We start from the raw sequence: 144,179 nt of genomic DNA on the forward strand, positions 1-144,179 counted from the left end.
TACCAAGGTGGGGGACAGATGATGTAATGTGGAAATGGTGTTTCACATGGTAGAGATAATTGTGTCCCAATTGATCCGAGAACAGGGATTGATGTACCGACATTGAAGGGGTCTAATCCATGTCATTATAGTAATAAATTGGGCCACTGGAAACAGGAGTGTCGACTGAAACCTAACTGAATGTCTGCAGATGGCAAAATGAAAAGTGTTAATCCTATGCAGATGCAAAATGTACAGATACCGAGACCCCAAAATCCTAACATGTCGCAAGCCCCAGCGATGCAGGGTCCCCAAGCACTGATGCCTCAACATTGTATGGGAAATCAAAAGTTCAATGTAAAACAAGTTCCAAGAGTTAATCAGAACCCTTTTGCAAATCAAGCTACCTTTCAACAGTTCCCACCTTTTGATGTCTCTGATGAATATGGTTCTGATCAATCACAATGATAGTGCTTGAAGGGGGAGGATTGCGTACTTGGTGCAGTCTTGGAGGTATACCGGAGTGGTACAGTCATAGAAGGTGAGGTGAATGGCCACCCACTGTCCTTTTTAGTAGACGCTTGTGCTACCTGTTTCACTATTAGAACAGTGGGAGTCCCAAACCTGCCCTGCTTTGGAAAAGAGATTCAAGTTGTAGGTGTTACAATAAACAGATTATCAGTGCTGTGTCAGGGAAGGTCCCAGTTAAGATAGGTTCCTTTGAAGAAAATCATCAATTTGTGATATGTGATTCTAGTTCTGTCAATTTACTAGGACGTGATCTATTGTGCATGTTAAACTGCACAATTTACTGTACACCTGAGGGTGGCAAGTTCCAAGCTAATGATAAAGATGCTGATTTTAAAATAAAAAAGGGACAGTTTTTGGGTTGTTTCCCCTTATGACAGTGGAAAACGTGCTCCCTGATCTTGAAAGGTACCTGAAGCCTGAAGTGTGAGACTTCTTGGATAAAGATCTCAGACTTAATAAAGGAGTAGGACCTGTCCAAATTACTCTTAAATCCAACACAGAATATCCCTGAATGCTATAGTACAACCTCACACTGGCAACAATAGCTGAGAATGAATCAGTGATTGAGTCCATGATACAACTGCGAATATTGAAAGAGATTATGAGGAGTCCATGTAATTCCCCCATCACAGGTCTGCAGAAAACGAGCAGCAAGTACCACATTGTGGAGGACCTGCAAAAGAATAATAACGTTGTTCTATGGTGTCCTGTGGTAAGAAAGGCTGCAATTATATTGTTCCAGATATCCTGTAAAGCTGAATGGTTCATGGTAATCAATGTGTGTCAAGAGTTGTTCTTCATTCCAATGCATGAAGAGGGACAGTTTTTCTTCATGTTTCGGCCCTAAAATAACATTTTAGTATTGTGCTGAGTTCCGAAAGACTATACGGTAAGTCCTTCAGTCTTTAACCAGATCTTGAAACAGAATTTGGAGTCTCTGAAGTTACTGTGTTACTTAGTTCTTGTGCAGTACATCAATGATCTACTAATAGCTTTTTTTTTTTTTTTATAATATTTTATTAAAGTTTACAACATAACAGTAAAAATGATATATTGATTACTCTACATTGTATAACTAAACCCCCCTCCCTCCCCTCATGCAATTCTAATTTTGTGATATAGTTCTCTGTTGGCGAGTCTCAGTGGTTTCAGCTGTTGTATTCTTTTTTTATTTTTTTTTCCCCTTTTTCCCTTTCTTATCATTCGCAAAGCTTTATTGTTCAGGTTCTGCATTTGAGTCTGTGTCAGCGTCCGAGGTAGTTACAGTTGCTTCTATGGTGGATGTTTCTGGTGATTTTAATTTCTCCAGAATTGAGTCCCATTGTATGGTGTCTTCCCTAGGTGGTCTTTGTTCTCGGATTGCTTCGCGCATTAGAACTGATCCTTCCACCTCTGCCCATTTCTCGACTGTGTTTTGCCAACTGATTAGTTGTGGACCCGCTGGGGATTTCCAATTTGAGGTGATTTCACGTCTGGCTAGAATTAGGGTTAGATCTATGAACTTGTTGGATATTTTAAAAGCTGATGGCCTTGGGAAATCCCCCAATAAGGCCGCAGTTGGAGAATTATGCAGTGATCTTTCAGTGCAGGCCGATATTTTTGCAAAGATCCCTTCCCAGAATGCATTTAGGTGAGGGCAGTTCCAGAGCATATGTAGAAAGTCTGCTGTAGGTTCAGCGCATCTAGGGCATTTTGCGTTATCTGTACCATAGATTTTAAAGATCATCTGTGGTGTTAAATAAGCTCTGTGGAAGATGTACAGATTTAATAATTTGAACCAGGCATTTCTGGATACTGGGTAGATGCGTGATATGATCTGGTCCCATTGAGTTTAATCCCACGTGATGCCTAGATCTGTTTGCCACTTCGATTTAAGTTTTACTAATGGTAGGCGCGTGCTAGCTTGTAGTGTTTTATATATTCCTGATACTACTCCTTTTTGGTCCCCTATTGTACAAATGATTTTACAACCGTTATGGGCGGGGGGTTCGAGGGTCCCTGTTTTCCAAGCTTTGTGGGCAATTTTAATGATGGCATTGTGGGTGATGAATAAGCTGGGGGAAAGGTTGTATTGGTTCTGTAATTCAGCGTAGGTGAGCATTTTCCCCTCATTGTATAGGTCTCCCAATTTAGTAATGTTATTAGACATCAATTTGTTGAGACCTGGGATAACTTGTTTCCCTGAAATATTAGACAAGCAAGACAGTGGGATTTCCGGTGTATATGGAGTTTTGATGTGTGCGTGTTTTAGGTATTGGGACCAGCAGTGTTTGGACGATTCCCATTCCATCGGTAGTTTATCTTTGGATTTGGATTTCCAGGGGTTCAATAGAATTCCCATTATTTTGTCTATAGGGCAGTTTAAAGGGATGCTCAGTTCGGTGGTGTTTGGGGGGTTGCATAGCAGTTTTGCAATCCATTGTAGTTGGCCTGCCCAGTAGTACATTTCCATGTTTGGGGCTGCTAAGCCACCCTCGGCTGTGGGTCTTTGGAGAGTTTGTATTGCTATTCTATGTCTGCTCTGGCCCCATATGAAGGTGGTTGACATGGTCTCTATTTCTTTGAATGTTGATTTCGGGATTATAAGTGGGATTGTTGAGAAATAGTATAATAACCTAGGCAACACTATCATTTTGAGGAGGGCAATTCTGCCCGTGACTGTCAATGGCAGTGTTTCCCAGAAGCGCATGCTAGATCTAATCCCTCTAAGAGCTCTCTGTATGTTCCCTTCTAGTAGGTCGTTTACTGAGTGATAGATCCTTACTCCTAGATATTTAAAGGTGTTGGGGGACCATGGAAGACCTCTTGTGTTGGTGGGTTCTGAGGTGTTAGCGTGCAGTGGAAAGATGGCTGACTTCCTCCAGTTAATCCGGAGTCCGGAGGCAGCTCCGTAATTATCTAGCATACTCATGGCCCCTTGTTGTTCCGTCTCTAAGTTTTGTAGGAAGAGTAGCATGTCGTCTGCGTATAAAGCGATGTAATGGGTCCAGTTGTTAATTTGGATACCTTTATAATAGGAGCCGGTTCTGGCCAGTTGAGCTAGTGGTTCTATTGCAATTGCAAAGAGAAGGGGGGACAGTGGGCACCCTTGCCTAGTACCCCTTCCAACCTGTAGTGGGGGGGATATATAGTTGCCTGTTCTTACTCTTGCAGTGGGATTAGTATATAGTAGTTTGGTCCATTTTACGAACCCTTCCCCTAGTCCCATTTTCAGCATGACTTGTTCTAAGTAGTCCCACCTCAGACTATCGAATGCTCTCTCTATATCAACCGAAATGATTGCTGCTTTAGGTATGTTTGGGGGCAAGGAGTGAAGTATTGATGTAAGGCGTCTAATATTCTGGGATGTGCTGCGTTTGGGTATAAAGCCCGATTGGTCTTGATGTATCAATGAGGTCATGTGTGGGAGCAGTCTGTCTGCTAAGATACGGCTAAGTATTTTGTAGTCTATGTTAAGCATGGATAAGGGGTGGTTGGAACGGACGTCATTAGCGGGTCTGTCTGGTTTCAGCAATGGTATCATAATGGCTACGTTAGTCGATTGAGGTAGGGTATTGCTATTCCATGCTTCTGCGTATAGTGTGCAGAGGTGGGGGGCTAGCAGGTCTTGATACTGGCGGTAAAATTCTAATGGGAGTCCATCTGCTCCTGGAACTTTGCCCCTTGCCATGCTTTGGATGGCTGCTTTTATTTCGGAGATTGTTATATGTAGCGCTAGGGAAGACTTTTTTTCTGGAGTTAGGCTGGGGGCAGGAAGGGCTTCCAATTCGTGTAATTGGGTGGTGGTCAATGTTTCTAAGGGGGGTGCATAGAGATTGGCATAGTAATCATGGAAGACGGCGCTTATCTCTTTTTGGGTATATATCTGTGTGCCTTGTGAATTTTCAATTTCGACTATGGTGGTTTGTTTTTTGGGGGGTTGCGCAAGCCAGGCTAGTAGAGCGCTAGCTTTGTCCCCTTCTGCGTGTTGTCTAGTTAGATATTGTTTGTAGTCAAAGCGAGCAAGTTTGGTACCTGCTGCGCAGATTTTTGTCCTGGTTGTCACCAGCGTGGGGTGTAGGTCGGGTTGTGTGGGGTACCTTCTTTCTAGGTCTCTAAGAGATTCTTCCAATTGCAAAAGTTCTGTTTCTATTGATTTTCGGACGCCTATGTTTTCGACAATGCACTTGCCCCGGATCACTATTTTAAAAGTTTCCCATTCAATGGATCTAGTAGATGCGGTTCCTTCATTGATTTAAAAAAATTCTTCTATGGCTGTATGTAGTGTGTTTTTAAACGCTTCGTCTTCGAGCATTTCTGCTCTAAGGTGCCATGTTGGTATTGTGGGCTTTTCTCTGCCCCAGGATAGAGTGGTTAACAGGGGGTTGTGGTCTGATATCGTTCTACTAAGGTATTCGGCTGCAGTCATGTCGCTTTGTATTTCGGGAGACACCAAAATGGTGTTGAGTCTAACGTGTAGGTCGTGTACTGGTGAGTAGTATGAGTATTCCCTTGACTGAGGGTTAGTTGTTCTCCAGCTATCTATTAATTGCAGTGTTGCTGCCATTCTACGAAATGCTTTGCAGTTTTCAGTGATTGGGATTGTGATATTGGAGGGTGTGATCTGTCTAAGGAGTTGTTAGTTATGCAGTTGAAGTCCCCCCCTATTATATTTTTGCCAGCCAGTAGGGGGCCTGTTTCTAGTGACAGTCTGTCCAAAAATGTACTTTGGTCATAGTTTAGCGCGTATATACTTCCTATAGTTATTTCTCTTCCCCCTAGTCTCCCCTTTATCACCGCGTACCTTCCCTCTTTGTCAATGCTCTTGTGAAGTATTTGCATGGGAACTCCAGGGCGAATCCATATCAGTGTCCCCCTGGCGTAAGCGGAATAGTTAGTGGCTATTATTTGGCCCCTCCATCTTTTGTTAAGGGCTTTGACTTCTTGTTCGGTGAGGTGGGTTTCTTGTAGCAGGGCTATGTGGATTCCTCTACGCTTGAGGTAGTTGTGAACTTTGTAACGTTTGGACATATTATTTAGACCTCTTACATTCCAGGTTATTATTTTATACTGTGTCGTCATCGGCTAGATTGATCTGTGTTACTTTGACAGGGTTAGATGTGTGCTCTGCAGAATGCAAGATCATGTTTAGTGGCCTATGTTTGGTTTGAGTTCCTCCAACTATTGTGGTTGTGTGTGCATGAGTTATTCCCTCCCCGATAATAACAAAAACTTTCCCCAACTCCCTCTCCCCAGGACCGGTTATTAAAACTTTCCCCGTCCAAACCATTTAACTTGTCTTATCACCTATTGGTGGTGGGAGGTGCGCCAGAGCCGAGAGCTTACTCTCTAAGTCGGTCCCGGGGCCCGGTAGAGGTATATCTATAGCCTTTGGTGGATTGTTCAAAGTTTATTATTTACTTATGGTTGCGTGACGAGTTCTTCTCGGATAAGGCCGTTTGCTATTGAAGATCAAGTGGTAGATTAAAAGTTCTGTGACCAATTCAAGAGTTACTAGATGATTTCTTCTGCTGTTCTGGGGGTGACTTTTGGGAGGTCAGTGCAGGTGTCTTCTGAAGAGACAGAGAAGCTCCCACAGCTTGAGTCGTGGTCTGAGGCGTCTCCTGATGCTTGTGAGTCAAGTGTTTTTTTTTTGCTCAGGGTTGCTGCTATGTCTATCGCCTCACGCATTTCCTGTAAGGATTGGTGTCTGGGGGGTGTTGTAACCAATACTCTATTGGAGGACCTTCCTCGTCTCTTGCTGGCTGCGTGGGAGGGCTTACTCTGTGTGCTTGATGGTGTGAAGTTAAGAGTTTCCATCCAGTCTCCTGCTAGCTGAGGGGTTGAGAAAAAGTGTGTTTTGCCTTTGTGTTCGACTCTCAGTTTAGCAGGGAATAACATTGCATATTTAATGCCTTTTTCGCGCAGGGTGCGTTTACAGTCATTATATGAGGTCCTTAGGGACAGGGTTTCCCTGGTGAAGTCGGGGAATATCATTATGCGCTGATTATTTAGTGTGATTTCCCCTATTTTGCAGGCTTGCAAGAGGATATAGTCCCTGTCTTTAAAGTGCAGTAGTTTGGCTATGATTGGGCGAGGTCTGGTTTCTGGTGGAGGGGGTCTGCCTGGGACCCTGTGGGCTCTTTCGACTGCAAAAAAAGGTAATAAGCCTTCAGAAGTGATGGTGTCTTTGAGCCAGTTTTCTAAGAAAATTTCCATGTTTGCTGTGGAAGACTCCGATCCCTCCGGCACTCCGACTAGCCTCAGGTTGTTCCTGCGGGAACGGTTTTCCACATCCTCTGCTCTGGTCTCCAGTGTTTTGATTCTAGCTGTGAACTCGGCCATCTCTATGGTTGATGTTTTTTGAGTTGACGTCACCAATTTTAGTGTTTTCTCTGCAGTTCCTACCCTTTCTGTTAATTTGCGATGGTCGTCTCGTAGTAGTGATAAGTCCACGGTTAGATTATCTATTTTTTGTTCGAGGGCTTCACGAGATTCTCTTATAGCCTGCAGGAGCGTGTCCAGGGTTGTTTCTTGTTGAGTTGGTGTGGTCTTGGGATCCGGATGAAGAGGTTGTCCGGGTGTCTTATTGGACATCGGCTCCTCTTGGTCTTGTCCCTCTTGTTTTTTGGGTTTGCCCATTTTGCTGTCTTTATCGTTGGGTGGCGTGTGGGAAGAGAAAAAAGGAAAGGTCCCCGGTCAATGCAACTGTCCAGGACCCAGGTGAATGGTTGCTGCTGCCAGGTGATTCAGTTGTGGTGTGGTTTTAGGCCAGGGACTATTGGTCAATGATTTCAATCTATGTCGGGGAGAGCGTTCTGCATCCCGTTCCTTGCCGCTGTAATCTTTGCCGTGTTCAGGCACAGTGTAGTCCTCTGGAGGAGGATAGCTTTCTGCGCGTGGGTCTCCAGTGGTCCAGTGGGTGATGGTCGCTGCGTCCCTCTGGTCTCTGGTTAATTGTTGGTGTTTGCGCGTTAACTTGGTTCTTGCTCGTGGAAGGCCTCTGCTTGTGAGTCACCGGAGGTCCAGGGGTGATGGTCGCTACGTCTTTCCTGCCTCAGGTTGATTGGCGAAGTTTGTCGGGCGGGTATGTGCGAGGGAAGGGTTCACGCTTTAGTTTCTCTGATGTGACTCCTTGTATGCGTGGTGGAGGGCTTTTGACTATGTCAAGGCACTGACGTGGGTGAGTGTTCTTGGTTAGTGCTTTCGCTGGGCTAGTTGTTCGCAGCGCGACTCTCCACCCCGGCGTTCGAGCTCTTTTCCCCCTTGCTTCTGGCCCGATCTGCCCGACTCTGCGCTCTCACCTGGATTTCATAGTTGTTCCGTAATTCTTCTGTTGCCGTTTCTATTATTCCCCGAGTCGAACCACCTTTCCTTCTTCTGCCGGGGAGTTGATGCAATGTAAGTTTATAGCTCGTAACTCTTTTCCTTTCCGTACGACTGTTCTTGGGCGATGGCACCTCTCAGACTTCTACACAGGGGTCCCCAATTGTTGGGGCTGCTTTTAGTTAAGTTTTGGGCTTTGTTTAAGGCAGGATTCTTCCCGGGCCCCGTTCTCGGCTCCGGAGCTCTGCTCTCACGCGTGCAGCTTCATCGGCTGCTGGCCACGCCCCGTCTACTAATAGCTTTGATATTGCAAGAACATGCAGACAAGACACCATTGCCCTGTTGAATCACTTGGCTGATGATGGACACAAGGTAACTCAGAGTAAACTACAAATCTGTCAAAAAGAGGTCCTGTACCTAGGACATCACATGTAAAGGGGAACAAGGAAAGTGTTGCTAGATATAATCTTTGACATTTTGAAAATTAACCATACCACCATACAGTGGGAAGCCATGATGTTTCTGGGAATGGTGGACTACTGTTGTTTGTGGATGCCCAACTTTTCCCTAGTAGCAAAACTTCCACAGTGGTTGACACACTAGGATGAAGATAGCATGAATGCCTTGCTAGAGTTGAGAGAAAATCTCTGTTGCACGCTGGCTCTGGAATGCCAGATTACAGTAAAGAATTTGTACTGTTTTTTAGTGAGAGGGAAGGCTGTGCTCAGTACTTACTCAAATGCATAGTGATGCTTGAAGACCTGTGGACTATTTTTCTGCTGTACTTGAACCAGCAGCCACAGGACTGCCTGGCTGCCTTGAAGCAGTCTCAGAGGCTGGTGTCAGCATCAAGCAGAGTGAGAATATAGTTATGGGCTATCCTCTTACCATGATGGTTCCTCACTCTGTAGAAATATTGCTTACCTGTACAAGGACACAACATTTGACCACAGCAGATTCACCTGTTACAAGCAGATCATGCTCTCTGCTCAAAATATTATGTTAAAAAGGTGGTTCAGCCTGAATTGTGCCACATTGCTACCCATACCTCATTCTAAAGCTGAAGGGGGGGAGAATGAGCATGACTGTCTCGAAAAAATGGATTTGTATGCTAAGCTCTGATATTATAGATGACACACTCGCAGAACCTGATTATGCATTGTTATTGGACAACTCATGCTTGACAGACAATGAGGTAAATTTGAGAGCTGCCTAGTCTGTCTACAAAGTTCAAGGTGTAGTCGAAGCCTCCTGGCTCCGAAGTGTAACTTCTGCCAAAGTGACTGAATTGGTTGCTCTTACAAGAGCTTGCTGTCGTTCAGACCAATTGAAAGTTACCATTCTCAATCACCGTCAATATAACTTTTGTGTTGTCCATAACTTTGGACAATTGTGGTCACAAAGGGAATGTATGACATTATCAGGGACTCCGATGAGGAATGGAGAATATGTTATAAGAATGCTTGAAGCTTTGCAGATACCCCGTGAGACTGTGGTATTTAAATGCACAGCACACAGGAGCGGAAACAATTATTCAACAGCTGGTAACCAGTATGCTGATGAAGTCACTGACTACTGTGCTTATAGGTCTAGTGCATTTAATGGGAAATAATCCAATGAGTCTGTAAATGAAACTAACTTCAATTTCCTATTGTGTGTTGCTGATACTTGTGAGGAAGTTAAGAGAATGCAGGAAGAAGTGGCAAAGGTTGAACAGCAGGCCTGGGCTAGAGCAGAATGAGGTTGAGATTGGGTTTCAGCAGAAGGAACACCTGTGTCGCCAGACAGTTTGTTGATCCCAATGGCTAGAATTTTTCATGGTTCTGGACACATAGGGAGGGACATGATGTTGAGGTTCTTCAGACAAAATTAGTTCAATCCCCAGTTTAGGGTCGTGGCTGAGAATCGATGTCACAGATGCGTTGTTTGTCAAACGATAAATGTAGAGAGAAGAACTCCAGTTACCATGATTCGTATTGGGAGATCAGGATGTGCCTTCAACTGGATGCAATCGGATTTTATTGAAATGCCCATGTGTAATAGACTGAGATATGCCTTGGTTATAGCGTATAGTTTCTCCCTGTAGGAATGTCAGCCTCACTGGAGGTAAACTGGTGTGTGAACTGATATCCAGTTCTTGACTCCTGGTTTCTCCCGAGTCAGACCAAGGCACTCCTTTTAATAATGAAGTCCTAAAAATGGGGTGTGTGGCTTTGCAGGTCGAACAGCGACTACGCCTCTAGTTACTGAGCAGAGGCTTCTGGCATTGTGGAACAAGTAAATGGAACGTTTAATTCCCGACTTGCCAAAGTGAGCATGTCTACTTTTCAGAAATGGCTGGATACTTTGCTCTTATTGTTGATGAGTATTCAAAGAACTCCTGATCAGCAAACAGGACTGGCTCCCCAGCAGATTGCCTGCTGTAGGAAGGTAGCCTCCATCTAGCATTGTTACCCCCACTTTTGGCCTGTTTGTGAGTATACGTCAGTGTGTTTTTATTGTCTCACTGGGACCCTGCTAGCCAGGACCCCAGTGGTCATAGTGAAAACCCTATTTGTCAGTGTGTTTTATATGTCTCACTGGGACCCTGCTAGCCAGGGCCACAGTGCTCATAGTTTGTGGCCCGAATGTGTTCCCTGTGTGGTGCCTAACTGTGTCACTGAGGCTCTGCTAACCAGAACCTCAGTGCTAATGCTCTCTCTGTCTTTAAAATTGTCACTGCAGGCTAGTGACCATTTTTACCAATTCTTATTGGCATACTGGAACACCCTTATAATTCCCTAGTATATGGTACCTAGGTACCCAGGGTATTGGGGTTCCAGGAGACCCCTATGGGCTGCAGCATTTCTTTTGCCACCCATGGGGAGTTCAGACAATTCTTACACAGGACTGCCACTGCAGCCTGAGTGAAATAACGTCCACGTTATTTCACAGCCATTTTACACTGCACCTAAGTAACTTATAAGTCACCTATATGTCTAACCCTCACTTATTGAAGGTTAGGTGCAAAGTTACTAAGTGTGAGGGCACCCTGGCACTAGCCAAGGTGCCCCCACATAGTTCAGGGCAATTTCCCCGGACTTTGTGAGTGCGGGGACACCATTACACGTGTGCACTACATATAGGTTAATACCTATATGTAGCTTCACAATGGTAACTCCGAATATGGCCATGTAACATGTCTAAGATCATGGAATTGTCCCCCCATGCCAAATCTGGTATTGGGGTGCCAATCCCATGCATCCCCGGGGCTCCAGCCTGGACCCCGGGTACTGCCAAACTAGCTCTCTGGGGTTTTCACTGCAGCTACCGCTGCTGCCAACCCACAGACAGGCTTCTGCCCTCCTGGGGTCTGGGCAGCCCAGCCCCCTGTTAAGGCAGAACAAAGGATTTCCTCTGAGAGAGGGTGTTACACCCTCTCCCTTTGGAAATAGGTGTTAAGGGCCTGAGAGGAGTAGCCTCTCCTGGCCTCTGGGAATGCTTTGAAGGGCACAGATGGTGCCCTCCTTGCATAAACCAGTCTACACCGGTTCAGGGATCCCCCGGCCCCTGCTCTGGTGCGAAACTGGACAAAGGAAAGGGGAGTGACCACTCCCGTGTCCATCACCACCCCAGGGGTCGTGCCCAGAGCTCCTCTAGTGTGTCCCAGACCTCTGCCATCTTGAATGCAGAGGTGTGAGGGCACAATGGAAGCCTCTGAGTGGCCAGTGCCAGCAGGTGACGTCAGAGACCACTCCTGATAGGTGCTTACCGGACTAGGTGGCCAATCCTCCTCTGAGGGCCATTTAGGGTCTCTCCTGTGGGTTTCTCTTCAGATAACGAATGCAAGAGCTCACCAGAGTTTCTCTGCATCTCCCTCTTCGGCTTCTGCCAAGGATCCAGGACGCCTGCAAAACCGCAACAAAGTAACAAGAAGACTTCCAGCAACATTGTAGCGCCTAATCCTGCCGTCTTTCTTGACTGTTTCCTGGTGGTGCATGCTCTGAGGGCTGCCTGCCTTTACCCTGCACTGGAAGCCAAGAATCAATCAATCAATCAAAAAAGTTATATAGCGCGCTACTCACCCGTGAGGGTCTCAAGGCGCTTGGTGGGGGCAGGAGGGTCACTGTTTGAACAGCCATGTTTGGAGGTTTTTTCTGAAGAGCAGGAGGTCTTTGGTTTTGCGGAGGTGGGTGGGGAGGGAGTTCCAGGTTTTGGGCGGCGAGGTAGGAGAAGGACCTGCCTCCTGTGGTGGTGCGTTGGATGCGGGGGACTGTGGCTAGGGCGAGGTTGGCTGATTGGAGGTTGCAGGTGGGAGTGGGAAAGTTCACTCTTTCGTTGAGGTATGTCGGGCCGGTGTTGTGGAGGGATTTGTGTGCGTGGATGAGGATCTTGAATGTGATTCTCTTGTTTATGAGGAGCCAGTGAAGGGTTTTGAGGTGTGGTGAGATTAGTTCGTGGCGGGGGAGGCCAAGGACGAGTCACGCGGCTGTGTTCTGGATTCTCTGGAGTTTGCGTGTGAGTTTGAGTGTGGTGCCGGCGTAGAGGGCGTTACCGTAGTCTAGTCTGCTGCTAGAAGAAATCTCCTGTGGGTCGGCGGAATCTTCCCACTGCTACCGCAGGCACCAAATATCTGCATCACCGGTCCTCTGGGTCCCCTCTCATCTCGACGAGCGTGGTCCCTGGAACACAGGAGCTGGATCAAAGTGACCCCGACAGTCCAGTGGTCCTTCTGTCCAAATTTGGTGGAGGTAAGTCCTTGCCTCCACACGCCAGACAGTAATCCTGTGTACTGCGTGAACTGCAGCTGCTAGGGCTTCTGTTCCCTTTTGCAAGGAATCCTTTGTGCACAGCATAGCCCAGGTCCTCAGCACTCCGTCTTGCATTGCTCAACTCGCTGAGTTGACCACCGGCTTCGTGGGACCCTCCTTTGTAGTGTTGAGACGACCGCCATGCTCAGGTTTCTTGAACGCCTGTTCAAGTGCTTCTGCAGGTGCTGCCTGCTTCTGCATGGGCTCTCTGTGCTGCTGAGCGCCCCCTCTGTCTCCTCGTCCAAGTGGCGACCTCCTGGTCCTTCCTGGGCCCAGGCAGCACCCATTTTCTTCAACCACGACCCTTGCAGCTAGCAAGGCTTGTTTGCGGTCTTTCTGCGTGGAAACAACTCTGCATCCTCCAGCATGCCGTGGGACATCTTCTGTGCAAAGAAGAAGTTCCTGGCATCTTCCGTTGTTGCAGAATCATAACTTCTTCCACCCGGTGGCAGCCATTTTGCACCTTCATCCGGGGTTTAGTGGGCTCCTGTCCCCCCTGGACACTTAACTCTTGGACTTGGTCCCCTTCTTTTGCAGGTCCTCAGGTCCAGGAATCCGTCTTCAGTGCTTTGCAGTCAGTTGTGGTCTTTGCAGAATCTCCTATCACAACTTTAGTGTGTTTCTGGGGAAGTAGGGTAACTTTAATCCTACTTTTCAGGGTCTTAGGGTGGGGTATCTTGGACACCCTTAGTGTTTTCTTACACTCCCAGCGACCCTCTACACACTACACTAAGCAAGGGGCCCTAAGTGGTTCGCATTCCACTTTCTTAGTATATGATTTGTGTTGCCCCTAGGCCTATTGCATCCTATTGTATTCTACAGTGTTTGCACTACTTTTCTAACTGTTTACTTACCGGATTTTGGTTTGTGTGTATATTTTGAGTATTTTACCTACCTCCTAAGGGAGTATATCCACTGAGATATTTTTGGCACATTGTCACTAAAATAAAGTACCTTTATCTTTAGTAACTCTGAGTATTGTGATTCTTATGATATAGTGCTATATGATGCAAGTGGTATAGTACGAGCTTTGCTTGTCTCCTAGTTCAGCCTAAGCTGCTCTGCTATAGTTACCTCTATCAGCCTAAGCTAGAACACTACTAATATACTAATAAGGGATAACTGGACCTGGCACAAGGTGTAAGTACCCTCAGGTACCCACTATAAGCCAGGCCAAGCCAGGCCAGCCTCCTACACCTGCTGTGCCTGCTAATGAACTTATGAATATTACAGATCATATAGTTCTCGAATATTACAAAGAACTGGCTGATGTGGTGCGTTCTGTCTCTCACAGGTTGAAGCTGTCCTCTCTAAACAGAGATAGTACCAAGATCGCAGTCCAGGGGACTGGGTCCTTGTCAGAAAGCATGTCCAAGAATAGATATAGTGCCTGGAGTCCTGCTAGAACCAGGTCATCTTTTTGACCAACACTGGTGTTAAGTGTGATGGACTGCCAAACTGGCTGCATGCTTCCCCTACCCAGAGAGAGAGACGTCCCGATAAGGAGGTAGTAACACCTGCTATTGATCTGCAACCCCATCTTGTGGATATCCTGAAGGAGCAGAGGAGATAAAGTTTATAGCCAGGGGTTTCTGAGTTCGTCCGTAGTCCAAGTTCGAGAAGTAACTCAAAGCCTAACTGAGTAATTGATGACACTTATCCTGGTGAGGGGCTGAGTACTGTGAACCAGTGTGACCAGGAGATTTAAGTGCAGCCAAGAGGCTGAGAGAGACTGAGACCAAGCCTATCTGTTCAACACATTCCACAAGCTGTCACCAAGGAGACAGAGTTGGTATGGTTGAGCGAAAGTGAGGAAGAACGGCCTGTACTCATGAGATCGAAAAGAGCGAGGGTGCCTTGTTGGAGGTACTCTGCCCTTGAGTGGACCTACTATGTTGAAAGAGGACTTCATGAAATCACTTGTGATTTGGATGATCAAAGAAGTTGCCAACTAAGCCTTCATGACTGATGCCCCAACAGTAAAGCATTTGATTTCCTGAAGTGATTGCAACCAGCATAACAAACTGTATCTAGGAACATAACTTCATTGAACTTTGGGAGATGGAGCTTTTATAAACTTTGCATTTATTGTATACGAATATTCCCTTGGGTCAAGGCTGCAGTAGAAGTATAGGGCTGATATTCTAGAAGGAGGTGGAGCAGGGCTAGGAATGGCTCACAGAGGCTGCTGTACATAAAGCCAAGATTATATGTAATAGCAAAATCAGTTTTGTAATTTTCACAAGTAGAAGCATTGCAAAATTTAGAAGTCTACTTGCTGCTATTCTATTCTTAAGGTGTGACTGTAGCGCAACTACTGGTATTCTTACTGAAAACCAGCATAGATTAGTTGTAGATGGAGTGCTAATTGTTGGTATTATATTCATGGCCACTTTATTAATAGGGTTAAGTTCCCCTGCTGACCATAATCCTCTTACGTCCACACCTAAGCCTAATGTACGTGCACATCCAGTTGCAGATAAACAGTTCTGACATTAGGATTCTACACAAGGATGCTTCAAAGGGAGACTTTTCTACTAATGCCTTTTCTAGATTGCTAAATGAGTACACATGCACAATGGAGGGCAAGGACTGTTATGTATGGTCTTGCATGCCCTCCTCAGTAGCTGACGGAGTCACCTACCATCACATTCCTCTTTCTTTCGGCATCATGTGTAGCATTCTGCTTAGGCTTTATATGGACAAGTGCACTTTAAATATTATTAGTCAAATTATCACTCAATACTTTCTGAAGTTCCCCTAAATAAGAGCCTGGCCCCTTATCCTTAGACAGATGAAATGGATACTGCTTGTTATTTCTTTCAACCCACTCATAATATTGACACTGATTGTGCCTACAGGTTGAATCTGACATCTGCCATTAGTCCTATAGAGGGCAGTTTATCTATGATTTAGAGGCAAGAAGAGTCAAAATGTACCTTTTGGTCCATGGGTGGAGAGGATATCTTGAAGCATGTGTGAAAAAAGGAGGAACATGAGTGTAAGGAGAAGAGAATATACCCTAAGTTGAAACTGGACACAAAGGAAAATTATGTATTTATAAATGGCCAAGTCAGAGATGATATGGGAGTGAGTGCATGTGACCATAATTTTTAAACCTTATGTTGTGCCGTGCAAATTCTTATAGGAGATGATCAGGTAATTCCAGGAGTTTATTTGGGTGTGGACAGTATGCTTGCTTTAAGTAACCTAGAAATTGGGCAGGTACTTCTTACCTTGCCCTGGTATTTCCAAAAAGTTATCATGTGAAGAATTTAGAGAAGCCTTGAAATGGATTATCTAGTAAACATAAACGTACTGACAGTAGTGCTTCACACATAGTAGGAGGTATTTTGGAGCTAAGGAAGTTGTTTTAAATTATTTAAAGATTAGGAAGCTTTCCACTATAGTGGACAAAGTTACTACTAGTACTGCTGGTGCAGAATTAGTGGCTATTAGACTAATGGTCTTGCAAAATAAACTTGCATTAGACATTTTGTTTGCAAAGGAGGGTGGAGTCTGTAAGATGCTAAAGGTACAATAATGTTGCATCTTTATGCCTGATAAAAGCAAAGAGGGACTGGAAAAAATATCACTGGATTGAAATCTGAATTGGAGGATTTGGAAGCGACAGGAGCTTGGGAAGCAATTGGCAAGGGATTTACTGCCGTAGATAGTTGGCTTGGCAATCTAGGTAGCAGGCTTTTAGATGCTATATTGAGGCCTATTTTGATTATTGGCATTCCTTAGATTCGTGTATACGCTATGTGTAAATGATTTAAATATATGAGATAAAAGAAAGTGGTGGTTGAAGGAAAGGGAATTAAGAGCAAAAGGGATGATGTTGTGTTATGAGGGTGGAGTCTGTAAGATGCTAAAGGTTCAACAATGTTCCACCTTAATCCCTTATAAGAGCAAAGGATAGGAGGGATCGGAAGGAATATCACTGGATTGAAATCTGAATTGGAGGATTTGGAAGTGACAGGAGCTTGGGAAGAAGTTAGAAAGAGACTTACTGCCAAAGGTAGTTAGCTTGGTAATCTAGGTTGTGAACTTTTTGGTGCTATATTGAGGACTATTTTGATTATTGGCATTTGTTTGACTAGTGTATTTGAAATGTTTAATGGATTTAAATATGAGATAAAAGAAAGTGGTGGTTGAAGGAAAGGGAATTGAGAGCAAAAGGGAGGACGTGTGAGAAGAGAAGCAGTTCAAGGTCTATACTGAGATAACGGAACTGGAGAAGAGAAGCAGTGCAAGTTCTACGATGAGATAACTCAACTGGAGAAGTTAGGGTATAAGATGATGAAGACAACAGGCTATTGAGGTGGTCTTAGAAGGTTCATTTGAAATGTGTGATGGCTATTTTACCTGTCAGAGGTGGGAGTGGAGCAGCGTAATTTAGCGCCCCACCCCTTTAGATGCAACACATATATATTTAGCATGTTTAACTGTATTAATCTGTGTGCATTTCATTAATCAAATGTAGCGAGTGGCTATGTAGATGAGAGAAACCCGTATACTTAGTGGAATTACAATGAATATTTATTTAGAAGGGAATGCATATCCTTCTTAAATGTACTTGATATATTCACTTATACTAAATGTCCTTGTTTATAATATATTGTGAACCTAATGTTGGACTAACTTGTAACCAGGCCTGAATTGCACATGTTGTATTTCCCTAAAATGTCTTACAAGTGCCTGTTCTCTTCTCTGCAGATGTCTTATCATGTGCCTCGTTAAAAGGGAATAGGCTTATTTTTCATTGTGTTAGATTATTAGACTACTAAACTTTAAATTAGAAGTTAGCCTTTGGTATGAGGACTGAGATGATGGGAGAGGCCTTTTTGCACAAGGCAGACCAGACTGATGTTCCATCCAAGGTCGCCTGAATGGCTATTCCTTTGAGGGAAGTTCCATAATGGAACCTACTTGGTTTATATTTTGCATTCTGTATGTGATTCTAGTTTTCAGTTTTGCATATTTGTTTGATTATATGCAAATTTAGATTGCATTATCATTTAAATATGCATGCTTTTACAATATTTTCCTTTCAATTTTGCTGACTAATTTAACTTGCATCTTGAATGAAATTGTTAATAAAACATTTTAGGTTTGGACACCAACCTTCTTACCATTCTTGTGGAGCCACATTGGTTTTATTGTACTTGAAATGTATAGTTGATGTTAGCTCCTTTCTTACAGTTCAAGTTGACAATCAAAGATCGATATGACCAGTGGGGGATTCTCTTTGATGGGTTTACTATGAGATTTAGGGCCTCATAAACATATTTGGCTGGGAGTGTACTCTTTCGCCAATATAGTGACCCGCCTGCCACACTTTCTATGTGGGTGGACCTTAGGGTTACTCAAAGCAAAGGCTACTCTGTCTGAGTAATTCCCCTCCAATGGCCCAGGGGAGTTAGGGCCATCGGAGAAATGGCTCATGTTCACCGCCCAGTTTCGATGGACAGACCTGTAGTCATTTTTTACTGTTCCTTACCACAAAGAAAAACCTGCAGTAAGGAACATTAAAAACATTATAATGCTCCCTTGCCATGGGAGAAGCCGCCAATTACGAGGGGAGCATTATTTTTTTGTTTTCAATAAGAAAACCCTTTTTGGGGATTTTCTTTTTTTTTTTAAATACTATTTGCTACGGGGCTGCTTCTATACAGCCCCGTATCAAACAGTAAAATGCATTGAAAGGAACCACCATGAGAGTGGTTCCAGCCAATACCTTTATAAATGACAGCCAAGTAGACGGTCATTTATAAATCTGGTGGGCAGCGTAGTGTCAGCCTCTTGGATGTAAATTCCTCTGCCAGGCCAAATGAGAATACTCTGTCTGCCAGAAAATAAATCAGGCCCATAGAATCTAGAAATCCGGCTCTATCACTTGCTTGCTTGAAAGGATTTGAGAAGTGGCATGTGCATTTAGTGCCTTGAGAGGGCCAGTGAACAGATCTAACAATAATTAAAAACTGACTTAAAAACAGTTCTTTTCTGGGCCTCTATAGTCAGGCCTTTAAATTTGATCAATTTCTCAACAATGACTGTAAAAACCCTGAAACCAAGCCACATCATCGATGCAGCCCATCTACATTCTACATTTTGCTTCTTCTTTCATTGTCTAGGGGTATTTGCTTTTTTCATTGTTGCATTTCCATGTTTTTTTGTGTGCAGCATTTGAGTCTTGTGTAGTGTACATATTGTAAAGTGAGTCCCTTCTAGGTATCTGTTTACATTCTGGGTATGAGTGGTTGTTCATCTGAAGGCACAATTGAGAGCTCCAGAGCTGAAGCTGACAGCACTGTTGTTTTATCCTAAAGGCTGTTACTTCGTCATATAAATATTCATAGTTCATGCAAACCTTGACCTTTCTACAGAGTGCACAGCGCAATGGTCACAAATGTGCTAATTAATCAATCAATCAATCAAATAATTTCTTAAGCGCACCCGTAAGGGTCTCAAGGCACTGGGAGGGGGGAGGGTTGCAGGTTACTGCTCAAAAAGCCATGTTTTAAGGTGCTTTCTGAAGGTTAGGAGGTCCTGGGTCTTGCGTAGGTTGGTGGGGAGGGAGTTCCAGGTCTTGGCGGTGAGGTGGGAGAAGGATCTACCGCCGGAGGTGGTGTGTTGGATGCGGGGGACTGTAGCGAGGGCGAGGTCGGAGGAGCGGAGCTGTCGAGTTGGTATGTGGAAGTTTACTTGTTTGTTGAGGTAGGCCGGTCCAGTGTCGTGGAGGGCTTTGTGAGCGTGGACGAGGACTTTGAAAATGATCCTTTTGTTGATGGGCAGCCAGTGTAGGGGTCTGAGGTGGGTGGATATGTGTTCGTGGCGAGGGAGGTTGAGGATGAGATGTGCGACTGCGTTCTGAATTCGCTGGAGTTTTCTTTGAAGCTTGGCTGTGGTCCCTGCGTAGAGGGCGTTGCCGTAGTCCAGTCTGCTGCTGATGAAGCCGTGGGTGACTGTTCTTCTTGTTTCTAACGGAATCCATTTGAAAGTCTTGCGTAGCATGCGAAGGGTGTTGAAGCAAGAGGATGATATAGCGTTGACTTGCTGGGTCATGGAGAGAGATGAGTCTAGAATGATGCCAAGGTTGCGTGCGTGAGTGTTGGGGGTGGTCCGAGGGTGGTGGGCCACCAGGAGTCATTCCATGCTGTCTTGTTGGGGCTGAAGATGATGATCTCTGTTTTGTTTGAGTTTAATTTGAGGTGGCTTGCTGTCATCCATTTGGCGACGTCGAGGAGTCAGGCGTGCAGGTTAATCTTGGTGGTGGCTGGGTTCCTGGTAAGGGAGATGATGAGCTGGGTGTCGTCTGCGTATGAGATGATGGTGATGCCGTGGGGCAGAGGATATTGGCAAGAGGGGCCATGTAGATGTTGAAAAGGGTGGGGCTGAGGGAGGATCCTTGGGAGACCCCACAGATTATCTTGGTGGCTGTAGACTGGAAAGGAGGGAGGTGAACTCTTTGGGTTCTTTCGGCGAGGAAGGAGGTGAGCTAGTCCAGGGCCTTGTGTTGAATTCCGGCGTCGAAAAGGCGTGTGCGGAGGGTTTGGTGGCATACAGTGTCGAAAGCTGCAGAGAGGTCTAGGAGGATGAGGGCGACGGTCTCTCCCTTGTCCAATCTGGTCCTGATGTCGTCTGTGCAGGCGATGAGGGCGGTCTCAGTGCTGTGGTTCTTGCGGAATCCAGACTGGGAGGCGTTGAGTATGTTGTTTTCTTATAAGAAGCAAGACAGTTGAGCGTTTACTATCTTCTCAGCGACCTTTGCGGGGAAGGAGAGAAGAGAAATGGGACGGTAGTTTGCGAGGTCTTCCGGGTCTGCTTTGTTTTTTTTCAGAAGAGCGTTGACTTCGGCATGCTTCCAAACGTCTGGGAAGGTTGCAGTGTCGAAGGAACTGTTGATGACGGCACGGAGCTGGGGAGCGATGATTTGGCTGGCCTTGTTGATAATGTGGTGGGGGCAAGGGTCTGTTGGGGAGCCTGAGTGGATGGAGTTCATGGTTTTGCCGATTTCTTCGTCGTTAGTGGGGGTCCAGGTGTGTAGTTGGTTGGAGCGGTGCGGTGGGGGTGTTGTGGTGTTGGTTGTGTCGGTGGTGGTGATGGTGGGTGCTGCTGCTGTGAAGCTGGTGTGTATGTCTGCGATTTTGCGGTGAAAGTAGTTGGAGAGGGACTTGCAGAGATTTTGGGAGTGTGGAGGGTCGATGGTGCTGGATTTGGGTTTGGTGAGTTCTTTGACGATGGCAAAGAGTTCCTTGCTGTTGTGTGTGTTGTTGTCTATGCGTTCTGTGTAGAAGGACCGTTTGGTGGGCCGGATGAGTTGGTGGTGTTTGCGCATGGTTGTTTTGAGGGCAGAGAAGTTGCTCATTGACGGTTCTTGGCGCCAGGCTTTCTCAATTTTTCAGCATTCTCGTTTAGAGGCCTGGAGTTCTGCAGTGAACCAGGGGGCAGTCTTGATGGTGCAGGTGTTGTTGTTTGTTTTCAAAGGGGCGAGGGAGTCTACTCAGGTTGCTAGCCATTGTGTGTGGTTGTGGGCGGCGGTGTTGGGGTCGTTGGTGATGGGAGGTGGAGCTTGTGTGAGGTTGGCGATCAGGTGTTCTTTGGAGATCTTGTTCCACTTGCAGTAGGGTGTAGTGTGTTGTTGGTGGTGGGTGGGGGGTTTCATGAAGGAGAAGTGGACGCAGTGGTGGTCAGTCCAGTGGAGTTCGGCGGTGTGAGTGATGGTGATGTGGTTGCTGGAGGTGAAGATGGCGTGTAGCGTGTGTCCCGCTGAGTGAGTGGGTGAGGTGACCAGTTGCTTGAGGCTGAGGTTCGTGAGGTTGTCCAGCAGGGCTCTGGAGTTGCAGTCGTGGGTGCTTTCCAGGTGAAAGTTGAGGTCACCAAGGAGTATGTAGTCTGTGGAGGTGAGGGCGTGGGAGCTGATGGTATCTGCGATGGTCTGTAGATGAGGGTTCCTCTAAGGGTGGTGTTGGCGTTGATGTGTATTTGAAAGTGTAGGTGTTCTGCGTTGTCTAGGGTATCGTTGGTGTTAGTGGAAATTTTGATGGTGTTTGTGTATTATGGCGATACCTCCTCCTGATTTGTTTATGTGGTCTCTACGGGTGATTTTGTAACCTTCTGGGATGGCTATGGTGATGTCGGGTTCTGATGAGGGGTTCATCCATGTTTCAGTGAGGAAGGCGATGTCAGGAGAGTATGTTGTGAGCAGGTACCAAAGCTCGATGGCATGCTTGTGGACGGAGCGGGTGTTAAGGAGGATGCAGTTAAGGTGGTTGCGGGGTTTGGTGTTATTGCGGTGCTTGTTGGTGTTGCTAGTGTTAGTGTGAGTGCAGGAAAAATGGCATGAGTGGCATGTGAATGGTCCATGTGTGTGTTCGGGGTTGGCCTGGGCGCAGGCGGGGTGCTGGCCTGGGTTGAGTGTATGGAGTTCTGTGGAGGAGTAGTGGTGCTTCGGGGGGGTCGGAGAAACGTGGACCAGGGGGATGGGCGCTGGGCGCGGTCCAGGCACGGACGGGCGCAGACGGGCTTGCCTCTGGCGCACCAGCGTCACGGCCACACAGCAGCCACCATTAAGAAGGTGAGGTGGGAGGGAGGAGCAGCTGGGAGGCGGGAGGGTAGAGACCAATGGGGGTGCGAGGAGGGCGGGCCGTAGGGGACGCAGCAGCAGGGACGGGAAAACCGCCAAGAGTCGGCTTTGAAAACCAGGCAAAAACACAGTGAGCAGAACGAAGCGGGGCAGTAAAAGGGCAAAAATACAGTTAACAGCAGTGTATAAAACGAAATACCAAATACAAAAAACGAAATACAACAAAAGTAAAGAGTACACTAGATACGCCTACCACTAGGCACCAGGGATGAGGCGCAGGCAGGTGCCTGTGGGTTGTGGAGGGCCTCGAAATTCCTACCAGCGGCAAACGGTGGGGTCAGGGGCAAGGAGGCAGGCTGGTGGAGCCAAAGTGTACTCAGGGCCTAAAACAGGTCAGGGGGTCACACAGGGCTCCGCGCAGCGGGCGCCATTACGAAGGGGAGGTGGGAGGGAGGAGCAGCTGGGAGGCGGGAGGGGAGAGACCAATGGGGGCGCGAGGGGGGCGGGCCGCAGAGGACGGAGTGGCAGGGACGGGGAAACCAGCAAGAGACGGCTTTGAAAACCAGGCAAAAACACAGTGAGAAGAACGAAGCGGGCAGTAAAATACAGTTAACAGCAGTGTATAAAATGAAATACCAAATACAAAAAACGAAATAGAACAAAAGTGAAGAGTACACTAGATACGCCTACCACTAGGCACCAGGGATGAGGCGCAGGCGGGTGGTAGAGGGCCTCGAACTTCCTACCAGCGGCAAATGGCGGGGTCAGGGGCACGGAGGCAGGCTGGTGGAGCTAAAGTGTACTCCTGGCCTAATTGCAATTACAGTTTCATGTGAAAATGTTTGAAAGAGGTATGCACAGCTTGAAAATATTTACAGCCTACAAGAGAAAGAAAATGCGGTGTTTAGAGGTGAGGAAAGCGAATGGGAGATGATGCCGAGGTACATGCAGAAGGAACAGACAGGGATGAAGAGGAAGATGACGTGTAAAATATGCAGATGGAGGATTTCAGAAAGATAAGGGGAGAAAAAGGGTATGAATATCTAAGAAAGAAGAGATACCAGAAGAAAGTGTTGTGAAGGGGAGAATGGAGTGAGTGAGGCACTCTAAAGACCACTACCCCTTCCACAGATCTTATTAATGTTTAATTTAGTCACATAGGGGGTCAATATGACCCCGGCAGTCGGTATTAATATGGATGAAAGTACTGCCAACAGGCTGGCGGTACTTTCCTCCATATTATGACATTGGCGGTTGGCTGAAGCCAAACCGGCAATGTACCACACCGACTGCCACGGCGGTAATGACCGCTGGGCTGGAGACTTCAATCTCCAGCCCGGCGTCCGTCACTGGCCAGCCTGCGGGATTATGACCCCGCCTACCGCCATGGTTTTCGTGGCATCCTTACTGCCACGAAAACCATGGCGGTAGGCACTATCAGTGAAAGGGAATCCCTTCCCTGTCACTGATAGGGGTCTTCCCTGCCCAACTACCCCTCCCCAGGTTTCCCCCCACTCCCCCTTTCTCTCCAGACCCCACCTTCATACACACCCCTCCCTTCACACAACGCACACACACACCCATTCCAACATTCATCCACGCATGCATACATCCATTCACACACACATCCACACACACTTACATACATACACGCAGACACACATTCACACAACTCAACATACACGCATGCACACCCCCAAACATGCACACACATAAAATACGCAACACACACGCACATACACGCACACACAGTCATACACACATACACCCACATACACACACAACACCCCCCTCCCCTGTCAGAGCACCCACATACCTGGATCCAGGGGGTCCTCCGGCAGGAGATGGGACGAGGCACTGCTGCCAGCAGCAGCGTCTGCCATCAGAACACCGCTAGGCCGTATTATTCTCATAATATGGCCACCAGCAGTGTACCGGCATGGCGCTGCTGCTGGCAGCAGCGCCACCTTACCGCCATCTGCCGGCATGGCCACAGACAGATTTCCGCCATCCTTCTGGCGGAAATCCAGCTGTGGTCATAATACTTAAGACGGCTGGTAGCCGCGGCGACGGTCTTTTGGCGGCCGGCGGCACAGCAGTCGGCGGTATATACCGCCAAGGTCCTAATGAGGGCCATAGTTTTATCATTTAAACATTTTCAGTTCTAATAATTTCCACCATTATCATTGTTGTTACTCATGTATGTGAACAAGCATTGCTAAAGCCAATAGGTCTGGTTTGTTTTAGGTGACCAAATATTGGTGAGAAGGAATGCTGGAATAAGCACTGGATTCTAGATCAAGTGTTTAGCCAAGCCCTTAATCTCATGGGCCATACCTCTTCATTACGTATCTGTATTACGCCCTTGCAGAGACCCTCCTACCTTTTTAACCCCACCTAAACCACTGATGCATCTGTAAGTCACTAGGCTGAAGGAGAGTTATGCATGTATATAGATATGAGATGAGCATATACGTCTACAATTAAAAACTCATATTAATACTTTACACAATGAGTACACAAACATTTTCCCATAAGACAAAAAATAGTGGCCTGTGGTGTGACAGTGGGCTGCATTCATGCCAGCGGGGGGGCTTCAGGGGAGGCAAGTGTAAGGTAGGTGTACAGGGGGTGAAAATCATGTACATGGTGTGAATTGAGTCCTGGAGTTGTTTTGAGGCTTCATTTGCTGGGGTTTCCCCTAACGACTGCCTTTCTGTGCCACCTGGCAAAGGTCTTGTCCTGCCCCAGATGTCCTGGCAGGGGAATTTCATGAGCCAACCTCAGTAGGAAGGCCCTGTAGCACTGGGGAACAACCAGTGACCTTAATGCCCCATGCACATGCGCCTTAGGCTCACTGTACAGGAGGTAATTCTCCCAATAGATGCAGTGATCTCCAGAGGTATCACGAGCTGCCTGGGTTTCACCCTATTGCCTCATGCCCTCCAGGGTTGGGCACTCTCTCTGTGCTTTACAGAACTCCTCCCTGGTGGATCCCCCTGCTGCTTGCCATCTCAGACATGACACCAAAGGAAGCAATGTCCTCCTCAGTGAGCTCTAGGGCAGCATCCTCTGGCACCCCTTCCACCTCCTCTGGGGAACACTCAGGGGCTGGATTCCCATGCTCACTGCCATTCTCTCTCTTGGCAGCTGTCTAGGCCTTTTTTCCAGGCTTCAGACCTCCTTGACACCTTTCCTGGGCATCCATGGACCTGGTGGTCAACCAAACCCACTCAGCTAACCCCAACATTTCCAGGTGTGACCGGAGCTCCACTTCCTTCCAGGCAGTGCTCAAGATCATTCCCTAGCAACCAGTCCACAGGCATGGCAGGGCTCACAGCAAATTTCAGAAGATCTTTCACCCCCACTCAAAGGGAACTAGAGCCACAGGGTAGTGGCTCTCAAGGTTGTCTGTTACAACTAGAACCTTGTGGAATGGATTGGAAATTACTTGCTCTGAGAACACCAGATGCCACATTACTATAGTCATACTAGCTCCTGTGTCCTGTAGAGCCTCCACACTCAGCCCACTGATGGTGACCCGCTGCCTATACTTTGCAGTATTAAAAGGCATTTGGGCTTTGGGCACCATCTCCTCATCACCCACGGATGCTAGAGTAAGCTCGCTGACTTCCCCCCTACAAACTGAGGCCATCTCCTCCCCAAGCACTACATTCGCCAACCCCAGTGGTTTACCTCCAGTGGGAGGCTCTGCCCTCCTGGAGCACTTGGGATCACCCTTTTAATGCCCATACTCATAACACTTAAGTGCCTTGGGGTTAGATGTGTTCTTCCTCATGTCAGAGAAGTCCTTCTTCTGCAGGAATGATTCGGATTTAGACCCTTTACTTTGAGAACTATTTTGGGGGCCTTGCTATGACTCCTTTTTTATCCCTCACCTCATTCTTCTGGTAGGAACCTTGACCACCCTTTTGGAACCCCCACCCCAGACCCCTTTCTTGGACACTCTGGTGTGTGCCCAAAGGTCTGGGGGCAGTCAGCTTTCTGTCTACCAGGTCTGAAAAACAAGTATTGAGCATGCGCTCCCTTAGAATTAGGTTGTAGAGCCCAGTGAAATCATTTACTTTGCTGCCCCTTACCCAGCCTTTTAGTGCCTTGCTGGCATATTCTATAAAATCCACCCAAGACTGGTTTGGGAGCTTGTGGCTACCTGTGAACCTTTGTCTGTATTTCTCAGGGGTTAACCCACATTTGGAAAGAAGAATGGCCTTCATAGGGACATACTTGGTCTGGTCCTATACCTCTAGTGTTAGGAGTGTGTCCCTCTGTAGGAGGCTGGCCTGGCTTATAGTGGGTACCAGATGGTACTTACACCTTGTGCCAAGTCCAGTTATCCCTTATTAGTAGATTAGTAGTGTTCTAGCAGCTTAGGCTGATAGAGGTAGCTATAGCAGAGCAGCTTAGGCATGAACTAGGAGACATGCAAAGCTGCTGCTATACCATTTATATCATATAGCACTATATCACAAGAAACACAATACTCAGAGTTACTAAAAATGAAGGTAATTTATTTTAGTGACAATATGCCAAAAGTATCTCAGAGGATATACTCCCTCAGGAGGTAAGTAAAATACACAAAATATAAACACACAACAAAATTGGGTAAGTAAACAGTTAGAAAAATAGTGCAAACACTGTAAAATACAATAGGATGCAGTAGGCCTAGGGGCAACACAAACCATATACTCTAAAAGTGGAATGCGAACCACAAAGGGACCCCAGGCCTAGTGTAGTGTGTAGAGGGTCGCTGGGAGTGTAAGAAAACACTAAGGGTGTCCAAGATACCCCACCCCAAGACCCTGAAAAGCAGGAGTAAATTTACCCTACTACCCCAGAAACACAGTAAAGTCGTGATAGGGGATTCTGCAAGGACAACAACTGACTGCAAAGCACTGAAGACGGATTCCTTGACCTGAGGACCTGCAAAGGAAGGGGACCAAGTCCAAGAGTCACGCAAATGTCCAGGGGGGGCAGGAGCCCACTTAACCCCGGATGAAAGTGCAAAAGGGCTGCCTCTGGGTGGAAGAAGCCCCGGGGATGCGTGGGATTGGCACCCCAATACCAGATTTGGCATGGGGGGACAATTCCATGATCTTAGACATGTTACATGGCAATGTTCGGAGTTACCATTGTGGAACTACATATAGGTATTGACCTATATGTAGTGCACGCGTGTAATGGTATCCCCGCACTCACAAAGTCTGGGGAAATTGCCCTGAACAATGTGGGGGCACCTTGGCTAGTGCCAGGGTGCCCTCACACTTAGTAACTTTGCACCTAACTTTCACTAAGTGAGGGTTAGACAAATAGGTGACTTATAAGTTACTTAAGTGCAGTGTAAAATGGCTGTGAAATAACGTGGACATTATTTCACTCAGGCTGCAGTGGCAGTCCTGTGTAAGAATTGTCTGAGCTCCCTATGGGTGGCAAAAGAAATGCTGCCGCCCATAGGGATCTCCTGGAACCCCAATACCCTGGGTACCTAGGTACCATATACTAGGGAATTATAAGGGTGTTCCAGTGTGCCAATCAGAATTGGTGAAAATGGTCACTAGCCTGCAGTGACAATTTTAAACGCAGAGAGAGCATTAACACTGAGGTTCTGGTTAGCAGAGCCTCAGTGATACAGTTAGGCACCACACAGGGAACACATTTAGGCCACAAACTATGAGCACTGGGGTCCTGGCTAGCAGGATCCCAGTGACACAGGCAAAAACAAACTGACACACAAGTAAAAATGGGGGTAACATGCCAGGCAAGATGGTACTTTCAAAAACAAACTGACACACAAGTAAAAATGGGGGTAACATGCCAGGCAAGATGGTACTTTCCTACACCCTCCCCACCGTGGGCATATGCGTCTACAATCTACACCCCGTACCACTCCTCTGGGACTTTATGTACCCCCAAGGCTACCTTATAGGTTGAAAATCATTTGTTTGTATAATCCCCCACCACAAAGCTGGGCACCAGGTCTTTGGGTATACAGACTCTCGCCTCTCCATTGGACATTGCTGGTACACTGCCACCATCCCTACTGGTCTACACTTGCTTAGCTTTTATGTCCTGTTCCTTGTGCTTCAGTGCCAGCCTCTTGTCCTCCATCCTTAGTTTGGCTAGCTCCAGTTTGAGTTTCCTCTCCTCCTTTCTGTCCTCCAGCTCCTGTGGGGCAAGTCTACTGGCAGACACATTGCTTCTTGCTCCATCCTGGGCATTCGGATCATCCAGGCCATTTACTGGGGCTGAGGTGGGCTCTCCTGGCTGCTCAGGACCGTGGGCTGGGTTCTCTCTCTCCTTCTCCTCTGTCGGTGCTCCCTCTTCCTCCTTGTCATCTACCTATCCTCTTCTGATGTGACCTGCCACCTCTGCACCTCCTCAAAAGCTCTGAAGGCAACCTGGAGATCCAGCTTGGTAGCCTTATTGTGTGCTTGCAGTCCCTTGTTTTTGCAAAGTTTCAGCAGCTTAGCCTTAGTGAAGTTGTCAACATTGCAGGTATCCATTCTCATGGTACACAAAAGGAGTTAGTGCACTTAAATTTAGAACAGGGCAAAAAGCAGCCAATTAAAAAAAACTAAGGACAAATTTAAAATGAGTTCACTCTGGCATCAAATTATTTATGTGGAATTTTTGTGTAACACAAATAACTGTATGGTACTGTAAAATCACAGGTCCGGATCCTGCTGCCACCAATGTGAGAAATTGGGTTGTTGGTTGACTGGTGTGTTAGCCCTAGTTGAGCTACAGCCACAATCTCTTGCAGGTTGAACCACAAAAAGTCACTAAATTAACCTGTGCTTAATCCTGGGCAGCAGAGACTCAATGGACTGAAAAGCACCCTTCATTTCCTCATTTCCCCCATTTTTGGCCATCCACAAAAGAGTGCAGAGTTTATAGATCTAGTCATTGAACTGGATCATCAGATCAGGGGACAGAAGGGGGAAAGTCCTTAAGGGGATGCTAAGGTAATAATTGTCAGACAAGAAAATAATGAAATAGATAACAAAAACTAGGATCCTGGAGAGTCTATGCAAATAGGGGAAATCCTTAGCATTTTAACTCCAGAGGAAACAGACAGAAAATGCAAGCACAACTTGTGGCTCTAGTGTGGGGAAGCAGGAGATTTTGCTTGTGACTGTTCAGTGGGACCTAAAGCTTCCAAGAAAAAGGTAGCACTCCTAGGCAGGAAGGAGGAGCAGGGAACCTAACTTGCTCAACAAGGAACAAGATTGACTTGTTGGGAGAAATAAATAGTTTGATCTCACAATATTTGGAGAATACTTGCTGTAAAGTTCCTAAGCGCTCAATCATCATGGTAACACTTATAGTTTTCCCTGAACAAAGGAAGGTGCTTCCTCTGCTAATTAACTCAGGAGCCACCAGGAGCTTCCTAGACTTAACTCTGATCTCCCATTTAGGGATACCTAGGGGCATACTTATAGAAAAGTGGAGCATCATTCATGATGCACCACTTTTCTTGTGCCCATTGTGTCCCCCTAACGATACCATGTGTGCACCGCACATGGCGGTCGTGTCCACACTAGCGTAATAAATTATGGGGCTAATGTGGGGCTATGCTGGATAACTGTCATAAATTATGGCACTAATGCAGAAAAACATAGGGAGGCCCATTGATTTCAAAGGGGGCGTCATCTTAATGCCTGTATTCAAGGCGTAAATAAGGACCGCTAAAAATGTCGCAGTGAAATCTTTTGGATTTCACTGCATAATTTTTCTGAGCTTCCCCTATGTGGGAACTTCCCCCTTGCATACATTAAGGCCCTCATTCCCACCCTGGCGGTCATAGACCGCCACGGCCGCGGGTGACGGAAGCACCGCCAACAGGCTGGCAGTGCTTCCTTGCCCATTCTGACCGCGGCGGTAAAGCCGCGGTCAGAAAACTGGGTCCGGCGGTTTCCCGCCGGATTTCCCCCGGCTGGGCGAATCCGCCATGGCGGCGCTGCAAGCAGCGGCACCATGGGGATTCTGACCCCCTTACCGCCATCCTGTTTCTGGCGGTTTTTACCGCCAGGAACAGGATGGCGGGAACGGGTGTCCTGGGGCCCCCTAACAGGGCCCCAGCATGCTTTTCACTGTCTGCCTAGCAGACAGTGAAAAGCGCGACGGGTGCAACTGCACCCGTCGCACACCTGCAACACCGCCGGCTCCATTCGGAGCCGGCTTCAGTGTTGCAGGCCCCTTTCCCACTGGGCCGGCGGGCGCTACCTTAGGTAGCGCCCGCCGGCCCAGCGGGAAAGTTGGAATGGCCCCAGCGGTCTTTTGACCGCGGGGCGGACAAATGGCGGTTCCCGCCCGCCGGGGTCCAAATGACCCCCTAAGTCTGGAGCAGGCATAATGTGGCACAAGGGTTTACAAAGTGGTGCAATGCTTGCATTGAGCCATTTTGTAAATATTGGCCTTGGTAAATGCCACCTTAATGCCACATTTATGTAAACAAAATGATGCAAATGTGGGGCAAGTTGGCGTTAGGGGCTTAAAAATATGCGCCCTAATGTTCCCGAGAGTGAACCTGAGCCAGTACAAGGAGTTGATAGTTCGGATCGCTTGTCCGTGCTGATTCGGTCCCAAACCTAATTTGTTTTGGGGCTATTCGAGTGGGTACCATGATTACAGCTCCACAACCAAAAAATTGATTGGATCCTGAGAACAGTGTTTAAGTATGTTACCAAGAAGCACCAGTTTTGGTAACACCTCTGAGTTGTGCTCTAACTCAAGAAAAAACAGGGGACATTTTACCTAGAGAATATCTGGACTTCGCTGATGTTTTGCTGAACAAAAGGCTGGCCAACTGCCTTCACCTGGAGCCTTTGATTGTCGCATCAACCTATTATCTGGGGCTAGCCTCCCATGAGGAAGAATTTATGCTCTGACGGAACAGAAAACTCAAGATCTCAAAAAATACCACGACAAGCTGTTAAAAATCAGTTATATTCATCATTCTACATCCCCAGTTTCACTGCTGTTATTTTTTGTCCCTGGGAAAAATGGTGAGCTACATGCTTGTTTTGATTATAGAGCTCCTAGCAAGCTCACCATAAAAAAAATTATATCCCTTACCGCATATTACTGGGCCAGGTGCGTCACTCAACCATCTACATCAAACTAGACCTCTGGGGTGCCTACCACCTTGTCAGGTTCTGAGGGGGCAATGAATGGAAGATCGTCTTCTGAACTAAATTTGGCCTGTATGAATACAAGGTCATGTACTTTTCACTCTGCAGTTCTCCAATAGCCTTCCAGTATTAAATCAACAAGGTCCTGTGAGAGTTCCTAGATGTCTGTGCTATACTATACATAGACATTATCTTAATCAATTCGCAAACAGAAGAGCATCTCCCTCATGTTAGAGCTATTGTACAATACATGCAGAAAAACAACCACTTTGCAAACTAGAGAAATGCGTACTTCAAGTGAACTCTGCAGAATCTTTTTTTTGTCCCCATGCTGGAATCATTGCGGATCCTTAAAATGATAAGGTGATCATAAATTAGGCCACTCCATCTTCTGTAGGAAGTTCACAGCCTATTAGGATTAGCAAATGTTAATTAGTGCTTTATACACACTTCCTTGAAGTAGTAGTGCCAATCACCCAACTATTCAAGAAAAAGAGCATGTTTAAATGGTCAGAGAAAGCCACTGAGACCTTCATTACGCTCAATAAAAGGTTTACTTCAACTCCTGTCCTCCAACATCCAATACCAGACCAACCATTATTTGTCGAGGCAGATGCTTTGCAATTAGCTGTTGAAGGAGTACTCTCCCAGAGGAATCCTTAAACAGGACATATATATCCAATACACCTTTTCTCCCAAAGGCTCCTTCCTGAAGAACAGAACTAAACATTAGCAAAGAGAGAACTGCTAGCAATGACACTTGTTTTTTTAGGAGTCATGGCATTTTCACCTAGGTTCAAAACACAGAGGGCTAGATGTATAATTAATTCCAATAGCGATTACCATTGTGTTTCGCAAGAGCTCGCAAAAGGACCTACCTCATTAATTTTCAGGAGGTAGTTCGCAAATTTGCAAGCCATTTCGAATGGCTACAATTACAGGGATGGTGGCCTGCTGGGCTTAGCAAACCACCATGTCTGTGATTGCTTTTAAATAAAGCAATCTTTTTTTTTTAAATGCACCCCTTTTTACTTGAAGGAAAACGGGATGCGTTTAAAAAAGAAAAATGAAAAGTTTTCTTTTGATTTTGTGAGGGTAGGTAGTGGTCCATGGGACCACTGCATGGTCTTAAAAAATGTTTTCACATGCATTCACAAATTTGAATTTGGTGTTAACTGTGATTGTTTTGCGACCGCAATCACTGTCACAAAATAATCATACATACCTCTGCGATTCGGTATTAGTAAGGGATGCCCTTGACATGCCCCTTCCTAATATCGAATAGGTATGTAGTCACAAATCCAAATTGCGATTTGGTAACAAGGTACCGAATCGCAAATTGGACTTGCTACATACCAAAATGTATTTTGCGATTGGGCATTGGGCATTGGGCCGTTTGCAATCGGAAAAATATTTGATACATCTGGCCCACAGTAACAATTTACACAGACTACAGGAATCTGCAATTCTTCAGTTCCATCAAAGCACTCACACATAGACAGATGTGCTAGCTATTATGTTTTGGCAAGCACAACTCTCTATCACTTACCAACCTCAGGCAAGGCAAGTCAAGGCAGATGCCTTGCCTTTAATAGGATTTTGCAGTCAGAGTGGTGGTGTTGAAGAAACGAGAACAATAATTCCTGAAAATAGACTTGTAACTGTTTGTGTAACAGGAAACTTCCTTTCTCAAAGACTTAAAAAGAGCATTAGAGGTGTGTCACACAAAGCAGTGGTTAAAGGACGAAAAATAAAGTACCTGATGGGCTATTTTATCATGAAGTCCGTGTATCGATCCCAACTCAAGAGTTGGTTCAAAAGGTTTTGAATTAGTGTCATCACACCGCTCTAGTCGGACACCAAGAGAAAAATAAAACATTAGAAAACTGTATGCAATGGTTTTGGTGGGTAACTCTAGCCAGAGCTATTAAAGACTTTATCCATGATTCTTCAGTGTATATGTGAAATAAATCAAGACATACACCACCTTCTGGGTTGTTATGAACCCTTGTCCATTCCTCTAGCCCCATGCAAACCATAAGTTTACATTTTTTCACAGACCTTCCAGTTTCCAACAACTTTACTATCATTATAGTAGTGATCTTTTCTTCAAAATGGTGTATTTCATACCTCTGATGAAGCTTCCATCCCCTAAAGAAATGAGTGAGATTTTTATCCAACATGTTCTAAAACTTCAAGGTCTGCTGCTCGTGATCATCTCAGACAGTTGATATTAGTTGAGATTTAACTTCTGGCATAGTCTTTGTGCACCCCTGGCATGGATGCCTGCCTGTGGTAGGCCTATCATCCACAAACGGACAGGCATACTGAATGGGTAAATCAGTCGATGGAGCAAATATTGTGATGTTAAGTAATCTCTGTAACCAATTAATGGCATAAGGCCTTGCTGTTAGCAGAATTCACATACAACAAAAGCACACACCCAGCAACAGTTTATTTACCTTTCTATTGTTTGACAGGGTTACATCCCAGATCTGTATTGTTACTAAGTCCCCTCCTGCTAGGGGTAACCCTTTCTGTTGGATAGACCATCTCAAAAATGTGAAAGAACTCCACCAAGTAGTTAAAAACTAAATGATGCTAATAAACACTGAACCCTTTTAACCATGTTACAAAGAGGGGGACCTAGTCTGGCTGTCAACCAAGAACTTAAAGCTTGATGCTTCACACAAGTTGCAACTAAGATTTATTGGACGCTTCCCTATCATTAACATGCTGAACATGGTGTCAGCACAACTTAAACTACAAACAGATCACAGGCTCCACCCTGTATTTCACGTGTCCTTGAAATTACCTTATAACATGCATACACAGCCAGACAAGCCACCTCATCTGTTAAAATTCATTAACAAATTGAATATGAAGTACAGAAAATATTGGATTCCATGCGCATTCATGGTATTTCGCATTGCCTTGTTTACTAGAAAGGACATGGCCCAGAGGAACAATCTTGGGTGCCGCTACTCAAGTCCACGCACACAGCTGGTCCGCCAAGTCCATGCTTGCTTTCCTGCCAAACCCACTCCTATTAGGAGGAGTTTGAGGGAAGAGACTGTTGGGTAATCCTCTAATGACTGCCTTGTCTGTGCCAACATCATGTCAAGAACTCCTACCTGTTCCATTATCCAGCACCTTCGAGTCACTTCTATGGCCGCCTAAGGGATGAATTGTCTGTTTGAAGAAGCACAATTGTTCCTATGTTTTCTCTCACATGCATGAAATTTCCAATCCAGTAGGTATTTCCAAATGTGTCGAAAACTCACAGGACCCGTGAGATCTCAAGGCAACCATCTGTGTGTAGTCATCTTTGAAGGAAAACAAGATTCTTTATTCAGCAAAGAGCCTCCAGCCCAGAGGCCTTCCTCTTGTAGAAACATGTGAAAAAGACAAGAGAGTGTGACCCAGGAAGTTCTGCCGCTCTCCACCTGCAAGTTGCAGAAAGGTTAGTGCACTAAACCTAGTACATTGAATACGTTTTGCAAGGTGGAACTTAGGATTCACTATCACCAAATGTAAAATTGAATGACTACAGATTTGGCGGGAGTGTATTTGGCAAACTTTGAATCAAGTTGCTTTCAAAAACCCCTCTTGTTAAAGAAATGGGGATCTAGAGAACCTTGAGAGATAATCAAGAAAACTAGAAAGGAACCCCCATTTGCCAGTGATTTAAGAAAATTCTCTGAAGCAAGCGGCTGACTTCTTGAAACTTAAAGGTACAAACAGTTTGTTAGTATGAACCTATGCTATAAAGAAAGTGTAAGAGTGATCTGAACATTTGAAATACTAAGGCCCTCATTCTGACCCTGGCGGTTCCCTACCGCCAGGGCCAACGGGGGCGGGAGCACCGCCGACAGGCCGGCGGTGCTCCCTTGGTCATTCTGACCGCGGCGCTTTGGCCGCGGTCAGAACGGGAAAACCGGCGGTCTCCCGCCGGTTTTCCACTGACCCTTAGAATCCTCCAAGGCGGCGCAGCGAGCTGCGCCGCCGAGGGGATTCTGACCCCCCCTACCGCCATCCTGTTCATGGCGGGAAAGCCGCCATGAACAGGATGGCAGTAGGGGGGGTCGCGGGGCCCCTGGGGGCCCCTGCCGTGCCCATGCCCATGGCATGGGCACGGCAGGGGCCCCCTAACAGGGCCCAACTAGGCTTTTCAGTGTCTGCGATGCAGACACTGAAAAGCGCGACGGGTGCTGCTGCACCCGTCGCACGCCTTCCACTCCGCCGGCTCGATTCCGAGCCGGCTTCCTTGTGGAAGGCGCTTTCCCGCTGGGCCGGCGGGCGATCTGAATCAGATCACCCGCCGGCCCAGCGGGAAAGTCAGAATACCCCTCGCGGTCAATTGACCGCGGGGCGGTATTCAGGCGGATTCCGACGGGCGGGCGGCAACCGCCGCCCGCCTAGGTCGGAATGACCACCTAATTGTTGATTCTTGCTTGCAGCGAAGAGGAGCTATGTTTCCCTGTCTAAGGGGAGCCAAGGACCATCTGAAGAAAAGGCAAATCCAATCCTAGAGACTATAGAGAGCCCTAGCAGCCAGAAGGCCACCACACTTTTGTTCTTTCCTCTCTTTTGTTCTAAAAACCCCAATTCCCATTCAGGAGATTTGTCCTATCACAATCTCTATCCCTTGAGTTGAGAGTTGTTCTGGGGCAGGGTGGGTGGACGTTTATAACCCCTGTGGATATCTGGATATTCAGATGAATGGCAGGCCCTGACATCATTCCATACAACCCTCTAAAGTAAGCCCCTAGTCTCAAAATGAGATACAGATTTGACAATACTGAGTTGCACTGTGTCTGAATTGCTATCCCTCTACTACACACTAGAGTAAGTTTTCTCTGCTTGCTATCACTGCAAAGTTGTGTATACAAAGGAAGTAGCTTGATTATTGAATTGGAATGAAATATAATCTTGACCCTCACAATCTCCTTATGCCTTTAGTCTCTTGTGAGTGCTTAGAAACAGACTCGGTTTGATGCAGCATGTGCCTTAAAACAATTCTTGAGAAATACCCACCAACAAGGTGCACAGTTCACTGAGGGGGCATACATAAACACCCAACCTCCACCACTAGATATGGTACAGTGGGAAACTTTTATCCATGGCAGTAGGAGACTCAATGTTTATTTCTGGGTTTACCACTTTGCCAAAATATTCCAGTTGCAAACTCCGTATTAAATCTCAGGGCAGGCTCCACAACACAAGGCATTTCTTTGGTGACAGTAGTCCCTCAGTCTACTCTCACAATGACTCACACCCCTTTTGTCTAATGATCAGGATGGAAATGGGAACTATAAAACCAGATGATTTTATTTATCAATACCGACCTCCTCTTGTGAAAAATAGTGCGATCTTGGGCAACCACTTTTTGAACATATTTCTCTGCTCCTTTATTTTACAGTGGTAGGAACAACTTGAATCAAACTAAAAACTGGTAGTAAGTATGTGGTAAGACAACAGGACTGTAATTCAACAACCATTACCCATGGAGGAGAGAACACCCAGTCTCACAGTCCACTCACTAAGCTGTGGTAAAGTGAGAAAGCTATGAAACAGGGAGTCCTGCACTGTGCTTCTGGTACTCCTGCTTTATCAAATTATTTGATCAGTCAAAGCATACTCTTTCTATGCCTTTGTCTTCTCAATTGTCATTATGTGATACAGATGGGTGAGCCACTGAAATCTCGAGCCATGGTTGGGCTAGATGCTTGGCTCTACCACAGCTCGAGGTACTCTTGAATCCAAAACGTGCCAAGCCTCCAACTGGCTTCTGTCTGCTACCCACATTCTAATTTCATGGACTAAGATTTAAAGACATAGCATTAACATTTGATGCTATAAGAGAGAGATAAAGAAACCAATTAGAGGCAGAATTGCACAATGTGAAACCAAACAAAAACATGTGATCAATACCAGCATCCTGCTTGACCAAATTATGTGATCCTTGTAGGAGGCTGGCCTGGCTTACAGTGGGTATCTGATGGTACTTACACCTTGTGCCAGGTCCAGTTATCCCTTATTAGTGGATTAGTAGTGTTCCAGCAGCTTAGGCTGATAGAGGTAGCTATAGCAGAGCAGCTAAGGCTGAACTAGGATACATGCAAAGCTCCTACTATACCACTTATATCATATAGGTACTATATCATAAGAAACACAATACTCAGGGTTAATAAAAATAAAGGTACTTTCTTTTGTGACAATGTGCCAAAAATATCTCAGAGGATATACTCCCTTAGGAGGTAAGTAAAATACACAAAATATACACACAAACCAAAATCAGGGAAGTAAAACAGTCAGAAAGTAGTGCAAACACTGTAGAATGCAATAGGATGCAATAGGCCTAGGGGCAACACAAACCATATCCTAAGAAAGTGGAATGCGAACCATGAATGGACCCCTAGGCTAGTATAGTGTGTAGAGGGTCGCTGGGAGTGTAAGAAAACACTAAGGGTGTCCAAGCTACCCCACCCCAAGACCCTGGAAAGTAGGAGTAAAGTACTACTATTTCCCCAGAAACACACTAGAGACGTGATAGAGGATTTTGCAAAGACCACAACAGACTGCAAAGCACTGAAGACGGATTCCTGGACTTGAGGACCTGCAAAGGAAGTGGACCAAGTCCAAGAGTCGCAAAAGTGTCCAGGGGGGGCAGGAGCCCACTAAACCCCGGATGGAGGTGCAAAATGGCTGCCTCTTCATGCAGGAGATGTCCCACGGAGTGCTGGAGGATGCAGAGTTGTTTTCTTGGCAAAAGACCACAAACAAGCCTTGCTAGCTGCAAGAGTCGCGGTTGAAGAAAAAGGGTGCTGCCTGGGCCCAGGAAGGACCAGGATGTCGCCAATTGGGAGAGGAGACAGAGGGGGCCCTCAGCAACGTAGAGAGCCCATGCACAAGAAGGTAGCACCCGTAGGAGTACTTGAACATGGGTTCAAGAAGTCTGAACACAGAGGTCGTCTCAACACTGCAAAAGAGGGAACCCACGAAGCCGGAGATCAACTCAGGGAGCTGAGCATCGCAGGACAGAGTGCTGGGGACCTAGGCTTGGGTGTGCACGAAGGATTTCGTGGAAATGTGCACAGAAGCCCTAGCAGCTGCAGTTCACGTGGTGCACAGGATTACTGTCTGGAGAGGGGAGGCAAGGACTTACCTCCTCTAAATTTGGACAGTTGAACTACTGGACAGTCTGGGTCACTTGGGTCCACCACCTGTGTTCCAGGAGCCATGCTCGTCAGGATGAGGGGGGTCCCAGAGTACCGGTGATGCTGAAGTTTGGTGCCCGCTGAAGCAGGGGGAAGATTCCGTCGACCCACAGGAGATTTCTTCATGGCTTCCAGTGCAGGAGGAAGGCAGGCAGCCCTGAAAGCATGCACCACCAGGAAACAGTCGAGAAAGCCGTCAGGATTAGGCGCTACAATGTCGCTGGTAGTCTTCTTGCTACTTTGTTGCAGTTTTGCAGGTGTCCTGGAGCAGTCAGCGGTCGATCCTTGGCAGAAGTCGAAGAGAGAGGTGCAGAGGAACTCTGATGAATTCCTGCAAGTCGTTTTCTGAGGAAAAGCCCACAGGGGAGACCCTAAATAGCCCTCACAGGAGGATTGGCCACCTAGTCAGGTAAGCACCTATCAGGAGGGGTCTCTGACGTCACCTGCTGGCACTGGCCACTAAGAGGCCTCCAGAGTGCCCTCACACCTCTGGATTCAAGATGGCAGAGGTCTGGGACACACTGGAGGAGCTCTGGGCACCACCCCTGGGGTGGTGATGGACAGGGGAGTGGTCACTCCCCTTTCCTTTATCCAGTTTCGCGCCAGAGCAGGGACTGGTAGTTCCCTAGACCGGTGTAGACTGGCTGATGCAAGGAGGGCACCATCTGTGCCCTTCAAACATTTCCAGAGGCTGGGAGAGGCTACCCCTCCCCAGCCTTTAACACCTATTTCCAAAGGGAGAGGGTCTAACACCCTCTCTCAGAAGAAATTCTTTGTTCTGCCTTCCTGGGACTGGGCTGCCCAGACCCCAGGAGGGCAGAACCCTGTTTGTGGGGTGGCAGCAGCGGTAGCTGCAGAGAAAACCCCAGAGAGCTGGTTTGGCAGTACCCGGGGTCCATAGTGGAGCCCCGGGGATGCATGGGATTGGCACCCCAATACCAGATTTGGCATGGGTGGACAATTCCATGATCTTAGACATGTTACCTGACCATATTTGGAGTTACCATTGTGAAGCTACATATAGGTATAGGTTATGGTGTCCCCGCACTCACAAAGTCCGGGGAAATGGCCATGAACTATGTGGGGGCACCTTTGCTAGTGCAAGGGTGCCCTCACACTGAGGCGCATATTTATACTCCGTTTGCCCCGAATGTGCGTCAAAGTTTTTGACGCACAACCGGCGCAAACCCTGCCCCATATTTATACTTTGACGTCCGACCCCGCAGGCGTCAAAATTCCACCATGTGCGTCATTTTTTGGAAGGGGGAACCAGCCTTGCGTTAATTATATGCAAGGTAGGCGTTCCCTTCCAAAAAATGACTTTAAGGCCTGTGCCCCATATTTATAATCTGTCGTCATTTTGACGCACAGGAGGTGGTGGGCGTTAAAAAACGACGCACAGCCTGATGGGCACCGTTTTTTAACGCCTGGGTCAGGGCAGGCGTTAAGGGATCTGTGGGCTCGGACGGAGCCCAGAGGTGCCCTCCCCTGCCCCCAGGGACACCCCCTGCCACCCTTGCCCACCCCAGGAGGACACCCAAGGATGGAGGGACCCATCCCAGGGAAGTAAAGGTAAGTGCGGGTAAGTATTTTTTATTTTATTTTTTTTGGCATAGGGGGGCCTGATTTGGGCCCCCCTACATGCCACTATGCCCAATGACCATGCCCAGGGGACATAAGTCCCCTGGGCATGGCCATTGGGCAAGGGGGCATGACTCCTGTCTTTGCTAAGACAGGAGTCATGTCAATGGAGGTTGGGCGTAAACAAAAAAATGGCGCAAATCCGGTTTGAGGCCTGAATTTTGCCTCAGACCTGACTTGCCCCATTTTTTTACGCACAACCCCCATTTTCCCATACGCCGGCGCTGCCTGGTGTGAGTCTTTTTTTTTTACGCACACCAGTCCACAGCGCCGGCTAACGCCATTCCATAAATAAGGCGCCCGCATGGTGCGTTGGAATGGCGTTAGCCGGCCGTTAAATTTTTTGACGCACAACTGCGTTGGTGCAGTTGTGCGTCAAAAAGTATAAATATGGGCCTTAGTAACTGTGCACCTAACCTTCAGTAAGTGTAGGTTAGACATATAGGTGACTTACAAGTTACTTAAGTGCAGTGAAAATGGCTGTGAAATAACATGTGCGTTATTTCACTCAGGCTGCAGTGGCAGTCCTGCGTACAAGTTTGTCTGAGCTCCCTATGGGTGGCAAAAGAAATGCTGCACACATAGGGATCTCCACAAACCCCAATACCCTGGGTACCTAGGTACCATATACTAGGGAATTATAAGGGTGTTCCAGTGTGCCAATTGAAATTGGTAAAAGTGGTCACTAGCCTATTGTGACAAATTTAAAGGCAGAGAGAGCATAAGCACTGAGGTTCTGATTAGCAGAGCCTCAGTAAACACAGTTAGTCACTACACAGGTACACACATTCAGGCCACAAACTATGAGCACTGGGGTCCTGGCTAGCAGGATCCCAGTGAGACAGGCAAAAACAAACTGACATACATGTAAAAATGGGGGTAACATGCCAGGCAAGATGGTACTTTCCTAGAATCCTAGGCACATTGTTTTATATCAGTTTACCTATTTTTTCCTTTATTATCACATATGATAGCCCACAGAAATACAAGAGTTCAGTATGTGCGCTGTATAAGAAATTATCTAATGGTTGATTTAATGCTATGTCATTTCCTTGACTAGCTAATTGAAAAATACCTTTAATCTCTCTTTTCGCCCTCTCCACAATACCATTTCCCTTAGGTTGAGACAATGCTGTGAATATTTGCTCAATGCCTGCACACTTAACACATTTCTTCATTTTATCATACATAAATTACACCCCATTGTCCGTTAAAATGGATGCTGGAAATCCTTCTCTCAAGAAAACTTATTCAAGAAATGTAATCACTGTACTAGTGTCTCCTTTATCAACTACTTTCAATCCAATCCACCTTGAAAAGATATCCACCAACACAGTGATGTATTTACAAGAACCCTCACACCATGTAATAAGCCCCATAATGCCCACTGCAACCTCGGACATTCTAAGGAATGCATTGGAGGATTTTTTTGTGTTATGGGATTTGTCAGCAGTCTCACATTACATACAAAATCACACAAATCTTTCAGTCTCCAAATTCACCGTCGGCCACCAGAACAAAAGGCCTCATTACGAGTCTGGCGGTCAGACCGCCACACTCCTGGAGGTCCGACTGTCACATTATCACCCTGGCGGTCAGACGACCAGGGGACCACCGCCACCACCAGGTACATGGTTTCCGATGGGGTGGCGGCAGTCAGAGTCATAGTCAGCCACTGAGGTGCTGAGTTCAGCGCCACTGTGCTAATCACAAGTCCCTTTTCCGCCAGCCTTTTCATGACGAGGTCCTCGCCATGAAAAGGCTGGCAGACAGGAAGTGCTGGGAACCCCCCTGCCCAGCACCTTCGGAAAGCGCACTCTGTGTGCAGACAGACAGTGCGCATTCTGAGGGTGCTGGGGGCCCCCTCTGTGCAACAGCATTGGTTTTGGCCAATGCCGCAGCATGTTTTCCACTGGGCTGATGGCTGAAACCTCAGATTTCTGAGGTTTCCGCCAGTCAGCCCAGTGGAAACCTTGCAATAGGGCCAGGGGGAGCCCGCCAGCCTCAGGGTGGTCTCCTCCCCACGGGTCTTGCGGTCTGGGTTTTGGACTGCCAGAGTCCTAATGAAGCCCAAAGTCTTCACATCACATTTGGTTCCAAAATATCCTCCATGACAAATCAATAACATATGTTCTCTCGTAGCATTAGGTGGTATAATTATTTAGCCCCACAGTAGAAATACACCATCAACACTTAGTTCATCACGTACTTCCCAGTATCCCTTCATTTCACCCAAAGGTTTGTTTTTCACAGATTTTCTGGAACCACTCACAATTTTTTCTTTCAAACTCCTTAAAATATTATCCTACTATAAGCTTCTATCCTCTCATCCTTCTGTAACCTATTCATACCACTGTTAGCCACAATATACCTGTCACACAAAAAACATTCCAAGGATCTTGGTCAATATCCATGAGAAGCAATGACATTCTACTAAAAAAAATCAACTGTGATGTTTTTCGTTTCAGATACATATTGAACTTTATACAAGAAATCTTGTAAACACATGGATAATCTAGCAGTCTTGGACGACGCTCTATTCAATCCCTTTGTAATTAAAGGTTTCGTAAGAGGCTTGTGATCTGATCTTAATACAACTTTTCTTACCCACAAGACCTTTCAATAGTGCTTCAATGCCCACACACATGCTAAGTTTTCTCCATCTATCACAGAGTACTTCTTTTCTGTGAGTGAAAGAGATCAGGAAGCTAAAGCTATAACAACTCCTTTCCAATGTTCATTTCTTTGTGTAAGTACACAACCTACACCCTTCCAAATGCTTCAGCCATGGGATTAAAACCTTGCAAAGTGGATGTTTTACAGATTGCATGCTTGATTTCCAAAGTCAAATTTGGTTTTGTTTCTGAACAACAACCATATATCATGTATTTTCTCAGAGACATTTTCTACAAACTTCAAATAACATTCCACCAAACCCAAAAAGACTTCAATTCATCTTTGGATTTGTGCGGCAAAGCTATATTGATGTCTTCCAAATGTCTTTCTTTAGGTTTTATTCCACTGCCACTTATCTCATGACCTAGATATGTCTTTTTTTTGCAGATTTGCACTTACTGATCTCAGCTGTCAAACGTTTTTCTTTAAGAATATTCAAACCGTTTCTTAGTACTCCATCATAATGTTTCATATTCCTTCCCATTATCAAAATCTCATCCTGAAGGAATGCTACACAAGGTAACTCTATAAATAGATGTGTCATAAGTCTTTGAAAAATGGGTGCTGCTTATGCTAACCCAAAAGGCATGTATCAAAACTGGTAGCAACAAAAAGGTGTACAAAATGTAGTAAGATGTCTGCTATCTGGATTCGGAGCTATCTGATAATATGCAACAAACAAATCTAACACGGAAAACCACTTAGCCTGTCTAGTTAGGGATAACATCTCATCCATTTTTGACTAAGGGAACTGAGCCATCACAATATTGTTATTCAACCCCCTTAAATCAACACACAAACACACTTTGACATTAGCACGCCTGGTTAAGACCAACGGTGATACCCATTCTAATGCCTCAACTGGTTCAATAATGTGAGTCTATAAATTTCTCCAACTCTTTCTTAACTTCTTCTCTAACAGTGAAAGGAATACTAAGTGGTTTATGTATTTTAGAAATAGCTTTAGTTTTTAATCTAATTTGATGAGTAAATCCTCTCAACTTTCCAATTTTGCCACTGAACACAGAAGGGAACTCTTGCAACACCTATTTTTGTGTCTTCACCATCCCATTCCGCCAACACTTACTCTTGGCTGTTGGGGTCCAAAATTATGTTCATTTTTTTTTTGATCTTTCCACCCCAACAGAGTAGGTCCCTCCTCAGTCACATAAAGCTTGCATAACACGTCTATTCTTACACAAGATGTCTAAAACCTACTATATCGATCTTATCTCTCATGTAACTTTATGGGTTAATGTCTGGCAGTTCTAAATCGTTACCAATGGTTGCAACAAAATGCTTTTTTCAAAGGCATTCTGCAATAATTATGTATGGTGAACGAGAGTTGACCGCTACTTGCAAAGAAACTCTTCCAAATGAAACCCAACACAAAGGTTTGTTATTTCCATCACCCAAAATATTTAACACTACTTTCTTTCTATAATCATTCTTCACACTCAACCCTTCAACATTGTCATCTGATGAGGAATCACCTTCACGCTCCCTCACACATGCTATATTACTATTTTTTTCTTTGCCTTTCTTTTACACACTCTTGCAAAATGATCCATCACTCCACATTCCAGACACTTGGCAGCTTTTGCAGGACATTTGTCAGATCTTGCAGAGTGTAAAGTACTACCACAACAGAAGTAAATAGTCTTTACATTCCTTCCTTGTTCAACATTATCACTTTTACGTTAATTCTACTTTTGATCATTCTAACACCAAGTTGTCTCTCTATTTTTGGATTTACTATCTGAAATTTTATTCTGGGAGTCAAAAGTTTCCTTCTTCTCCTGAGACAGGGTAGTCTTATCAAATTGTTCAGAAAGTTCTGCCTTCTTCTTCATTGTCACTATATCCTTGAGACTAGCTTCTCCTTCTACCCATAATCTTTTCGGTCATGTACTATTTCATCTTTGAAGTTGCCAAATCTGCATGTGACCATTGTTTTGTATTTCTCTGTATTTCTCCTATTTTCTTTGGAAAAAGTGGGTCTCATAACATCTATGCACACTGTAGATGAAAAGTGCTCATCCAAGTTTTAAACACATCCAAATCACCTGAATTCCGTTCTTGTTTCTGTAGCTTATTATAAATCTGCAAACCTTCAGGGCCAAGACATTGCAATAAAATTATTTTTTTCCTTTCAGACGACAAGAATCCACTTCTATACAACTGAGGAAATATTCCTTCCATTCAACTGACTGAACAGCGGGGTTCATCTGGAGTTGATAGAACCGGACGTGTAGGTTAGTATTGCTTTTTGCTGAGTAGAATCACTCATAGACTTAATACGAGGAAAAAATACAAATAAATAGTAAACTGTAAAATTACCTCAAAAATTCTTTTAATCCAGATTGATTTACGCTGACCAGTAATCTTCTTCCATCATGTGCACAATACACATGAAACCGACCGATGCACATTTAACCACAATGGCAGCATGTAGAGGTTGTGTCTTTTGACCTCAGGTGATGATGTGCACTTTCATCAATCAACCACTGCATGCACTGAACCTGCCTAGAGTGAGAGCCAATGCAGCCACCTTTGAAATTTCGCTTGCAACTAGTTTTTTCTTACAGCAACAGCACACAACAGCTCCCTCAACTGCCACACACCCAAAAATACGATCACAGGGGTTTGCAGTACAATTATCACATATACATCAGCAGTAACCGTCCATTGAAAGCAGCTCCAAATGAAAGTCAATATTGTCCCAAATCGTTCAATGCCTTTTCCCGGGTTCCTGAGGTTGTGTGGCTCATCACCAAATTACTGTAGTAACAACTTACATCCACGTAAAATCAAGATCCTTTGGTGTGAACAATCTCAAACAAGGAATGTATAAGCACATCTATGCACGTCCTACACCAGGTCTTCAGCTGCCCAACATCCCAACCCCACACTCTCTGTACAAGAACCTAACTAACGTTCTAACAACTCAACACACTAAATTCTACCCAAAGAATACGTAACATACCTAACCAATATTACAGGTGCCTCCGTTGTTCATCTCTTTCTCCCTGGCTTTGTCCCTGCTCACTCTCCATGTCAGTGAAAAGCATCTCTAAACATGCAGTTCATGGTTTGCTCAATCTAGTTCTATTGGTATTTGGATCACCTTTCAGTATCACAACTAATGTGGTTTGAATTAAAATAAAAAAAAGTCACGTTCAAGAAGGAAAGAAGATCCTCTACTTGCTACATTTGTCTTCTTCATGCTATTCTAGAATAAAGCATCTGGGGAATGCAGGGAGGTCTGACTTGCAATGGTCTTCCAAGATGTGTGCACCCATAACGCTTGCACACACTGACAATCCCGTGCCCAACATATACTCTACATGGCTGCTACCGGCCATCATCTGCCCACGGAGTACCTCTGGAAAGCCCTCTGCACCCAATGACTGACTGCTGATAGAGCGTTCCGTATAGATAATTTACCTGTATTCGAACGCTCCTTAGGCCGATGAATCTTTTGACTAAGTGGGAACTCTCTGTACTCTTAATCAGTCAATTGCGTCAAATCAATAATCAATAACGAACATAGGCAATACCTTGATCAACATAACACTTAACAATTAATCCAGAATACATTTCGGCGAACCCTGACCTTTCAGTCAGGAATAACCACACCAGTTTATTGCAAAGTTAGTGAATTTTATTTCCCTATATTAACAAAGCTAGCACAATATAAATGTGTCTCAACACTAAATGATAAACGTAAATGAACATTAATAGCTGTCCATAGCGGCGAAACAGGTGCAATCTATGTAGCATTTGAATCACAAGGCATTCGATAATGGCAATGCAAATCACTAATACGATAATCTGTAATGGACTAATCGCATACATTTAGTCAGCATAACAAGATCTCAAAATTGCATCGTGCAACATATGGAATCCTCGTCTAACCTCAAATTAGCATCGGCATGTGGGACTTCATGCAAAAACAATTTAGCAACATTAATTTAGAAAACTCCTAACTAGGGCTCTTATCAAAATCAGCAGTTGATTACCTAAAAGAAACACAATGCAATTGTACAATTTCCTTTCATATTTACCAATTACAATCAGCATACAAGGAAGTCTTCCTCTCACAGGTACCGTTTCTCGATCAGCCTTGGTACCGTTTCAATCAGCATGGGACGGGGCAAAGGGGCAGGGGTGGACGGGGCAATTGCCTCACGGCGGCAAGGTAAAATTACTATTTCATGCAAAGGGATCAAATCAAAATTGAAGTCTCTAGGGCCAGAATCATTTAAAGTCTCTTTCTCTCGATTAGAGAAAGCATCAAAGTCTCTCAAAATGGCGCCGCAGCAAAGTGGGCCATAATAGCTACGAAGTCTGCAAAATGGCGGGTATCGAGCTGGTAATGGCTGCAATGATCTGTAATGGCTACCTTCTTCTCGTGCACCTGGTTTTTATAGACAACAGTTCGAATCCAGTAGGGTCTTCCATTGGAGGGTTCATAGGTTAGCTTCAAATTGTCCAATCAAAAACGACAGTTCTCAAGCTTTTACTTAAGCATACATTATCCTTGGAGATGGGTACGCACGTTGCAACATTGTATACCAATTAGCTCACTTTCAGAGCCTCCATTGTCCGCACCTGCAAATCGACCTTGGAGTAAAGAGAAAATATGCCAGGCTGGCACGAAACCTTAAGATAAGCATGTGAACGGTTTCTGTGGAAAAGTACAGCTTCAAGCAAAAATACACGTTTATTAGTACAGTGGAAAAATACGAGCTTCTAAACCGTGAGACCAGGCAACTAGGCCAAAGCCTCCATTAAAGTAATGCTAAGTTAAAGCATTTCAAACAAGCAAATCGTAGCACACGTTTACGATTATGTCGGATTAGTGCAATTCTAATACACCACGTTATATAAAGCATGCTTATAAATGTTGGCAAACTATTCTGAGGGCACATTTTGTCCCCGTACAATCTTTATTAGTTCGGTTAAAGTCACACATGATTATTTCACACTACGTTTATGCGTTAATAGAATCAAAACCTTCATTTTCTGCTTCATCAATCCCTCCTCTGATGACTACTTGTCATCACACAAATCATGTCCACAAATTTTATTCCATTAAAATTCTGTCAGTTCCCTTTTCCTTTTAGTTCCCCTTGTTTGTGCTTTGTATTCTTCTGCCATTCTTTTCATAATTTTCTCTTCTTTTCTTCTTTTAATTCTTTCCATAATCATTATTATTCCCCTTTTTATTCCCCAAATCCCAAATATGCAAATTATAACTATTAAAATTCCTTCTATTATTTTCAATAATATTCCATTCCAAATTCCCCCAATCCAATGTCCCACTGAAGCAAGTCCCTTTCCAACCTTCTCCCACACTCCTGGTTCTTTCAGTTCCTTCAAATCTGCACTCTCTTTTGTTAGATTAGCAAGCATAGTTTTAATTTTCACACTATTGTCAGGAATATAAGTACAACAGTGTCGTGCACCAAGCATTTTGCAAACACCACCATCCTTTGCTAAAAGAATGTCTAAAGCAAGCCTATTTTGAAGAGTCATAGCTCTTTCCGCTGCAAGTTCAGCATCTATCAGGATTATAGCACCTGAAAACTTTGTCAACATGTTATCCACTATAGTAGACAACTTTCGTATCTTGATGGAATTTAACGCAACTCCCAATGAAGGAATCATGGCTCCAAATATATCTCCTACCACAGCAGCTGCGGTCTCTCTTTTCTGGATACGATGGGATCCAGATGTCTTTTGAATCATCGATAGGTCATCCAGTTGATAAACCTTTGGGAACACTATACCCAAATAACATCTCCCCCACCATCCCTTTGGAAGACGATAATAGGCATTATACCCACAAATGTAATATACACCTGGAATGACAGGGTCAAGTCCGTTCATCATGAATGTCCATTTGGCCTTAAAGATAAACGTATGTTTACACTCACTCGCTCCTACAAAAATGTTATCATAATAAGATTCACCTCGATATATACAAAACTTCCCTACATGCCAAGCATCTAAAGCTATTCTCCCTTGTGTCTTTATTGCAGCAAAATCATAATTATCTACTGAAGTCCTCTTATGTAGCTCCTTTTCTAATTTCGCATTCATTTGTGCCCTTCTATCATCTGTACGATCTAAAAAGCTTATTTCTACTGCAGAGAGCGAGCAGGTAAGGTTTTCCCTATGAGCGTGAGCCGTTTCAAAAGGTAGCATTGGCTCGAAAAATTCCCTCATTATTTTAGCATCCCAATCTTTAGCAATCTGGCTTAGCTGCGCTATTATAGGAACATAAGCAAAGGTAACATCATAATTTGAGTAAAAATACTGTATGTTAGTTTGACCATAAAATCTAGACATTACTATACTACATGTAATCCCGTATGTAAGAGGCATGTGGTGATAAGTCACCCCTTCCTTTACTGAGGTCGGTATTTGTGTACACACATAACAATCTTTCGCATCCATTGTCTCAACATATTCTGTTAGCAAGCGATAGAAAACATTATACGAAAGCTCTTTCTTATCATGCAAGAGTCTCTCATCTATTTCTAATCTTTTCAATGCGGTTAGTTCAGTAACAGTAACAGGAGCAAAAGTAGAAGCCTCAATATTCTCATTCTCACCCTTTCCATGCATTCCAAGCACAATTGCCATTATTATTAGTACACATGTAATTACCAAACCTATACACACATATTTACAATATTTCTTTCTATTATTTTGCGTCATTATCTGTATAGAATCAGAGAGCTAGAAGCACCTATAAAGAAACTATTCAGCAATTCAGTTACAAAGCTGAACGAGCGCAATGTTCACACAATCTTCTTCAGGAGGCCAGCCACTTATCGGTTAGCAGCATTTGTCTCAATTCGGCAATAACTTAGTCTTTATCGATTTAGCAAATGTCTCATCCGGTTTTAGCAATGTCTCAGCTGCTTTTATCACTCTAGATTGTAGCAGGTAATGTCATTTATCACCCTTTCAATCAACACTGTCCATAAAACTTTTCTTTTCTATTGGTATCTCTTCTTCTTCTTCGTTCTCGATGCTTAGAGATACAAACTCGTCAGTCCAATCGTCATTGACTGCATACGCCCATTCAGGACCGGAATACCTTCTGTTCGGTATCCTTTTCCTTTTCAATTTTGCTTCTCTTTTCTATTCTGCCTCGCTGGTACTTTCCTCTTTTGTCAAGTCTTTTCCCTCACTCGAGGTTGGTACCACGACAGACACTTCTTTTCTTTTCTCTTTCACTTTTGGCCTTTCTCCGTCGTTCAAACCTTCTCCAGTCCTTTGTTTTACTGGTGATATACTTAGTCTCCTCTTTGCACCATGTCCATTTGACGGACCTGCGACCTTTTCTGTAGAAGTTTGAACTGTTTCTGCCTTGTCCCCTCTTTCTGGGGAATCAACCACGTTCTCCTTTTCTTTTTCGGGATCGTCTGCTTCTGGGAAAGCCCTCCTCTGATCAGGCTCTCCTGCTTCTTCACCTTTTTCGAACCCTTCGTCACCGTTACTTTCGTCAGGCTCTGTATCACTTTCAGCTGCTTCAGGTTCTTTGTCACCTTCAGCTTCTTCGTCGCTGTCTGAACTTTCTCCTTGGTCTTCCCCAAGTGAGTCGGACTCTTCGCCCTCCGATAATATCTCTCTCTCTCCTGCTTCTGCCTGTTCGCTTTCAGTTCGGTTTTGTTCTGTCTCAGCACTCAGCACTGTTTTATCAGGCACTGGCAGTTTCAGCGCTTCAACTTCCTCATCTGTGGGACACAACACCTTCTTTGTGTGACTGGCGTGGATCCAGTTGGGAACCCCCGCACACTTCACAGCGGTAGTTGTCGTCAGGATCACTTGGAAAGGGCCTTTCCAACGGGGTTCCAGACACGACTTTCTCACGTGCTTCTTTACCACGACCCAGTCACCTGCTTTCAGTGCGTGTCCTTGAATCGGTGGCAAGGTGGTCGCTTCCACCTGGTGAGAGAAAGAGCGAACCACGTCAGCTAGACCCTTGCAGTAGTCTAACACCATATCCTCTGTAATATTCAAAAGCCCGTTTGCGGGAACTGCAGGAAGTCTCATAGCCCTGCCCATGAGAATTTCGTGCGGAGACAATCCAGTCTTTCTATCAGGGGTGTTTCTCATTGACATTAGCACTAAGGGCAATGCGTCAGGCCATTTCAAATTTGTCGATGCACATATTTTCGCCATTCTTATTTCAGTGTACCATTCATTTGTTCCACCAGTCCTGATGCTTCAGGGCGATAGCTACAATGCAGTTTTTGCTCAATGTTCAGCGCTTCGCAAAGTAACTTTATCACCTCGTTATTGAAGTGACTTCCCCTATCTGATTCTAAAGAGATCGGGAATCCGAAACGTGGTATCAACTCTCTCAACAATAGCTTTGCAACAGTAAGGCTGTCATTTCTACGTGTGGGGTATGCCTCAATCCAGTGACTAAAAATGCACACAATCACCAACACATACTTCAGACCTCCATGCACAGGCATCTCGATGAAGTCCATCTGCATTCGACTAAAAGGCCCACTTGCCCTACCAATGTGACTCGCGTTCACAACCGTTCCCTTTCCTGGGTTCATCTGCTGGCAAGTGACACATCGATGGCAAACTGCTTCTGCAGCTTGACGAAATCTGGAGTTAAACCAATCAGTTTTGAACAATCTTATCATGGCATCTCTCCCTAGGTGAGCCTGCCCATGATAGAACTGCACAAGCTGTGATAAGAGACTATTTGGCAAAACAAATTTTCCCTCATGTGAAACCCATAACTCGTCTTGTCTCTTTATACATTGTGATTTAATCCAGGAATCTCTTTCATCCTCCCTGACATTATTTTGTAATGCTTTTAGTTCATCTATTGTATCTACGACCTTTAAGGCAAATGCTTCAGCTGGTTCGAGTTCTGGTTCACTTATCGAATTCCATTCATCTCTGAGTAATATACAGTTCAAGGCACAAAATCTTGCGACTTGATCCGCATATGCATTTCCCAGAGAAACATAGTCCTGTCCTTTCGTGTGAGCACTACACTTTACCACTGCAACTTCGGCTGGCACTTGAATGGCGTGTAACAATTCCCTTATCCTTTCCCCATTCTTCACTGGGGATCCTGAAGCAGTCAGGAAACCTCTCTGTGACCATAGTTGTCCAAAGTCATGCACAATCCCAAACCCGTATTGACTATCAGTGTAAATGGTGACTTTCATCAATGCAGACAGTTGACATGCTCTGGTAAGGGCTACAAGTTCTGCTACTTGTGCAGAATAGACTCCTTGAAGCCATCCCGCTTCCAAGACCCCTGTTACAGTACATACAGCATATCCTGCTTTCAAAATCCCCATCCCGTCTCTTAGACATGAACCATCAACAAAAAGAATTTGGTCATTTTCATCAAGCTTAGTATCTTTAATGTCCGGTCGGGGTTTTGTGCAAAATTCAGTCACCTGAAGGCAGTCATGCTCGACGTCTTCAGCGTTCTCAATTTCAGCATTTTCTCCAGGGAGCAACGTTGCTGTATTCAACGTAGTGCACCTTTTCAGCTGCACGTTCGGTGAGCCCAGAATTATCGTTTCATACCTTGTGAGTCTCGCTCCAGTCATGTGCTGCGTTCGGGAGCGGGTCAAAAGTATCTCAACTGAGTGAGGGACCATGACTGTTACTGGGTGTCCCATCACTATTCCTTCACTCTGAGTGAGGCTGATACCAACTGCTGCTACGGCGCGCAAACACCCTGGGAGTGCCGCTGCGACCGGATCCAAAGTAGCTGAAAAATACGCTACTGGTCTGTTTACGCCACCATGGGCTTGGGTCAAGACAGACAAAGAACATGCATCACGTTCATGACAAAACAATGTGAAAGGCTTTGTGTAGTCAGGCATACCTAGAGCTGGAGCCCTACACATGCATTCTTTCAATTCAACAAAAGCATCCATCTCATCTCCCTTCAGCTCAATTTGATCCAAGGCATCCTTCTGGGTCAGTTTCAGTAAAGGCTTTGCTAGAGTCGAGAAGTTGGGAATCCACTGGCGACAGTAGCCCACCATTCCCAAAAACTTCCTCACCTCCCTCCTTGTCTTTGGTGGACTCATTTGAAGTACGCTTGTAATTCTTTCCTTCATTATTCTCCGTGACCCTTTCTCTATTTGGTGACCCAAGTATTTCACTTTCTTCTGACAGAACTGTAATTTGGAAGGAGACACCTTATGTCCATTCCTTCCCAAGTGGTTCAACAGAGCAATGGTATCGGCTGTGCAGCCACTTTCTGTCTTTGATGCAACCAGTAAGTCATCAATGTACTGTACCAGGGTTGACTCGAATGGCAATTCTAATGCTTCCAAATCTTTCTTTAGAATCTGATTAAAAATTGATGGTGACTCAGAAAACCCTTGAGGAATTCGACACCAACTGTATACTCTGTCTAGGAATTTGAAACAAAAGAGGAATTGGCTGTCCTCATGAAGAGGCACAGAAAAGAATGCTTGTGACAAATCGATGACTGAGAACCACTCAGCATCGCAAGGGACTTGAAACATTATCACAGCTGGATTTGGTACGACAGGGCAACATTTGACTATGATGTCATTTATTTTCCTCAAGTCCTGCACAAGTCGGACCTTTCCACTTGGCTTTATTAGTCCCATTATTGGTGAATTACATGGACTGCTTAACACTTCTTTCAGTACTCCCTGCTTTACAAATTCGTCAATGAGTTGGGCAACTTTCATGAGGGTATCTTGTGGCATGTGGTATTGTGGGGTCTGGGGAAAGATTGCATTGGGCTTTACAGTCACTTTCACTGGTTCCACTCCTTTCATCAATCCCACCTCTTTCCCTGTCATGTCCCACACTTCCTTTCCGACTGTCTCCCGTAACTCGGCTGGAATATCTTCTTCAGTTATCATCAGGAAAAGACAAATTAGAGGATACTCTTCATCTACAGTTTCCATCTCATCCCCCTCTACACTGTCCTCTTCTTCCCCATCACTGCTCGTCTGGATTGTTATTCCCTCGTTCGAACACATGATCGAACAACCCAATTTGCACAACAAGTCCCTCCCTAACAGTGCTATCGGGCTTGAGTCACATACCACAAACTGATGTACCCCTTGATAGTTACCGATACTGACTGGTACCGGATCTGTAATTGGGTTTGTCAGGTGCCTGTTTGCTACTCCCACCACTTGAACTGTCCTCCCTGAGAGTGGCAAATTTGGTACTTCACTACTCTTAACAGTTGAACGTGTGGCTCCCGTGTCAACCAAGAACGAGACACGATGACCCATTACTCTTCCCTCCACGTACGGACCCCTTTGATCAACTTCCAAAGATGCTGCAAGCACACAATCTCCTTCTTCTTCTGAGCTTTCACTCTCCCATACATTGTTTATTCCACTCTCACTGTGTAATGGGAACTGTTGTACGGTGCCATTTGTACTCATTACCTGACCCGAGACCTGTGGAGGAACCATCACTTGCTGCTGACTCATTGGTGCCAAGGGTATTTGCATTTGCTGATTAGGTACCATAGGTAACTGCTGTTGCATTGGCTGCATTTGCGTCATCTGCACACGAGGCATCTGCATCTGCTGCGGCTGCATAGGTTGTAATCCCTGCAATTGATTTATGGTCTGAAAATTTGGGCTTGGACCTCTCGTTTTCGGTCCCCTCATTGTCTGAAATGCATTGACATCATTGTTTTGCTGACCAACGCCTGCACCTGCACCTTCCTGCACCACCATCGGGCACTCGCGTTTCCAATGACCTACTATTCCGCACACGTGACACGGCATCACCTTCTTCATTGCCTGCACACCAGTCACAACAGTGTTCAAATCCGGACCATTATTCACAAAACCTCCTCTGCCTCTGCCTCTCGCCTGTGGCTGAAACGCCATGTTTCCCTGCAACTGCGGCTGCGGTTGCGGTACCTTCTGTTGGAACCCTTGCATCCCTTGCAAACCTTGCAGACCTGTCTGAGCTGCCTTAAGCTGCATCATCATCACCTTCTCTTTTAATCTTTTCTGTTTCACTTCAATTTCGTCGCTACAGTATTTCGCATAATTCAACACCTCATCAATCGTTTTCGACTGCCAGCAAATCAAATGCGACTTTATCATCTAACTTATCTCTGGTCTCAGCCCTTCCACAAATCTGAACACAAAATGAAGCATGTCCTTCGCCTCTATTGTTTCCGTGCCACTATAGTTCTTAAACGCCTTCAACAACCTCTCATAGTAACTATGGATCGACTATTTAACCTCTTGGGCCGTTCGATCGATCTTCTGCCAGTCCACATTTTTCGCTGCTACCTTCGTCTTCAAATGCTCAATCACCTTATAGTACAAGCTCATCACCATAGGCGATGGTGCACCCGTCTCCCTGTCTCTTTCTGGCTCACTCGTCGGCCAACCTACAGCTCTTTTGCAATCCTCCCACAAATCTGCTGGAACTACAATCTCAAAGAGAGTGTTCAGGTCTTCCCATAGACATTTTGCAAGCTTCACAAACCTATCGGTCTGTTGATACCATTCAATCTGTTTCTCTCTCAGTTTGGGAAAATCATCCGTAAAAGACTGAATGTCACTTCTGTGCCATGGTACATGTATTAATTTTCCCCCTGCTGTCTCCCTCATTGGTAACATGGTTACTGTCTCGCTGCTTTGTGGTCTTTTCTCATTATGCTCTGTAGCACTGTCCCTCCTCTTTTCCTTTCTCTTTACCCACCTGCTTTCCCACTTGTCTAAACACCTCCACACTTGTGCACTCTGCAGCAATTCTCTAAGGTGTGCCTTCATGCCTGCTGACCTCATGTGTTCAAAATCTGTGGTTCCAAAATCCAACCTGTAGCTTCTGCTCAAGTGTTTCATCTTGTCTATGTCAACCCTGTTTCTGTCAGCTGCTTCCTGCAAGCTTTTATGTACCTTGTTCACTGCCTTCGTAATCCTGGGACATAGATACCTCAGCTCTTCTTCCGTGTAGGACTCTAACCTATTCACACCCATAGTCCCTTCCACCAATTCTTGTGCTTCCATGTTCAACCTGACCCTATTCATATAGGCCCTCATTCTGACCCTGGCGGTCAAAGACCGCCAGGGCGGAGGACCGCGGGAGCACCGCCGACAGGCCGGCGGTGCTCCAATGGGGATTCCGACCGCGGCGGTAAAGCCGCGGTCGGACCGGCACCACTGGCGGGCTCCCGCCAGTGTACCGCCGCCCCATTGAATCCTCCACGGCGGCGCAGCTTGCTGCACCGCCGCGGGGATTCCGACCCCCCCTACCGCCATCCAGATCCCGGCGGTCCGACCGCCGGGATCCGGATGGCGGTAGGGGGGGTCGCGGGGCCCCTGGGGGCCCCTGCAGTGCCCATGCCACTGGCATGGGCATTGCAGGGGCCCCCGTAAGAGGGCCCCTACATGTATTTCACTGTCTGCTGCGCAGACAGTGAAATACGCGACGGGTGCAACTGCACCCGTCGCACAGCTTCCACTCCGCCGGCTCGATTCCGAGCCGGCTTCATCGTGGAAGCCTCTTTCCCGCTGGGCTGGCGGGCGGTCTGAAGGCGACCGCCCGCCAGCCCAGCGGGAAAGTCAGAATTACCGCCGCGGTCTTTCGACCGCGGAACGGTAACCTGACGGCGGGACTTTGGCGGGCGGCCTCCGCCGCCCGCCAAGGTCAGAATGAGGGCCATAGTCTTCTCCTTTCCCACTGGCTGAACTTTGTGTGGAATTTAGACTGTTGAACCACTGTGTCAGCTGTTGCGCATTCACCCCCATCAGTGTAGCGTTCACATCGACTGCCATTGATGGTTGCGGCAACTTTTCAGTATTCGATGTTAAAGGTATTATCAGTGGGGGACTCGACCTCACCAGTGTCGACTGAGCACATACTGGACTAAACTCCATCAAGGTCCCAGATCCATTTGGCTGAGCCGCTATCGGAGTTATCCCTGGAGTGTTTTCTATGCACCTTCTTTCCGTCCCATTCTGTAGCATTGATCCCTGACTGCTCATACCTAAGTTAGGCTGACTATACAAAGGTACCGGTGGACCTACAGTAATGGGTAGGGATATCGCATCTGGGTTCTGTCCATTTCCCATGTTCTGAGGCATGTTCATTCCCACACCATGGGTCATCATTGCTGGCATGCCCATCTGACTCCCCGTCATTTGAGCATGTGCGTTTCCCCCCTGCATCTGCTTCTGAGGCATCAAAAACTGAGTTGATTCAGCTTGTGTCATTGTTGTATTGTGACCATTCTGTACTCCCCTTACGGTTGGATCTAGAATCATTCCTGCACCGTTGTCACTGCTGTAGTACCCTGGCATTTGCGGCTGATAATTTTCTGCTGGTTTCAGCATGGGCACATCTGGGTATATTCTCCTAACCTGCGGTATCTGCGGGGTGAACAATAAACTCGGGTCTTTAGATCCCGATGATGCTCCTGAACTCTGGGTTTCACTGTTCCGTACCGGTGCCGGAGGGGCAGAACTGGTACTTGGACCTTGTCCATTCTCCGCATAAGGTGGTGGACGGTCGTTCAGCAATTGCATTATTAACTCCTCATCCTCTAGCTCCTCTTCTCTTCTCCACCTTTCCTCGTCCTCTCTATCTTTGGAACACTTCCTGTCTGTCTTACAGGTAGCTTTCTTGCCTGTCTCTTCTTCTTCCTTAGTAATTGCGGGAAACAGTTTTATTCCCTGCAGTACATCTGACCTCCACACCTTCTGTGCATTATCCCACCTAGCATCCGTTAGTGTCTTTTCTACCTTTCTCATCCTGGTCTCAAACTTCTTCTGCTGTTGCTGTCTGGCCATTAGTTCCCAAATCGCTGGAGCCTCAAACTGTGCTGGCCTTGGAGGTACCTTCATGTCGTACATCGTGAATCTCAAATTCTCTAGGATCCTTATATTGAATGTCCCATGTATCGGGAACGCTACGCTCCCATGTTTCTCTGTCAGTTTGTGCCATTGCTTTAGCCAAAGACACGGAGCTACCCCCTTCTCTTCCATTACAATGTAAGCTGGTGTACCTTCGGGCGGCGTCTCCTCTCCTACGCTCGCTTTAATGTAAGACTCCACCTTCATCGCACTCCTAAATGCTTTAAGGAATTTCATTTTCTCGTCTTTTATTTCACAAAGTTTGTAATCAATAGGTGACTTTGATTCCCGGAATACTCTTCGCTTGCCTTTCCCCTTCCAATCGAGCCCCACGGGCTGCGTCCAATCCGTGCGCGACCCTTCTCTACAACCAACCTATCCCAGCGCGGCTCCTAGTGACGTCACACTCACACACACTGCGGCTGACAAAGCCTCGCGGCTAGTCCTCCTTCACTCAGCTCCTCTCGTAACAACTTCTTGCATGTATTGCGAGCTACCAAAAAATAAAACAGATCTGTCGGTTTACTACAGGAAGGGTAACACAGTCGCTTCAGGACCTTAGGGACCTTTCACTAGCCTCGGCCGCTATTCCGTCTTTCTCGGTCCCCACGTTCGCAAGCAAATCTGACCCGCAGACCTACTCTCAACTTGTCAGTGATCTATTCTAGTGCACTTAGAATCTTGTCAAAGCCCGAAGTCGAAGTTTCTTTCACTCCCTAACACACGTACCGACCCGTTGACCACGCCCGATCAACCTACTAAACCGCCCAGACCACGACATAGATCAACATACTCCGGAGTCTCTTGACCTCGCAGGGCCCGTCTCAACAACAACAACCACGTGGACCTTTTTATGCACAAAGCGCCACACGCACATGAAGTTCGACGACTTCCCTACTCTCACACTCGGAGTCGCACCTCCGCTATTTCTATGAAGTTCGACGACTTCTCTACTTCTACACTCGGAGTCGCACCTCCGCTATCCTTTAAAAGAAAAATCCTCGCAACCTTTTCACACACCCTGCGGCAATAAGCTGTGCAAGCGCAAAACCCTAACTTCACTCATACCATCACTAGTACCGCCAACGCCGATTCCACACCTCCATTCTCTCCATTCGCAAGCTCCGAGATCCCGGGAAAGTCGCGGTGGACCTAGCCCATCATCATTCTGTCAATCTGTTTTACCCAAGAAAAATCTAATTCAACTTCTCGAGTGGGGTCTCAAAATGCGTAACCGTTAATTCAACACCATGTACTTTAAGAGTACAGGGTCCCAAAAGACGTAACCGTCCTCTGCTACCATCTACTGATAGAGCGTTCCGTATAGATAATTTACCTGTATTCGAACGCTCCTTAGGCCGATGAATCTTTTGACTAAGTGGGAACTCTCTGTACTCTTAATCAGTCAATTGCGTCAAATCAATAATCAATAACGAACATAGGCAATACCTTGATCAACATAACACTTAACAATTAATCCAGAATACATTTCGGCGAACCCTGACCTTTCAGTCAGGAATAACCACACCAGTTTATTGCAAAGTTAGTGAATTTTATTTCCCTATATTAACAAAGCTAGCACAATATAAATGTGTCTCAACACTAAATGATAAACGTAAATGAACATTAATAGCTGTCCATAGCGGCGAAACAGGTGCAATCTATGTAGCATTTGAATCACAAGGCATTCGATAATGGCAATGCAAATCACTAATACGATAATCTGTAATGGACTAATCGCATACATTTAGTCAGCATAACAAGATCTCAAAATTGCATCGTGCAACATATGGAATCCTCGTCTAACCTCAAATTAGCATCGGCATGTGGGACTTCATGCAAAAACAATTTAGCAACATTAATTTAGAAAACTCCTAACTAGGGCTCTTATCAAAATCAGCAGTTGGTTACCTAAAAGAAACACAATGCAATTGTACAATTTCCTTTCATATTTACCAATTACAATCAGCATACAAGGAAGTCTTCGTCTCACAGGTACCGTTTCTCGATCAGCCTGGGTACCGTTTCAATCAGCATGGGACGGGGCAAAGGGGCAGGGGTGGACGGGGCAATTGCCTCACGGCGGCAAGGTAAAATTACTATTTCATGCAAAGGGATCAAATCAAAGTTGAAATCTCTAGGGCCAGAATCATTTAAAGTCTCTTTCTCTCGATTAGAGAAAGCATCAAAGTCTCTCAAAATGGCGTCGCAGCAAAGTGGGCCATAATAGCTACGAAGTCTGCAAAATGGCGGGTATCGAGCTGGTAATGGCTGCAATGATCTGTAATGGCTACCTTCCTCTCGTGCACCTGGTTTTTATAGACAACAGTTCGAATCCAGTAGGGTCTTCCATTGGAGGGTTCATAGGTTAGCTTCAAATTGTCCAATCAAAAACGACAGTTCTCAAGCTTTTACTTAAGCATACATTATCCTTGGAGATGGGTACGCACGTAGCAACATTGTATACCAATTAGCTCACTTTCAGAGCCTCCATTGTCCGCACCTGCAAATCGACCTTGGAGTGAAGAGAAAATATGCCAGGCTGGCACGAAACCTTAAGATAAGCATGTGAACGGTTTCTGTGGAAAAGTACAGCTTCAAGCAAAAATACACGTTTATTAGTACAGTGGAAAAATACGAGCTTCTAAACCGTGAGACCAGGCAACTAGGCCAAAGCCTCCATTAAAGTAATGCTAAGTTAAAGCATTTCAAACAAGCAAATCGTAGCACACGTTTACGATTATGTCGGATTAGTGCAATTCTAATACACCACGTTATATAAAGCACGCTTATAAATGTTGGCAAACTATTCTGAGGGCACATTTTGTCCCCGTACAATCTTTATTAGTTCGGTTAAAGTCACACATGATTATTTCACACTACGTTTATGCGTTAATAGAATCAAAACCTTCATTTTCTGCTTCATCACTGCTATCAGGGCAGTGATGATTGTATCTCTTCAGCCCTGTAGAACATCTTTCATTATCTGAGAAGCTCTCCGATGCTGTTGTTCGGTCTCTCCTGGAGAGAAGTCCTGAGTGTCTTACTCATCTGCTGTTTGTGCTTCCTCGTACGTTCCTCTCTTTAATATCTTCCTGCACCTCCTATCCCCATTTTTGATACTTAGGGCCTGATTACAACTTTGGAGGAGGTGTTAATCCGTCCCAAAAGTGATGGTAAAGTGACGGATATACCACCAGCCGTATTACAAGTCCATTATATCCTATGGAACTCGTAATACGGCTGGTGGTATAGTCACTTTACCGTCACTTTTGGGACGGATTAACACCTCCTCCAAAGTTGTAATCAGGCCCTTAGTCATCCCTTTTCAATGCCTTTCCCTCCATCAGCTCCATTGTTTCTCTCTTTTCTCCAACACCCCCTCACGCTAGTCTCATTGAAGAAACTGAGTTTAAACTCTGTGCAGTCTCTCACCTCCTTGTTTCTTCTACTTCTCCTTCCATAACAAGCTTTTCTCTGTTATTCTCCCCATCTTTCCATCTGTCTCCACAGCTACCCCTCTCTGATGCTTCTCTTTCTCCTCCAAAATCTTGCTCCTGTCAGCAGTATATTTATCCCTGTTTGCTGTAATATTCCTCTTACTTTATCCATTATATCCTTTTTTCCAAGATTTCTTCAACATTCTCCATCCTTTTTCTTCTATCCTCTGTGTCACTCCCTCTCTTCATCAGGCCTGGTCCCTACTATTCTAGCGCTGGGACCTTCACACATGAGCGCTGCTGGTGGATGGAAGTCTTTCTTTGTAGCACCAGTGATTTTGGAACAGATCCTCCAACAATCTCTGCTGATAGACCTCATTTTGTGTCACGTCATCCTTGCTATTGGAGAAGAGAGACGCTTCCAGTTTTGGAACACAGGGAAAATTCCAAATGCTACTCCAATATGGACAGTTTACGCACAGCACTCTAAATGTACTACATTTGTCCTTTCTAAAACCCATGCCACTGCAGTACAGTATTGTGAGAAGGTAGCCTCTTTCTAGCCTTGTTACCCCCACCTTTGGCCTGTTTGTGAGTGTATGTCAGGGTGTTTGTCACTGTTTTCACTGTCTCACTGGGATCCTGATAGCCAGGCCTCAGTGCTCATAGTGAAAACACTATGTTTTCAGTATGTTTGTTATGTGTCACTGGGATCCTGCTGGTCAGGACCCCAGTGCTCATAGGTTTGTGGCCTATATGTATGTGTCACTGGGACCCTGTCACACAGGGCCCCAGTGCTCATAGGTGTGCATGTATATGTTCCCTGTGTGGTGCCTAACTGTCTCACTGAGGCTCTGCTAACCAGAACCTCAGTGGTTATGCTCTCTCATTACTTTCAAATTGTCACTAACAGGCTAGTGACCAATTTTACCAATTTACATTGGCTTACTGGAACACCCTTATAATTCCCTAGTATATGGTACTGAGGTACCCAGGTATTGGGGTTCCAGGAGATCCCTATGGGCTGCAGCATTTCTTTTGCTACCCATAGGGAGCTCTGACAATTCTTACACAGGCCTGCCACTGCAGCCTGAGTGAAATAACGTCCACGTTATTTCACAGCCATTTTACACTGCACTTAAGTAACTTATAAGTCACCTATATGTCTAACCTTTACCTGGTAAAGGTTAGGTGCAAAGTTACTTAGTGTGAGGGCACCCTGGCACTAGCCAAGGTGCCCCCACATTGTTCAGAGCCAATTCCCTGAACTTTGTGAGTGCGGGGACACCATTACACGCGTGCACTACATATAGGTCACTACCTATATGTAGCTTCACCATGGTAACTCCGAATATGGCCATGTAACATGTCTATGATCATGGAATTGCCCCCTCTATGCCATCCTGGCATAGTTGGCACAATCCCATGATCCCAGTGGTCTGTAGCACAGACCCTGGTACTGCCAAACTGCCCTTCCTGGGGTTTCACTGCAGCTGCTGCTGCTGCCAACCCCTCAGACAGGCATCTGCCCTCCTGGGGTCCAGCCAGGCCTGGCCCAGGATGGCAGAACAAAGAACTTCCTCTGAGAGAGGGTGTGACACCCTCTCCCTTTGCTCTGGAAATGCTTTGTTGGGCACAGAGGTGCCCAATTCTGCATAAGCCAGTCTACACCGGTTCAGGGGACCCCTTAGCCCTGCTCTGGCGCGAAACTGGACAAAGGAAAGGGGAGTGACCACTCCCCTGACCTGCACCTCCCCTGGGAGGTGTCCAGAGCTCCTCCAGTGTGCTCCAGACCTCTGCCATCTTGGAAACAGAGGTGCTGCTGGCACACTGGACTGCTCTGAGTGGCCAGTGCCACCAGGTGACGTCAGAGACTCCTTGTGATAGGCTCCTTCAGGTGTTGCTAGCCTATCCTCTCTCCTAGGTAGCCAAACCCTCTTTTCTGGCTATTTAGGGTCTCTGTCTCTGGGAAACTTTAGATAACGAATGCATGAGCTCAGCTGAGTTCCTCTGCATCTCCCTCTTCACCTTCTGATAAGGAATCGACTGCTGACCGCGCTGGAAGCCTGCAAACCTGCAACATAGTAGCAAAGACGACTACTGCAACTCTGTAACGCTGATCCTGCCGCCTTCTCGACTGTTTTCCTGCTTGTGCATGCTGTGGGGGTAGTCTGCCTCCTCTCTGCACCAGAAGCTCCGAAGAAATCTCCCGTGGGTCGACGGAATCTTCCCCCTGCAACCGCAGGCACCAAAAAGCTGCATTACCAGTCCCTTGGGTCTCCTCTCAGCACGACGAGCGAGGTCCCTCGAATCCAGCGACTCTGTCCAAGTGACCCCCACAGTCCAGTGACTCTTCAGTCCAAGTTTGGTGGAGGTAAGTCCTTGCCTCACCTCGCTGGGCTACATTGCTGGGAACCGCAACTTTGCAGCTACTCCGGCCCCTGTGCACTTCCTGCGGAAATCCTTTGTGCACAGCCAAGCCTGGGTCCACGGCACTCTAACCTGCATTGCACGACTTTCTAAGTTGGTCTCCGGCGACGTGGGACTCCTTTGTGCAACTTCGGCGAGCACCGTTTCACGCATCCTCGTAGTGCCTGTTTCTGGCACTTCTCCGGGTGCTATCTGCTTTAGTGAGGGTTCTTTGTCTTGCTCGACATCCCCTCTCTCTTCAGGTCCAATTTGCGACCTCGTGGTCCCTCCTGGGCCCCAGCAGCGTCCAAAAATGCCAACCGCACGATTTGCGTCTAGCAAGGCTTGTTGGCATCCTTTCGGCGGGAAAACACTTCTGCACGACTTTCCAAGGCAAGAGGGATCCGTCCACCAAAGGGGAAGTCTCTAGCCCTTTTCGTTCCTGCAGAAACCTCAGCTTCTTCTGTCCAGTCGAAGCTTCTTTGCACCCGCAGCTGGCATTTCCTGGGCATCTGCCCATCTCCGACTTGCTTGTGACTTTTGGACTTGGTTCCCTTGTTCCACAGGTACCCTAGATTGGAAATCCACAGTCGTTGCATTGCTGGTTTGTGTCTTTCCTGCATTATTCCTCTAACACGACTACTTTGTCCTTAGGGGAACTTTAGTGCACTTTGCACTCACTTTTCAGGGTCTTGGGGAGGGTTATTTTTCTAACTCTCACTATTTTCTAATAGTCCCAGCGACCCTCCACAAGGTCACATAGGTTTGGGGTCCATTCGTGGTTCGCATTCCACTTTTGGAGTATATGGTTTGTGTTGCCCCTATCCCTATGTTTCCCCATTGCATCCTATTGTAACTATACATTGTTTGCTCTGTTTTCTAAGACTATACTGCATATTTTTGCTATTGTGTATATATATCTTGTGTATATTTCCTATCCTCTCACTGAGGGTACACTCTAAGATACTTTGGCATATTGTCATAAAAATAAAGTACCTTTATTTTTAGTATAACTGTGTATTGTGTTTTCTTATGATATTGTGCATATGACACTAAGTGGTACTGTAGTAGCTTCACACGTCTCCTAGTTCAGCCTAAGCTGCTCTGCTAAGCTACCATTATCTATCAGCCTAAGCTGCTAGACACCCTATACACTAATAAGGGATAACTGGGCCTGGTGCAAGGTGCAAGTACCCCTTGGTACTCACTACAAGCCAGTCCAGCCTCCTACATTGGTTGTGCAGTGGTGGGATAAGTGCTTGAGACTACTTACCACTCTTGTCATTGTACTTTTCATAAGAGAAAAATATACAAAACAAGGTCAGTGTATATACACATAGCCAAAAAGTTTTGCATTTCCTCTTTTCACTCTTTTCTAAGTGCTGAAAAGTACTTCTAAACTTTCAAAAAGTTCTTAAACGTTTAAAAAGTTTTTCTGTCTTCCCAAAAAGTTCTGAAAACATTTTTCTCTTTTTCTATCACTTTAACACTCTCTAAAAAATGTCTGGCACAGGCCAAAGTGTTGATCTGTCCAAACTTGCATATGACAACCTTAGCTGGAAAAGAGCAAGGAGTCTCTGTATAGAGAGAGGTTTGAGTGTAGGGAAGAATCCTTCCTTGGAACTGTTACTTAACATGCTTAGAGAACAGGATAAGGCCATAGGTGCCCCATCTGTTGAAAAAGTACCTAATAGTTCTCAATCTGATTCAGGGACTCCCCCAGGAAAAGATTCAGGAAAGAAACTCCCTAGCCTGCCCATTACTAGACAATCTAGCATAGATGGTAATGATGATGAGCCACACCAAATAAATAGTGTTGTCTCACATCATAGCAAAAGCATATATTCTCACCATACTGGTAGTAATGTTTCTGTAAACCAAGCTGTTAGGGTGGCTTCTGTAAGGGACAGGTCTCCTTCTGTTCATTCCCATCATAGCTCTGTTTCTAGGAATGTCCCTCCCACCAACCCTGATGACAGAATGTTAGAGAGGGAACTCAATAAGTTGAGGGTGGAACAAACCAGACTGAAGCTTAAAAAGCAACAGCTGGATTTGGATAGACAGTCTTTTGAATTAGAGAAGGAAAGACAGAAGTTGGGTTTAGATACCCATGGTGGCAGCAGCAGTATTCCCCATAGTCATCCTGCAAAAGAGCATGATTCCAGGAATCTGCACAAGATAGTTCCCCCTTATAAGGAGGGGGATGACATTAACAAGTGGTTTGCTGCACTTGAGAGGGCCTGTGTTGTACAGGATGTCCCTCAAAGGCAGTGGGCTGCTATCCTATGGCTATCATTTAGTGGAAAAGGTAGGGATAGGCTCCTTACTGTGAAAGAAAGTGATGCCAATAATTTTACAGTTCTTAAGAATGCACTCCTGGATGGTTATGGCTTAACCACTGAACAGTACAGGATAAAGTTCAGAGAGACCAAAAAGGAGTCTTCACAAGACTGGGTTGATTTCATTGACCATTCAGTGAAGGCCTTGGAGGGGTGGTTACATGGCAGTAAAGTTACTGATTATGAAAGCCTGTATAACACAATCCTGAGAGAGCATATACTTAATAATTGTGTGTCTGATTTGTTGCACCAGTACCTGGTAGACTCTGATCTGACCTCTCCCCAAGAATTGGGAAAGAAGGCAGACAAATGGGCCAGAACAAGGGTGAACAGAAAAGTTCATGCAGGGGGTGACAAAGATGGCAATAAGAAGAAAGATGGTGAAAAATCTCAAGATAAGCATGGGGATAAGGGTAAAACCAAAGATCCCACTTCAAATCTTAAACACTCTTCAGAGGTTGGGGATAAAACAAATTCTTCCTCTTCTTCCCAACCTGCACACATTAAAAAGCCTTGGTGCTTTGTGTGTAAAAATAGAGGCCATAGGCCAGGGGATAAGTCCTGTCCAGGTAAACCCCCTGAGCCTACCACCACTAATACATCAAGCTCTAGTGCCCCTAGCAGTAGTGGTACTAGTGGTGGGACTGCTGGCAACAGTCAAGCAAAGGGTGTAGTTGGGTTCACTTTTGGGTCCATAGTAGAAACTGGGGTAGTCACTCCCAAGACAGTTTCTGTCACACCTAGTGGCATTGGCCTTGCCACACTGGCTGCTTGTCCCCTTACAATGGATAAGTACAGGCAGACAGTTTCAATAAATGGTGTTGAGGCCTTGGCCTACAGGGACACAGGTGCCAGTTTCACTTTGGTGACTGAAAACCTAGTGCACCCTGATCAACACATCATTGGACAACAGTATAAGATTATTGATGTCCATAACTCCACTAAGTTTCTTCCCTTAGCTATAATTCAGTTTAGTTGGGGTGGAGTTACTGGCCCTAAGCAGGTGGTGGTATCACCTAGCTTACCTGTAGACTGTCTCTTAGGTAATGACCTAGAGGCCTCAGGTTGGGCTGATGTAGAGTTTTATGCCCATGCAGCCATGCTGGGCATCCCTGAGGAATTGTTCCCTCTCATTTCTACTGAAATGAAAAAGCAAAGGAGAGAAGGCCTGAAAACTCAGGAACCCTCTCCATCAACAGGTAAAAAGGGTATCACAGTATCCCCTAACCACCCTACCATTCAGGATACCATTCCTGTGGTGGGAGAAACCTCTCCTGGGGTGGCACCTGTTCCAAGGGAATCATCAGTTGGCAAAACTGTACTCCCTGAGGTGGAAGTACCTCTCTGTGGGATAACTAACATTGGTGAGAAAAAGAGCACCATTTTAGTTAACATGGAGCATCCCTCCAACCCTCCCAGAGAAACTTTAGTGCAGAAACTCTGCACTGCCTCACAACACTTAGGACAGCATCCCTGCCCTAGTGTGGAGCTGATAGGACAGCATCCCTGCCCTGCTCCAACCCAAGAGAAACAGCATCCCTGTTCTCTCTTCCAGCCATATGGACAAAGTTTTTGCCCAGCTATGGCTTTTCTGAGACAGCATCCCTGTCTGGCATTTCCATCACTACAAATAGGTTCAGTGGACAATTCCCACTGCTCTAAACTAAAACTTACTGATAGAAACTCTGAAAATACATCTTCACATTGTTGCTTAGCTAAAAAACTTCAAACAGGGTGGTTTACATCCCCACAGGGAAGTAACCATATAGTGGATGATAAAGGGAGTAACCAGTCTATTGCAGAGCTACTCTCTACTTATCACCACTTAGACAATAAAGTCTCAACTGGCCAAGGTTAGCCTTATTGTCCTTCGTTTGGGGGGGGGGGGTTGAGTGAGAAGGTAGCCTCTTTCTAGCCTTGTTACCCCCACCTTTGGCCTGTTTGTGAGTGTATGTCAGGGTGTTTGTCACTGTTTTCACTGTCTCACTGGGATCCTGATAGCCAGGCCTCAGTGCTCATAGTGAAAACACTATGTTTTCAGTATGTTTGTTATGTGTCACTGGGATCCTGCTGGTCAGGACCCCAGTGCTCATAGGTTTGTGGCCTATATGTATGTGTCACTGGGACCCTGTCACACAGGGCCCCAGTGCTCATTGGTGTGCATGTATATGTTCCCTGTGTGGTGCCTAACTGTCTCACTGAGGCTCTGCTAACCAGAACCTCAGTGGTTATGCTCTCTCATTACTTTCAAATTGTCACTAACAGGCTAGTGACCAATTTTACCAATTTACATTGGCTTACTGGAACACCCTTATAATTCCCTAGTATATGGTACTGAGGTACCCAGGGTATTGGGGTTCCAGGAGATCCCTATGGGCTGCAGCATTTCTTTTGCCACCCATAGGGAGCTCTGACAATTCTTACACAGGCCTGCCACTGCAGCCTGAGTGAAATAACGTCCACGTTATTTCACAGCCATTTTACACTGCACTTAAGTAACTTATAAGTCACCTATATGTCTAACCTTTACCTGGTAAAGGTTAGGTGCAAAGTTACTTAGTGTGAGGGCACCCTGGCACTAGCCAAGGTGCCCCCACATTGTTCAGAGCCAATTCCCTGAACTTTGTGAGTGCGGGGACACCATTACACGCGTGCACTACATATAGGTACCTATATGTAGCTTCACCATGGTAACTCCGAATATGGCCATGTAACATGTCTATGATCATGGAATTGCCCCCTCTATGCCATCCTGGCATAGTTGGCACAATCCCATGATCCCAGTGGTCTGTAGCACAGACCCTGGTACTGCCAAACTGCCCTTCCTGGGGTTTCACTGCAGCTGCTGCTGCTGCCAACCCCTCAGACAGGCATCTGCCCTCCTGGGGTCCAGCCAGGCCTGGCCCAGGATGGCAGAACAAAGAACTTCCTCTGAGAGAGGGTGTGACACCCTCTCCCTTTGGAAAATGGTGTGAAGGCAGGGGAGGAGTAGCCTCCCCCAGCCTCTGGAAATGCTTTGTTGGGCACAGAGGTGCCCAATTCTGCATAAGCCAGTCTACACCGGTTCAGGGGACCCCTTAGCCCTGCTCTGGCGCGAAACTGGACAAAGGAAAGGGGAGTGACCACTCCCCTGACCTGCACCTCCCCTGGGAGGTGTCCAGAGCTCCTCCAGTGTGCTCCAGACCTCTGCCATCTTGGAAACAGAGGTGCTGCTGGCACACTGGACTGCTCTGAGTGGCCAGTGCCACCAGGTGACGTCAGAGACTCCTTGTGATAGGCTCCTTCAGGTGTTGCTAGCCTATCCTCTCTCCTAGGTAGCCAAACCCTCTTTTCTGGCTATTTAGGGTCTCTGTCTCTGGGGAAACTTTAGATAACGAATGCATGAGCTCAGCCGAGTTCCTCTGCATCTCCCTCTTCACCTTCTGATAAGGAATCGACTGCTGACCGCGCTGGAAGCCTGCAAACCTGCAACATAGTAGCAAAGACGACTACTGCAACTCTGTAACGCTGATCCTGCCGCCTTCTCGACTGTTTTCCTGCTTGTGCATGCTGTGGGGGTAGTCTGCCTCCTCTCTGCACCAGAAGCTCCGAAGAAATCTCCCGTGGGTCGACGGAATCTTCCCCCTGCAACCGCAGGCACCAAAGAGCTGCATTACCAGTCCCTTGGGTCTCCTCTCAGCACGACGAGCGAGGTCCCTCGAATCCAGCGACTCTGTCCAAGTGACCCCCACAGTCCAGTGACTCTTCAGTCCAAGTTTGGTGGAGGTAAGTCCTTGCCTCACCTCGCTGGGCTGCAATGCTGGGAACCGCGACTTTGCAGCTACTCCGGCCCCTGTGCACTTCCGGTGGAAATCCTTTGTGCACAGCCAAGCCTGGGTCCACAGCACTCTAACCTGCATTGCACGACTTTCTAAGTTGGTCTCCGGCGACGTGGGACTCCTTTGTGCAACTTCGGCGAGCACCGTTTCACGCATCCTCGTAGTGCCTGTTTCTGGCACTTCTCCGGGTGCTACCTGCTTCAGTGAGGGCTCTTTGTCTTGCTCGACGTCCCCTCTCTCTTCAGGTCCAATTTGCGACCTCCTGGTCCCTCCTGGGCTCCAGCAGCGTCCAAAAACGCCAACCGCACGATTTGCGTCTAGCAAGGCTTATTGGCGTCCTTTCGGCGGGAAAACACTTCTGCACGACTCTCCAAGGCGAGAGGGATCCGTCCACCAAAGGGAAAGTCTCTAGCCCTTTTTGTTCCTGCAGAAACCTCAGCTTCTTCTGTCCAGTCGAAGCTTCTTTGCACCCGCAGCTGGCATTTCCTGGGCATCTGCCCATCTCCGACTTGCTTGTGACTTTTGGACTTGGTCCCCTTGTTCCACAGGTACCCTAGATTGGAAATCCACAGTCGTTGCATTGCTGGTTTGTGTCTTTCCTGCATTATTCCTCTAACACGACTACTTTGTCCTTAGGGGAACTTTAGTGCACTTTGCACTCACTTTTCAGGGTCTTGGGGAGGGTTATTTTTCTAACTCTCACTATTTTCTAATAGTCCCAGCGACCCTCCACAAGGTCACATAGGTTTGGGGTCCATTCGGGGTTCGCATTCCACTTTTGGAGTATATGGTTTGTGTTGCCCCTATCCCTATGTTTCCCCATTGCATCCTATTGTAACTATACATTGTTTGCACTGTTTTCTAAGACTATACTGCATATTTTTGCTATTGTGTATATATATCTTGTGTATATTTCCTATCCTCTCACTGAGGGTACACTCTAAGATACTTTGGCATATTGTCATAAAAATAAAGTACCTTTATTTTTAGTATAACTGTGTATTGTGTTTTCTTATGATATTGTGCATATGACACTAAGTGGTACTGTAGTAGCTTCACACGTCTCCTAGTTCAGCCTAAGCTGCTCTGCTAAGCTACCATTATCTATCAGCCTAAGCTGCTAGACACCCTATACACTAATAAGGGATAACTGGGCCTGGTGCAAGGTGCAAGTACCCCTTGGTACTCACTACAAGCCAGTCCAGCCTCCTACAAATATGTCAAAACTTTGAAGTGTTAAAACAAGACTACAAGACAACAAATACAAAGGGCTATTAACTAAAAGGCCATAGACTGAGGGTGCCACACCTGTGATTCTATAGTGATGGTCAGATATTGGGTTTCATACTTCGTGATTCTGACCTTGCAGGTTGTCACCTGACTTATTGAGTTGCTTTGTTGAATTGTACCTTATGCCGAAGGGGCTCTGGCTTACATCTTTTTACTAGGTTAAGGTTTCCAGTACCTAGCAACAATGAGTGTGAACATTGTGGCCATGCATCCAACCAGTGAACGGACATTGTGCTCAGAAGTCAAACCTCATTTTGTGTCATGTCATCCTTGCTATTGGAGAAGAGAGACGCTTCCAGTTTTGGAACACAGGGAAAATTCCAAATGCTACTCCAATATGGACAGTTTACGCACAGCACTCTAAATGTACTACATTTGTCCTTTCTAAAACCCATGCCACTGCAGTACAGTATTGTAAGAAAGTACCATCTTGCCTGGCATGTTACCCCCATATTTCACTCTATATATGTTGTTTTAGTGTATGTGTCACTGGGACCCTGCCAGCCAGGGCCCCAGTGCTCATAAGTGTGCCCTGTATGTGTTCCCTGTGTGATGACTAACTGTCTCACTGAGGCTCTGCTAACCAGAACCTCAGTGGTTATGCTCTCTCTGCTTTCTAAATTGTCACTAAACAGGCTAGTGACCAATTTCACCAATTCACATTGGCATACTGGAACACCCTTATAATTCCCTAGTATGTGGTACTGAGGTACCCAGGGTATTGAGGTTCCAGGATATCCATATGGGCTGCAGCATTTCTTTTGCCACCCATAGATAGCTCTGACAATTCTTACACAGGCCTGCCACTGCAGCCTGAGTGAAATAACATCCACGTTATTTCACAGCCATTTTACACTGCACATAAGTAACTTATAAGTCACCTATAGGTCTAACCTTCACCTGGTGAAGGTTGGGTGCAAAGTTACTTAGTGTGTGGGCACCCTGGCACTAGCCAAGGTGCCCCCACATCGTTCAGGGCAAATTCCCCGGACTTTGTGAGTGCGGGGACACCATTACACGTGTGCACTATACAAAGGTCACTACCTATGTATAGAGTCACAGTGGTAACTGCGAACATGGCCATGTAACATGTCTAAGATCATGGAATTGTTACCAATTCCATGATCCCCAGAGTCTCTAGCATAGTACTGCCAAACTACCTTTCCCGGGGTTTCACTGCAGCTGCTGCTGCTGCCAACCCCTCAGACAGGTTTCTGCCCTCCTGGGGTCCAGCCAGGCTTGGCCCAGGAAGGCAGAACAAAGGACTTCCTCAGAGAGAGGGTGTTACACCCTCTCCCTTTGGAAAAAGGTGTCAGGGCTGGGGAGTAGTAGCCTCCCCCAGCCTCTGGAAATGCTTTGATGGGCAGAGATGGTGCATAAGCCAGTCTACACCGGTTCAGGGATCCCCCAGCCCTGCTCTGGCACGAAACTGGACAAAGGAAAGGATAGTGACCACTCCCCTGACCTGCACCTCCCAGGAGAGGTGCCCATAGCTCCTCCAGCGTGCCCCAGACCTCTGCCACCTTGAATTCAGAGGTGTGCTGGCACACTGGACTGCTCTGAGTGGCCAGGGCCAGCAGGTGACGTCAGAGTCTCCTTCTGATAGGCTCTTACCTGTGTTACTAGCCTATCCTCCTTCCTAGGTAGCCAAACCTCCTTTTCTGGCTATTTAGGGTCTCTGCTTTGGGGAATTCTACAGATACTGAATGCAAGAGGTCACCAGAGTTCCTCTGCACTTCTCTCTTCACCTTCTGCCAAAGGATCGACCGCTGGCGGCTCAGGACGCCTGCAAAACCGCAACAAAGTAGCAAAGAGGACTACTGCAACCTTGTATCGCTTCTTCCTGCTGGCTTTCTCGCCTGTTTCCTGGTGGTGCATGCTCTGGGGGTAGCCTGCCTTCTTCTTGCACCAGGAGCTCTGAAGAAATCTCCTGTGCGTCGACGGAATCTTCCCCCTGCAACCGCAGGCAACAAAAGACTGCATCACCGGTCCTCTGGGTCCCCTCTCAGCACGACGACCGTGGTCCCTGGAACTCAGCAACTCTGTCCAAGTGACTCCCACAGTCCAGTGATTTTTCAGTCCAAGTTTGGTGGAGGTAAGTCCTTGCCTTCCCACGCTAGACTGCATTGCTGGGTACTGCGTGATTTGCAGCTGCTCCGGCTCCTGTGCACTCTTCCAGGATTTCCTTTGTGCACAGCCAAGCCTGGGTACCCGACACTCTAACCTGCAGTGCACAACCTTCTGAGTTGTCCTCCGGCATCGTGGGACTCCCTTTTCTGACTTCGGGTGGACTCAGGTTTACTCCTCTTCCAAGTGCCTGTTCAGGTACTTCTGCGGGTGCTGCCTGCTTCTGTGAGGGCTCCCTGACTTGCTGGGCGCCCCCTCTGTCTCCTCATCCAAGTGGCGACATCCTGGTCCCTCCTGGGCCACAGCAGCATCCAAAAACCCTTACCACAACCCTTGCAGCTAGCAAGGCTTGTTTGCGGTCTTTCTGCATGGGAACACCTCTGCAAGCTTCTTCACGACGTGGGACATCCATCCTCCAAAGGGGAAGTTCCTAGTCCTCTTCGTTCTTGCAGAATCCACAGCTTCTCCCATCCGGTGGCAGCTTCTTTGCACCCTCAGCTGGCATTTCCTGGGCATATGCCCTCTCTCGACATTGTCGCGACTCTTGGACTTGGTCCCCTTGTTTCACAGGTACTCAGGTCTGGAAATCCACTGTTGTTGCATTGCTGGTGTTGGCCTTCCTTGCAGAAACCCCCTATCACGACTTCTGTGCTCTCTGGGGGTTATAGGTGCACTTTACACCTACTTTTCAGGGTCTTGGGGTGGGCTATTTTTCTAACCCTCACTGTTTTCTTACAGTCCCAGCGACCCTCTACAAGCTCACATAGGTTAGGGGTCCATTCGTGGTTCGCATTCCACTTTTGGAGTATATGGTTTGTGTTGCCCCTATACCTATGTGCTCCTATTGCAATCTACTGTAACTTTACATTGCTTGCATTACTTCCTTTTGCTATTACTGCATATTTTTGGTATTGTGTACATATATCTTGTGTATATTTGGCATCCTCATACTGAGGGTACTCACTGAGATACTTTTGGCATATTGTCATAGAAATAAAGTACCTTTATTTTTAGTATATCTGTGTATTGTGTTTTCTTATGATATTGTGCATATGACACCAGTGGTATAGTAGGAGCTTTGCATGTCTCCTAGTTCAGCCTAAGCTGCTCTGCTATAGCTACGTTCTATCAGCCTAAGCTGCTAGAAACACCTCTTCTACACTAATAAGGGATAACTGGACCTGGTACAGAGTGTAAGTACCCCTTGGCACCCACTACAAGCCAGGCCAGCCTCCTACAAGAATGTCAAAACTTTGAAGTGTTAAAACAAGACTACAAGACAACAAATGCAAAGGGCTATTAACTAAAAGGCCAGAGCCTGAGGGAGCCACACCTGTGATTCTATAGTGATGGTCAGATACTGGGTTTCATACTTCGTGATTCTGACCTTGCAGGTTGTCACCTGACTTATTGAGTTGCTTTGTTGAATTGTACCTTATGCCGAAGGGGCTCTGGCTTACATCTTTTTACTAGGTTAAGGTTTCCAGTACCTAGCAACAATGAGTGTGAACACTGTGGCCATGCATCCAACCAGTGAACGGGCATTGTGCTCAGAATTCAAACCTCATCCTCTGATAGCATTATCCATTTTAACAGTGATTAACTTTTTGAGTTCATACCAACTCTTTACAATGCTTGGAAACTGCACAAAAAAGGTGTAGCTGGTCAGCTGTTGTTAAACCACATCAATGACAATGGTTGTCATTTCATTTGAAAATCTCATGGATTTTAAGTGGTGTCATACAAGAGTGGTACATTACTTGGACGAATCGTGCTTTATGCACATTATGCAGCCAGTGTTCCACTGAGCTATTTGATGTTGCTAAACAAACCTTTGGTGTTGAAAATACCACCGATTTCGGTAGATTTCTTGCTTAGTGGGTTCTCACATGTCTTCAACACACATGGCATTGACTGTAGGGCACAGAGTCCATTCACTGCTCCACATAGGGGAAAAAGTAGAGGGAACACTGGAGAGGAATCACACTAAATAGTAAGTACAGGTGAGATATTTATTTGACCTCAGCCACCAACTGCAGACGAGAACCTGCCGCAAGTAGAGCGCTCTGAGATAGTGTAATGCTCACATTCCAGAAGTCTCCACAGGTGAGTTCAGATGGTAACGGAGACCAGACAGTACACATCTTCCTCTTTTTCTAAAAGCTTATACATAATATCAACAGAACAAGTTCCACAAAAGTAATAATGACACTATGCCCAAAAGAAACTCTTCAGAAGTAAGAGAGAGAAAACAAACCCCTCAACAGCTAAACATTCCAATGTAAACAACAAAGCACTCATGCAAAGCACCCCCAATTAAGCCCACTAAAACTATAAGCAATGCAATCTCTCTTGCAGACATGAAGAGACCAAAAAAATGTATATCATCTGGTGACCAATCAATCCTTCCAAAACAAATGCCCTCTACACTCCCATCTCTCCCTAATGCACATCTCTCTGTACCATCTACACATTGTGTCAAAACCTGGTGATAGCTGTCAATCCCACAATATAAACTGTTATCCCTACAGTTTGTCCTTCTCCTTTTGTACATCGCCACTCTCCATAAATTCGATTCCAACCTAACATTTATATCACTCCCTCCAGCCCAAGTGAGTGAGGTGTGCACCGCTGAAACAATTTGAAAGGTGCCTTCCCAGTGGTCCTATGAGAAGCCAACTGGTAGGCCATCAAAAGATTTTGTAGAACTTTCAAGTCAGGGCTGTTGAACTTGGTGGGCTCTGTCCCCTTTTTCAGTGTCCTATTGATGTGCTCTACATTCCTAATCATTTTAGGATGAAAATCTCTTGTAAGGTATACCCACACCAACACCTCAGGAACTCTTCTATTTCATGGGAAAACAAATTAACTCTGTTGTCCATTAACAATATTTTTTGAAAGACCCTCATGCCTAAATTAATTTTCCAAAATATTACCACAGATCCTGAGGTCAGGCCATCTTGAGAAAATGTCTATGGCAATTAGTAAGAAAGGGGTAGTCATATTATGCTTTGGTGGTCCCACAATGTCAGCTGCTATTTCCTCCAATGGGCCTCTTGGCAGTTCTCTGCACACGTGCATACTTTCTGATAGCCCTTTCTATTTTATGGTCCAGTACAGGCCACCAAACATCATCCCTCACACGTTCTTTGGACTTCGCCTCAAGATGCCTCCATGGGCTAGCACAATTACTCTATTCCTGAGACAACTAAGGATAATTAGTCTTGCACCCCACATTATAATATGATCTATCTAAGACAATTCCTCCTTCACGTTCCAATAATACATCAGCTCTTTACTCAACAACCTGTGCTCTGGTCATCCTTTCTAGAGATAAATATGACATTTTGATAAAACCACATCGTCCTCAATCCCTTCCTACCATTCATCTTATGAAATTGGCCCATGTGTAGCTTCACACCCACATCAGCGTCTGAGAAAGACAGTAACACCAGTCTAGAGAGGCAATCAGGTGTATAATTCTTTGCACCTGGAATGTACTGCACAGAAAAGGTCTACCCACTTAGCTCCATGACCTACTTTTTAAGAATTAAAGCTATTTCTTTGTTCGTATCTCCTTCAATTGTTTGTGATCTTATCTAAGAGTAAACACATAACCCCAAAGAAAATAACTTTACTCTCAGCCAGGATCTCTTTCTTGATAACTGATAACACTCTTGAAGCATACACAAGTGATAGCTGTTTCTACACCATCCTCTTTCTGTGAGAAAACCAAGCCAAGGCTCTTTCCACTGGCATCAGTTACTGTCATGGTATCTCTTTCTGGAATGTAGCTTTTCACATCAAGTGCATTTACCAACTCTTCTTTCATTGTCACAAAGACTTTTCCACATTCTTTTACTCCGACTGAACTCTTTGCCCTCACTGTAAAACTAACAGAATGCACCAGATTTCAGAGACAGATTGGGAGTGTTATACTATAAAATTCTATCATACCCAATAATGGCATTATCTCTTCCTTGTTCTTGGGAGTTTCCAAATTGAAAATTGTATCAACAAATTCTTATCTTAGGTTTCGCCCCTGCATTTGAAGTAGAGTGTCCAAGATATGAAATGTCCTTTACCTTTTTCCATCAATTTACAACCTAAATTCTCTGAAAGTGCAATGTACTTCATCCTGTCTTTAGCTACTCAACAGCTAAACAATCCATACCACCCCAGACGTGTGTGTGCAATGAACAAACTAAGAGCCATCACAAGTCAGGTGAGTGAGTATCATTCACCCTATTGTTTATAATTTCATTTACACAAGAATTAAGCTTGTAAGAAACCAAACCATTCATCCATGTTCTGCATACTACCAGTAATAAACCTTTAAAACATCTCTCTTGTTTAGGTATTCCGTTGAACAATCATGGACACAAAGAACAAAAGTTTAGTGACAGAATTCATACTCGTTGGTTTCACTGGAGATCCTGAATTTCGAATTCTGATTTTCATTGCTCTTCTGTTTTTATACACAGTTACAATCTTGGGAAATGTTCTCATGATTATCTTAATATGCATAGACCGCCGACTACACACCCCCATGTATTTCTTTCTTTGGAACCTCTCCCTGCTGGAGACTGTGAACATCTCGAACATTGTACCTCTAATGCTAGTGCAGATGCTCTCAGTACATAAATCAATACCAGTAGTCAACTGCCTTATGCAGTCTTTTATCTATGTTTACCTCGCAACCATTACCCTTTTACTTCTTCCAATCATGTCCTATGATCGCTATGTTGCAATATGCATCCCACTGCGTTACACCACCATCATGAGTGGCCGGCTCTGCTTCCAGCTCATCATTGGATCATGGCTGGGTTCTATAATTTGTGTCCTCTACCCAACTATTATCATGAACAGGCTTCCATTCTGTGGTTCCAATGTCATAAACCATTTCTACTGCGATGGCTTGTCTATTGTGAAGTTGGCTTGTACTGACACAAGGAACCTCCATGCAATCGATATAATCTCCGCTCTTGCCTTCCTGCTGAGCTCTCTGGGGATAACTGTGGTGTCCTATATCCTCATAATTTCCACCATTCTGCGAATCCCATCAATCAATGGAAGGCAGAAGGCCTTCTCCACATGCAGCTCCCACCTGGCTATGGTAATACTTGTCTATGGAACTGCCATCTTTCTAGAAGTCAGCCCAGCACTGCATCCTTCAGCCGAAGTCTACAAAACAGTGAACATGTTCGGTAACATTATCTCCCCTTTAATGAATCCTTTTGTGTACACTTTCAGAAATGAGAAAGTCAGGCAAGTGTTAAAAACACGATTACAAAGAGAGATATGCTGCAGTTATTTTACACATACATTTATAAATTGACTTGTAACATACAATACAAACCAGCATCCTACACTTAAGGCACTGAAGTAACTAGTCATAGTTAACACTACAGCTGGGGGCAGTGGTGGTAAAGTGACGGTACTAAATACCTACCTTGAATTTCACAAATGCCAAAAAAAAAAAACTCCCTCCAAAGACATAAACATATGAAGGGATCGTCTCTCTCAAAATACAGCAGAAGGGTACATAGCACACAATTTTCACATAAATCGGCTAGAAAAGCAATAAGTTCTAAAGGTGTACTCATGAGATATTCTAAATTCATAGAGACTCTTGTTTTAGTAAAAACTCTCTTGGATTTGGGCGGCAGCACCACCGAGCGTGGGGGACTGATCCTGATCCTGCGCTGTGTGACAGCTGTTGGCCTAACTCTTCCGGCCAGCTTGCAGCACCTCACCAGTACCCAAGACTAAAAGGTGATTTGTGGCAGCCCTTCAAATGACATCTGGATTTCTCAGGGAAATGGTGGTGGAAGAGATCTTCCCCTTTCTCTCAGTCACAGATGTCTTACACATACAAGGGCAAAACAGAAGTAGGACTAGGTTCAATAAGTTTTATTGACTAAAACTGCATTCTATGTAAAAAGGCACGTATTGCGAATATAAGGATGATACAATATAATAAAAGCAAGGCAGTGACAAGGAAAGTGAAAGATAGGAAAAGTCCCACCATACTGTCACAGCAATAGTTCTAGAATCCCTACCTGCACTACTAAGGTTCTATACAAGAGCCTGGCAGTATAAGCCCCAATCTGCCCATAAGTCCCACACCACCCCCCGGGAGAATCACATACCCTGTACATGTGATTGTAGGTAAATGTGAGAAAGTAGCCTCTAGCATGGTTACCCCCACTTTTGGCCTGTTTGTGACTGTGTCAGTGTGTTTTTACTGTGTCACTGGGATCCTGCTAGCCAGGACCCCAGTGCTCATGGGTAAAAACCTATATGTCAGTGTGTTTTGCCTGTCTCACTGGGATCCTGCTGGTCAGGACCCCAGTGCTCATAATTTATGGCCTAATGTGTATGCCTTTGTAGTGCCTAACTTTGTCACTGAGGCTCTGCTAACCAGAACCTCAGTGCTTATGCTCTCTCTGCTTTTAAAGTTGTCACTGTAGGCCAGGGACTTCATTTACCAATTTCAATTGGCATACTAGACCCCCCCTTATAAGTCCCTAGTATATGGTACTTAGGTACCCAGGGCATTAGGGTTCCAGGAGATCCATATGGGCTGCAGCATTTCTTTTGCCACCCATAGGGAGCTCAGACAAACCCTTACACAGGACTGCATTGCAGCCTGAGTGAAATAACGTCCATGTTATTTCACAGCCATTTTACACTGCACTTAAGTAACTCATAAGTCACCTATGCATAAACCAGTCTACACCGGTCTCCCCTGTGGGTTCTCTTCAGATTCTGCTTGCAAGTTTCCTTCAGGAATCCTCTGCAACAACTTCAGACTCTTCTGACCTCAGATCAACCGCAGCCTGCTCCAAGAAACGCTGTAACTGCAACAAAGTGCCTACAAGAGACACTTTTCTTCAGCAACCTCGGCTCCAAGTCAGCAACTGCAACAGTTTCCACGGTGTGCACGCTCTAGGGACTCCCTCTCTTCATCCTGCACCAGAAGAACTGAAGAAATCTCCTGTGGCTCTCTTGCTCCAGGCAGGCACCTTCCAAGATGACGACCGGTACCATGGGACTCCTCTCACAACTACGAGCATGCTCCTAAGGACACAGAGGGTGGACATCATCGACACAGACTGTACTGAGGTCCTGCTGACACAATTTGGAGGAGGTAAGACCTTGCCTTCCCTGAGAACAACAGTACCCCTGTGTGCTGTGTCTTCTTCACCTCCTGAGGCCTCTGTACAGTCTTTGCAAAATTCCTTTGTGCACAGCCTGGCCCAGGTCCCCAGAAACTCCACCCTGCGACGCTCAACTCGTTGAGTTGTTCTCCGGCAGCGTTGGACCTTCTTTTGTTTTGCTGCATCAACTGCATTTTGCACCTCCTTTAAACCTGGATCCTGCGGCTTCTGGGGGTGCTGGCTGGCAACCTGAGGGCTCTCTAAAGTGCTGAGAGCCCCCTCTTCCTCCTCACACAAAGTTGAGACCCCCAGGTCCTTCCTGGGTCCACCAGCACCATTTTGACGAAAAACACACTTTTGTCATAGCCAAGGCTTGTTGGTGCCTTCCAACACGAAATCTCATCTGCAACGATCTTCACGCTGTGGAACATCTTTTACATCATGCAGGAACCTGCTGGCATCTTCCTAGGGTGCATTTCTGCAGTCTTTGACTAATTGTGTACTTGTGCACCCTCTTCTGGGTTGGCAGGGGCTGCTGTCCTTCCTGGAACTTCTTTTGACTTCTGGACTTGTTCCCCTTCCTTTGCAGGTCTTCAGGTCCAATAATCCAGCAGTTGTTCTTTGCAGACTTAGTTGGCTGCTGCAAAATCCCAAAAATCTTGAAGAGACAAATGCATTTCTGAACATTCTACATTATTATTGTAGGAATAAATGTGCTTCAGGAAATCTGCTTGAGCTCAAGTACTACAAAAAGTGACAGTGCAATTTTAAAAGAGCATTTACGTAATTTTTCTTTCTTTAATAGCATAACTCTTGGTTTTAAATTGTGTCATTCATGCCTGTGTTTCAGGTTTGTGGAATTTGCTTTTGAAGGGTTTTTCACACACACACAGTGAAACCAAACCAAACTGTGCCACCCTAACTGTTTAAACCCAGAGTGGACATTTGTATTTCTTGGATTGTTTTTGTTCCTTTTAGTTTAACCCTATGCATGCAGGAAAGTTATATGTGATATAATTAATGCCCTTGTTTGTCTTTCTTGTGCATGATAAGTGCAACCACAGTTCTAATTGTAGTGTGCAACAGTTAATCTCTGTAAAGTAAGCCCTAGTGTCACAGTACTTATTGTTATGGTACTCAGTTTGGGTTTTTGGTAATGCAGTGTTAGTAATTGTGCCAACAGTTATTATTATCCAAGAAAAGTGCTGGAGCATCGGTGTGTTCTTCTACCGGTCCCGTGCCCATCAGAAAGAGAGATTCAGTTTCAAGGAAGTTGAGTGCACTAACTCTACGATCACTCTGTCAACAACGACCTGCCCCCAGAAGATACAGGGTGCCTGGCTGGACCGGCAGTGTTTTGTCTCTTCCACTCCCCCTTTCCTTTTGGGATACCTGCCAGGGCTTCTGTGTCCACCAGGAAGTGCCGAGAGGTGTTCCAGGAGGTCAGGGGGCATACCATTGCCCCTGCAGACATCCTGCTTTTCAGGTGAGTGGCCCCGTCTCGACACTAGGTACCATATACTAGGGACTTATAAGGGGGATCCAGTGTGCCAATTGAAATTGGTAAATGTAGCCACTGGCCTACAGTGACAAATTTAAAAGCAGAGAGAGCATAAGCACTGAGGTTCTGATTAGCAGAGCCTCAGTGACACAGTTAGGCACTACACAGGCATACATATTAGGCCACAAACTATGAGCACTGGGGTCCTGGCTAGCAGGATCTCAGTGATACAGCCAAAACACACTGACATATAGGTTGTTATCTATGAGCACTGGGGTCCTGGCTAGCAGGATCCCAGTGACACAGTAAAAACACACTGACACACACTCACAAACAGGCCAAAAGTGGGGGTAACCATGCTAGAAAGAGGCTACGTTCCTACAATATGTGAGGGCATACCTCCATGAGCAATATGCCCCCACTGTGTCCTTGTCAAACCTGGGACATAGTGAGTGAACAGAGCAGCCATTTTAATACATGTGCTGGACAATGGTCAACACAGGTTTCCCAGCTACATGATGGCCAATCTGAACCCTGGGTTATTTGGTATCTAACAGCTCAGAATGATAAATCCAAACTAGTGCCAGTACTGGATTTATCCCTAAATGTACCCAGGGGCCACCTTTGAGGTGCCCCCTGCAATAGCTAACTTTCCTGGCATGGTTGCTGTCTGGTCTTATCCAGCTGCCATCTCCAACTGCCAAATGCAAGCCTTGGGGGAGAGCCCTGCCTCTCTAGTTTGTAAGACAATGCCCTTCCCGGGAGAAGGATCTAACACCCTCTCCCTCAGGAATGTGCACTGTCCTGGCGATGAGTTTCAAAGGGCTTACCCCCCTTGAAACTCAACCCCCTTACAAACCTTCACTTTTGGCGGCATCAAAGGCGGGAAACTTCACAAAGGGTAGGAGGAGTGGCCTCACCTAGCATGCACCACCCCTAAGGTGTTGCCTTCGAGGTGGACCCTCTATTTCATTTTCCTCCATATTGCATGGAGGGAAAATAGGCAATTAGGTTTAGGGAAGTGACCATTCCCACAGGAAGTGCTCACTAAAGTGGGTGTAGCCACCCAAAGGTAAGTGTTCTATTGGACATTACCAGGTTACCCTTAAAACGCCCTCTAAGTTCAGTATTTTGTGGGCTTCCCTAGACCAAGAAATCAGATTTGAAAGGAAGAAGAGAAGACAGCACCAAGAAGAACCAAAGCACAAGAACTGTGGACCTGCTGCACAAGAAAAGGTGCCAAACCCTGCCTGCCACACCTAGGACCCGATAATCGCCGCTGCAGAGGAGCTGACCACTGGACTGACCTCCACAAAGCCTGAGGACCTCCAGGCTTCCAGGACCTTCAGGCTTCACCAATAGCCCAGGATCTCCCTTCTGAGTGGAGGCACCACTCTGCAAACCAACAAAGACCAGCAAGCCAGTGAGGGTCACTTCACTGACTGGCTGATATCTCCTGAACCGGAAGTCACAGCCAGACCTGACGACACACCAACAACTGCCAGGACCAACTCCACAAGTGTGCCAAGTTTGGTGGTACTGTGCCGTCCAGTGGCTGAGTCATGCCAGTACCCCAGGTACTGGTCAGTGAACATTGGACACCAAGAAACTAGCTCCCTCAGAGCTGAAACCAGACCAGGAGGAAGCCCCCATCGAGAGACTTCAGGAACACCCTGGACCTCACTCCAGAGTGCCCCCGTTGTACTGTGACCCACCCTCAACCAGACTTACCTCCAGCTCCAAAGAGCTCCATTGCGCACAGCTCCTGGATCACCCACTTGCTCTGCACCCAGCTGACCTGTATCCTCCCCTTGCGATCTTGACACCCCAAGGGGACCCCAAGGCACCACCTTTAAAGCTGCAAGAACCACCCTCTTCCAAGTGGCCCCAAGGAGTGGCCCGCACCTGCTCCAAGAGACTTTCCAACGTTGCTCCTGCCGGAACTGGGAGTCACCCGAGCCTCTCCAGCTGGCCCACCATGCCCACCGACAGCCTCGACCAACCTGCAAAAGCGGAATGTGGTAACACAATTGTGTGATTTTAGATGCATTTTTTAAAGTGACTGCCAATTGATTCCTATGGTGCATAATTACACACAGAAAGGATACAGTTATTAGAACTTACTCAATTTTAACAATCTTGGTCTTAAAATATATAGAAAAAAGTATTTTTGTAAATTGGCCTCGAGTTATTCTTTTGAGTGTGTGGTATATGATTGATACTGTGAGTACAACAAATGCTTTGCACTTCTCCAAGATTAGCCTAACTGGTCGACAAAGCGGCCTAATAAATTAGAGCATTAGGTGGTCTAGTTTTTGCCTCTGGAAACCAACATGTGGTTGTCTGGACCCCCTATACAGTGTGCACTACATAGATGGCCAGCCTCCTACAGATCAATGCTTTGTACTGGCAGTAACTCATAACTTATCACGTTCAGCCTTGAATGAAGCACAGAATGAAAATGTCGCGCAGAGAGAAGAATAACAGAATTCTGCGTCAACCCCTCCCATGCCTGGGACGAGCTGGCCTCGTCCAGGCACACGGCTGTCGTATGCCTGGGACAAGACCAGCTCGTCCTGCACTCGGCCCACACCCCCCAGTCGAGGAAGGAAGGGCAATCGCTTCCCCTTCCACCCTTGACCACCCCCCACACCCGTGAAGTCTGATGATGTCAGCGTGCAAATCGCACACTGACCTCATCAGAGGTCACCTCCGATGCTTCCAGCGCGATCCCGGAAGATGCATTTCTCTTCTGACTGGGAGGTGGGGCGGGAGAGACAAGAAAGGAAAGGAAAGACCTTTCCTTTCCTTTCTTGTCTCTCACAGCATTTCTGCTGCCCGATTGCATCGCGATTGAGCAGCAGAAATGCCCCCTAGACACCAGGGATAATTTTTTTTTTTTTTTTATATGTGGGCAGAAACCACTAGACACCAGGGAATTTTTATTGTTTTTATACTTACGCATAAGGGGAGAGGCCCCTTGGGCAAGGGACACTCCCCGGGGGGAGGGGGCAAAATAATTTAGGCCATTTCTGCCCCCCCCCCCTTGGAGGCAGAAAACCCCTAGACACCAGGGATAATTTCTTTTTTTTTTCTATATGTGGGGAGCGACCCCTTAGGCAGGGGTCGCTCCCTGGGGGCCCAAATAATTTTAGGCCATTTCTGCCCCCCCCCGGAGGCAGATTGGCCTAATATAATTAGGCTGATCTGCCCCCGGGGGGGCATAAACCTCTAGACACCAGGGATATATATATATATATATTTTATTTACTTTATGTTTTTATGTATGGGGAGCGACCCCTTAGGCAAGGGTCGCTCCCCTGGGTGGAAAATTGTATTTAGGCCATTTCTGCCCCCCTTGGGGGCAGATTGGCCTATTTTTGTTAGGCCAATGGGCAGAAACTACTAGACACCAGGTATTGGTGTGTGTGTATGTGTGTGTTTTGTTTGGGGGGCAGCCCCTTGGGCAAGGGTCACTCCCCATGGGGGCACATTACTGTTGGCTATATCTATCCCCCTTGTCTAGTTTTCAAAAATGACAGGTTTGGTAGGTTTCCCTAGGTGCCGGCTGAGCTAGAGGCCAAAATCTACAGCTATGCACTTTGAAAAAAACACGTCAGATTATAATGTAAAAATGTGATGTGTCCATGTTGTGTTTCCTGTCGAGAGCAGTAGGCCTACCCACGCAAGTGAGGTACCATTTTTATCAGGAGACTTGGGGGAACCAAACAGAATAGCAAAACAAGTGTTATTATCCCTTGTCTTTCTTTACATTTTTTCCTTCCAAATGTAAGACAGTGTGTAAAAAAGACGTCTATTTGAGAAATGCTCTGTAATTCACATGCTAGTATGGGCACCCCAGAATTCAGAGATGTGCAAATAACCACTGCTTCTAAACACCTTATCTTGTGCCCATTTTGGAAATACAGAGGTTTTATTGATACCTATTTTTCACTCTTTATATTTCAGCAAATGAATTGCTGTATACCCGGTATAGAATGAAAACTTATTGCAAGGTGCAGCTCATTTATTGGCTCTGGGTACCTAGGGTTCTTGATGAACCTACAAGCCTTACATGTCCCCACAACTAGAAGAGTCCAGCAGACGTAACGGTATATTGCTTTAAAAAATCTGACATCACAGGAAGAAGTTACAGATTAAAATGTGGAGAAAAGTGGCTGTTTGTTTCACCTCAATTTCAATATGTTTTCATTTCAGCTGTTATTTTCTGTAGGAAACCCTTGTAGGATCTACACAAATTAACCCTTGCTGAATTCAGAATTTTGTCTACGTTTCAGAAATGTTTAGCTTTCCAGGAACCAGCATTGGTTTCATACCCATTTCGGTCATTAACTGGAAAGAGGATGAAAGCACAAAAAATAGTAAAAACGGGGTATGTCCCAGTAAAATGCCAAAATTGTGTTGAAAAATTGGGTTTTCTGATTCAAGTCTGCCTGTTTCTGAAAGCTGAGAAGATGGTGATTGTAGCACCGCAAACTTTTTGTTGATGCCATTTTCAGGGAAAAAACCACAAGCCTTCTTCTGAAACCCTTTTTTCCCTTTTTTTTTTAAAAAAAAAAAATAAGACATTTTAGCTGTATTTTGGCTAATTTCTTGGTCTCCTTCAGGGGAACCCACAAACTCTGGGTACCTCTAGGATCCCTAGGATGTTGGAAAAAAAGGACACTAATTTGGCGTGGGTAGCTTATGTGGACACAAAGTTATGGGGGCCTAAGCGTGAACTGCCCCAAATAGCCAAAAAAAGGCCTGCCACCTGAGGGGGAAAAGGCCTGGCAGGGAAGGGGTTAAAGGACAAACTGATAAAATAATAAAAACATCTCCACTAAAATAAAGCTTTTGCTAAAATAATAGAAGAATAGAAATGCATGCCTCAGAGTCAAAGGGCACTAGTTGTAGGCCTACGCTAAAATAACATGTTTGCGTAATAAATAAAGTAACCTCACGACATTAGAACGGTGTTTTTTAACCTTTTGACTACAGAGGACCTTCACTTAATCATTAATGGAACTCAGTGACCCACACTGAATCATTATTGGATTCCGGGGACAACCTCTGAGTCATTACTGGAAGCCGGAGACAATCGCCTAAGCATTTTTGATGATTTGAACCTCAAATAAAAACACAAAAATGCACAAACAAGCATTCTTCAAACAAATACACAAATGATGAACTATTTTCCTTAATTCACAAATATATTTAGAAAAATCAAAATCATAAGTTTAGTTTTAATGGGAAGGTTAGATCGTTTTTAAATTCAATTGAGGACAGCCATTGTCCATGCTACACAGTCGACCGCAATGGAGTTGCTGCAGTACTTCTCTTGGACCTCTCGCCTGCCTTTGATACGGTTGACCATGACACCCTAATTCAAAGACTCCACGAAGCCGGCATACAAGGGACTGCTCTCGACTGGATTACTTCTTATCTTCAAAAAAGATCTAATATCATCTACTAACCCCCCTTCTCGTCCAAACCCTACCTCACAAAAGCAGGGGTCCCCCAAGGATCAATCATCTCACCTTTGCTTTTCAACATCTACATGAAATCATTACCAGAAGTGATCAATGATTTTCATCTCACATGCTACAACTATGCAGATGACACACAAATACTACTTAAATTAGAATGCCCCAAAAACATTGAAAACTCACAAATCTTCAGTTGCCTCTGAGCCGTTGATCAGTGGATGACCTGGAGCCATCTCAAACTAAATACCTCCAAAACAGAAATACTCATATGTGGTGACTGGAAAAGTTATGACCCTCTGTGCGTCTGGCCTGACGATCTCGGACTACCTCCTCAATTATCCAAGGAAGTTAAAAACCTTGGAATCAGCATGGATTCCAAGTTAACTATGAATGCCCAAGTGGACAAATTAGCACGAACAAGCTTCATCACCTTGAAGACTCTACAACGCATCTTCCCCCACCTTGGATTTCCACACAAGGTACAAGCTACTATCTCGCTTGTACTATCCAAACTGGATTATGCCAATGGCCTCTACCATGGATCATCTCTATCTGTTATGAAAAAACTACAACGTATCCAGAACTCCACAGCCAGGCTACTATTACATGTAAAGCTGCAAGCCCACATCTCCCCTGCCTTGAGAGCACTACACTGGTTACCCGTTGCCAGAAGATGCACTTTCAAGCTGCTTTGTATCACCCACAAAGCTATACATGGAACAGGACTGCTTTTCGTCAGAAACAAAATAACCAAATACATCCAACAAAGAAACCTCCGCTCAAGATTGGCACCCCGCCTTAAAACGCCACCATACAAGAAAAAGACTATAGGTGGTACATCCTTCTCAGTTCAAGCAGCCAAACTATGGAATTCATTACCCCCAACTATAAGAGCCACAGATAACTTTCTTGTCTTCAGAAAACTACTCAAGAGTTGGCTCTTTCCTTCATAACCACCATATTCATACAACTATGGACTGCATATGCCTATGTTGATAAATATATTTTCTGATTATGTGTATATTTCTAGTTATGTATAGTTTCTTTAGAAAATATGTATTGCTACTATGTCATAACAATAAAATACACACACACTCTTTAAACCTGTTTGACTAAGTATATTTACCCATGGTTCTAATTATGTATTGTATGTACATACAGTATATGTGTGCATATGTGTGTGTATTCATGTGTGTATGTGTGTGTGCGTATATATATATATATATATGTATGTATATGTGTATGTTGTTTCTACGCTTGGCATGTTCGTGGGTCATTGCATGGCTCCTGGGTGGGTTGTTATACTAGATATCTATGAATCCCTGCTCTCATCTTATCACACTTATTTACCCACCATCATATGTCATGTCTCTATCAATCTATCCTCCATTCCCACTCTGACTCATCCCAAATCCATTCTACTACTTTCATCTCTTAAATAACTCTGCCTAAGCTCTTCCCTCCGCTTCCACATCTAACTCACAAAACCTCACTCTACTACCGTGACCTCCCAAACAACCCTACTAAATTCGCCCTCATTTATCTCACCCTGCTACTATGATCTCCCTAACCCTTCTACAGACTCTTCCCTCCTCCATCCCCCTTTACTCATCCCAAGCCCCTGGGATGAGTAAATGAGGGATATACTCCCAATTAACACTTCTGGATTTCTTTCCTCCTCCACCCCTCTATTACTCCTGTCAATCTAACTAACAAACTCTCATATCCATGGCTCAAATTAACTCAACTTCTTGTTGTGTTCCGGAGTAGCGTGCTACTCGCCGAAAAGCACTTCGAAGCCTCGTCCGGGGTAGTAAGCGCTATATAAATACTACTACAATACAATACCATACAATTTTTGATGATTTGAACCTCAAATAAATACACAAAAATACACAAACAAGCATTCTTCAAACAAATACACAAATGATGAACTATTTTCCTTAATTCACAAATATATTTAGAAAAATCAAAATCATAAGTTTAGTTTTAATGGGAAGGTTAGATCGTTTTTAAATTCAATTGAGGACAGCCATTGTCCATGCTACACAGTCGACCGCAATGGAGTTGCTGCAGTACTTCTCTTGGACCTCTCGCCTGCCTTTGATACGGTTGACCATGACACCCTAATTCAAAGACTCCACGAAGCCGGCATACAAGGGACTGCTCTCGACTGGATTACTTCTTATCTTCAAAAAAGATCTAATATCATCTACTAACCCCCCTTCTCGTCCAAACCCTACCTCACAAAAGCAGGGGTCCCCCAAGGATCAATCATCTCACCTTTGCTTTTCAACATCTACATGATATCATTACCAGAAGTGATCAATGATTTTCATCTCACATGCTACAACTATGCAGATGACACACAAATACTACTTAAATTAGAATGCCCCAAAAACATTGAAAACTCACAAATCTTCAGTTGCCTCTGAGCCGTTGATCAGTGGATGACCTGGAGCCATCTCAAACTAAATACCTCCAAAACAGAAATACTCATATGTGGTGACTGGAAAAGTTATGACCCTCTGTGCGTCTGGCCTGACGATCTCGGACTACCTCCTCAATTATCCAAGGAAGTTAAAAACCTTGGAATCAGCATGGATTCCAAGTTAACTATGAATGCCCAAGTGGACAAATTAGCACGAACAAGCTTCATCACCTTGAAGACTCTACAACGCATCTTCCCCCACCTTGGATTTCCACACAAGGTACAAGCTACTATCTCGCTTGTACTATCCAAACTGGATTATGCCAATGGCCTCTACCATGGATCATCTCTATCTGTTATGAAAAAACTACAACGTATCCAGAACTCCACAGCCAGGCTACTATTACATGTAAAGCTGCAAGCCCACATCTCCCCTGCCTTGAGAGCACTACACTGGTTACCCGTTGCCAGAAGATGCACTTTCAAGCTGCTTTGTATCACCCACAAAGCTATACATGGAACAGGACTGCTTTTCGTCAGAAACAAAATAACCAAATACATCCAACAAAGAAACCTCCGCTCAAGATTGGCACCCCGCCTTAAAACGCCACCATACAAGAAAAAGACTATAGGTGGTACATCCTTCTCAGTTCAAGCAGCCAAACTATGGAATTCATTACCCCCAACTATAAGAGCCACAGATAACTTTCTTGTCTTCAGAAAACTACTCAAGAGTTGGCTCTTTCCTTCATAACCACCATATTCATACAACTATGGACTGCATATGCCTATGTTGATAAATATATTTTCTGATTATGTGTATATTTCTAGTTATGTATAGTTTCTTTAGAAAATATGTATTGCTACTATGTCATAACAATAAAATACACACACACTCTTTAAACCTGTTTGACTAAGTATATTTACCCATGGTTCTAATTATGTATTGTATGTACATACAGTATATGTGTGCATATGTGTGTGTATTCATGTGTGTATGTGTGTGTGCGTATATATATATATATATATGTATGTATATGTGTATGTTGTTTCTACGCTTGGCATGTTCGTGGGTCATTGCATGGCTCCTGGGTGGGTTGTTATACTAGATATCTATGAATCCCTGCTCTCATCTTATCACACTTATTTACCCACCATCATATGTCATGTCTCTATCAATCTATCCTCCATTCCCACTCTGACTCATCCCAAATCCATTCTACTACTTTCATCTCTTAAATAACTCTGCCTAAGCTCTTCCCTCCGCTTCCACATCTAACTCACAAAACCTCACTCTACTACCGTGACCTCCCAAACAACCCTACTAAATTCGCCCTCATTTATCTCACCCTGCTACTATGATCTCCCTAACCCTTCTACAGACTCTTCCCTCCTCCATCCCCCTTTACTCATCCCAAGCCCCTGGGATGAGTAAATGAGGGATATACTCCCAATTAACACTTCTGGATTTCTTTCCTCCTCCACCCCTCTATTACTCCTGTCAATCTAACTAACAAACTCTCATATCCATGGCTCAAATTAACTCAACTTCTTGTTGTGTTCCGGAGTAGCGTGCTACTCGCCGAAAAGCACTTCGAAGCCTCGTCCGGGGTAGTAAGCGCTATATAAATACTACTACAATACAATACCATACAATTTTTGATGATTTGAACCTCAAATAAATACACAAAAATACACAAACAAGCATTCTTCAAACAAATACACAAATGATGAACTATTTTCCTTAATTCACAAATATATTTAAAAAAATCAAAATTATAAGTTTAATTTTAATGGGAAGGTTAGATCATTTTTAAATTCATTTGATGACAGCCATTGTCCATTCTACATTCTGTTTGATGCACTTGCTCTGCTCACATTATTAAACAATCTGAGGATACTAACTTAATTTTTAGCATCCTATTTCAGATGCCTTCAAACTTACAGAATGTTTTAACATTTTTAATTTTACAATTTGCTTCTTTATTTATATGCACTTTATTAATCTGTTAATATTATTTAATTTTCTAAGCAGTGGCAAACCCCTTGAGTGGGCTTCGCGGACCCCCAAGAGTCCCCAGATCAGAGGCTAAGAAGCATTGATCCAAGACTTTCATGGTGTGCATAGAAAGCCTAATTGTTTCCATGGATGTTCATAATTAACATCCGCAAAGAACACTTTGAGAAATGCATTAACAATGTGCAGTTATAGCATTATAAAACTAGAAATGGAGTCCTCAAAAATCTATCTATTCAATTTCACTTCTTCTTGCTACAAGAACTATGAAGAATTTGAAATGTGAGTTTACAAACTGATGTTTGTCCATAATGAAATAGCTAAATTTTTTACATGGTGTACTAATCAAGTTAGCAAGGTAGAAGTAGAAGCTTGACCTTATTACAGAACTGTACAAGTCCATCAAGAGTGAAGCAAAAAGGAAACTGGGAGAACAAAAGGTGATTAAACTTAGTAGTTTGTTGACTTACTGAACTAGTCAGCGGCCATTGCCTTCTAAGAGAAGGTATTTTGGGATTTATGAACAGTACATTGGTACAACAAATTAAAAGTAACAATAACAGACAATTATGTGTACATCTTACACAAAGCAATTCCAAATGTATTGTATTGAAAGATCAAAAATGTTAGAGGCCTACAAGAAGGAAGAAATAGACCTGTTATAAAGACAACTACGTCTTTGAGGAGCTTTGGGCCTGATGTACAAAGCAAATTTAGGGTCACAAAGATCACATCAAAGAATCGGGACAAAAAAACTAATTGTGATTCAGTAATACATTACCAAATTGTAATTTGGGTTTGAGAGTAAATACAGAATCTATATTTGGAGCTGGCATGTAAAGTGTCAGGAGTCAGCCTAGCTCGTCCCATCCACAACATAATGACCCTGGCTCCATTTTGTACAAGTCCCTCAGTGGCTACCCTTAAGAATAAGGGTTTCTGAGTGTTATTAAAAAAAAATAGACATGTAGTCATTGCCTAACCAAGGCTTCTGTATGCTTGTTACTTGAGTATGTGTCATTGTTCACTTATGCCAAAAACAATGCGACATCATGTTTTATTTACGTTGTAATCACTGGAATTCATGTTCCAGCCACCAATGTGTGAAGAACATTTCTTTATGCCAGCAATTCTGATAGATGCACGCTGACTCAGAAGGATGACTAGTTCTGATAATGAGGGCCGCGTGCGAGAAGCACAGGAACCCTATGTGAATGTCAGAAACCGCATGTAAACAAAGTTGCGTGCTCCAGGCACGTGGAAACACAGCTGACACCTCGGGCGCGTGCAACTGTAGCTATTTAAACCGACCCATGGGAAAGGAAATGCTTTGCCTCAAGGAAATCTTACAGGCATCGCATCACGTCTCCATGGAAACAGGATCCCTGAAAGAAACAAGCATTGGGAAATGCATTGGGTTTCGCTTATGTGCTAATTAATATTATATATATATATATATATATATATAATATGTGACGTCTTAGCTTGGTGAGCAGTTGTGCAATTTAACTTAAAGAAACTTCGTTAAAGTGTTATGACTTGTTTACTGAGAAAGGCAAATAATCAAAAGTAATACTGTATGCATTTCAGTGCAGGGAAGAGCGCTATTTATCAATAGTACATTATGAGCAGTATTACCGGGGCCCTTGAACATAAGGGACTTACTATACCCCTATAGTGGACAATTAAAGGAGAGAGTAATTCAGTGCCTAACTAACGCTGGAGGCGCCAAGCCGTAGAGACTCTTGTTATAGTAACGAGACTGGTGTATTTGGGCGGCAGCACCACCGAGCGCGGGGGACTGAGTCTGTTCCTGCGCTGTGTGACAGCTGTCGGTCTAACCCTTCCGGCCAGCTAGCCGCACCTCACCAGTACCCAAGGGTAAAGGTGGTTTGTGGCAGTCCTTCGCATGACATCAGGATTTCTCAAGGAAATCGTGGTGGACCAGATCTTCCCCCTTGGCATTTCCTTGCCTCGCAAAGGAACAGTGTCACAAGTCATCTTAACATAACAACATACTTTACTCTTGGTTGTTGTAAAAGTAAATTGTTGTTTGTTTCTAGCAGAGCACATTAAATAGAAAATGATAAATTGCATTTCTCTAGTACAGTGGTGAGTTCTGTAACTTTGTATACTGTCATGAGAAGGGTTTACACAACTTTTTCTTGCCTATTAGTTCACTAGTGGTTTATGTTTATGAACTATCACTTGAACAGACATACTATTTTAAATGATGTTTGTTTTATGATTTACACAGAAAACATTTGAGAGCCCAGCTTGTGCAGGGCTCTAAGAGCCAAGTCAGAGTTTTGGCTTCAATTAATGTGTTGGCTCACCCATATATCTACTGTCAAATGAGTTTTTGCAGGTGTTTATAGCAGGTCAGGATTGGAAGTTCAGGTTGCAGGCAATGCTGGCATTGTCTTGGGCTCTCAGTCCAGCACCCGCTAGCCAGCAGCATTTTAACTTCTGCTAGAAAGAGAAGCAACTGAGACCATGGGCCATATGTACGAACACATTTTCCCATAGACACAGAATGGGCAAAACTGCTTGCTACATCTGGCCACATGTTATTGAAAAATGGTCGTATATCTAGTACATACGTTCTGTGTCCAGAAAGAAGTTTCCTAATTAAATTGGAAACTTGCTTTCTAGACATGAAACGTAGGTCCAGGATAAATGAATACATTTCAGAAATACGTACGTTCTGTGTCTAGGAAGCAAGTTGCCTAATTTAATGTGATTAGGTGATTTGCTTTCTACAGAACGCATATCCGGGATACAATACTTTAAGAAGCATTCTCAGGGAACCAGAATTCAGAATGCTTTTGCTGTTAAAGGCACAGCAAGGGCCTAATTTATTGCCTGAAGCGTGTTTTGCTCTCCCTCTCTTTCTCTCTGCTAGAGAGAAAGAGAGGGAGAGCAAATAGTGACAAAAGCAGAAGGGGCCGACGGGGCAAGGACAGAGAGAAAAAGAAATGGAAGGAGAAGGGAGAGAGGAAGGGAGGAAAAGAGGGGAAAAGGAGGGGGAAAGAGTTGTGAGCCCACCATGAAGAGAAGGCAAGACCGCTTACCTCTACTGTCTTGTTGTCCGGTTGGTTTTGCACTGCACTGGACACTGTGAGAGGGATCTCTAAATAACTGACAAGCAGCCCCGGCACTGCAGGGCTGATAATGTACACGCCCGTGGTTGCCTCAGAATGTGACATTTGTAGCGTCATTAGTGGGTGGTCCCTGTAGACAACCAAATATTGCACACCTGGGCTGGAGGCATGTCAGCATACATGCTATTTAATATTCACTGCTGCCTCCATAGAACTGGCACATGCGCATTAATGCATGTGCCTCATTAAAACTGCCTGACGTCCATGTCGGAGAACGGACTGGCAGGCTAAGGCAGTGGATGCACATTGATAGAGCGGTCCGTAGTAATAATTTGCCTGAGTTTGGACGCTCTTTAGGCCGATGAATCTTTTGACTTAGTGGGAACTCTCTGTACTCTTATATCGATCAGTCGCATCAAATCAATAATCAATAACGAACATAAGCAACACCTTGAACAACATAACACTTAACAATTAATCCAGAATACATTTCGGCGAACCCTGACCTTTCAGTCAGGAATAACCACACCAGTTTATTGCGAAGTTAGTGAATTTATTTCCCTATATTAACAAAGCTAGCACAATATAAATGTGTCTCAACACCAAATGATAAACATATATGAACATTAATAGCTGTCCATAACGTCGAAACAAGTGCAATCTATGAAGCATTTGAATCACGAGGCATTCGATAATAGCAATGCAAATCACTAATACGATAATCTGTAATGAACTAATCGCATACATTTAGTCAGCATAACAAGATCTCAAATTGCATCGTGCGACATATGGAATCCTCGTCTAACCTCAAATTAGCATCGGCATGTGGGATTTCATGCAAAAACAATTTAGCAACATTAATTTGGAAAAACTCTTAACTAGGGATCTTACCAAAATCAGCAGTTGGTTACCTAAAAGAAACACAATGCAATTTTACAATTTCCTTTCATATTTACCAATTACGATCAGCATACAAGGAAGTCTTCGTCTCACAGGTACCGTTCTTCGGTCATCATGGGTACCCTTTTCGATCGGCATGGGACGGGGCAAAGGGGCAGGGGTGGACGGGGCAAATGCCTCACGGCGGCAAGGTAAAACTACTACTTCATGCAAAGGGACAAATCAAAGTTAAAGTCTCTAGGGCAAGAATCATTTAAAGTCTCTTTCTCTCGATTAGAGAAAGAATCAAAGTCTCTCAAGATGGCGTCGCAGCAAAGTGGGCCATAATAGCTACGAAGTCAAAATGGCGTAGTGTCCGATGACAGAGCGAGCGAGAGCCAGTTTCCTCTCGTGCACCTGGTTTTTTATAGACAACAGTTCGAGTCCTGTAGGGTCTCCATTGGAGGGTTCATAGGTTAGCTTCAAATTGACCAATCAAAAACGACAGTTCTCAAGCTTTTACTTAAGCATACATTATCCTTGGAGATGGGTACGCAAGTTGCAACATTGTCTCCCAATTAGCTTACTCTCAGAGCCTCCATTGTCCGCACCTGCAAGTCGACCTTGAATTAAAGAGAAAATATGCCAGGCTGGCACTAACTTTAAGATAAGCATGTGAACAGTTTCTGTGGAAAAGTACAGCTTCAAGCAGAAATACACGTTTATTAGCACAGTGGAAAAATACGAGCATCTAAACCGTGAGACCGGGCAACTAGGCCAAAGCCTCCGCTAAAGTCATGCTAAGCTAAAACATTTCAAACAAGCAAATCGTAGCACACGTTTATGATTATGTCGGATTAGTGCAATTCTAATACACCACGTTATATAAAGCACGCATATAAATGATGGCAAACTACTCTGAGGGCACATTTTGTCCCCGTACAATCTTTATTAGTTCGGTTAATGTCACACATGATTATTTCAGCACTACGTTTAAGCGTTAATAAATCAAAACCTTCATTTTCTGCTTCATCAATCCCTCCTCTGATGACTACTTGTCATCACACCAAACCACGCCCACAAATTTTATTACATTAAAATTCTGTCAGTTCCCTTTTCCTTTTAGTACCCCTAGTTTGCGCTTTGTATTCTTCTGCCATTCTTTTCATAATTTTCTCTTCTTTTCTTCTTTTAATTCTTTCCATAATCATTATTATTCCTCTTTTTATTCCCCAAATTCCAAATACACAAATCATTACTATTAATATTCCTTCTATTATTTTCAATAATATTCCATTCCAAATTCCCCCAATCCAATGTCCCACTGAAGCAAGTCCCTTTCCAACCTTCTCCCACACACTCCTGGTTCTTTCAGTTCCTTCAAATCTGCACTTTCTTTTGTTAGATTAGCAAGCATATTTTTAATCTTCACACTATTATCAGGTATATAGGTACAACAGTGACGTGCACCAATCATTTTGCAAACGCCTCCATCCTTTGCTAAAAGAATGTCTAAAGCAAGCCTATTTTGAAGAGTCATAGCTCTTTCCGCTGCAAGCTCAGCATCCACCTGAAAACTTTGTCAGCATGTTATCCACTATAGTAGACAACTTTTGTATCTTGATGGAATTCAACACAACTCCCAATGAAGGAATCATGGCTCCAAATATATCACCTACCACAGCAGCTGCGGTCTCTTTTTTCTGGATACGATGGGATCCAGATGTCTTTTGTATCATCGATACATCATCCAGTTGATAAACCTTTGGGAACACTATACCCAAATAACATCTCCCCCACCATCCCTTTGGAAGACGATAATAAGCGTTATGCCCACAAATGTAATATACACCTGGAATGACAGGGTCAAGTCCGTTCATCATGAATGTCCATTTGGCCTTAAAAATAAACGTATGTTTACACTCACTCGCTCCTACAAAAATATTATCATATTAAGATTCTCCTCGATATATACAAAATTTCCCTACATGCCAAGCATCTAAAGCTATTTTCCCCTGTGTCTTTATAGCAGCAAAATCATAATTATCTACTGAAGTCCTCTTACTTAGCTCCTTTTCTAATTTCGCATTCATTTGTGCCCTTCTATCATCTGTGCGATCTAAAAAGCTTATTTCTACTGCAGAGAGTGAGCAGGTAAGGTTTTCCCTATGAGCGTGAGCCGTTTCAAAAGGTAGCATTGGCTCGAAAAATTCCCTCATGATTTTAGCATCCCAATCTTTAGCAGTCTGGCTAAGCTGTGCTATTATAGGAACATAAGCAAAGGTAACATCATAATTCAAGTAAAAATACTGTATGTTAGTTTGACCATAAAACCTAGACATTACTATACTACACGTAATCCCATATGTAAGAGGCATGTGGTGATAAGTTACCCCTTCCTTTACTGATGTCGGTATCTGTGTACACACATAACAATCCTTCGCATCCATGGTCTCAACATACTCTGTTAGTAAGCGATAGAAAACGTTATACGAAAGCTCTTTCTTATCGTGCAAGAGTCTCTCATCCAATGCTAGCCTCTTCAATGCGGTTAGTTCAGTGACAGTAACAGGAGCAATAGTAGAAGCCTCGATATTCTCACTTTCACCCTTTCCAGGCATTCCAAGTACTATTGCCATTATTATTATTACACATGTAATTACCAAGCCTATACACACATATTTACAATATTTCTTTCTATTGTTTTGCGTCATGATCTGTATAGAATCAGAGAGCTAGAAGCACTTATAAAAGAAACTATTTAGCAATTCAGTTACAAAGCTGAACAAGCGCAATGTTCACACCGTCTTCTTCAAAAGGCCAGTCACTTATCGGTTAGCAGCATTTGTCTCAATTCGGAACTCAGTCTTTATCGGTTTAGCAAGTGTCTCATCCGGTTTAGCAATGTCTCAGCTGGTTGTTTCTTTCACATTAGATTGTAGCAAGCAATATCATTTACTACTCTTTCAATCGACAGAGTCAATGAAACTTTTCTTTTCTATTGGTATCTCTTCTTCTTCTTCGTTCTCGATGCTTAGAGATACAAACTCGTCAGTCCAATCATCATTGACTGCATATGCCCATTCAGGACCGGAATATCTTCTGTTCGGTATCCTTTTTCTTTTCAATTTTGCTTCCCTTTTCGACTCGGCTTCGCTGGTACTTTCCTCTTTTGTCAAGTCTTTTTCCTCACTTGACGATTGTTCCACAACAGTCACTTCCTTTCTTTTCTCTTTCACTTTCGGCCTTCCTCCTTCGTTCAAACTTTCTTTACCCTTCTCTTTTATTGGTGAGATACTTAGTCTTCTCTTTGCACCATGTCCATTTGGTGGACCTGCTGTCTTTTCTGTGGAAGCTTGAACCTTTTCGTTCTGTTCTGCCTTGTCCCCTTCTTCCGGGGAATCGATCACGTTCTCTTTTTCTTTTTCTGTATCGTCTGCTTCTGGGAAAGCCCTCCTCTGATCAGGCTCTCCTGCTTTTTCACCTTTTTCGAGCCCTTCGTCACCGTTATTTTCTTCAGGCTCTTTATCACTTTCAGCTGCTTCAGGCTCCTTGTCACCTTCAGCTGCTTCAGGCTTTTTGCTTCCCTCAGCTGCTTCAGGTTCTTTGTCACCTGCAGCTTCTTCGTCGCTGTCTGAACTTTCTCCTTGGTCTCCCCCAAGTGAGTTGGTGTCTTCGTCGTCGGAGAATATCTCTTTCTCTCCTGCTTCTGCCTGTTCGCTTTCAGTTCGCTTTTGTTCTGTCTCAGCACTCGGCACTGTTTTGTCAGGCACTGGTAGTTTCAGCGCTTCAACTTCCTCATCTGTGGGACACAACACCTTCTTTGTGTGACTGGCGTGAATCCAGTTGGGAACCCCCGCACACTTCACAGCGGTAGTTGTCGTCAGGATCACTTGAAAAGGGCCTTTCCAACAGGGTTCCAGACACGACTTTCTCACGTGCTTCTTTACCACGACCCAGTCACCTGCTTTCAGTGCGTGTCCTGGACCTTGGATCGGTGGCAAGGTGGTCGCTTCCACCTGGTGAGAGAAAGAGCGAACCACGTCAGCCAGTCCTTTGCAGTAGTCTAACACCATATCATCTGTAATATTCAAAAGCATGTTTGCGGGAACTGCAGGAAGTCTCATAGCCCTGCCCATGAGAATTTCATGCGGAGACAATCCAGTTTTTCTATCAGGAGTGTTTCTCATTGACATTAGCACTAAGGGCAATGCGTCAGGCCATTTAAAATTTGTCGATGCACATATTTTTGCCATTCTCGATTTCAGCGTACCATTCATCTGCTCCACCAGTCCTGAGGCTTCAGGGCGATAGCTACAGTGCAGCTTTTGCTCAATGTTCAGCGCTTCGCAAAGTAACTTTATCACCTCGTTATTGAAGTGACTTCCCCTATCTGATTCTAAAGAGATCGGGAATCCGAAACGTGGTATCAACTCCCTCAACAATAGCTTGGCAACTGTAAGGCTGTCGTTTCTACGTGTGGGGTATGCCTCAATCCAGTGACTAAAAATGCACACAATCACCAACACATATTTCAGACCCCCATGCACAGGCATCTCAATGAAGTCCATCTGCATTAGACTAAAAGGCCCGCTTGCCCTACCAATGTGACTCGCGCTCACAACTGTTCCCTTTCCTGGGTTCATCTGCTGGCAAGTGACACATCGATGGCAAACTGCTTCTGCAGCTTGACGAAATCTGGGGTTAAACCAATCAGTTTTGAACAATCTTATCATGGCATCTCTCCCTAGGTGAGCTTGCCCATGATAGAACCGCGCAAGCTGTGATAAGAGACTATTTGGCAAAACAAATTTTCCCTCATGTGAAACCCATAACTCGTCTTGTCTCTTTATACATTGTGATTTAATCCAGGAATCTCTTTCATCCTCCCTGACATTATTCTGTAATGCTTTTAGTTCTTCTATTGTATCTACGACCTTCAAGGCAAATGCTTCAGCTGGTTCTAGTTCTGGTTCACTTATTGAATTCCATTCATCTCTGAGTAATATACAGTTCAAGGCACAAAATCTTGCGACTTGATCCGCATATGCATTTCCCAGAGAAACATAGTCCTGTCCTTTTGTATGAGCACTACACTTTACCACTGCAACTTCGGCTGGCACTTGAATGGCGTGTAACAATTCCCTTATTCTCTCCCCGTTCTTCACTGGGGATCCTGAAGAAGTCAGGAAACCTCTCTGCGACCATAGTTGTCCAAAGTCATGCACAATCCCAAACCCGTATTGACTATCTGTATAAATGGTGACTTTCATCAATGCAGACAGTTGACATGCTCTGGTAAGGGCTACAAGTTCTGCTACTTGTGCAGAATAGACTCCTTGAAGCCATCCCGCTTCCAAGACACCTTTTACAGTACATACAGCATATCCTGCTTTCAAAATCCCCATCCCATCTCTTAGACATGAACCATCAACAAAAAGAATTTGGTCATTTTCATCAAGCTTGGTATCCTTGATGTCCGGTCGAGGTTTTGTGCAAAATTCAGTCACCTGAAGGCAGTCATGCTCGACGTCTTCAGCGTCCTCAATTTCGGCATTTTCTCCAGGAAGCAAGGTTGCTGGATTCAACGTAGTGCACCTTTTCAGCTGCACATTCGGTGAGCCCAGAATTATCGTTTCATACCTTGTGAGTCTCGCTCCAGTCATGTGTTGCGTTCGGGAGCGGGTCAAAAGTATCTCAACTGAGTGAGGGACCATGACTGTTACTGGGTGTCCCATCACTATTCCTTCACTCTGAGTGAGGCTGATACCAACTGCTGCTACGGCGCGCAAACACCCTGGGAGTGCTGCTGCAACCGGATCCAAAGTAGCTGAAAAATACGCTACTGGTCTGTTCACGCCACCATGGGCTTGAGTCAAGACAGACAAAGAACATGCATCACGTTCATGGCAAAACAATGTGAAAGGCTTCGTGTAATCAGGCATACCTAAAGCTGGAGCCCTGCACATGCACTCTTTCAATTCAACAAAAGCATCCATCTCGTCTCCTTTCAGCTCAATTTCATCCAAGGCATCCTTTTGGGTCAATTTCAGTAGGGGCTTTGCTAGAGTCGAGAAGTTGGGAATCCACTGGTGACAGTAGCCCACCATTCCCAAGAATTTCCTCACCTCCTTTCTCGTCTTGGGCGGACTCATTTGAAGTACACTCGTTATTCTTTCCTTCATTATTCTCCGTGACCCCTTCTCTATCTGGTGACCCAAGTACTTCACTTTCTTCTGACAGAACTGCAATTTGGAAGGAGACACCTTATGTCCATTCCTTCCCAAATGGTTCAACAGAGCAATGGTATCGGCTGTGCAGCTACTTTCTGTCTTTGATGCAACCAGTAAGTCGTCAATGTACTGTACTAGGGTTGACTCGAATGGCAATTCTAATTCTTCCAAATCTTTCTTTAAGATCTGATTGAATATTGACGGTGACTCAGAAAACCCTTGAGGGATTCGACACCAACTATACACTCTGTCTAGGAATTTGAAACAAAAGAGGAATTGGCTGTCCTCATGAAGAGGCACAGAAAAGAATGCTTGTGACAAGTCGATGACTGAAAACCATTCAGCATCGCAAGGAATTTGAAACATTATCACAGCTGGATTCGGTACGACAGGGCAGCACTTGACTATGATGTCATTTATTTTTCTCAGATCCTGCACGAGTCGGACCTTTCCACTCGGCTTTATTAGTCCCATTATTGGTGAATTACATGGACTGCTTAACACTTCTTTCAGTACCCCCTGTTTTACAAATTCGTCAATGAGTTGAGCAACTTTCATGAGGGTATCTTGTGGCATGTGGTATTGTGGGGTCTGGGGAAAGATTGCATTGGGCTTTACAGTCACTTTCACTGGTTCCACTCCTTTCATCAATCCCACCTCTTTCCCTGTCATGTCCCACACCTCCTTTCCGACTGTCTCCCGTAATTCGGCTGGGATATCTTCTTCAGTTATCATCGGGAAAAGACAAATCAGAGGATACTCTTCATCTACAGTTTCCATCTCGTCCCCCTCTACACTGTCCTCTTCTTCCCCATCACTGCTCGTCTGTATTGTTATCCCTTCGTTTGAACACATGATCGAACAACCCAATTTGCACAATAGGTCTCTTCCTAATAGTGCTATCGGGCTTGAGTCACATACCACAAACTGATGTACCCCTTGATAGTTACCGATGCTGACTGGTACCGGATCTGTAATTGGGTTCGTCAGATGTCTGTTTGCTACTCCCACCACTTGAACTGTCCTCCCTGAGAGTGGCAAATTTGGAACTTCACTGCTCTTAACTGTTGAACGTGTGGCTCCTGTGTCAACCAAGAATGAGACACGATGACCCATTACTCTTCCCTCTACGTACGGACCCCTTTGATCAACTTCCAAGGATGCCGCAAGCACACAGTCTCCTTCTTCTCCTGAACTTTCACTCTCCCATACGTTGTTTATTCCACTCTCACTGTGTAATGGGAACTGTTGTACGGTGCCATTTGTACTCATTACCTGACCCGTTACCTGCGGAGGAACCATCACTTGCTGCTGACTCATTGGTGCCAAGGGTATTTGCATTTGCTGATTAGGTACCATAGGTAACTGCTGTTGCATTGGCTGCATTTGCGTCATCTGCATACGAGGCATCTGCATCTGCTGCGGCTGCATAGGTTGTAATCCCTGCAATTGATTTACAGTCTGAAAATTTGGGCTTGGACCTCTCATTTTCGGTCCCCTCATTGTCTGAAATGCATTGACATCATTGTTTTGCTGACCAACCCCTACACCTGCACCTACACCTGCACCTTCCTGCACCACCATCGGGCACTCGCGTTTCCAATGACCTACGATTCCGCACACGTGACACAGAATCACCTTCTTCATTGCCTGCACACCCGTCGCAACAGTGTTCAAATCCGGACCATTATTCACAAAACCTCCTCTGCCTCTGCCTCTGGCCTGTGGCTGAAACGCCTTGTTTCCCTGCAACTGCAACTGCTGTTGTGGTACCTGCTGTTGGAACCCTTGCATCCCTTGCAAACCTGTCTGAGCTGCCTTAAGCTGCATCATCATCACCTTCTCTTTCAGCTTTTTCTGTTTCACTTCAATTTCGTCGCTACAGTATTTCGCATAAGTCAAGACTTCGTCAATCGGTTTAGACTGCCAACAAATCAAATGCGACTTTATCATTTGACTTATTTCGGGTCTCAGCCCTTCCACAAATTTGAACACAAAATGGAGCATGTCCTTCGCCTCAATTGTTTCCGTGCCACTGTAATTCTTGAACGCCTTCAACAACCTCTCATAGTAACTATGAATCGATTCTTTAGTCTCTTGGGCAGTTCGATCAATCTTCTGCCAATCCACGTTCTTCGCGGGTACCTTTGTCTTCAAATGCTCAATCACCTTATAGTACAAGCTCATCACCAAAGGTGATGGTGCACCTGTCTCCCTGTTCCTCTCTGGTTCACTTGTCGGCCAACCTACAGCTCTTTTGCAATCCTCCCACAAATCTGCCGGAACCACAATCTCAAAGAGAGTGTTCAGGTCTTCCCAGAGACATTTTGCAAGCTTCACAAACCTATCAGTCTGCTGATACCATTCAATCGGCTTCTCTCTTAGTTTGGGAAAATCATCCGTAAAGGACTGAATGTCGCTTCTGTGCCATGGTACATGTACTAATTTTCCCCCTGCTGTCTCCCTCATTGGTAACATTGTTACTGTATCACTACTCTGCGGTCTTTTCTCATTGTGTTCTGTAGCACTGTCCCTCCTCTTTTCCTTCCTCTTTACCCACCTGCTTTCCCATTTGTCTAAGCACCTCCATACTTGTGCACTCTGCAGCAATTCTCTAAGGTGGGTCTTCATGCCTGCTGACCTCATGTGTTCAAAATCTGTGGTCCCAAAATCTAGCCTGTAGCTCCTGCTCAAGTGTTTCGTCTTGTCTATGTCAACCCCGTTTCTGTCAGCGGCTTCCTGCAAGCTCTTATGTATCTTGTTCACTTCCTTCGTAATCCTGGGACATAGATACCTCAGCTCTTCTTCCGTGTAGGACTCTAACCTGTTCACACCCATTGTCCCTTCCACCAATTCTTGTGCTTCCATGTTCAACCTGACCCTATTCATATAGTCTTCTCCTTTCCCACTAGCTGAATTTTGTGTGGAATTCAGACTGTTGAACCACTGTGTCAGCTGTTGCGCATTCACCCCCATCAGGGTAGCGTTCACATCGACTGCCATCGATGGCTGCGGCAGCTTTTCAGTGTTCGATGTGAGAGGTATTATCAGTGGGGGGCTCGACCTCACCAGTGTTGACTGAGCACATATGGGACTAAACTCCATCAAGGACCCAGACCCAGTTGGCTGAGCCGCTATCGGAGTTATCCCTGGAGTGTTTTCTATGCACCTTCTTTCTGTCCCATTCTGCAGCATTGATCCCTGACTGTTCAGACCCGAATTAGGCTGACTATACAGAGGTACCGCTGGACCTACGGTAATGGGTAAGGATATCGCATCTGGGTTCTGTCCATTCCCCATGTTCTGTGGCATGTTCATTCCCACACCATGGGTCATCATTGCCGGCATGCCCATCTGACTCCCCGTCATCTGAACATGTGCGTTTCCTCCCTGCATCTGCTTTTGAGGCATCAAAAACTGAGTTGATTCAGCTTGTGCCCATGTTTGGTTGTAACCATTCTGTACTCCCCTTACGGTTGGATCTAGAATCATTCCTGCACCGTTATCACTACTGTAGTACCCTGGTATCTGCGGCTGATAATTTTCTGCCGGTTTCAACACGGGCACATCTGGATATATTCTCCTAACCTGCGGTATCTGCGGGGTGAACAGCAGACTCGGGTCCTTAGATTCCGATGACGCTCCTGAACTCTGGGTGTCACTGTTCTGTACCGGTACCGGAGGGGCAGAACTGGTACTTGGACCTTGTCCATTCTCTGCATAAGGCGGTGGACGGTCGTTCAGCAATTGCATTATCAACTCCTCATCCTCTAACTCCTCTTCTCTTCTCAACTTTTCCTCGTCCTCTCTATCCTTGGAACACTTCCTGTCTGTCTTACAGGTAGCTTTCTTACCTGTCTCCTCTCCTTCCTTAGTAATTGCGGGGAACAATTTTATCCCCTGCAATACATCTGACCTCCACACCTTCTGTGCATTATCCCACCTAGCATCCGCTAGTGTCTTTTCTACCTTCCTCATTCTGGTCTCGAACTTCTTTTGCTGTTGCTGTCTGGCCATTAGTTCCCAAATTGCTAGAGCCTCAAACTGTGCTGGCCTTGGAGGCACCTTCATGTCGTACATCGTGAATCTCAAATTCTCTAAAATCTTTATATTGAATGTCCCATATATCGGGAACGCTACGCTCCCATGTTTCTCTGTCCACTTGTGCCATTGCTTTAGCCAAAGACACGGAGCTACCCCCTTTTCTTCCATTACAATGTAAGCTGGTGTACCCTCGGGCGGCGTCTCTTCTCCTACGCTCGCTTTAATGTAAGACTCCCCCTTCATCGCACTCCTAAATGCTTTAAAGAATTTCATTTTCTCGTCTTTTATTTCACAAAGTTTATAATCAATAGGTCGCTTTTATTTCACAAAGTTTGTAATCAATAGGTCGCTTTTATTTCACAAAGTTTGTAATCAATAGGTGACTTTAATTCCACAAAAATTTGTAATCAATAGGTGACTTTAATTCCCGGAATACTCTTCGCTTGCCTTTCCCCTTCCAATCGAGTCCCACGGACTGCGTCCAATCCGTGCGCGACCCTTCTTTCCATCCAACCTATCCCAGCGCGGCTCCTAGTGACGTCACACTCACACACACTGCGGCTGACAAAGCCTCGCAGCTAGTCCTCCTCCATTCACCTCCTCTCGTAACAACTTCTTGCATATATTGCGAGCTACCAAAAAAATAAAACAGATCTGTCGGTTTACTACAGGAAGGGTAACACAGTCGCTTCAGGACCTTAGGGACCTTTCACTAGCCTCGGGACTTTTCACTAGCCTCTGGCCGCTATTCCGTCTTTCTCAGTCCCCACATTCGCAAGCAAATCTGACCCGCAGACCTACTCTCAACTTGTCAATGATCTGTTCTAGTGCACTTAGAATCTTTGTCAAAGCCCGAAGTCGAAGTTTCTTTCACTCCCTAACACACGTACCGACTCGTTGACCACGCCCGATCAACCTACTAAACCGCCCAGACCACAACATGGATCAACATACTCCGGAGTCTCTTGACCTCGCAGGGCCCGTCTCAACAACAACAACCACGTGGACCTTTTTATGCACAAAGCGCCACACTCACATGAAGTTCGACGACTTCCCTACTCTCACACTCGGAGCCGCACCTCCGATATCTCTATGAAGTTCGACGACTTCTCTACTTCTACACTCGGAGTCGCACCTCCGCTATCCTCTAAAAAGAAAAAAATCCTCGCAACCTTTTCACACACCCTGCGGCAATAAGCTGTGCAAGCGCAAAACCCTAACTTCACTCATACCATCACTAGTACCGCCAGCGCTGATTCCATACCTCCGTTCTCTCCATTCGCAAGCTCCGAGATCCCGGGAAAGTCGCGGTGGACCTAGCCCATCATCATCTTGTCAATCCGTTCTACCCAAGAAAATCTAATTCAACTTTTCGAATGGGGTCTCAAAATGCGTAACCGTTAATTCGACACCATGTACTTTAATAGTACAGGGTCCCAAAAGACTAAACCGTCCTCTGCTACCATCTACTGATAGAGCGGTCCGTAGTAATAATTTGCCTGAGTTTGGACGCTCTTTAGGCCGATGAATCTTTTGACTTAGTGGGAACTCTCTGTACTCTTATATCGATCAGTCGCATCAAATCAATAATCAATAACGAACATAAGCAACACCTTGAACAACATAACACTTAACAATTAATCCAGAATACATTTCGGCGAACCCTGACCTTTCAGTCAGGAATAACCACACCAGTTTATTGCGAAGTTAGTGAATTTATTTCCCTATATTAACAAAGCTAGCACAATATAAATGTGTCTCAACACCAAATGATAAACATATATGAACATTAATAGCTGTCCATAACGTCGAAACAAGTGCAATCTATGAAGCATTTGAATCACGAGGCATTCGATAATAGCAATGCAAATCACTAATACGATAATCTGTAATGAACTAATAGCATACATTTAGTCAGCATAACAAGATCTCAAATTGCATCGTGCGACATATGGAATCCTCGTCTAACCTCAAATTAGCATCGGCATGTGGGATTTCATGCAAAAACAATTTAGCAACATTAATTTGGAAAAACTCTTAACTAGGGATCTTACCAAAATCAGCAGTTGGTTATCTAAAAGAAACACAATGCAATTTTACAATTTCCTTTCATATTTACCAATTACGATCAGCATACAAGGAAGTCTTCGTCTCACAGGTACCGTTCTTCGGTCATCATGGGTACCCTTTTCGATCGGCATGGGACGGGGCAAAGGGGCAGGGGTGGACGGGGCAAATGCCTCACGGCGGCAAGGTAAAACTACTACTTCATGCAAAGGGACAAATCAAAGTTAAAGTCTCTAGGGCAAGAATCATTTAAAGTCTCTTTCTCTCGATTAGAGAAAGAATCAAAGTCTCTCAAGATGGCGTCGCAGCAAAGTGGGCCATAATAGCTACGAAGTCAAAATGGCGTAGTGTCCGATGACAGAGCGAGCGAGAGCCAGTTTCCTCTCGTGCACCTGGTTTTTTATAGACAACAGTTCGAGTCCTGTAGGGTCTCCATTGGAGGGTTCATAGGTTAGCTTCAAATTGACCAATCAAAAACGACAGTTCTCAAGCTTTTACTTAAGCATACATTATCCTTGGAGATGGGTACGCAAGTTGCAACATTGTCTCCCAATTAGCTTACTCTCAGAGCCTCCATTGTCCGCACCTGCAAGTCGACCTTGAATTAAAGAGAAAATATGCCAGGCTGGCACTAACTTTAAGATAAGCATGTGAACAGTTTCTGTGGAAAAGTACAGCTTCAAGCAGAAATACACGTTTATTAGCACAGTGGAAAAATACGAGCATCTAAACCGTGAGACCGGGCAACTAGGCCAAAGCCTCCGCTAAAGTCATGCTAAGCTAAAACATTTCAAACAAGCAAATCGTAGCACACGTTTATGATTATGTCGGATTAGTGCAATTCTAATACACCACGTTATATAAAGCACGCATATAAATGATGGCAAACTACTCTGAGGGCACATTTTGTCCCCGTACAATCTTTATTAGTTCGGTTAATGTCACACATGATTATTTCAGCACTACGTTTAAGCGTTAATAAATCAAAACCTTCATTTTCTGCTGACGGGGCAAGGACAGAGAGAAAAAGAAATGGAAGGAGAAGGGAGAGAGGAAGGGAGGAAAAGAGGGGAAAAGGAGGGGGAAAGAGTTGTGAGCCCACCATGAAGAGAAGGCAAGACCGCTTACCTCTACTGTCTTGTTGTCCGGTTGGTTTTGCACTGCACTGGACACTGTGAGAGGGATCTCTAAATAACTGACAAGCAGCCCCGGCACTGCAGGGCTGATAATGTACACGCCCGTGGTTGCCTCAGAATGTGACATTTGTAGCGTCATTAGTGGGTGGTCCCTGTAGACAACCAAATATTGCACACCTGGGCTGGAGGCATGTCAGCATACATGCTATTTAATATTCACTGCTGCCTCCATAGAACTGGCACATGCGCATTAATGCATGTGCCTCATTAAAACTGCCTGACGTCCATGTCGGAGAACGGACTGGCAGGCTAAGGCAGTGGATGCACATCATATACTTTAAACTGGAAGGTAATTGCTTTGTGCAATTACCATCCGTAACCTATCTAATTAAAAGGGGTGGGCCCCTCCGCCCTCACTAAGAAACGGCTGCTGCCATTATCTAGCTCTAACTGAAATCAAACCATCACAAAAAGCTCATGGAATGTATGGCAGCGCTGTCATGTTAACCTGCCTACGCTGAAGGTTTAACCAGTGCACCCTCGAGATTATCATGCAAACACTTCATTGTCAGAGCAGCGTGCACAAGTTGCAGAATGTTATGACTATCCAAAAAAGCATGGGATGATGGTCCCGGCAAGAAATAAACAGAAGACTCACAACTAGATAAGTGTTAAACTCACTGCACCACACGATATCAAACACTGCCCATGTGAGATCCGGGCAAGTGCGCTAGCGCGTGTGTGACCACACGTTTACACAGGCCAAGTACAGAAGCACATATACTAAAAGCTTGTGTTTCTATGGGGTGGTGAGGATCATGATGTAGGAAGAATAGGAATACATCACATACAAACAAAACATAAGTTCCCAAATCCCAATACAAACATGTTAGGCTAGATAGTTGTAAACCAATGTAAGTAGTGAAAGGCTTCATACATGACATGTTAAAAAAAAGAAAAGACAGACTGTGGGTTCAATAGAAAAGGCAGGTCATATTTAGGATAAAACAAACACTTATTACTTAGGAAACTTATACACATGCTGCATTGTTAAGTTAGCTGTGCTGAAACACAAAAGAGCCCCAAGTCACATTAGAATGAGAGTTTTTCTTTAAAGCTGCACCAACTGTTGCTTTCAAAATGTTCACTTAGCACGAACATGGTGGAACAAAAGGGTGTATCCTTCCTTAGCACAGGGTTCCTAAAAACCACAAGTCATTCATATCGTGGTAAGGGGAACTGTGTAAGGGTCAGATAAGTATTTGCAAGGCAGGGCTACCATGAGCAGCACGCAACATATAGGGGGTCATTCTGACCCTGGCGGGCGGTGTTAAAGTGGCGGTAAGACCGTCAACAGGCCGGCGGTAAAACAATCGGAATTACGACAGTGGCGGAAACCGCCAACAAAGACAGCCACTTTAACACTCCGACCGCTACGGCGGTACAAACAAACAGCTCGGCAGTCACCGCCAACAGACAGGCGGAGGACAATGTACTGCCCACACTATTATGACAGGCCAATCCGCTACCTTTTCTGGGGCAGATTCACCGCGGATAAAAACACGGCGGAAAGAGGAATTTCGAAGGGAAAACGCTCACCTCTACACACTCCACGAGGAACGACGAAACCATGGACCAGGAACTCCAAATCCTACCTGCGATAGTCTTGCTGCTCCTGTACCAGGAGCACCAACACCGGTAGCGAAGACCACGGTGAGTACTGCACCTACGACACAGGGGAGGGGGAGGCAAAAAACAGGGACACACACACGCAACACCCCCACCCCCACCCCCACCCTCACCCACTACAACACACACACTAATACATGTTGATACATTATAGTAACACCCCCCAACCCCCCTGGAAGAATGCAAAGACAAAAGGAAATGAGTGTAACCATTGTAATAGATTAAAATGCAGTACGCAAAAATGTACATATATACACCATTAACAAAATATACACCAAGAATAGTAGTCCAGGTATTGCACCATTTATAGTCCGTGGACCACTGGGCCCAAAATGCATGGGCGAGGCCCACACACGATACCAGATTAAAACAGAGAGAACACTGCAGGGGCATCAGATAGAAATACAACAGGCACCTCAGGGGGAAGGGAAGAAGGGGCACCTCAGCCGGATGAGTGCACGACGCCAGATCCACAAGGGGGCTCCATGCCCATTGATGTATCCTGGGGAGTGCAAAGCCACAGTCTCTGAAGTCCTTACAGTGGGTGGATTGCCCACTGTTCCATCCTGGGGAGTGCAAAGCCACAGTCTCTCAAGTCCATACAGTGGGTGGTTTGCCCACTGTTCCATCCTGGGGAGTGCAAAGCCACAGTCTCTCAAGTCCATACAGTGGGTGGTTTGCCCACTGTTCCATCCTGGGGAGTGCAAAGCCACAGTCTCTCAAGTACATACAGTGGGTGGTTTGTCCACTGTTCAATCCTGGGGAGTGCAAAGCCACAGTCTCTCAAGTCCATACTGTGGGTGGTTTGCCCACTGTTCCATCCTGGGGAGTGCAAAGTCACAGTCTCTCAAGTCTCTACAGTGTGTGGGTTGCCCACTGTTCAATCCTGGGGAGTGCAAAGCCACAGTCTCTCAAGTGGATAACAGTCTCCACTGGTTCTGGAGGGGGACTGGTGCCCAGAGTGCTTCATCCTGCGAAGGATTGAGGTAGTGGATGCATGTCTCCACTGGTTCTGGAGGGGGACTGGTGCCCAGAGTGCTTCATCCTGCGAAGGATTGAGGTAGTGGATGCATGTCTCCACTGGTTCTGGAGGGGGACTGGTGCCCAGAGTGCTTCACCCTGCGAAGGATTGAGGTAGTGGATGCATGTCTACACTGGTTCTGGAGGGGGACTTGTGCCCAGAGTGCTTCATTCTGCAAAGGACTGAGGTAGTGGATGCATGTCTCCACTGGTTCTGGAGGGGGACTGGTGCCCAGAGTGCATCACGCACCCCGTGACGGTCCCAGTTGCGTCACTGCCCCTGCCGCTCATGGGCTAGCGGTGCTTGAGTTGGCGGTGCCCTGTTCAGCGGTGCTTGAGTTGGCGGTGCCCTGTTCAGCGGTGCTTGATTTGGCGGTGCCCTGTTCAGCGGTGCTTGATTTGACGGTGCCCTGTTCAGCGGTGCTTGAGTTGGCGGTGCCCTGTTCAGCGGTGCTTGAGTTGGCGGTCCTTCATTGCCCAGCTGGGCTGTGGCTGGCGGGCCCTCCTGGGCAGCTGGGCTGTGGCTGGCGGGGCCCTCCTGGGCAGCTGGGCTGTGGCTGGCGGGCCCCTCCTGGGCAGCTGGGCTGTGGCTGGTTGGCCCTCCTGGGCAGCTGGGATGGGGCTGGCGGGGCCCTCCTGGGCAGCTGGGCTGGGGCTGGCAGGGCCCTCCTGGGCAGCGAGGATGGGGCTGGCGGTGGCCTCCTGGGCAGCGAGGATGGGGCTGGCGGTGGCCTCCTGGGCAGCGGGGATAACAGCGGTCTTCTCCACCATGCTGCTCCTCCAGACTTGCCGGGTTTCTTGTGGGCCTTCCCCACCTTGGGAGGAGTCACAGCTGAGTCCACACTCCCACCGGGACCCCTGAGAGCGGCTTGGGTGGCTGGAGTCTTCCCCCTCTCCCGCCGGGCACTGGCCAACTTCTGGTGCTTCACAGGGGGGGGACTGGCTGTGCTGTGGCTCCGTGCCACACTGGCTGTCCTGGTGGCCGGTGTACTCCACATACCTGTGACAACAGGCACCACTGGTCCCGGAGATGTTGTGGCTGAGGTGCTAGTTCTGGACCTATGAGTTGGACGGGGGGTGGGAAATAGGTCAAGGCTGGACAGGAAAAGTTGTTTGGACACACTGGGACGGGTAGCTGGAGGGGGTTTGGGAGTGGAAGAAGAGGTGGTGGTTGTAAGAGGTGTACCTTTGGTGGCTTTGGGTGCAGGTGCATGCGCTGGAGGCTGTCGTGAGGTGGATGGCTGTTGGGTGGGTGTGTGCCTGCGTTTGTGTATCTTCGGAGGGGGCGTCACAGACACACTGGGAGAGGACACAGGGGACGTGTGTATGGTAGTGGGGGTGGTGACTGCACGTGAGCGGGGTGTGCTGGTGGGTGTGCTGTGTGAGGGACGTAGTGGCTGTAGAGGTAGTGCATGCAGGTGTGAGTGTAGACGAGACTGGGAGGGAGGAGGGAGACGACGAGGAGGGGACACAGTGGAGGCAGTGGATGTTGGTGTGTCTGTATGTGTGTGATGCTTGCGTGAGTGCCTGTGGGATGTGTGGTGCTTATGTTTGCCTGAGCTCCCCTTGTGTGGAGAGTTGTGTGCAGGCTGGTCTGATGGTGTGCTTGGGATAGGCAGAGGTACAGGGGATTGGGTCTGGGTGGAGGAAGTTGGAGGGGGGAGGCTAGACACAGGGACAATGGCTGCCATCAGTGCTGAGGCCAGAGTTTGAAAGGCTCGGTGAAGGGTCGCCTGACCAGAATGAATGCCCTCCTTGAATGCATTGGTTTGTTGCAACTGCCTTTCTACACCCTGGATGGCATTCAGAATGGTAGACTGCCCAACAGTGAGGGACCTGAGGAGGTCAATGGCCTCATCACTGAGGGCAGCAGGGGTGACTGGGGCAGGGCCTGAGGTACCTGGGGCGAAGGTGATGCCCACCCTCCTGGGTGAGCGGGCACAGGGCGAAGGCTGAGGGGCTACTGGGAGGGCGGTGATGGTAGGGGGGTGGCGGCTGTACCTGTAGATGCGGGGGTCACAGATGTTGCCGCCACCACAAGGGAGCTCCCATCGGAGGACGAGTTCATGTCGCTGGTTTCAGCTCCTGTCCCCGCCATGGTGCTCCCCTCGCCCTCCGTCCCACTGGTGTATTCTGAGTCCGTAGTGTGGCCCTCCATGGCCATGTGGGATGCAGCTCCCTCGTGCTCCGGTGCCACTGCTCCTCCGCCTGATGATGCTAATGCACACAAGAACAGGGAGACCACAAAAAGAGGGGGGGGGGAACAGAAGGAACACATGTTGAGTGCATGGATTACCGCTACCGTTGGCGGACAAGACAGACACAGAAGACCCCTGCACTACGCCGCGCTCTTGGGCTCCACAGTGCAATTCCTGGGAAATGGCCTACAAGGCTATGGATGACATCTGCACACATAGACGACACAGGTGCATGAATAGCTGTACTTGGCACACTACAGAGGTGGGGTGGGGGGGCCACAGGGCCATGCCTTACGGAGGGGCCTAGCCTACGGAACTCGCCCTGGCCTAGGGAAACACACAGCCCTCCTCCCCCACCCAGACACCTCCACTGCGCGCAAAGTCAGCTGAATGAGAATGTACTCACCCCTTTGTGTCTGCTGTGATGCCCTCAAGCGCCCATCCAACTCCGGGTAGGCCACCGCCAGGATCCGGAACATCAGGGGGGTCATGGTTCGACGGGCACCCCTCCCACGTTGGGAGGCCATCGCCAGCTGAGCCTCCGCCGTCTTCTTGCTCCAGCGGCGAATGTCCTCCCATAATTTCCGGCAGTGGGTGCCCCTTCTGTGGTGGACCCCCAGGGTCCGGACGTCCTTGGCGATGGCACGCCAAATATCTTTCTTCTGGTGGGCGCTGACCTACATGAAATGTACAGGGGAAGAAGAGAAGTCATTGCCAACTGCGCCGTCAAAGTGAGTGGCCCCCATCCCCACCCTTGCCATGTGGCACATGCACCCACCGTCTTTCATGCACGCAGCACTCTGCCCCCTTCCTTCTTACAACCAGCCCTCTCCACACAGGCATAGCCCCTACAACATGCTCCCTGTGTACTTACCTGTTGGTCTGGAGGACCGTAGAGTAGCATGTACTGGGGGAGGACCCCATCGACGAGCTTCTCCAACTCCTCCGATGTGAAGGCAGGGGCCCTTTCCCCAGACGCACGAGCCATTGTCTCTTCCAGACCGAGGTCACAGCAGCACTTGCAGTGGAGGTCCTCTCCTGTCGAAGATCAGGTATCGAGTGATTGAACAGATAGAAAATGGCGGTGACGTCCGCGGCGGTCACGTCCACGGACGTGCGTACCTTCACCGCCGCCGTATATCGTCATTGGCTCCTGGGACCCATAGGGTCCAATGTTAACCAATGCAGCATTGCGCCACGGTCTTCGACCGCCTACCGCGACGGTGTACAACGCCAGCGCAGTTACCTCACATCCCATTGTCCCACTTTAGAGGTCAGGCAGCCGCCATTTCAGGGGCCCACATGGCCTCATTTCCAAATGCGTCACACATACCTAGGCCTAGTCTCAACACACATACAGGCCACATTTTGTGTATGTTTGGTGTTCTGTGTAGACTGTGGGTACATACCTCTGAGTTGTTTGACTCTGTGCTCGCTGTTGTCATTCATAGGCACCGTCTGCTGGGACATGTGAGGAGATGGCGGAATCCTCCGGTGTACCGCCCACTGGTGGACCTTTCGACAACGGAGGAACGACATTTGATTATCACCTACAGGTTTGACCGTGCCACAATCCAGGAACTGTGTACCCAGTTGGAGCCTGACCTGATGTCAGCAATCCGCCATCCCACAGGAATCCCCCCTCAAGTGCAGGTGCTATCAGTGCTCCATTTCCTTGCAAGTGGGTCTTTTCAAACAACTGTGGCCATGGCATCAGGGATGTCCCAGCCTATGTTTTCCAATGTATTATCCAGAGTGTTGTCTGCCCTGCTGAAACACATGCAGAGCTACATCGTTTTCCCTCAGGTGGAGGATTTGCCTACAGTGAAAGGTGACTTCTATGCCCTTGGACATATCCCCAACATCATAGGTGCCATTGATGGGACCCATGTGGCTTTGGTCCCCCCCCACAGGAGTGAACAGGTGTACAGAAACCGGAAGAGTTATCATTCCATGAATGTACAGATGGTATGTTTGGCAGACCAGTACATCTCCCATGTGAATGCCATGTTCCCTGGCTCAGTGCATGGCGCCTACATCCTGCGGAATAGCAGCATCCCTTATGTGATGGGTCAACTCCAGAGGCACCGTGTGTGGCTATTAGGTGACTCTGGTTACCCCAACCTGTCCTGGCTACTGACCCCAGTGAGGAATCCCAGGACAAGGGCAGAGGAACGCTACAATGAGGCCCATGGGCGAACTAGGAGAGTGATCGAGCGGACCTTCAGCCTCCTGAAGGCCAGGTTCAGGTGTCTGCATATGACAGGTGGATCCCTATTCTACTCACCAAAGAAGGTGTGCCAGATCATCGTGGCCTGCTGTATGCTTCACAACTTGGCTTTGCGACGACATGTGCCTTTTCTGCAGGAGGATGGTCCAGATGGCGGTGTTGTGGCAGCTGTGGAGCCTGTGGACAGTGATGAGGATGAACCAGAGGAAGAAGACATGCAGAACAGGGACTCACTGATCCAGCAATATTTCCAGTGAAACACAGGTGAGAATACATTCCTGCCTACTACATGTACTTTTACACTACTACCTCTCTACTGTCTGTCGTTTTCACCCAGTGTATGGTCACTGAGTTGTCACTTTCCCTTACAGTTTCACAGGTGTGGGTCCCAACGTGTCTCATCTGCTTAGATTCCTCATGGACTAGAGCTGGGTGACATAGGTATGGTGACATTACTATTTCAAGAACATTTTGTCACTGTAATTGCAAATACACTATTTCGAAATCACAGACAGACTGCAGATCTTTTGGTGCTTTAGGTGTGTTTATTTAAATACAAAATATTGGAGGGGGAAGTTAAATGGTGAGGGGTGATGGCGGAGGAGTGTCCATGGCAGAGTCCAGTCTATTAGTCTCACAGGTGCATTACCCATATGGGCATAGGAAGTGGAGCTGGGGCAGTTTCAATATGAACAGGGTGACAAAGTGGGATAGTGGGATGACAATCAGGGTGGTCTCATTTCTTGGCAAGGGTCTTGGCATCGTGCTCTGTCTTGTTCCTGGATCACAGGGACCGTTTGCGGGGTGGTTCTCCCTCTGCAGGGGGTGGGGTGCTGGTGTGGTGGTCCTGTGGCGGTGCCTCCTGTCCACTAGCGCAGGCGGAGGTGGTGGGCAGTTCATCGTCCATGCTAGTGTCAGGGGCCCCTTGTAGTGCCACAGTGTCCTCCTGGTGTTGAGTAGTTCCTTCAGCACCCCTACGATGGTGCCCAGGGTGGAGCTGATGGTTCTGAGTTCCTCCCTGAAGGCCAAATACTTTTCCTCCTGCATCCGCTGGGTCTCCTGAAACTTGTTCAGTACCGTTGCCATCGTCTCCTAGGAGTGGTGGTGTGCTCCCATGATGGAGGAAAGGGGCTCGTGGAGAGTGGGTTCCCTTGGCCTGTCAGCCCCCTGTCGAACAGCAGCCCTCCCAGTTCCCCTGTGTTCCTGGGCCTCCGTCCCCTGGACCGTGTGCCCACTGCCACTGCCCCCAGGTCCCTGTTGTTGTTGGGGTGGTGGGTTATCCTGGGTTCCCTGTAGTGGTGGACACACAGCTGATTGACGTGTCCTGGGGACGAAGGTATGGGCCAGCTGGGTGGGTGCTGTGCTGGTGTTTCCCGAGGGGGGAAGGTCTGTGGTGGCCTGTGCCTATGTGAGGGGAACCGACTGTCCCGAGGCCCCCGATGGTCCGGGCTGGTCATCTAGATCCAGGTGGACAGAGGTGCTGTCATTACTGTGGGCCTCTTCTGTGGGTGGAGTGGACATGTCTGGACCCTCCTGTCTGGTGACGTTGGGTAGTGGTCCTGCAAGGGTGGAAAGGCATGAATATTGCATCTGTGTGTGTCATGGTGTGCAATGGGTGGGTGAACGTGTACCCCAGTGCTGGCATTCCTGTGTGTGAGCTTGTGTGATGATGGTTTAGGGGGGTGTATGGGTATGTGCAGTGGGCATGCTTTAGTGATGTGTGTCCATGCGTTGTTGTTGCATGCAGGGCTTGGTGTTGGGATGTGTGGTTTGTGATATTGGTACATTTGTGAGGAGTTGGAGTGATAGGGGTGAGGGCGAGGGTGGGGGTATGTGATGGCATGCAGGTAGGGTGGGGGATGTAAAAAGTTAAGATTTGACTTACCAGAGTCCATTCCTCCACCAACTCCTGCGAGGCCCTCAGGATGCAGAATCGCCAAGACCTGCTCCTCCCATGTTGTCAGTTCTGGGGGAGGAGGTGGGGGTCCGCCGCCAGTCCACTGAACCGCCTGGTGGTATCTTGAGACCACGGAACGCACCTTCCCCCGTAGGTCGTTCCGCCTCTTCCTGATGTCCTCCCTATTTCTTGGGTGTTGTCCCACTGCGTTGACCCTGTTCACTATTCTTCGCCATAGCTCAATCTTCCTTGCAATGGAGGTGTGCTGCACCTGGGATCCAAATAGCTGTGGCTCTACCCGGACGATTTCCTCCACCATGACCCTGAGCTCCTCCTCCGAGAACCTGGGCTGTCTTTGCCGTGCCATGGGGTGGTGTAGGTGATGTGTGGGGTGGTGTGTGTGGTGATATGTAGTGGTGTGTTGTGTGAGGTGCGTGGATGATGGTGTTGTGTGCCTGTGGATGCTAGTGTTGTTGATGGTGGTGTCTCTCTCTGGCCTTTGCTCGTGAATTGTGGTCGTAGGGGTTTGTGGGTGATGTGGGTTTTAAATTGTATTGGGTGTGTGGGAGTGGTGTGTGTATGTGTATCAAGTGTGTGTATTTCGAATTGTCCATTGTGGCTGTGTTTTGTAAAAGTGTGTGTTTTTTGAGCGCTGCGGTGTGTACCGCCAATGGAATACCGCGGTTGAATGACCGCCGCGTGGATTTGTGTGTCGTGATAGTGTGGCCGTATTTCTGTTGGCGTGACGGAGTCGGTTTTGTTTTCGCCAGTTTATCACTCACCTTTGGTGTGGCGGACTTGTGTGGGTGTCTGAATTTTGGCAGATTCCGAGATGTGGCTCATAATAGCTGTAGCTGAATTCCGCGGCCGCCGCAGTGTGTTGGCGGTCTTCTGCACGGCAGTAAGCGGCTTCAAACCGCCAGTGTTGTAATGAGGGCCATAATCTCGTGTTGTGCAGAAAGATAGATATGGTGAATGACGTCAGTGTAACTTACCCACCCATGAGGCCAACAAGTGCATGTGCTTCTTTCCAGAGGCACCTCGTTACCTTATCTGTACTGCTTGTAGTTGCTTACGTCAATGGTGAACTCTTGACCACAGTTTTTTGTGGTTTTTACAGTATAAATGCTACTGGTGTTTGAACCAGAACTTTGAACTTCAGTCATGGCCTCTATGTGAGACTGCCTGTTGTTCCCAGCTGAAAATCGATTAAACTTATATTATTGTGCCAAAATGATTTGTTTTATTTTATTAACAGATTTCCCTCTAACAATCACACTTGGCCATTCTATGTCTTCTACCCCCTTTGGTTTCCCTGACCCCAGGCAGGCGCCGTGGATCAGGCAGAACGGCCAGAGCCGCCACATTTGGTGGGGGAGGAGAGGGGAGAGTCACAGAGTCAGGAGGAAACAGACAAGCTGGAGGGAGGGGGAAGGAGAAACAAGAAAGATAGAGACCCTCACTGACACCAATGAAAAGCAAGGAAATGAAGGTTGCAGCATGTAAGCCCCTTTTAACATTTATAGAAAATACAATAAATTGCACAGCGCTGTGCAGCCAAACCTTAAAAAATTGTTTCACAATAGTGGATGGACACAGTACTTGGTCGACGGGACACTGATAGGAGCAAACACACTTCAAACAAGCATTGTTAAGTGCAAGAAAATAGTGTTACAACCAATAGAAACAGAGGAAAAGTAAGTGGCAAGCACAAGAACCCATGAAAGCAAGGAAAGCAAGGGGGCAGGGTGTAATCTCTTTTTAAGATTCATATTAAATACAACAGATTTCACAAGCACAGCACAAGCGCTGTGCAGGCAAAACCTTAAAATGTCATTCCGTTGTTAGACCAGCATGAAAACTCACAGGCAAACGGTTCTTTAAAGAATACAGAACAATCAACGAAATTACTCACCTTTGAAATCTGTTTTCAAGAATCTGTTTTCCAAAGTCTCTAGCTGTCACAGGTGTCTCTAGACAAGAACAGAAAGGAACTTAAAAGAAAGAAACAAGGTATAGTTTTATTTTCTTTGCTAAATATTGTTAAAAGCACAGGCATTTTTCTAGCTACTTAATTCTACAGAACCAGCATTAATGTGAAGGAACATTTAGCATCTTGGTACTGTGACAAGTACAGAACATTGAGAACTGTGATATTAGTAAACAGGACCGAGTGTGCATATGTTTTTTTGGGCATAACTGCTGTGCTGAGTAAAGGTTATGTATAACTCTGGTGTTTTTTCTCTACATAAATTTGAATATTCACGATAAGGCTGTAAACTCCTCAACATCAACCACAGGTCGTCGTCCACTCATCTCTCAGGGAGCAACCCTTGGCTTATCAGAACACTAAAACTACTCATTCTGGTGCACACCACTCCAAGTTGCCTTGCGGGTATTAAGGGTCAGGCGAGTGTGGGGAGGAATTCAGGAACTGCTCAGGAGAACTTCCACAACTCAAAATTGGTTTTCCTTTTGTTGTTATTAGGTCGACAACTCGCCCAGGAGGAGCACCAAAATCCAAGGGCATCTCCCCTCAGTTGATCGGGCCTCTAATAGGTGCAGATTACCTTTCATTCTGGTAGGTACGATCAATGGACGGGATTTGTTCCATTTTGTCTCCACAAGGCCATCACCTCTCTCAAGGAAAAGACAGCGGCATCATTTTGGAATAAAGGGCGCACCCTCTCTATACTGACTCCTTAAGTTGTGTAGTAATAGGATTGTATTTGGGGTGAGGTTCTTCCTAATTACAGTCAGCTTCCAGTGACAACAAATTACTCTCATGGACTGTGCATGGATATGTTTTTATCCAGTAACCCATGAATAACAATTTTCTTACAGTTTGTACTTGTATTCACCCTTCAGTTTTCCATTATTTTTTAATCTCCATCTCAGATTGTCACCTTTGATTTAATTTTGTGATCTCTAAACTTTGGGGAGTTTCTGATATAATCATGTTTGTTGAACTACAGACCTCAATTTAAGGTTAAGCGATTGTCCCCATTACCTAATCCCCAGCACACCTGTTGTCTAGGAAGGAGCTTTTTTCTACAGATGCCAGTCACTTGTAAGATTAAAATCATAGATTGTAAATGGACGTAAATCAGGGTAAACTGAATAATAGTCACCAGATGATTCAATGATATGTTGTAGCATATTGAGATCAGATAATCAAAGTTCTGAGGGATCTAAGGAATCTACAGCACAGTGCACACCGGTGGAGGGCGAAGCTCAATAAGTCAAGACACTATTGAGCTTTAAACGTTGACTACGGAAGGAGGTTCAGCAAGGTCAACACAGAACCTCAAAAGCAGCTACCAACCAGAAGCCAAGCCATCTCATTGGCTCACAACAGAAATATCAGAAATACAAATATTACGTGTACATACTCTGCATGTAATCTAGAAAAATATTGAAAGACGCTGTGGATCATACTATAATCAAAACAGCTAAGCATATCGAAATGCCTAGCATTATATTTCATTTACTTTAAATATTAACAAAAACACATCAAATTATATGAAAAATAAAGTTAATATGAAGGCAACAAAATTTAAGAATACATTTAAAAAACAGGCATTATTTAATTTATGTTTTTTAACAACAAGAGCAGGAACCACAGAATTGTTTTTTTTTCAAATCCGTTAAGTCAATTAGTTTAGATTGCAGTGAACTAGTTGCTCTCCAACTCCATCCCTTGTCTAAAAAGAGATCTAAAACTACGCAGCTGCAGGGAGATTCTAGAACAGTCCTCGAAGGAGATATGACAGTTTAATTGAGGAATTTCTGTCCAAAAATAAAGTTTTCTTATATTCACCCTTATTTTAAGCATTGAAGTGCTGTGATGTCGCTCTTAAAGAGAATGGTAAGTCAATTAATGTAGAGGAAAAGCACACAAATATGACAAATTCAATGCAGGGCACTGAGGCAAGGGCAGGTTTGATGAAATAACTATCTTACAGAGGCAATTCCAGAAGAACACTGCAGGCATTAAAAGTGATGTTAGTATCTTATCAGAAAATCAATTCCCTGACTCAAGAGTATAAGCAAAGGAACAAATTAGAGGATGGGAGATTAAAACAGTTTGAGGCGCTATGCTAATAAGTTGAAAGGACACCTATCTTCTGGGTGAACGTTGAGCCAGAATTTAGTCAGACCTGAAGAGGTGATTGAAGGCAAGTATATCACTAGTGCAGAAAGGTACGAGTTCAACCAAGGATTTGTAACATGAAGCTTTTGAATTTGTCTGGGGGACAAGTTGGATATAGAAAATGCGTAACGAGTTGTGAAAAAGTACAAATGGCAACACTGCCAGAGACAGTATCTATCCGTTTCTTCAGATGTGTGGAAAATCCTAAACACATTCAGCATGATATGCAAATCAAATTATTTTTGTGGAAAGGAGATATGTCTTACTCACAAGAGGAGGCAAGACAAAGGATGGCTTCTGCTGACCCCAATGACATTTGCAATACTCAAATATAGGGGAGAAACTCTTTCACCATGTCTCTTACACTGCTTTCTGTCAAACAGGGTTTTTGTAGAAAAACTCAAATGAAGTGCTGGCAAATTTGTCAGAGCTCTATACAAAGAAGTGCATGGATTTCAGAAGTAATCAGACTGGGGCGCAAGTGTTGAATCTGTAATAGAATAATATATGTTTACCAATTAAGAGATTTACTGAGATATAATATGTCAGACGTTCATGGTGGCTGTGACAGTTGCGTTTGTGTTGACCTTAACATATGATGTTCATAGATTGAGTCGGATCCTTTTGCCGATGAGCTGAGACTATAGGTCACAAGTTGTTCCACCAAGGTGTCAGTGGAGCTGGCGCAGTGCTGTGGACGGTGAGCTGAGACTCCTCTCTAGGCAAGAAAACTGTGTCTTGTGAGCAGGGATGTGTTCCTCAATATACCACAGCATCAACCAAACTTACAGACAATGCAAAAACAAAATGCAGAGAGAAAGCACTAGAAGCGTGTTAAGAGCTGATAAAACTCAAGGTCAGGAGATACAGAATGTTGGCCAATGCGCCCAAAAAAGGACTTCCTTAGAGAAAGTGGTGCTTGGTGCGCAAAGCAGGAAGAGGCCACTTGAACCACAGTGCATGAGAGACTACTCTCTATGCTATAACAATGCTGGAGCTGGGATCTCTTGTTGGATATCGATTTACAAAGTATAGCTTAATAGCTCATGGGAGAGAAATCCCCACTTTATTGGCTCAATGGACCTTGGAGGTTTGTTGAGATTAACAGAGCGATGGGCATCAACAATAAATCATGAAATACAATTTCTAATCTGCTTTCAGTCAATAATAAGACTTTAGAGAAGTTTGAAGGGTTTTATTAAATCAATTCTTTTAGAAATGTCAATCTTTATTAAATCAATACAGAAATCCAATAGTCAGTCATTAATAATACATCAATAAAAATGCATTAAGCACGTTCCATAAAGGAATAAGTCCCTATTCAATCAATGGTGAATGCAAAGGTGTCAGTTACAACCCATAAAGAGTTCAAGGTCGAGAGATAAAGCGATCACAAGCATGAAATGAAGCCTTCAAAATCAAAATCTCAATAAATCAATAAGAAATCAGCACAGTGCTTCCCATAAAGAGAGGCTCTAGAAAACTCAGGAGAGTATCTCCTGGAAGAGAAAATTAACCTATTCTAGGAAAAACCCACTAATATTAAAACATCAAAATCTAAACTTTTTCAACTTGTTGCTTCTTCTTACTCCAGTCAACCAATCACCTTTTGGGGTGATGATGGGAACAGGATCGCTCCCTGTCTTCTCATCAGAAATACAATAATCTACAGAAATCAATGTCCAATTGAACTATTCTTATAAAACATGAAGTTAATTGAGCGAAGATTCTCGCTATTCACTAATACAGAGCAATGCTGTATCACTGCACATGTACTTCCACACTACCTCAGTAATATTACTTTTATTCATTAATGGTACAATGGTCTTTATGTGAGAAGAAACATTTTGCAGAGTTGAACTAACATTTATTAGAAAATATGTCAAAAAGATCAGAAAGTAAATATTTCAAATTCTTAACCCAAGTCAGCTTGTTAAAAAATTAATTCAGCCTAGTATGCCTAACTATTATGACTTTCTACAGAGAATGCATTAAAGTATATGTTTTCATTAGAGCTTTTCACGTTAATTCTGCAAACTATTATTATTAGATGTATTATTTATTGATTTCTATAAAACCACTACTCCGACAACTTGCTCTATGCTCTGTTGTATTCAGAAAGATATTTCTTCCAGTTCTTGAACTAAGAGACTTGCCCTTTGTTGAGAGTAGAAAGTCTATGAGGATCAGCTGATACATACACCACATAGTTCTCTTTTTCAGCTGCTTTGTAATGGTGGGGAAATACGATGATATAAATGGAAAAGATAATAACTGAACTTTGGGTTTAAAGTTTCTGTCTAATACCCTGGAATACAGACATTCTAATAATGTTTCACTACAGTGCAACACAAAGCAAGAACCAACTAAATATGTGATTGATAATGTGAACGCTGAATTTATTACTAATAAATTGTATATATTATGGGTTAAGAATTTGCATAGAATTAGACTAGTAGAGGAAATAACGTGTAACTTGGAAAATGTGCCCACTTGAGTGCCCGTTATAAAATACATCATACTTTTAGTGAATGCATTTTAAATCATTATTCAACTTGTAGGTGTAGAAGAAATTGTAGTAGTGGGTTTGATTAATGATTTCATGTTATGTATTTACTTAATAACTGTAAGCATTAAGTTAGCGAGGTATTGGGCCTACTCTGCACAGCCTCATATTAAGCTGCAATGTTTAATGGAATTGTGGGAATATATGTCCAGAGAAATCAATACATTTATTGTTCACACTGTGTTGCCCAAACGTTAGCAGATGTCTTTAACTTTCTCATGAGAACTGCCTGCTAGAATGTCTTGTAGTAGAAGTCGTTATTCTGTATAGTTTGATGCGTGAGACAGTGATGTTCCCAGGAGCTAACAATGGATTCACTAACTGGAGTATGGATCGCTACAAAAAGGATACCTGACGAGTGTAACGATGGGAACAGGAGAAGAGGAGCCAATCATCGATGTGTGAAAAACAGTTTACTTATATCTTAGATTTGGGTTTTTATTTCTATTGGACTAATTGTAAACATACGATTTTCTGACCAATGGCAAGGTGGGAAGTTGTTTAAGACATTCTAACTTAGCCCGATCACACGGAGGAGAAGGGGGCTTATTCTATTCTGTTTGAGGAGCTCAACAGTTCCCAAATATTTATTTCTATCTTTGACTTTACTGCTAAATTGTTAATGCTGAATGCTGATCCCTTAGAGATCGCTTCTTAAATGGATCTGATAGCTTAGAGTCCCCCGTATCTGAACCATTCACTTTCACTGCCCTTTGCCGATGCTGATCGAATAGATGTCCAACTGACGAAGAGAAATCGCAGCTTTCTGATCCATATTAGGAGAGATATCACAAAATGCTATTGTTCAGCTAGATGTTTTTCCAAATTAACTTTGTCAAAATTGTTTTGTATGAAGCCCAAACATGCTATTCTGATCAGGAGGCTAGTTAGGGAGACCCAGAAAATGATAAAAAATTATTACTAAAAGGGTTGATATTGATCATTTGCTGAATCTCGATGTATGTTGATTTTAATGCACAGTTGTTCTTGCTTTTAATTTGTACTGTGACTCTTGAATGCTTAACTGTCAATGCATTAGATAAATTGTGATTCTTTAGAAGATTTGGTCAACCGGTGTTTATTATATATGCTTACCATTTGGTTTTGAGACTAATTTACGTGACATTAGTATTGTTAATATAGGGAAATAAACTTTCAAACTTTTACATAAAGATGTGGTTATTCGTGGCCAAATGGGTCATGTTGTGTAAAGATCACTGACTCCAAAGGTATATGATGATGGTTATTGATCATGATGATGTAATTGCAGTGTATTAGGGACTCTTGGTGGAATCACTCTAAGCGTAGTCAAAAGGTCTGTCGAACCTCTATAAATTAACAATAAAAGACCAAATAAGGACAGACGCGCTAACAATACACTTCAGAAGAAGGAGGTGGTCTTATATTTTGGAGAGATTGAGATTTTATATTTTAAAGTGTGATTATTGTTCAGCTGCACTTTCCACTGAAGAGATGTTTTGATCTGCCTATAGTTTTTGGCCCTGTGGACTGATCTGCACCAAATCTGACAAATGCTTGGCATAGTCAGCTAAGGTTTGTCATGTCAATTTCATGCAGATCTGTGCAGGCGAAAAAAGATGTGTTTTTACAATTTTAGCTTCCATTGCAGGTTTTACGAATTTACATCACACTTGGCATGAAAGCAGATATAAGTAATTTAAAATAAGTCTCCCAGCGGGCATTACAGGGTTAACACTTTTGTATAGCTTGTCCATTTTGGGGTACGTGGATCCTCGAGAAGCCAGAAATTTAAATGTCAAAGGAATCCAACTGAAGAAAAGAACCAAGGGCAAGCATCACGCCTGGGTACTGCCTACCAAAGGCAATGTCAGCCAGGTCCTTGGACCACTTCCCACTGCACATGGCTGAAGGGAAAACTGTTGAAACTGAAGGAAAAATCATGGGAAGGAGACTTTTGCAGACTTGTGCTATAGGGAAAATCCACTCAACATTTATTTTGCAATAAATCAAAACTAGAAATCAAACAAGGTAAAATGAAATAAGGCTACTTTGAGAGTTGGAATCAGTTTGTGGAAATAAATACCTTTGTGCCTGGAGGTGCCCACAAAAACACGACAAGATATGGGGGATGTGGGGAATATATCATGGACTGGAAATATGTTTTGGTTGTAGCATGTTACACTGTCACTGTGAAACGCACATGTTCTTTATTTGGTGGTTCAAAACCAATAAAATCAATAACATTTTGTTATAAAAATAATAAATACCTTTGATTTGGTGGAACACTTTTCCCTTTCTTCCAATGCAGACCAGTAGATCCAGGCGGGACTGCAGAAACTTGCAATCCAATTGGCTGACAGCAGCTGAGAGTTTTTGTAGTGGCTGGTATAATATATTGTAGAAATAATGCGCAGGAGTATAAATGGGCAAGGAGAGCATCTGCAGTCCCCAAGGAGGGTAATGGGGGGATGTGGGAGTCCATGGGGGGAGGTGCCTCTGGCTAGAGCAGACAGAGTGGAGGCCCAGAAGGACACACACTAACTCAGTATCAGAAGTTGCCTGGCACACCTTCTGCAGGGGGCGCTGGAGACATCAGCTGCTACCAAGCTTTAAATGCTCAGGGGGCAGAAGACAGTGGGACTGAAGCACATTCTAGAGGCATATAGGAAGTCAGCCAGTAACCATCTGTAGGAGGCTGGCCTGGTTTGTAGTGGTACCAAGGGGTACTTACACTCTGCACCAGGTCCAGGTATCCCTTATAAGTGTAGAAGAGGTGTCTAGCAGCTTAGGCTGATAGAAAATGGTAGCTTAGCAGAGCAGCTTAAGCTGAACTAGGAGACATGCAAAGCTCCCACTATACCACTGGTGTCATATGCACAATATCATAAGAAAACACAATACACAGATATACTAAAAATAAAGGTACTTTATTTTTATGACAATATGCCAAAAGTATCTCAGTGAGTACCCTCAGTATGAGGATAGCAAATATACACCGGATATATGTACACAATACCAAAATTATGCAGCAATAGAAAACAGTGCAAGCAATGTATAGTCACAATAGATTGTAATGGGAGCACATAGGTATAGGGGCAACACAAACCATATACTCCAAAAGTGGAATGCGAATAACGTATGGACCCCAAACCTATGTGAGCTTGTAGAGGGTCGCTGGGACTGTAAGAAAACAGTGAGGGTTAGAAAAATAGCCCACCCCAAGACCCTGAAAAGTGGGTGCCAAGTGCACCTAAGTTCCCCAGAGAGCACAGAAGTCATGATAGGGGAATTCTGCAAGGAAGACCAACACCAGCAATGCAACAACAATGGATTTCCAGACGAGAGGACCTGTGGAACAAGGGGACCAAGTCCAAGAGTCACGATCAAGTCAGGAGTGGGCAGATGCCCAGGAAATGCCAGCTGTGGATGCAAAGAAGCTGCCACCGGATGGTAGAAGCTGTGGATTCTGCAAGAACGAAGGGGGCTAGAAACTTCCCCTTTGGAGGATGGATTTCCCACGTCATGAAGAAGCTTGCAGAGGTGTTCCCACGCAGAAAGACCGCAAACAAGCCTTGCTAGCTGCAAGGGTTGCGGTTAGGGTTTTTGGATGCTGCTGTGGTCCAGGAGGGACCAGGATGTCGCCAATTGCGTGAGGAGACAGAGGGGGCGCCCAGCAAGACAAGGAGCCCACTCAGGAGCAGGCAGCACCTGCAGAAGTGCCGGAACAGGCACTATGAAGAAGAGTGAACCGGAGCTCACCCGAAGTCACAAAAGAAGGTCCCACGACACCGGAGGACAACTCAGGAGGTCGTGCACTGCAGGTTAGAGTGTCGGGGACCCAGGCTTGGCTGTGCACAAAGGAAATCCTGCAAGAGTGCACAGGAGCCGGAGCAGCTGCAAATCACGCGGTACCCAGCAATGCAGTCTGGCGTGGGGAGGCAAGGACTTACCTCCACCAAACTTGGACTGAAGAGTCACTGGACTGTGGGAGTCACTTGGACAGAGTTGCTGAGTTCCAGGGACCACGCTCGTCGTGCTGAGAGGGGACCCAGAGGACCGGTGATGCAGTCTTTTGGTGCCTGCGGTTGCAGGGGGAAGATTCCGTCGACCCACAGGAGATTTCTTCTGAGCTTCTAGTGCAGAGAGGAGGCAGACTACCCCCACAGCATGCACCACCAGGAAAACAGTCGAGAAGGCGGCAGGATCAGCGATACAAGGTTGCAGTAGTCGTCTTTGCTACTTTGTTGCGGTTTTGCAGGCTTCCAGCGTGGTCAGCAGTCGGTTCCTTGGCAGAAGGTGAAGAGAGAGATGCAGAGGAACTCTGATGAGCTCTTGCATTCGTTATCTAAAGAATTCCCCAAAGCAGAGACCTTAAATAGCCAGAAAAGGAGGTTTGGCTACCTAGGAAGGAGGATAGGCTAGCAACACAGGTAAGAGCCTATCAGAAGGAGTCTCTGACGTCACCTGCTGGCCCTGGCCACTCAGAGCAGTCCAATGTGCCAGCAGCACCTCTGTTTCCAAGATGGCAGAGGTCTGGAGCACACTGGAGGAGCTCTGGGCACCTCCCAGGGGAGGTGCAGGTCAGGGGAGTGGTCACTCCCCTTTCCTTTGTCCAGTTTCGCGCCAGAGCAGGGCTGGGGGATCCTTGAACCGGTGTAGGCTGGCTTATGCAGAAATGGGCACCATCAAAGCATTTCCAGAGGCTGGGGGAGGCTACTCCTCCCAAGCCCTGACACCTTTTTCCAAAGGGAGAGGGTGTAACACCCTCTCTCTGAGGAAGTCCTTTGTTCTGCCTTCCTGGGCCAGGCCTGGCTGGACCCCAGGAGGGCAGAAACCTGTCTGAGGGGTTGGCAGCAGCAGCAGCTGCAGTGAAACACCGGGAAAGGTAGTTTGGCAGTACCCGGGTCTGTGCTAGAGACCCGGGGGATCATGGGATTGTCTCACCAATGCCAGGTGGCATTGGGGGGGCAATTCCATGATCTTAGACATGTTACATGGCCATGTTCGGAGTTACCATTGTGAAGCTATACATAGTTAGTGACCTATGTATAGTGCACACGTGTAATGGTGTCCCCGCACTCACAAAGTCTGGGGAATTTGCCCTGAACAATTTGGGGGCACCTTGGCTAGTGTCAGGGTGCCCACACACTAAGTAACTTAGCACCCAACCTTTACCAGGTAAAGGTTAGACATATAGGTGACTTATAAGTTACTTAAGTGCAGTGGTAAATGGCTGAGAAATAACGTGGACGTTATTTCACTCAGGCTGCAGTGGCAGGCCTGTGTAAGAATTGTCAGAGCTCCCTATGGGTGGCAAAAGAAATGCTGCAGCCCATAGGGATCTCCTGGAACCCCTATACCCTGGGTACCTCAGTACCATATACTAGGGAATTATAAGGGTGTTCCAGTATGCCAATGTAAATTGGTGAAATTGGTCACTAGCCTGTTAGTGACAATTTGTACAGAGAGAGCATAACCACTGAGGTTCTGGTCAGCAGAGCCTCAGTGAGACAGTTAGGCATCACACAGGGAACACATACATATAGGCCACAAACTTATGAGCACTGGGGTCCTGGCTAGCGGGGTCCCAGTGACACATAACAAACATACTGAAAACATAGGGTTTTCACTATGAGCACTGGGCCCTGGGTAGCAGGATCTCAGTGAGACAGTGAAAACACCTGACATATACTCACAAACAGGCCAAAAGTGGGGGTAACAAGGAGAGAAAGAGGCTACTTTCTCCTACCATCTCGCCCGCTCCCCCCAGAGGACCTGCAGTGTGATCAGGCTAGTTCCTAAAACATAAATAAAATGCGCCCACTATGTTCTGTCGGGCTCTGTTAGTCAGGTGCCACGTGGTAATGCGCCACTCTTTACCCAGATGCGGGACACGGCGCCAGATACAAATAAAGGAGACTTTTGCACCTCTGCCCGGTCAGTGATGGTAAACCAACTGTATGGCGTCCCTCTCTGCTGCAAGAACTCAGCCAACCAACTTCATTCAATATACACATTTTCTTTTTTTTAACATTTTTATTTTCGTTGCCAACATCGCATAGACAAATAGGAAAAAGCAGTTCTGTAGCTCAGTCTTTGTAGCCACATATCTATGGCCACAACAAACAACCCTGAACTCCCCCATCCACCCCCAGACCTCAATACATGCATTTTCAAACCCTAAGAAGAGACACTGGGGGTCATTACAACATTGGCGGTAAAAGCCGCTTACCGCGGTGCAGAAAACCGCCACAGCTATTATGACACACATCTCGGAATCCGCCGAAATACAGACACCCACACAAGTCCGCCACACCAAAGGTCAGTGATAAACTGGCGAAAACAAATCCTCCACCGTCACGCCAACAGAAACACGCCCATGCTATCACGACCCACGAATCCACGCGGCGGTCTTTCAACCACGGTATTCCATTGGCGGTACACACCGCCACGCTCAAAATACACACACATGATAAATAAAAAAAAACGCCACCTTGGACAATACGAAATACACACACCTGATACACATACAAACACCACTCCCACACACCCAACACAATATAAAACACACACCCACATCACCCACAAACCCCTACGACCAGAAATTTTTAGGAAGCCGAGAAACAGAAAGCACAGCAATTGAGAACCCCACCACACAGAGGCACACAACACCATCACCCATACAACAGTCCACGCACAAAACACCACACACCACTACACAGCACCACACACATCAACACATACACCACCCCACACATCACCCACATCACCCCATGTCACGCCAAAGACACCCCAGGTTTTCCGAGGAGGAGCTCAGGGTCATGGTGGAGGAAATCCTTCGGGTAGAGCCACAGCTATTTGGCCCACAGGTGCAGCACACCTCCATAGCCAGGAAGATGGAGCTATGGCGCAGAATCGTGGACAGGGTCAACGCTGTGGGACAGCATCCAAGAAATCGGGAGGACATCAGGAAGAGGTGGAACGACCTACGGGGGAAGGTGCGTTCTGTGGTCTCCAGGCACAACATCGCGGTACAGCGGACTGGCGGCGGACCCCCACCTCCTCCCCCACAACTAACAACATGGGAGGAGCAAGTCTTGACCATCATGCATCCAGATGGCCTCGGAGGAGTCGGTGGAGGAATGGACATTGGTAAGTCAAATCTTAACTATCATATCCCCCACCCTACCTGCATGCTATCACACACCCCCACCCCACACCCTCCCCTATCACTCCAACTCCTCACCAATGTACTAATAACACAAACCACCCATCCCAACACCAAGCCCTGCATGACACAACTAAGCATGGTCACCCATCACTAAAGCATGCTCACTGCACATACCCATAACAACCCCCTAACCATCATGACACAAACCCCCACACAGGAATGCTTGCACTGGGGTACACGCACACCCACCCATTGCACACCATGACACACACACATGCAATAATCATGCTCTTATACCCCTGCAGGACCACTATGGAACGTCACCACACAGGAGGGTCCAGACATCTCCACACCACCCACAGAAGAGGCCCACAGTGACGACAGCAGCTCTGGCCAACTGGATCCAGATGACCAGCCCAGACCATCGTGGGCCTCGGGACAGTCGGTTCCCCTCGCACAGGCACAGACCAACACTGACCTTCCACCCTCTGGTAACACCAGCACAGCACCCACCCAGCGGGCCCATCCCTCCGTACCCAGGACACGTCAATCAGCTGTGTGTCCACCACTACAGGGAACCCAGGATAACCCACCACCCCAACAACAACAGGGACCTGGGGGCAGTGGTAGTGGGCACACGGTCCAGGGGACGGAGGCACAGGAACACAGGGGAACTGGGAGGGCTGCTGTGCGACAGGGGGCGGACAGGCCAAGGGAACCCACCCTCCACGAGGCCCTCTCCTCCAGCATGGGAGCATACCACCACTCCCAGGAGACGATGGCGACGGTCCTGGCCAAGTTTCAGGAGACCCAGCGCATGCAGGAGGAGCAGTATTTGGGGTTCAGGGAGGAGCTCAGAACCATCAGCTCCACCCTGGGCACCATTGTAGGGGTGCTGAAGGACATACAAAAGACCATGAGGGACACCGTGGCACTCCAAGGGGCCCCTGACACTAGCATGAACGATGAACTGCCCACCACCTCCGCCGGCGCTAAAGGACAGGACGCCCCGCCACAGGACCACCACACCAGCACCCCACCCTCTGCAGACGGAGAACCACCCCGCAAGCGGTCCCTGAGATCCAGGAACAGGACAGAGCAAGATGGCAAGACACCCGCCAGGAAATGAGACCACCCTGATTGTCCTACCACTGTCCCACTTTGTTACCCTGTCCAGATTGGAACTGCCCCAGCTCCACTTCCTATGCCCATATGGGCAAAGCACCTGTGAGACGAATAGACTGGACTCTGCCATGGACATTCCTCCACCATCCCACATCACCATTTTACAACCCCCCTCCATTTGTGAGCACTTAAATAAACACCCTTGAAGCACAAAACAATCTGGAGTCAGTCTGTGATTTGGTAAATTTGTATGATCAATGACAGTGTCAAAATGCGTATTCTATTGTAATGCCAACATACCTATGTCACACATCACAAGTCCATGAAGGATGCAAGCAGATGACACACGTTGGTAACCACACCTGTGAAACCGTAATGGAAAGGTACAACTCAGTTACCAAATACTGCTACTAAATGACAGACAGGATAGAGGTAGAAGTGTGAAAGTGAATGTAATAGTGAAAAAAAATGTTCTCACCTGTGTGTCACTGGAAATATTGCTGTATGACTGACTCCCTGTTGTCTTCTTCCTCAGCTTCCTCCTCATCACTGTCCACAGGCTCCACAGGCTCCACAGCTGCCACAACACCGCCATCTGGACCATCCTCCTGCAGAAAAGGCACCTGGCGTTGCAAAGCAAGATTGTGAAGCATCGAGCAGGCGATGATGATCTGGCACACCTTCTTTGGTGAGTAGAATAGGGAACCACCTGTCATATGGAGGCACCTGAACCTGGCCTTCAGGAGGCCGAAGGTGCGTTCGATCACCCTCCTAGTCCGCCCATGTGCCTCATTGTAGCGTTCCTCTGCCCTGGTCCTGGGATTCCTCACTGTGGTCAATAGCCATGACAGGTTGGGGTAACCAGAGTCCCCTAATAGCCACACCCAGTGCCTCTGGAGTTGACCCATCACATACGGGATACTGCTATTCCGCAGGATGTAGGCGTCATGCACTGAGCCAGGGAACATAGCATTTACCTGGGAGATGTACTGGTCTGCCAAACATACCATCTGTACATTCATGGAATGATAACTCTTCCGGTTCCTGTACACCTGTTCACTCCTGTGGGGGGGGACCAGAGCTACATGGGTCTCATCAATAGCACCTATGATGTTGGGGATATGTCCCAGGGCATAGAAGTCACCTTTAACTGTAGCCAAATCCTCCACCTGAGGGAAAACGATGTAGCTCCTTACGTGTTTCAGCAGGGCAGACAACACTCTGGTCAATACGTTGGAAAACATAGGCTGGGACATCCCTGATGCCATGGCCACTGTTGTCTGAAAAGACCCACTTGCAAGGAAATGGAGCACTGACAGCACCTGCACTTGAGGGGGGATTCCGGTGGGATGGCGGATTGGTGAGATCAGGTCTGGCTCCAACTGGGTACACAGTTCCTGGATAGTGGCACGGTCAAACCTGTAGGTGATGATTAAATGTCGCTCCTCCATTGTCAACAGGTCCACCAGCGGTCGGTACACCGGAGGATTCTGCCATCTCCTCACATGTCCCAGCTGACGGTGCCTAGGAAGGACAACAGCTACCACAGAGTCAACAAATTCCCTGGTATGTACCCACAGCTACACAGAACATGACACCAAATACAAAACTCTTCCTGTATGTGTGTTGAGTGTAGGCCTAGGTATGTGTGACGCAGTAGTAAATGAAGCCATGTGGGCCCCTGAAATGGCAGCTGCCTGACCTCTAAACTGGGACAATGGGATGTGAGGTATCTGCGCTGGCGTTGTACACCGTCGCGGTAGGCGGTCGTAGACCGCGGCGCAATGCTGCATTGGCTAACATTGGACCCTATGGGTCCCAGGAGCCAATGATGAAGTGTGCCGGCGGTGATGAGACGCACCGCCGCGGACGTCACCGCCACGGACGTCACCGCCATTTTCTATCTCTTAAGTCACTCGATACCTGATCTACGACAGGAGAGGACCTACACTGCAAGTGCTGCTATGACCCCGGTCTGGGAGGGACAATGGCTGCTGCGTCTGGGGAAAGGGCCCCTGCCTTCACTGCTCAGGAGTTGGAGAAGCTCTTGGACGGGGTCCTCCCCCAGTACACGTTACTCTACGGTCCTCCAGACCAACAGGTAAGTACACAGGGAGCACGTTGTATGGGCTATGCCTGGGTGGAGAGGGCTGGATGTCAGTAGGAAGGGGGCAGAGGTCAGGGAACATGAAGGACTGTGAATGCATGTGCTACATGGCAAGGGTAGGGATGGGGGCCACCCACTTCGATGGTGCTGTTGTTAATGACTTCTCTTCTTCCCCTGTACATGTCATGTAGGTCAGCGCCCACCAGAAGAAGGACATTTGGCGTGCCATCGCCAAGGACGTCCGGACCCTGGGGGTCCACCAGAGATGGGGCACCCACTGCTGGAAAAGATGGGAGGACATTCGCCCCTGGAGCAAGAAGACGGCGGAGGCTCAGCTGGGGATGGCCTCCCAACATGGGAGGGGTGCCCGTCGAACCACGACCCCCCTGATGTTCCGGATCCTGGCGGTGGCCTACCCTGAGTTGGATGGGCGCTTGAGGGCATCACAGCAGACACAAGTGGGTGAGTACACATTCATTCTGCGGACTTTGCGCGCAGTGGAGGGGTCTGGGTGGGGGAGGAGGGCTGTGGGTTTCCCTAGGCCAGGGCGAGTTCCGTAGGCTAGGCCCCTCCGTAATGCAGGCCATGTGGCACTCCACCCCACCTCTGTAGAGTGCCAAGTACAGGCATACATGCCCCTGTGTCATCTATGTCTGCAGATGACCACCATAGCCATGTAGGGCAGATCCCAGAAATTGCATCTGTAGAGGCCAAGAGCACGGCGTAGTGCAGGGGGCTGCTATGTCTGTATTGTCTGCCAACGGTAGCGGTAAGCCATGTACTCAACCTGTTTTTCTTATGTCGTCCCCCCCCCTTTTTGTGGTCTCCCTGTTCTTGTGTGCATCAGCATCATCAGGCGGAGGTACAGTGGCACCGGAGCACGAGGGAGCTGCATCCCACATGGCCATGGAGGGCCACACCACAGACTCTGAATACACCAGTGGGACGGAGGGCGAGGGGAGCTTCACGTCGGTCACCGGATCACCAAACAGCGACACGGACTCGTCCGCCGATGGGAGCTCCCTTGTGGTGGCGGCACCATCTGTGCCCCCCACTTCTACAGGTACAGCCGCCACCCCCCCCTACCAGCACCGCCCTCCCAGCAGCCCCTCAGCCTTCGCTCTGTGCCCGTTCACCCAGGAGGGTGGGTATCACCTTCGCCCCAGGCACCTCAGCCCCTGCCCCTGTCACCCCTGCTGCCCTCAGTGAGGAGGCCATTGACCTCCTCACGTCACTCACTGTTGGGCAGTCTACCATTGTGAATGCCATCCAGGGTGTAGAAAGGGAGTTGCAACACGGTAATGCATTCCTGTAGGGCATTCATTCTGGTCAGGCTGCCCTTCATCGAACCCTGCAATCTCTGGCCTCAGCACTGATGGCAGCCATTGTCCCTGTGTCTAGCCTCCCCCCTCCAACTCCCTCCACCCAGACCCAGTCCCCTGTACCCCAGCCTATCCGAAGCACACCATCAGACAAGCATGCATACACCTCAACACACAAAAGTAGCTCAGGCAAACATAAGCACCACACAACCCACAGGCACTCAAACAAGCATCACCCACATACAGACACAACAACATCCACTGCCTCCACTGTGTCCCCCTCCTCCTCGTCTCCCTCCTCCCTCCTAGTGTCGTCTACACTCTCACCTGCATGCACTACATCTACAGGCACTAGGACTCGCACCAGAACACCCAGCACCACACCCCGCTCACGTGCACTCACCACCCCCGCTACCATTTACACGTCCCCTGTGTCCACTCCCAGTGTGTCTGTGACGCCCCCTCCCAAAGTACACAAACGCGGGCACCCACACACCCAACATCCATCCACCTCACGACAGCCTCCAGTACCTGCACCTGCACCCAAATCACCTAAAGTTACACCTCCTACAACCACCTCCTCTTCCTCCACTCCCAGCCCCCTCCAGCTACCCATCCCAGTCTTCGTCAGCAACTCTTCCTCAGCAACGTTGACCTCTTTGCCACCACCCCCACCCCTCCAATTTATAGGTCCTGTAGTAGCACCTCAGCCAAAAAAAGTCCAGTACCAGTGGTGCGTGTTCAAGGTGTGTGGAGTGCACCGGCCACCAGGGCAGGCAGTGTGACACGGAGCCAAAGCACTGCCAGTCCACCCCCTGTAAAGCACCTAAAGTTGGAAAGTGGCCGACGGGACAGGGTGAAGACTCCTGGCGGCAAAACTGCTCACAAGGGTACCAGGGAGAGTGCCGAGTCAGCTGTGACTCCTCCAAAGGTGGTGAAGGGCCAGAAGAAGTCTGCACAGTCTGGGAAGAGCAGCACAGCGGACAAGGGCGCCATCCTCCCCGGCGGCCGGGACGCCACCGCCAGCACTGTCGTCACTGGTCCGGAGACCACCGCCAGAGTCAGTGCCCAGGACGGCAGCACTGTCGTCATTGGTCCGGAGACCACCGCCAGAGTCATTGCCCAGGAGGGCAGCACAATCGTCACTGGTCCGGAGACCACCGCCAGAGTCAATGCCCAGGAGGGCAGCACAGTCGTCACTGGTCCGGAGACCACCGCCAGAGTCATTGCCCAGGAGGGCAGCACAATCGTCACTGGTCCGGAGAGCACCACCAGCATCAGTGCCCTGGAGGGCCACGGCAGCCACAGCCCCGCTGGGCAATGAGGGACCGTCATGCCATACACCAATGCACAGGTCAGAAACTGCAAAGTCAAGCACCGCTGAACAGGGCACAGACCGATATGGCAAAGCACCGCTGAACAGGGAAAAGACCGCCATGGTGAAGACCGCTGAACAGGGCAAAGCACCGCTGAACAGGTCAGAAACTGCAAAGTCAAGCACCGCTGAACAGGGAAAAGACTGACATGGCAAAGCACCGCTGAACAGGGAAAAGACCGCCAAATCAAGGCTCGTTAGCCCATGTGCAGCTGGGACAGTGACGGAACAGGAACTGTCACGGGGAGCCTGATGCAGTCTGGGCACCAGTCCCCCTCCAGAACCAGTGGAGACTGTTATCCACTTGAGAGACTGTGGCTTTGCACTCCCCAGGATGGTACAGTGGGCAACCCACCCACTGTAGACACTTGAGAGACTGTGGCTTTGCACTCCCCAGGATGGTACAGTGGGCAACCCACCCACTGTAGAGACTTGTGAGACTGTGTCTTTGCACTCCCCAGGATAAAGCAGTGGGCAACCCACCCACTGTAGAGACTTGAGAGACTGTGGCTTTGCACTCCCCAGGATGGTACAGTGGGCAACCCACCCACTGTAGAGACTTGAGAGACTGTGGCTTTGCTCTCCCCAGGATGGAACAGTGGGCAACCCACCCACTGTAGAGACTTGAGAGACTGTGGCTTTGCACTCCCCAGGATACATCAATGGGCATGGAGCCCCGTCGTGGATCTGGCATGGTGCTGTAATCCGACTGAGGTGCCCCCCCTTCCATTCCCCCTGAGGTGCCTGTTGTATTTCTATCTGATGCCCCTGCAGTGTTCTCTCCGTTTGTGGACAGGTATCTAGTGTGGGCCTCGCCCATGCATTTTGGGCCCAGTGGAGCACGGACATTGATATGTGCATACCTGCACTACTAATCGTAATGTATCAATTCTGGAATGTGTATATATATCTGTATATATTAGCTTAGTGTATTTTGATACATTACAAAGTTTGAACTGATTTCCTTTTGTCTTTGCATTCTTCCGTGGGGGTTTGGGGTTGTTACTGTGCTGTTTGGACATGCATTGGTGTGTGTGTTGTAGTGGGTGAGGGTGGGGTTGGGGGTGGGGGTGTTGCGTGTGTGTCCCCCTGACTTTTGCCTCCCCCCTCCCCTATGTCATAGGTGCAGTACTCACTGTTGTCTTCGGCGCCTACGTAGATGGTGATCGTAGAGGAGCAGAAAGACAAGCGCAGGGAGTATTTGTAATTCGGGCTCCATGGTGGCCTCCTTCCTCGTGGAGTGTGTTCAGGTGAGCGTTTTCCCATTGCAAAAGCTGTTTCCGCCGTGTTTTTATCCACGGTGAATCCGCCCTGGAAAAGGTGGCGGATTGGCGGGTTGTGATACTGTGGGAGGTACTTTGTTTCCCGCCTGTCTGTTGGCGGTGACCGCCGCGCTGCTTGTCAGTACCGCCGTGGCGGTCGGAGTGTTAAAGTGGCTGTCTATGTTGGCGGTTTCCGCCACGGTCATAATTCACTTTTTTTTTCTGCCGACCTTGTGAGAAAGTAGCCTCTTTCTAGCCTTGTTACCCCCACTTTTGGCCTGTTTGTGAGTATATGTCAGGGTGTTTTCACTGTCTCACTGGGATCCTGCTAGCCAGGGCCCAGTGCTCATAGTGAAAACCCTATGTTTTCAGTATGTTTGTTATGTGTCACTGGTACCCTGCGAACCAGGACCCCAGTGCTCATAAGTTGGTGATCTATATGTATGTGTTCCCTGTGTGATGCCTAACTGTCTCACTGAGGCTCTGCTAACCAGAACCTCAGTGGTTATGCTCTCTCTTTACAAATTGGCACTAACAGGCTAGTGACCAATTTCACCAATTCACATTGGCATACTGGAACACCCTTATAATTCCTTGGTATATGGTACTGAGGTACAGAGGGTATTGGGGTTCCAGGAGATCCCTATGGGCTGCAGCATTTCTTTTGCCACCCATAGGGAGCTCTGACAATTCTTACACAGGCCTGCCACTGCAGCCTGAGTGAAATAATGCCCACATTATTTCACAGCCATTTTTACACTGCACTTAAGTAACTTATAAGTCACCTATATGTCTAACCTTCACCTGGTGAAGGTTGGGTGGCAAGTTACTTAGTGTGTGGGCACCCTGGCACTAGCCAAGGTGCCCCCACATCGTTCAGGGCAAATTCCCCGGACTTTGTGAGTGCGGGGACACCATTACACGCGTGCACTATACATAGGTCACTACCTATGTATAGCGCCACAATGGTAACTCCGAACATGGCCATGTAACATGTCTAAGATCATGGAATTGTCACCCCAATTCCATCCTGGCATTGGGGAGACCATTCCATGATCCCCCGGGTCTCTAGCACAGACCCGGGTACTGCCAAACTACCTTTCCCGGGGTTTCACTGCAGCTGCTGCCAACCCCTCAGACAGGTTTCTGACCTCCTGGGGTCCAGCCAGGCTTGGCCCAGGAAGGCAGAACAAAGGACTTCCTCAGAGAGAGGGTGTTACACCCTTTCCCTTTGGAAAAAGGTGTCAGGGCTGGGGAGGAGTAGCCTCCCCCAGCCTCTGGAAATGCTTTGATGGGCACAGATGGTGCCCATCTCTGCATAAGCCAGTCTACACCGGTTCAGGGATCCCCCAGCCCTGCTCTGGCACGCAACTGGACAAAGGAAAGGGGAGTGACCACTCCCCTGACCTGCACCTCCCAGGGGAGGTGCCCAGAGCTCCTCCAGTGTGCTCCAGACCTCTGCCATCTTGGAAACAGAGGTGCTGCTGGCACACTGGACTGCTCTGAGTGGCCAGTGCCAGCAGGTGATGTCAGAGACTCCTCCTGATAGGCTCTTGCCTGTGTTGCTAGCCTATCCTCCTTCCTAGGTAGCCAAACCACCTTTTCTGGCTATTTAGGGTCTCTGCTTTGGGGAATTCTTTAGATAACGAATGCAAGAGCTCATCAGAGTTCCTCTGCATCTCTCTCTTCACCTTCTGCCAAGGAATCGACCGCTGACTGCTCAGGACTCTTGCAAAACCGCAACAAAGTAGCAAAGACGACTACTGCAACCTTGTATCGCTGATCCTGCCGCCTTCTCGACTGTTTTCCTGGTGGTGCATGCTGTGGGGGTAGTCTGCCTCCTCTCTGCACTAGAAGCTCAGAAGAAATCTCCCGTGGGTCAACGGAATCTTCCCCCTGCAACCGCAGGCAACAAAAGACTGCATCACCGGTCCTCTGGGTCCCCTCCCAGCACGACGAGCATGGTCCCTGGAACTCAGCAACTCTGTCCAAGTGACTCCCACAGTCCAGTGACTCTTCAGTCCAAGTGTGGTGGAGGTAAGTCCTTGCCTCCCCACGCTAGACTGCATTTCTGGGTACCATGTGATTTGCAGCTGCTCCGGCTCCTGTGCACTCTTCCAGGATTTCCTTTGTGCACAGCCAAGCCTGGGTCCCCGACACTCTAACCTGCAGTGCACAACCTCCTGAGTTGCCCTCCGGCATCGTGGGATCTTCTTTTGTGACTTCGGGTGAGCTCCGGTTCACTCCTCTTCGTAGTGCCTGTTCCAGCACTTCTGCGGGTGCTGTCTGCTTCTGTGAGGGCTCCCTGTCTTGCTGGGTGCCCCCTCTGTCTCCTCACGCAATTGGCGACATCCTGGTCCCTCCTGGGCCACAGCAGCATCCAAAAACCCTAACCGCGACCCTTGCAGCTAGCAAGGCTTGTTTGCGGTCTTTCTGCATGGGAACACCTCTGCAAGCTTCTTCACGACGTGGGACATCCATCCTCCAAAGGGGAAGTTTCTAGCCCTCTTCGTTCTTGCAGAATCCACAGCTTCTACCATCCGGTGGCAGCTTCTTTGCACCCTCAGCTGGCATTTCCTGGGCATCTGCCCAATCTCGACTTTGTCGCGACTCTTGGACTTGGTCCCCTTGTTCCACAGGTACTCTCGTCTGGAAATCCACTTTGGTTGCATTGCTGGTGTTGTTCTTTCTTGCAGAATTCCCCTATCACGGCTTCTGTGCTCTCTGGGGAATATAGGTGCACTTTACACCTGCTTTTCAGGGTCTTGGGGTGGGCTATTTTTCTAACCTTCACTGTTTTCTTACAGTCCCAGTGACCCTCTACAAGCTCACATAGGTTTGGGGTCCATACGTTATTCGCATTCCACTTTTGGAGTATATGGTTTGTGTTGCCCCTGTACCTATGTGCTTCTATTGCAATACATTGTAATTTTACACTGCTTGCATTACTTCCTTTTGCTATTACTGCATATTTTTGGTATTGTGTACATATATCTTGTGTATATTTGGCATCCTCATACTGAGGGTACTCACTGAGATACTTTTGGCATATTGTCATAAAAATAAAGTACCTTTATTTTTAGTATATCTGTGTATTGTGTTTTCTTATGATATTGTGCATATGACACCAGTGGTATAGTAGGAGCTTTGCATGTCTCCTAGATCAGCCTAAGCTGCTCTGCTAGCTACCTTTTCTATCAGCCTAAGCTGCTAGACACCTCTTCTACACTCATAAGGGATAACTGGACCTGGTACAGAGTGTAAGTACCCCTTGGTACCCACTACAAGCCAGGCCAGCCTCCTACATTGGTTGTGCAGTGGTGGGATAAGTACTTGTAACTGCTTACCACTTTGTCATATTGTACTTTTCATAGGAGAAAAATATACAAAACAAGTTCAGTGTATGTACACCTAACCAAAAAGTTTTGCTTTTCTCCTCTTACTCTATTTGCTAAGTGCTGAAAAGTACCTCTAAACTTTCAAAAAGTTCTAAAAAGTTGAAAAAGTTTTTTTCTGTTTCCTTAAAAAGTTCTGAAACTTTTTCTTTCTTTTTCTGTCCCTTAAACCTTTTTCTATCATGTCTGGTACAGGTCCTACTCTTGATCTGGCCAGCACTGCTTATGATAACCTTAGCTGGAAAAGTTTGAGGAGTCTCTGCATTGATAGAGGTTTAGGGGTAGGGAAGAATCCCTCTAGAGAATTGTTGATTAACATACTCATTGAAAATGATAAGGCCTTAGCTGTTGAGAAGTTAGGAGATGGTCCACACTCTGATTCTGGTGCAGCCCCAGCCAGAATGTTAGATGGTATTCTTTCCAACCTGCCCCTTAGCAGACCTCCTAGCATAACTGGTACTAATGTGAGCTCTCATCACAGTAGGGATGTCATTCCTTTAGGCCAGGTTGTTAGGGTGCCAACTGTTAGGGACAGGTCTCCTTCTGTTATTTCACATCATTCTTCTGTGTCAAAGCATGCCCAACCCACCCACCCTGATGACAGAATGTTAGAAAGGGAGCTCAATAGATTGAGAGTGGAAGAGACCAGGCTGAAGCTTAAACAGCAACAGCTGGCTCTAGACAGGGAATCTTTAGACTTAGAAAAAGAAAGGCAGAAGTTGGGGTTTGGACCCCATGGTGGCAGCAGCAGTATTACAGATAGTAATCCTGTGAAAGAGCATGATTCTAGGAATCTGCATAAGATAGTTCCCCCTTACAAGGAGGGGGGTGACATTAACAAGTGGTTTGCTGCACTTGAGAGGGCCTGTGTTGTACAGGGGGTCCCTCAAAGGCAATGGGCTGCTATCCTATGGCTATCTTTCAGTGGAAAGGGTAGGGATAGGCTCCTTACTGTGAAGGAAAGTGATGCCAATAATTTTACAGTTTTGAAGAATGCACTCTTGGATGGATTTGGCTTAACCACTGAACAATACAGGATTAAGTTCAGAGAAACCAGAAAAGAGTCCTCACAAGACTGGGTAGACTTTGTTGACTATTCAGTGAAGGCCTTGGAGGGGTGGTTACATGGCAGTAAAGTTTCTGACTATGAAAGCCTGTACAATATAATTCTGAGAGAGCATATTCTGAATAACTGTGTGTCTGATTTGTTACACCAATATCTAGTGGACTCAGATCTGACCTCTCCCCAAGAATTGGGAAAGAAGGCAGACAAATGGGTCAGAACAAGAGTGAACAGAAATGTTCATACAGGTGGTGACAAGGATGGCAAGAAGAAAGATGGTGAGAAATCTCAGGATAAGCATGAGGATAAGGGTAAAACCAAAGATCCTTCTTAAAATCCTAAACACTCTTCAGGGGGTGGGGA

The sequence above is a fragment of the Pleurodeles waltl genome, chromosome 4_1, assembly GCF_031143425.1.
Source record: "Pleurodeles waltl isolate 20211129_DDA chromosome 4_1, aPleWal1.hap1.20221129, whole genome shotgun sequence".
Classification (NCBI taxonomy): Eukaryota; Metazoa; Chordata; class Amphibia; order Caudata; family Salamandridae; genus Pleurodeles; species Pleurodeles waltl.